This window comes from Dipodomys merriami, unplaced genomic scaffold, assembly GCF_024711535.1.
Source record: "Dipodomys merriami isolate MVZ:Mamm:240054 unplaced genomic scaffold, mDipMer1.0.p SCAF_20, whole genome shotgun sequence".
NCBI classification, from domain to species: Eukaryota; Metazoa; Chordata; class Mammalia; order Rodentia; family Heteromyidae; genus Dipodomys; species Dipodomys merriami.
The window spans coordinates 30,349,652-30,493,830 of record NW_027203382.1 but is presented as its reverse complement, the minus strand read 5'-3'; the positions used below and the strand labels follow the sequence as shown (position 1 = coordinate 30,493,830).

Sequence of the window (144,179 nt, the reverse complement as noted above, 5' to 3'; positions counted from 1 at the left end):
GATACTGGAGATATCAGACAACTAAGGCATGACATTCTATAGCTGGCTTTCAGCCAGGGAAAACATCCTATATCTGGCATGTACCAGCGACAATACATCTTATAGTTGGCATGTAGCTAGGGGAAACATTCTATAGCAGAGACAATACATTCTACAGCTGGCATCTTTTGACTATACACTAGGACCAGTGTGTGACTGAGACTGGGCATCCAGACTCCATTGCTGACACAGATAGGAATGGTGGGAATAGACAACTGTGGCTGGGCCTGGCTTGTGGATGACCCAGGGTGAAGGCTGGCAACCCAAAATAAGGGTGAATAAGCTTACACTATTTACATTATGTTAGGTGTTAATGATAATCTACAACGATCTCAAATATAGAAGAAGATGTGTAGTTATATACAAATACTGTGTATGGCCATTTTGTATAAGAAAAAGATAAGCAGAGCTTCCATTAAACACGAAGGGTCCCAAGACAGGGTACTACACAGGATTCACTGTACAGGGATAAATAAGGTGTCTCTAGGAGAGAGCAATGTGACTCTCAAGATCTAGACAGCCTGAGGGCCATATCACTCACTAGCCCCTATCAGAGGCTCCGTGCATCCTGCAGGAGCTTTCCATGTGCTTTTTAGCTCCTCTGACTGGATGCAACCTCTGAGATTCAATCAGCCTGCTGTTCACGATCAAGGCAATAGGCCCAGATGTGATGCCCAAGGGCATGCATGTGGGATTGCTCAAGGTCATGGTGATGTGTTATCTCGGAGCCTGTATATAAGAGTACTAAAAGCCATGGTAAGGAATGTAGAACCTCTATGGATAGGGAGTTCTTTGTCATGATTGTCCTACCAGGTTTTTTTTTCTGCTATCATTGGAAAGAACATACTGTCTTCAGATAAAGAGAAGTTGTTGATTTTACTGTTATATAACTGTTAGCCCAATGAGCTCCCTTACCATAGCTTAGTATGCTCCTTCCCCTCTCCACAGCTTAGCATGCTCTCTTCTTAGGCAAATGCTAGGCCCATGTAATAGAGGCAGTAAATAATCAACCGTTTTTACCTTGGGATGGCACTTCTCTGGGGCAGCTACCACCATACACCCTTAGCGTGATCTTCAGGTCTAGGCAGCTGCAGGGCCTCTTATCTACTATTTGGACAGCAGCCATAAATCCTAGTCCACCATGATGAAGCCTCTGACACTCACAGGGTCTCCACATCCTAGCCCCTTCTAGGCCCTCCTAGACCTCCTAGGTTATATAGGTGACTTGAGACAATAGCTGGCGCTTCTTCTCACTTCTCCCTTGTGAGAAGGGGTCTTGCTGGTTCCTTTCCTGGCAATAAACCTTTCTTTGTTCTCTATACCTGCATGTCTGTGTGGTTTTCTGGCAAAGCCCAAATAATCTAACAATAACTCTTTGGTCTTACCTTTTTTTGTGTGTGGGAATTCAGTGTCTTAACTTTTTCCTTATTCTAAGAAGTCTTTTCTTATCCTGATCTTAAAAAGATATCTTCTTATTTTAAATTAGAAGTTTTGAGAAAGGCACTAACAAATGATTGCTGTCATAGATGATAATCAGTTGTGAGACTAAGCCCACTACAAGAATTCAATGCATGATGGCCAAGGGCCATCATCTACCCTGAAAATATTAAATGTTTGGCTCTGTTATTTACCAACAGAGGAATAATCTCTGTGTATTATTAACATTTATTCAAAATAAAATATCATTTATTTTGGTGGTACTGGATTTGAACTCAGGGCCTTGCACTTGCTATGTGGGCAACCTATCACTTGAGCCATACCTCAGCCTTTTATGCTTTTGTTACTTTTTTTTTTTTTAACAAAGCTTTGCCTTTTTCGCCTGGGCCAGCTCAAACCATGATATTCCTATTTCCACTTCCCACATGACTGAGATGATAGGCATGACAACTTGCCAAACGATATGTTGGTTGAGATGAGATTTTTTTTGGGGGGGGTCGGTTGTGGGGCTTGAACTCTGGGCCCATCTTCAGCTCTTCAGCTCAAGGCTAGCACTCTACCACTTGAGCCACAGAGCCACTTCTGGTTTTCTGGTGGTTTATAGGAGATAAGAGTCTCACAGCCTTTCCTGCTTAACCTGGTTTTGAACCGCGATCCTCAGATCTCAGCCCCCTGAGTAGCTAGGATTACAGGCGTGAGCCACTGGCTCCTGGCTAAGATGAGATTTTTTGCAAATTATCTTTTGTGGGGCCTGAACTCTGGGCCTGGGCACTGTCCCTCAGCTCTTCAGCTCAAGGCTAGTGCTCTACCACTTGAGTCACAGTGCCACTTTTTGCTTTTTCTGATTATGTTGTGGAATTGAATCCAGGGCCTCATGCATGCAAGGCATGTACTCTACTACTGAACCACCTTCCCAGCCCCTTGCAAACTATTTTTGCCTGTATTGGTCTCATATTATAAACCGATTTTGTAGCTAGGATTATAGGCATGAGTCACTATACCTGGCTAAAAAGTGTTTCTTATGATCTAGGTGCAGGATATGTTCAGGAGAGAACCAGTCTGATGAACTCCTGTACAAAGGGCAGTCTAGAGTGTAAACAGTCCCCAGCTGAGAAGATAGATGTGGACTTCTGTTCTCTGTATTCTGAAGATGGAATAAGAGATCATAGAAACAGGGTAAATTCTCCAGACCAAGAAACTGAAGGCAAGGAATTACCACTAGTGGGGTCTTCAAAGACATTACAAAACCACTTGGGAGAGAGTTAACTGCAAACAAATGCTGGACCCTGGGGGTGAAGCTAAAAAACTTTCTTAGAACAATACCACTCAGCAGGGCACTGGTAAATGTTTAACAATGTGTCAGCTAGAGAGTGGGGTAGAAGGTGCTAAAGAATAAATTGAATTAATTACACTTGTTCAGGCATTGAGGAAGGAAGACTTTTTCCAAGAACATGTCTGTGAGAATATGAACCACTGCAACAGAGAAGGGTACAGGCTCCACAGCACTGGCAGATAGGAATTTATAGCCATAAAGCAACGTGGAGGTCAGTGGATAGAAAATTATTAAAAGGTAAGCTGGCGCCGGTGGCTCACACCTGTAATCCTGGCTACTCAAGGAGGCTGAGATCTGAGGATCATGGTTCAAAGCCAGATCAGGCAGGAAAGTCCGTGAAACATTTACCTCCAATAAACCATCAGAAAACCAGAAGTGATGCTGTGGCTCAAGTGGTAGTGCTAGCCTTGAGCTGAAGAGCTGAGGGAGAGCACCCAGGCCCAGAGTTCAAGCTCCATGACCAACCAAAAAACAGGTAAAACATCAGGAGTAAGGAAGATTCTGGTTAAATGGATGTAGCAGGATTATTGCTGAAAATAGGCCAACAACCTCAGGCATTACCATAAGGAAGGTGGAAGAAAAGGAACCTAATTAGATATTGATGGTGAGTAGATATTCGGAGTTGAGAGGTTTTGCTCAATTGACTTATCACAGTTCTTTGCTAAACCTGGAGTTTTTAAGGGAGTACATAAGTGAGCATAGAATGAGGGTTAGAAGATTGATTAAAATTTGGCCAATCAAGGGCAAAGACCTGTTTCATAGCATTACAAGATTCAGTCATATAAATAATGGGTCCAAAGGAAGATGGTGGGACAAGCTCTCTAGTAGAAACCAGTTTTAGTGTTCCAGTGGAAAATCTAAGGCTAGGGAGTCACACCAACTGTGCCATCATAGTAGAGAGAACTTGGCCAGAGAGGAAAAATTGAGGCAGCTTGGTTAAGGACACAGATTTAAGCACTCCCAGGTCTGAGGTGGTGGTGGTGGTGGCTGAAAGCATCCATGAAAGGATCTACCACATCCATCCAAGAGGACCATGGGGAGGCAGGCAGGCACAGGACAAAGATTATCACAAGGTTCATTAGAGGAGCCATATTTCTCGTGGAGAGAGAGCACATGGCAGCCTCCACGGTCTGGGGGGTAGGAAGTGAGGTAGATGGGAGTTCAGGTGGGTCTGGGTGTTTTCAGAGTGTCTGCTTTGACTCCGAGGTCTTTGATCCATTTGGAGTTGATTCTGGTGCAGGGTGATATATAAGGATCTAGCTTTAGTTTTCTACAAGTAGTTAACCAATTTTGCCAGCACCATTTACTGAAGAGGCTGTCTTTCTTCCATTCTATTTTTTTTAACTCCCTTATCAAAGATTAGATGGCTATAGGTCTGCAGGTTCATTTCTGGGTTTTCAATTCTATTCCATTGGTCCTGAGGCCTGTTCTTGTGCCAGTACCAAGTTGTTTTGATTACTATGGCTTTGTAGTAGACTTTGAAATTTGGTATTGATATTCCTCCAGCACTGTTCTTTCTGTTGAGGATCATTTTTGCTATTCGGGGTCTTTTATTGTCCCATATGAATTTTTGGATTGCCTCTTCTATTTCCTTGAAGAATGAGGTTGGAATATTGATAGGTATCACATTGAATTTGTAGATAGCCTTGGGAAGTATTGCCATTTTCACAATGTTGACCTTTCCAATCCAGGAGCATGGAGTTTTTGCCACTTTCTAAGGTCTGTTTTGATTTCCTTTTTCAGGGTTTTAAAGTTTTCATCATAGAGGTCCTTCACTTCTTTGGTTAATTTAATTCTTAGGTATTTTTTTTTGTGGGGCTATTATGAATGGAGTTGTTTTCCTAATTTCAGCCACACTTTTCTCATTGTCAGTGTACAGAAAAGCCATTGATTTTTGATGGTTAATTTTATACCCTGCTACTTTGCCAAAGTTTTGAATTAGCTTGAGTAATCTGGGAGTGGAGTCTGTGGGATTCTTTAAATACAAGATCATGTCATCTGCAAAGAGGGAGAGTTTTACTTCTTCTTTCCCTATTTGGATCCCCTTTATGTTTACATCTTGTCTTATCACTGTAGCTAGACACTCTAATGCTAGATTGAAGAGAAGTGGAGAGAGTGGACATCCTTGAGTTAAGAGGAGATGGATTTAGATTTTCACCATTAAGTATAATGCTGGCTGTAGGTTTGTCATATTCAGCTTTTATTGTATTGAGGAATGTTCCATGGATTCCTAATTTTTCCAGAACCTTCACCATAAAGGGGTGTTGGATCTTGACAAATGCTTTTTCTGTATCTATTGAGCTAACCATGTGGTTCTTATCCTTGCTCTTGTTGATGTGATGAATTATATTAATTGATTTGTGTATATTGAACCAGCTTTGCATCCCTGAAATGAATCCTGTTTGATCGTGGTGTATGATTTTTTGGATCAATTGTTGAAGTCAATTGGCCAAAATTTTGTTGAGGAGTTTTGCATCAATGTTCATCAAAGAAATGGGTCTATAGTTCTCTTTCTTTGATGAGTCCCTGCCTAGTTTTGGGATGAGGGTTATGATGGCTTCATAGAATGAGTTTGGTAGTGAACTTTCTCTTTCAATTTCATTGAAGAGTTGGAGGAGTATTGACTTGAGCTCTGCTTTGAAGGCCTTGTAGAATTCAGCTGTAAAACCATCTGGTCCTGGGCTTTTCTTAGATGGGAGTTCTCTTATTGCTGTTTCTACTTCAATGCTTGATATGGGCCTGTTAAGATGGTTTAACTCATCTTCGTATAGTTTCAGCATGTCAATATTTGCTAGGAAAAGGTCCATTTCTGCCAAGTTCTCAAACTTATTAGCATAAGTTTTGAGAAGTATTCCCTTATAATGTTCTGAATCTTGGTTGTTTCTGTGGTGATGTTTCCATTCTCATCTCTGAGTTTATTTATTTGGGTATGTTCTCTTCTTTTTCTGATAAGATTTGCTAAGGGTCTGTCAATTTTTTTTTCAAAGAATCAACTCTTTGTTTTGTTGTTTCTTTCTATGGTTTTTTAGATTCTAATTCATTTAATTTTAATTCTTTCTTTCTGTCTACTGGATTGGGGTTTATCTTGCTGCTCTTTTTCAAGGAGGCTCAGGTGTCTCATTAAATTGTTGGTTTCAGATCTCTCTAATTTGTTGATGTAGGAACTCAGAGCTACAAACTTGCCTTTGCTGTTTCCCAGAGGAGCTGGTAATTTGTGTGTGCATTTTTGTTGAATATCATGAACATTTGAATTTCCTTTCTAATCTCTTCCATGACCCACTCGTGATTCAGCAGTGAGTTGTTCAGCTTCCAGGTGTTACAGGACTTTCTTTGGTGGCTTTTGGTGTTGAGTTCTAATTTTATTCCCTTGTGGTCTTAGAGAATGCAAGGTATAACTTCAATGTTTCTGAATTTGGACAAGTTTGCTTTGTTACCTAAAATGTGGTCTATTTTGGAAAATATTCTATGTGCTGCTGAAAAAAAAAGTGTATTCTGATGCTGCTGGGTGAAATATTCGGTAGATGTCTGTTAAATCTAGTTGATCTATGCAGTTGTTTAGATCTGTGGTTTCTCTGTTGAGTTTTTGCCAAGTTGACCTATCTAGTGGGGAGAGTGGTGTGTTAAAGGCTCCAACAATTAATGTCTTTGGATCTATGTGGGATTTGAGGGAAAGTAGTGTTTCTTGGATAATTTGGGTGCTCCGTTGGTTGGCTAATAGATATTTAGAATTGTAATATCCTCCTGAAGGAGAGATCCCTTAACTAGTATGTAGCGACCTTCTTTATCTCTTCTCACTAATTTTAATTTGAAGTCTATTTTATCTGATCTTAGGATTGCAACTCCTGCCTGTTTATGGGGGACGGTTGCTTGATAGATTTTGTTCCAGCCTTTCACATTGAAAATGTGTTTGTTTTTATGGGCAAGATGTGACTCCTGAAGGCAGCAGTTAGAAGGATCTTGCTTTTTAATCCAACTAGACAGTCTAAGTCGCTTAATTGGAGAGATAAGTCTGTTAATGTTGAGATATAGGACTGAGAGGTTTTTGGGAGTTCCTGCCATTTTATCCACCTTCTTAGGGGCTGTGGCAATGGTTCTTGGATTCTCAGTTTGGGTGCGGTTTCTTGGCCTTTATTGTGGTCTTGTTGGTTTTCCAACTGTACCCCTCTGTACAGTATTTTCACAATAAAAATAATTTTTTTTAAAAAAAGAGAATCTTTTGGGGGTGGGAAGGTGGCTCAGTGGTAGAGTGCTTGCCTTGCACGCATGAGGCCCTGGGTTTGATTCCTCAGCACTACATAAGCAAAAAAAGAAAAAAGCCAGTAGTGGCACCATGGCTCAAGTGATAGAGTGCTAGCCTTGAGCTGAAGAGCTGAGGGACAGTGCCCAGGCCCAGAGTTCAGGCCCCATGACTGGACCCCCCCCCAAAAAAACAGAATCTTTTGTAGGGCTGGTTTGGTGGAGATATATTGTTTCAATTTTTTTTTTTTTTGCTATGGAAGGTTATTTTTCCTTCAGTTATGAAGGAGAGTTTAGCTGGGTACAGTATTCTTGGTTATAGTTGTTTGTCTTTAGGGCATGGCATACATCATTCCAGGCTCTTCTTGCTTTGATTGTCTCTGCTGAGAAATCTGAGGTGATTCTAATTGGTTTTCCTTTATAGGTGATTGATCTTTTCTCCTTGACAGCTTTAAGGATCTTTTCCTTGGTCTAAATTGATCCTGTGTGGATTATAATGTGATGGTGGGATGTCCTGTTCTGGTCTGGTCTATTTGGAGTTCTAAAAGCTTCTTGTATCCGAATAGGCCTATCTTTTTCATGTTTGGTAAGTTCTCTGCTAGGATCCTGTTAAACAAATTTCCTAGACCATTAACTTCTGTGTCTAGGTGCCCCTCTACACCCATTAGGCCTTCCAAATGTTGAATAGATTTATCATATTTCTTGGACTTGTCTTGGATGGTTGTATGTTCTTTCTCTATAATATCTAGGCTGTCTTCAACCATAGAGATTCGATCTTCTGTATGGTCCAACCTACTAGCAAGACTTTCTACTTTGTTTTTTATTTCTTTTCCTTCTAGTTGGTCAGCTTTGGTGGCTTCAAATTCTTTGTTGGAGCTTTGTTTTAGATCTTGTATGAACTTCCTTACTTCCTTAATTTGATGTTCAGTGTTTATTCTCAAATCACTTAGTTGATTGGTTATGGTTTCCTTGGACTCCCATTCCTTCTGTTGGGTTCTATTCAGCATTCCCTTTGTGGTCTCCCTGACTTCTTTCAGCTCTCTGTTTATGGATTCCATGAATGCCTGTAATGATCTTTGTCTATTCTCATCCCCTCTCTCAATTCCTGTATTACTCTTTGATTAGCTTCCTCATGTTCAAGCAATTCCTGTAGTTTTCTTTTAGTGTTCTCAGCCTGCTCACGCCATTCCTGATGTTCTCTTTGTCTGTTCTCAGCCAGCTCACACAATTCCTGTCTATCTCTTTGACTGATCTCAGCCTGCTCACTCCATTCCTTTATTTCTCTTTGAGCATTCTCAATCTGCTCACGCAATTCCTGTATCAATCTTTGAGTAACTTCCTCATGCTCATGATAGTAGAGTATTGACCTTTTGTTTGTCTCCTCTCTCTCCCTATCATGCTCACACTGAGTCCTTTGCAGGTTCTCAATCTTTTCATTTACCATGTTTACCAGTAGTGTTTGTAGAGCTTTTTGGGAGCTCTCCTCTGGATTATTCATTATCTTTATCTGTTCTGTCCCCTGATTATCATGAGTGGGAGTTGAGATACCCGGGCTTACCATTTTCCTTGTGTTTTTCCGGCTTGTTCTGCCCATTTGGGATGAAAGTAACACCTGTTTTGTGCTAGAACACTATCTTAAAGCAAGCATCAACCAAAGTCTGTAGTTGCACAGTCAAAAGTCTGCAAATTCAATCTAGTACAACAGCTATATCTATTCAACATCAAACAACTATATATTAGTGGGCTATGAGCAACAAAGAAGAATTTGGCAAACAAGAAATTATTAGGTTTAGGGAGAGATGTGGGTAAAAATAGGAATAGAGGGATGTGGAAAGGTAAAGAGAGAGTTAAATTAACTAAGTCCTAATCTCAAAGAGGGAAATAGATTGGATAGAATGATAGTAGAGAGAGAGAGAGAAAAAAAGAAGAAAAAGAAAGAAAAAAGAGACAAGAAAAAATTAGAAAACAAAAATTAAAAAGTGAAACACTTAAAAATTATGCAAATTTAAAAATATAATATTCAGAGAAGAACGGGAATAGGATGAGAGAAGGGGAGGTATAGAAAGGAGATGTGAAAAACTAAAAAATAAAAATGCTTAAAATATTATATAGGTATAAAGAGGTAGAACTGCTATTAAGGAATTAAGTCTAAGAGGTTATGAATTGAGTAATAAATTTCTGGATTAAGTGTTTATACAATGGAGGATAAGGTCTAATAATGGACTATGGGTATGTCTGAGGATGAGCAGAACAGCAATTAAGTCACACAAAAAAGAATGAAAGAGAAGAGAAAGTGAAAAGAATGAGAAAGAAAAAAAGGATCAAAAGGTCAGTAGAGAAAAAAAATAGCACACACACATATAAAAATTATAAGAGGAAGAAAAAAAGATTAATAGAAAACAATTTTTAAGTTAAAAATTAAAAATTTACAAAATTTTAAAAAAATTTAAAAAGGTACAAAAAAAGAGTTCTTTGATTTGGGGGGGGGGGGGATGGGAAGATCCTGTATCTTCCTTGTGTCTGTAACCAGTCTGTTGTTGGAGTCTCTGGTCTGCTTTTGGTATTTGATTTTCCTGTGGCTTGATTGGTTTCTTAAGTCAGTTTGTTTGAGCAGGCAGAAAAATGCTCTGCTTTATCCAGGATTTTGTGATCCTCCTCCCAGGCTAGTTCAATGGGAGGGAGATCTGCTTTGAGTATCACAAAAGAGGGAAATGGCTGTTTCCTCTAGGTTTGGAGATGCTGTGATGAGGCTAGGTTCTAGGTAGAGTTGAGGCCTTTCAGCAAACAGTAGCTTTTCCCTGAGGGGCTATCTTCTGAAACACTCACTGAGCCCAGCCTGGAGCCATTCTCAGGGTTTATGTTTACTGAATTTCAATTGATTGTCAAGGCTGCTGTAGGGAGGGGCAGCTTCTGGCTCTGTTTACTCAGTGAAGAAAGCCACTCCTGGAGGGGACAGAGTTTGCTCTGCCTGGGCTGGGTGACTTTTCCCTGGGTGGAGCTGAGCCTGGCAGGTCAGATTAGGTTCCCTTGACCTGCTAAATGACTCTTTTGTTTTCTTCCAAGGCCTGAGTTGGAGCTAGCTGCTCAGCCAGGCCTTTGTCAGTATCAAAGATGGAGATCTCTGGTAATGGGGGGGGAGGGGTAGCCTTCCCTCCTCTGTTCCCTGAGAAGGAGTGAGGATGTCAGGCCGGAGTCTTGGTTCCTGGGTCGTCTCTGGTCTGTGATCTACAGGATGAAGATGTCTGCTCCTTGTCAGTTCTTGCTGGTGTTGAGTAGAATCCGCTCACCTGCTGCGTCTGGCGCCTTTGTCCTGGACTCTCTGTGTTGCAGGTATGGCAGCTATAGCCGCCACCACTGCTGCCACTGCAGCCACCGCCACGGCTGCCGGCAAGTGCTCAGGTCTGTCTCCTTGTCTGGATTTTCGCTCTCTGGCCAAACTCTCTGTACTGTGATGGCACACTTGGTATGATTCTCTGGCTTAGGACTGTTCACTGGAACACTAAAACTGCTTTCTCTGAGAGAGCTTGTTTAGCCTCCAGCTTCTCCTCTGTCATCTTCCCGGAACTCCCTTTTAATCCCTTTTTGAAAAGTTACTTTAATTTGTATTTAAATGCTTCATTGAAACACTGTGCTACACCCTTTACCTCAAGGCTGAAGATTTAAACTGGGCACATTTTTCCTGCAATCTGACCTTTCATAGAAGGCAATTTATATCCTTTGGTCGTATACCTTTATGGTCTAACTTGTGGGGATTAACATTTCAGGAACAAATATCCTAAGATGGCTTGTGTTTTACCCCAAATTAGCAAGCTTTTGGTCATGTGTGATGGATCAAGGCTGGAGTCTGAGCAAGTCTGTGGCATCTGTCACACCTCCCGCTGGTTACCTGCAAAAAATTCTATATGTTGGTTAAAGATCTGGTTTACACTGGCTTTTGCAGGCTGGTGCCACTGGTTTCACTCTGGTCCTTTGATCGGTGCACAGGGGAGAAAACGGAGCAATAAAACCTAAGCCTTAGTTACAGTATTTAATGCAGCATAGATGAGCATAGGAATGACATATGTCATAGCAAACTTAATTACCAATTTCATTTACTTTGCAAAGGAAACAATCTTTTCTAACTCCTTTCCCAAGGCCTTATAAAACTGCCTGTTTTTTCTTTTGCTTATAGTCACAAAGTTTTAAAGCAATTTATATTACAAAGATTTTTAGTAAGCAAAGTAATTAGTAACCTTGAAACTATAATCGTTTACGTATAGACAAGTAGACAGACAGACAGACATGTTTGTGCACAGATTATAGAGTGCAGTTAGATTTTAAAATCAGCCTTTTAAAGTTTTGGAATTTTACTTTGCCTAATTATGATGGAACCACGTGGTCAACTTAAAATACAAAACTGCCAACAACAAGAAACTTTTAGTAAACAGGAGAGAAGAACAGACACATGACATGATATAATGGTACTGCTGGTCAGGTCAGAGTGGGGAGGGTCACAAAATCAAGTTGAAATCGGCATGAAATCAAGTTGGCACAAAATAGCAGCTGAGCTCCCATGATGCCAAGATGGCACATCTACCCCATGGTCAAATGCTAGAGAGAGCTAAAGATTTTGACCGTGAGGGTGCACTGCTTCTGGCACAACTGGAGCTTCAGGTTCCACCCCCTACTACAAAGTCAGAGGAGGGGCCCCGCAGGGGATTCTGCAAAGGAGAGGGCACCTTGCAGGGGAGGCCACAAAAGGGGGTGTACCTTGAGGGGAGGCCACAAAAGGTGGGTATACCTTGCAGGGGAGCCTGCAAAAGGGGATGTACCTCGCAGGGGAGGCCACAAAAGAGGGTGCCTTTCAGAGGAGGTCTGAAAGGGGATCTGCAGAGGAGTTTAAACTTCAACCCATGCATACTTTTACCTTCAGTTGGAAGGGAGAGGTAGAGAGAGAGAGAGAGACAGAGAGAGAGAGAGAGAGAGAGAGAGAGAGAGAGAGACAGAGGGAGGGAGAGAGAGAGAGAGAGAGAGAGAAAGAGAGAGAGAGAGAGAGAGAGAGAGAGAGAGAGAGAGAGAGAGAGAGAGATCTACCTGCCTGAGCATTCACATAAGTAGTTTTAAATTTGGGGCCAAATTTGATTGTAAGGAAATTTAGTTCTGTCCTTTTCCATGGTAAGTGATAGTGGAGCCAAAATCTGACTGCGAGCACCCCGGCAGTGAATTTGGCTCAAAAACAGGGAAACAACAAGTAGGAAATGTTGTCATGTTTCTCCACAGCATCCCTTGGCCATGGAGGCCATCAGCTAGGTACTTGGCCAAGCTTTTTTTATTTTGTGTGGGGGGAGGGGGGCTCTGAGGACCCTTAGAGAGGCACAGAGCCTGCACAATGATCACTTACCTGGAGGAAGGACTTAATTAGCTGGTGTTGGGCAGCATGTAGAGCGCTCGTCAGGAGAAAGTTACCTTGTTGGTCCTCTGGCAATAGGAGTGTAGGATCTCAGGCTAGGTCTTGAGGGAGCTGGTTAGACCCCCATCTGAAGTGGAGGGTGGGGGAAATCCCTGAGGAACCTATCTCCATAGAGCCACCAATGAAAGGATCCATGAAAGGATCCACTATATCTATCCCAGGGGACCACGGGGAGGCAGACAGGCACAAGAGAAAGATTATTACAAGGTTTATTAGAGGAGCCATATTTCTCCTGGAGAGAGAGCACATAGAAGCCTCTACTATCTAGGTAGCAGCAAGGTCTGGGAGGTAGGAAGTGAGGTAGATGGGAGTTCAGGTGGGTCTGAGCAGAGAGAGGGATGGGCCAGCTGTTTGGCAGGAACTCTAGGGTAGGGAGGAGCTCAGGCCTGGGTGAAGCTGAGGATGAAAGGTGGGCATAATGCTTACAATGGCTGCTGCCATGGCCACCGAATCAACAGAGAGAGTCCAGGACAAAGGCAGTGTGTGAACAGATTCTACTCACCAGCAAAAACTGACAAGGAGCCAAAATCTTCATCCTGCTGACCACAGATAGTTACAGACTGTGGATGGCCAGAAACCAAGGGAAAGGTGTGAGTACCCCTAAGACATCCTCACTCCTCACAGAGCAGTGGTGGGAAGATAGCCCTTCCCCACCACCGGAGAAGAATTCCATCTTTGAAACTAAGATCCAGCCAGAACAGATAACAGGTAACTCAGGCCTTGGAAGAAGACAATAGGAGCCATTCAACAGGTCAAAGGAACCTGACCTGTGGAGCTCAGCTCCACTCCTGGGGAAAGCTGCCCTTCTCAAGCAGAAGAAGCTCCACATAGACAGGGCATACTGTCCTCAGTGGGTAAACAGAGCCAGAGGCTACCTTACCCATCTGCAGCACCAGCTCCACCTCCAGCTGCTGGAGGGCAAAAGAAAAACAATTGTAAACTCCTTACACATAAATCCTGAGAATGGCTTCAGGCTGGGCTGGTCTCTCAAGAGCTAACCCATCAGGATAAAGCTACCGATTGATGGCAGGCCACAGCCCTACCTACCACCTAGCTCCCTCACAGCAACTCTAAGCAAGAGGAAAGCGCCATCTCCCTCTTTTGTGATACTCAAAGTTGGTCAGCCTCCCACTGAACTAGCCTGGGAAGAGGGTCATAAAGTCCCAGGTAAGGCAGAGCTTCTTTCTGACTGCTCAAACTGATTTAAGAAACTAACCAAGCCACAGGAAAACCAAACACCACAAGCAAATCAGAAACTCCACCAAGAGACTGGTTATGGACACAGGGGAGGAACAAGATCCCCCCCACCACAAAAAAATTGAACTCTTTTTCTACCTAATTTTTAAAAGAAAAAAAAACAACTGTTGTCGGGCTGGGAAGGTGGCTCAGTGGTAGAATGCTTGCTGTGCATGCATGAGGCCCTGGATTTAATTCCTCAGCACCACAGCAGAAAAGGCCAGAAGTGGCACTGTGGCTCAAGTGGTAGAGCCCTAGCCTTGAGCTGAAGAGCTGAGGGACAGTGCCCAGGCCCAGAGTTCATGCCCTATGACCAACAAAAAACAAACAAAAAATATCATTGTCTATTTTTTTCATCATCTTTATTTTAGGTTTGCTTTCCTTTTCTTGATTCTTTTTATGCTCTTTTCCCTTTTGGTCCTCTTGGTTTTTTTTTTTTTGCCTTACTTAATTGCTGTTCTGTTCATCTACAGATTACATATATATATATATATATATATATATATATATATATGTCTTTGATTATTAGACCTTCATTGTGTTCATTCTTAATTCAGATATCCATTACTCAGTTCACAAACTCGCAGCCTTAACTCCTTTAATAGTAGCACTATTTCTTTATACTTATATAATTTTTTAAGTGTTTCATTTTTAAAATTTTTTTTTATTTTTTTTCTTTATCCTTTGCTTCTATTCCTTCTCTCTTTCTGAATTTAGGTCTTGGCTATATTACCTCTCTCACTTTCCCTCCCTATATTCCTCCAATCTTATTTTCTCCTCACAATTCTCCCTACATCTATTAATTTCTGGTCTGCTGACACCTTCTTTTTCTTAGTCCATTGATCCCTAGTTGTTAGTTGTTGAACTAGATTGTATCTGTTGAACTACATTGTATCTGTACTCATTTTGACTGAGTCAAACAATCTGTGCAACTACAGAGCTCTGGTTGATACTTGTCTTAAAATAGTATTCTAGGGTGGAATTTGGCTATCATACCCAAATGAGCAGAACTAGTAGGAGAAACACAAGAAAAATGGCAAGTCCATGATAATCATGCAACAGAGCAGTTAATGAATAATCCAGAGGAGAATTCCCAAAACACTACTGGTAAACATGTTGAATGAAAAGTTGAAAGCCTAAAAAGAACTTTGTGTGAGCATGGTAGGGAAATGCATGAGCATGATGAGGCTAACCAAAGATTAATACAGGAATTTCGTGAGTGTGATGAGGACAATCAAAGATTGAGGATTGCATGAGCAGGATGAGAATAGACCAAGATGAATAGAGGCATTCACGGAATCCACAAACAGAAAGCTAGAGAAATCCATGGAGGCCACAAAGGGAATGCTGAAGGAAGTCCAATAGAAGGAAAGGGAGCCCAATGAAACTATAGCCAATAAACTAAGGGATTGGAGAATGAACACTGAAAACCAAATTAAGGAGATAAAGAAGTCCATATAAGATCTAAAACAAAGCTGCAACAAAGAATTTGAAGCCACCAAAGCCGACCAATTAGAAGGAAAGGAAATAAAAAACAAAGTAGAAAGTCTTGACAGTAGGTTAGACCATGCAGAAGATTCAATCTCTGGGATTGAAGACAGCCTAGACATTGTAGAGAAAGAACAGACAAGTATTCAAGACAAATCCAAGAAACATGATAGATCTATTCAATATTTAGAAGACACCATCAGAAGGCTTAATTTAAGGTTAATGGGTATAGAGGAGGGCATAGAGACAGAAGTTAAAGGCCTAGGAAATTTATGTACCAGGATCCTAGCAAAGAACTTCCCAAACATGCAAAAAGATAGGCCCATTAGACACAAGAAGCCTTTAGAACCTCAAATAGACCAGACCAGAAGAGGACATCCCACCACCACATTGTAATCCACACAGGATTAATTGAGACCAAGGAAAGGATCCTTAAAGGTGTCAGGGAGAAAAGATCAATCACCTATAAAGGAAAACTAATCAGAATAACTTCAGATTTCTCAGCAGAGACAATGAAAGCAAGAAGAGCCATGTCCTAAAGACAAACAACTATCAACCAAGAATACTGTACCCAGCTAAACTCTCCTTCATAACTGAGGGAAAAATAAAAACCTTCCATAGCAAAAAAAAAATTGAAACAATATATCTCCACCAAACCAGCCCTACAAAAGATTCTTAAAGATGTCTTACACATAGAAAACCAAGAAGAGCACAACAAATGCCCAGAAACTGCCCCCAAACAGAGAATCGAAGAATCATAGAAAGAACTCAGTTGGCACAGCTCCCAAGAAAGTAGACAACATGGAAGGAACTACTAACCATCTCACAGTCCTAACTCTCAATATTAGTGGACTTAACTCTTCAATTAAGCGACATAGACTGTCTAGTTGGATCAAAAAGCAAGGTCCTTCTATCTATTGCCTTCAAGAGACACACCTTGCCCACAAAAACGAACATTCGGAAAATGAAAGGCTGGAATAAAATCTACCAAGCAAACAGCCCCCATAAACAGGTGGGAGTTGCAATCCTAATATCAGATAAAATAGACCTCAAATTAGCAAGAAGAGATAAAGAAGGTCACTACATACTAATTAAGAGATCTCTCCTTCAGGAGGATATTACAATTCTTGGGGTCCGGTTGCGGGGTCTAAACTCTGGGCCTGGGCGCTGTCCCTCAGCTCTTCAGCTCAAGGCTAGCACTCTACCACTTGAGCCACAGCGCCACTTCCGTTTTTTTTTCCCCCTGCTTATGTGGTGCTGAGGAATCGAACCCAGGGCCTCAAGCATGCAAGGCAAATGCTCTACCACTGAGCCACCTTCCCAGCCCGGATCTTACAATTCTAAATATCTATAGACCAAATAATGGAGCACCCACATTTGTCCAAGAAACAGTACTGTCCCTAAAATCACACATAGATCCAAAGACATTAATTGTTGAGGACTTTAACATACCACTATCTCTGCTGGCTAGATCAACCTGGTAAAACTCAACAGAGAAACCTCAGATCTAAACAACCGCATAGACCAACTAGACTTAACAGACATCTACCGAATAGTTCACCCAGCAACATCAGAATACACATTCTTCTTGGCAGCACATGGAATATTCTTCAAAATAGACCACATTTTAGTTCACAAAGCACATTTGTCCAAATCCAGAAACATTGAAATTATGCCCTGCATTGTCTCACACCACAAAGGAATAAAATTAGCATTCAACACTAAAAGCCACCAAAGAAAATCTTGTAATGCATGGAGGCTGAATAACACACTGTTTAACCACCAGTGGGTCATGGACTCGATTAGAAACTCAAATGTTAAATGAACACACAAATTACCGGCTCCTCTGGGACACAGCAAAGGCTGCATTCACAGGCAAGTTTATAGCTCTGAGTTCCTAAATTAACAAATTGGAGAGATATGAAACCAACAATTTAACGAGGCACCTGGAGCTCCTTAAAAGAGCAACAAGCCTGGCATTTGCAGGGAAATGGATGGAGCTAGAAGGAATCATGTTGAGCGAGGTAAGCCAAGAACGAAGAGACAAACAGTACATGGTCTCCCTGATAAGTGGATGATAAATCCAAAATGTTAGGTGATATGACAAAACTAACAGGACTTAAGAAACAAAGAACTCCCACTCATCTGGTCGAACCACTACTAAATATCCCCATGCTGCTGATCACATATATGGTATATAACATATGAGCACCGTTATATATTACAGACTGTGATAGACAATTTGCTCCAGGAAAGTTAGAATGAACTTGTGACTTTAAATGAGCATCATTATTCCATAATACTGTGAATTTCCGGAAATTATGTAATCACTTAATCACAATCAAAAAAAAAAAAAAAAAGAACCTTGGGGAAGGGAGGGAGGGAGGGGATGGTAGGGGGAAAACAATGGAGGGGGTAACAATGTTCAAGAGGAAGTGTACTCATTACCTCACTCATGTAACTGTAACCCTCTGTATAGTATCTTTACAATAAAAAAATTAAAAAAAAAAAAGAGCAACAAGCCAAACCCCAAACCAATAGATGGAAACAATTAAAATTAAATCAGAATTAGATGAATTAGAGGAAAAAAATAGAAAGAATCAACAAAACAAAGAGTTGGTTATTTGGCCTGGGAAGTTGGCTCAGTGGTTGAGTGATTGCCTTACCAGTATGAGGACCTTGGTTCAATTCTTCAGCACCACATAAGCAGAAAAAGCCAGAAATGGCACTGTGGCTCAAGTCATAGAGCACTAGCCTTGAGCTGAACAGCTGAGTGACAGCACCCAGGCCCATGACCCACCAAAAGAAAGAAAAAAAAAGAGTGGTTCTTGGAAAAAGTTAACAAAATTGACAGACCCTTCACAAATCTTATCATAAAAAGAAGAGAACACACCCAAATAAACTCAGAGATGAGAATGGAAACATCGCCACAGAAACAACCAAGATTCAGAACATTATAAGGGAATATTTCTCCACCCTTTATGCTAATAAGTTTGAGAATCTGGAAGAAATGGGTAAATTTCTAGCAAATGTTCACATGCTGAAACTAAACCAAGATGATTTAAACCAACTTAACAGCTCCATATCAAGGATTGATATAGAAACAGCAATAAGAAAACTCCCACCCAAGAAAAGCCCAGGACCAAATGGATTTACAGCTGAATTCTACAAGGCCTTCAAAGCACAACTCACACCAATACTCCTCCAACTCTTCAATGAAATTGAAAGTGAAAGTTCACTACCAAACTCTTTCTATGAAGCCATCATAACCCTCATCCTAAACTAGGCAGGAACTCATCAAAAAAGAGAATTATAGACCCATTGCTTTGATGAACATCGATGCAAATTTCTCAACAAAATTTTGGCCAATCAACTTCCACAACTCATCCAAAAAATCATACACCATGATCCAACAGGATTCATTTCAGGGATGCAAAGCTGGTTCAACATATGCAAATCCATTAATATAATTCATCACATCAACAAGAGCAAGGATAAGAACCACATGATTATCTCAACAGATGCAGAAAAAGCATTTGACAAGATCCAACACCTATTTATGCTGAAAGCTCTGGAAAAACTAGGAAATCCGTGGAGCATTCCTCAATATAATAAAGGCTGTGTATGACAAACCTACAGCCAATATTATACTTAATGGTGAAAAGCTAAAGCCATTTCCTCTAACTTCAGGAATGAGACAAGGATGTCTACTCTCTTCATTTCTCTTCCATTTATTATTAGAGTGCCTAGCTAGAGCAATAAGACAAGGTGAAAACACAAAGGGGATCCAAATAGGGAAAGATGGAGTAAAACTCTCCCTCTTTGCAGATGACATGATCTTGTATTTAAAGAACCCCATGGACTCTACTCCCAAGTTACTCAAGCTGAGTAGAAACTTTGGCAATGTAGCAGGGTATAAAATTAACCCTCAAAAATCAATGGTCTTTTTGTATGCCAACAATGAGAAGAGTACAGCTGAAATCAGCAAAGCAACTCCTTTTGTAAAAGCCCCACAAAAAATAAAATACCTAAGAGTTAACTAAAGAAGTGAAGGACGGGCTGGGAAAGTGGCTCAGTGGTAGAGCGCTTGCCTCGCATGCGTGAGGCCCTGGGTTCGATTCCTCAGCACCACATAAGCAAAAAAAAAAAGCCGGAAGTGGTGCTGTGGCTCAAGTGGTAGAGCGCTAGCCTTGAGCTGAAGAGCTGAGGGACAGTGCCCAGGCCCAGAGTTCAGGCTCCACGACCGGACCCCAAAACAAACAAACAAACAAAGAAGAAGTGAAGGACCTCTATGATGAAAATTTAAAAAACCTGAAAAAAGAAATTAAAGCCGAACTAAGGAAGTGGAAAAACCTCCCATGCTCCTGGATTGGGAGGATTAACATCATGAAAATGGCAATACTGCCAAAGGCTATCTACAAATTCAATGTGATACCTATCAATATCCCAACCTCATTTTTCAATGAAATTGAGGAAGCAACCCCAAAATTCATGTGGAACAATAAAAGACCCTGAATAGCAAAAACAATCCTTAGCAGAAAGAACAATGCTAGAGGAATATCAATACCAAATTTCAAACTTTACTACCAAGGCATAGTAATCAAAACAGCTTGGTACTGGCACAAGAACAGACTCGAGGACCAATGGAATAGAACTGAAATAGAAATTAACCCACAGACCTATAGCCACCTAAACTTCAATAAGGGAGCTAAATATTAGAATGGAAGAAAGACAGCCTCTTCGGTAAAGTTGGCAAAATTGGTTAAACAACTGTAGAAAACTAAAACTAGATCCTTACATATCACCCTACATCAGAATCAACTCCCAATGGATCAAAGACCTTGTCAAAGCAGACACCCTGAAAACATTACAAAAAGGAATAGGAGAAACTCTAGGGCTTCTTGGCACAGGCTGAAATTTTCTTAATAAAGACCCAGAAATACAACAAATCAAAGAAAGGTTGGACAAATGGGATTGCATGAAATTGCAGAGCTTCTGCATGGCAAAGGACATAGCTAACAAGATCAATAGAACGGCCATGGATTGGGAGAAGATCTTCACTAGCCATATAATGGACAAGGGTCTCATATCTAAAATATATCTGGAACTCAAAAAATTACATCCCTCAACAACAAATCCTCAAAGAAACAACTGCCCAATAAATAAGTGGGCTAAAGACTTAAAGAGAAACTTCTCTGAAGAGGAAATAAGAATGGCTAATAGACACATGAAGAAATGCTCAACTTTTCTAGCCATAAAAGAAATGCAAATCAAAATAACATGGAGATTCCAACCTCACCCCAGTTAGAATGGCTATTATCAAGAAATCTAATAACAGATGCTGGAGAGGTTGTGGCTAAAAGGGAACCCTACTGCATTGTTGGTGGGAATGTAAACTCATTCAACCACTTTGGAAAGCAGTATGGAGGTTCCTCAAAAGACTATGCATAGAGCTCCCCTATGACCCAGCAATCCCACTTCTGGGTATTTACCCAAATGATCACAAACAAGACCATACTAAAGCTACCAGCACAACTATGTTTATCGCAACATTATTCACCATAGCTAAGATATGGAACCAACCCAGATGCTTCACACACACACACACACACACATATATGTATATATATATATATATATATATATATATACACACACACATATATATATGTATATATATATATATATATACATATATATATATGAACTTTATGCGTCCATCAGAATGACACTGCCTCATTTGTTAGGAAATGGAAAGACGTGGAAAATAATTATATTAAGTGAAGTGAGCTAGGCTCAAAGAAACATAGGTCCCATGGCTTCCCTTACTATATGTCTATGAGAAGCAGAAAAGGTCAAAAGCTATGAGCATATGACCATATAAGGTGATGCAAAGCAAAATGAACCCCAAGTTAGGGACACAAGGGCTTTTATCTTTGTTGCTGTTTTTGAAAATGTATTTATTTATTTATTTTGCAATTTTTTTATTGTGATTGATTACATAATTTCACAAATTTCACAGTACTGTGGGATAGTGGTGCTTAGTTAAAGTCACAAACACATTCTAACCATCATGGGACAAATTGTCTATGGTGGTCTATAAAGTTTGAGGTCTATGAGTTTTCACAATGAGGTTATTTCTTCCACATTGTGTGATATGTACATTGCTTTCCTTTTGCATAGTGTCAGCTGTTCCCTCTTTCCCACTCATTCCCTCCCTTCCATTGCTGCCATTGAGTTGCTTAGTTTGTTTTGATCAATGTCCAGTGCAGCTGATGGGTCCCACTGTTGTATGTTTTCCCATTTCCCTATAGTTCTATGTCGTCCTCCTAGTTTTCCTCTGATGTGCATATGTATACCATATATGTGATCAGCAGCATGGGGTCATTTAATAATGATTCAACCAGATGAATGGAGGTCCTTTTTTCCCCCTCGAATCTTATTTACTTTGTTTTATCATCTTACATTTTGGATTTAACATCCACTTATCAGAGAGACCATGTGCCTTTTGTCTCTTTGCTCTTGGCTTACCTCACTCAACATGATTTCTTCTATTCCATCTATTTCCCTGTGAATTCCATTATTTTCTCCTTTCTAATGACTGCATAATATTCTATTGTATATAGATACCTTTTTAATGTATTTGTAATGTACTATATGATTTTTTTTGTTTCTTTTGTATGTTCTTCCCCCATGGCATAACTCCTGTTTTCACTATATTTGATTCCAGTGCCCTGCATCTTCTTTATACATTTTTCTAATTAGGGGAGTTGAAGGGAAATAACAAAAGGTGAAATAAGGATACAGGTTGACCCACTGTAACAGATATACAAGACACTATGTTGAAAACGAACTTTACAACTTCAGGGGTGGAGGGGAGGGAGCAAATGGGGACATGGGGAGGGAAGGGATGGTAGCAGAAAAATAAAGGAGGTAACAGTGCTCGACAGGAAATGTACTCATTACCTTAATCATGTAACTGTAACCCCTCTGTATAGTATCTTTACAATTAAAAAATATATAAAAATATTTAAAGCAAACCAAACAAAATAATTAAGGTTAATACTTATTCTGTACTTTTTTATTTCTTCTTTCTTACTTCTCTTTCTGACTGACCTTGTAATAAAATGTATCAAGGGCTGGGCACTGGTGGCTTGCCCCTGTAATCCTTAGCTACTCATGAGGTTGAAATCTAAGGATCATGGTTCAAAGCCAGCTCTGGCAGGAAAGTCTGAGACTCTATTTTTTGTTTTTGTTTTTCTTGCCAGTTGTGGCTTGAACTTGGCCTGGGCACTGTCCCTCAGCTCTTCAGCTCAAGGCTAGTGCTCTACCAATTGAGCCAAAGCACCACTTCCGGCTTTTTGTGGTTATGTGGTGCTCAGGAATCGAACCCAGGGCCTCATGCATGCAAGGCAAGCACTCTACCACTGAACCACCTTCCAAGCCCCTCTGTGAGACTCAACACCCATAAAGTACCAAAAAAGCCAGAAGTGGTGTTGTGGTTCAAGTGGCAGAGCACTAATTTTGAGCAAAAACAGCTCAGGGATAGTGCCTAGGTCTTAAGTCCAAGCCTCAGGACCAGCAAAAAAAGAAAAAAAATGTATCAAAGGCTAGGGATATGGTTCAAATGGCAGAGTGTCTTGCCTTGTTAACACAAAGAATTGAGTTCAAAACCTACTGCTGCCAAATTTTTTTAAAAAATTAAACATAGCAAAATTAGTAGAAATGATAAAATCTTAGTATCTTTTGCATTATTTTTAATATGATTTGTTTAATTATGAGTTTATGTACTTTGATAAGAGTAGTAAGTGGTTTTGAAATTGCTGCAAATCAGACAGGTGTTCTGAAAAACTAGCAGGATCTGGCTCCAGTAGACCTTGATACCGTGATAACAGGTAGGAACTTTCCTGCCTCCTTCTCTCCCTCTTTCTGCCCTCTACACAGACAATGCTGGAGAAGTCAGAGTTTGTGCTTAACTATGTGATGAAGGAGAATGTGGAAGAAATCTCCGTTTGTGGAATAAATTTTGGAGGTCTTTGATCTCTGACAGTATTCCTTGGAGGATAGTGAGTCCTTCAGTCAGCCATATCGTCATCACATGGTGAAGAATGTGTAAAGATAGAAGAAGCCTGGACGAGAGCAGAGAAGTTTAAGGTGAGAGCCCCCGAAAGCCGAGCTGTGAGTACTGAACATGAACTTTCAGAACACTGAGAGTTTCCTGAAAAGGTCAGTCAGTCCTGGCTTGAAGGGAATTCAGATTTCTAACCCTCGTACAGGCTATTTCCATACCAAACTTTCTGGGAACTTGGGGATAGACAAAAATCTATGCTAACCGTGAAAGGAATCCTTCACATCCATTCCAGGGGATCACACAGAGGATTATTACAAGGTCTATTAGAGGGGCCATATTTTCCAGGAGAGAGAGCACATGGCACCTGTCCCTATCCTGGTAGCAGGAAGGTCTGGGGGGCAGGAAGTGAGGTAGGTGGGTTCTGAGGTGGGTCTGGGTGGACAGAGGGAGTGGCCAGCTGTAGGGTGGGAATTCCAGGACATGGAGGAGCTCAGGTATGGGTGGGCCATAATGCTAACCAGGTGGGCAATATGCTAATAAAGTGGGCATAATGCTAACAAATCATAAGTCATTTACAGCTTATACCTGCTTTTAAAAATAAAGTTATTTATCACTTGAGTAAAATTATATCAAATGATTGGTGCTTTGTCTTCATGGATTAAGACTGTATCACATTATTGGTGCTTGTGGCTTCAAGGAAATTGTGACTTCACTTTCTGTGTATGCACCTGTACCCTACTCAATAACCTTGTAAAATGGACCAGAACACCTGAAGCTAGTGGAAGACTTCAGGCTCTTGGTGCCCCAAACCTCAATTCCATGATCTGGTGTTTGTTATTGTCTTGTCCCTAGTTGCCACAGTTGGGACAGAAATTAATATTGAAAGTAATAACAAATCTAAGTATTATACTTGGAATATATATATATGTGTGTGTATTGTATGTATATATATGTGTGTATATATATACACACACACATATATGCATTGTAATTACATTGCTTCTGCCACTGATTGACTACTGCTTCTTACTCATGTAACTGTTATGTAAATTAAAGTAGGTAGCTGTTAAATGAGATTACCATTCGGTATTTAGGCAGGAGAGAGAAGTTTATGTTTACCTAACTGCTGCTGATGTCCTTCCTGGGTTTAAGTAGGGAGGGGGTGAGGAGAAGGTACAGCCAGATGTGGCCAGGTGTATGTGTGGGGGGGAATGTGTGGACAAACTAGATGGGGATGTGACCTCAGGGTGTGGGACCCTCCCTCCTTCCCATGGGAGGCATGACCTGGGGCAGCCCAGGATGGGACCTTGGAGGAGGGGGAGGTGACTGTCTCCAGGTGTGCCAGTTACTTAAGTGACATAGGTACTGGGTGGAGATTTAGCCAAGAGGAGAGCAGAGTATACTCTCCCTTCCTAGGGTGGACCTTACAGTAACTAGCTTACAAATGAAGAATTAGACCTCAACCTTGAGCTTCTAGAAGAAATCACATTATTTTCCCCTTTGCTAGGAGGCACTACTAAATGAAGAGCCACTTTTAGCTCTATGGTGCCTCTATCATGATCTTTATGTAGTTTTATTTGCTTAATGTTGGGGATACACTCTGAGAAATGCATCATTAGGTGATTTCACCATCATGTGAACACCAGAGTGCATATTTCCATAAGCCTGGATAATATAACCTATTAACCACCAAAGCTATGTTGTATATAGATTGTTGCTCCTAGGCACAAACCTGTTTAGCATGGGTCTGTCCTCTAGGCAATTAGTTACAACACAATGGTAAGGATGTGTCTCTAAACAAAAAAGGCATAATAAAATATATGATGTAAAAGACTAAATTGTGCAGCTGTACAGAGCACTTGTCATGAAGCCACAGGACTGAAAGCTGCTGTGAGTAAGCCAGTGAATGAGTAGTGTGGGAATGTGAAGGCAGAGGTTAGGAGAGTTTAGGCTATCCTAAATTTATAATGTTCTTTCCTTAACAATAAATCAAACTTGGCTTAATTGTAACTTTGTTTTTACTTTATAAACAAAGTTTTTCCTCCCACCACAATTCCTTTATAAACGAATTTTTAATATGTTTTGTAATAACTTAACACTAAGACATAAAAACTATTGTATAGTCACACAAAATGTCCTTCTCTATATCCTTAGTTTTTAAAATTAGATTTCTTAAATGTGTGTGTGTGCATGTGTATGTTAAAAGCTAAAATACAAATGTACAGTGGAATAGCTTAATGTCCATACTTCCCTCCCAGTACTGGAGATTGAACTCTAGGCCTTGTTCTTACTAGGCAACTGGTCTACTAATGAGCCACATTTCCACCCAACTCTAGCCAAATGTAGACATGGTCAGGATCGCCAGCCTCATTGTGTTGCTCCTGCATATTTTGTCACTCCAGAGCTGGATGTTCTGTTCTATTGAGAAGCTCATTTACTGGGTCATACTTCCCATTCATGAACATTTTCTGTAGTGAAATGTTTTAAACTAATCACACATTCATATGGGACCAAATATCACAGGCTAGTAATATGTGATCAATATTTAGCTCTAGCAGTTGTCATGTATCAGACAACATGATTGTTTTTGAGGTGGAGGCCATGAGTGAGACACTAAATGGGAGAATGATACTTTTTAACACAAGACCATGAAAAAATTGGATATGCAGATGGGAAAAAGTAAGCTTTGTCTTCTATTTATTTATTATAAGGTGAGATAAATCATTAAACTAAATGTGAAGTTGGAATCATGGGGCTTCTAGAAGAAAGCAAGGGAGACTATCCTCATAACCTTTAAGGGAAGAATTTCTTTATGATCTTGATTTATGAAAGATCTCTAACATAAGATACAAAAGCACTCTGGCTTGGATGGTGCCCACCCCTTCCTTTCCTCCTTCCCCCCAATTCCTGTCCTACCCAGAATTTCAGATGTTTTTTTATTTGGAACTAGGATTGTTTCAGTGGTAATTAGGATAATACTAATGGAGCGGGGTGTGCCTTTTATCTGTTGTACCTGGTTGACCTTTCAAGAAGAAGAAGAGACATTCAGGGAGAATGACATGTGGTGAAGAAGGCTGAGATCTAAGCGATGAACCTTCAAGCCAAGATTACAAGAAGTGCTGGCATCACACAGGCAGCAGCCTCACATGTCTCTATTTACCCAGTCTCTCAATTGCATCAAGAGGCCATGTGGAGAGAATGGCCTGTACCACGCAGGTTTGTGTAAGAACATTTTATTATGTTTGTACAATGATGGAACAAATCTCCTAACACTGCATTTCTCAGAGCATCCTGACCTTGAGAATCACTTGATTGCATCGTCAAAAACTATTAAGCTGCACACAGGCACTGATGTCTCATGCCTGTAATCCTAGCTATTTAGGACATTGATATCAGGAGGATAATTCAGTTTGGGCCAGTTAGGAATGCATGTGAGACCCCTTCTCAACCAGTATCTGGGTATGCACCTGTCATCCAAGCTATCTATGGGCAGAAAAATCTGAGAGCTTTGTCTCAACAGAAGTAGGTATGGTGATGCATACTTGCTATCATAATTACGAAGGGAAGGGAACAAATAGGAAAACTTTGGTCCAATTATGGGTCCAGATACAAAGCAAGGAAACCTATCTCACAACTGGCATGTGCAAAAAAGGACACAAAGCAAAGATCATCAGTAAGAGTCTCTGCCTAGCAAGTGAGCTGCATTGTTTCACTACATTAACAGTGTAATTAATTAACTTCTTTTGATTGGGATTTATATTCTAGTTATGTTACACCGGCCAAATTATACATACATTAGTTGAAAAATGTTTACATGGCTGTTTCAGTTATACATAAATAAGTCTCATTATCATGTGCTCATTTGACAGTCTTGTCAATCTAGATTAGGAAAATCTTGGGTTTTGCTATGTATTATTTATTTAGGTAAATTACACTCCTAATGATCAAGCTACTGTTTTTTCATTACCTTCTCTCCACCTAGGATTCTCCCATAGGATTATGTTTGCTAGTGTAATGATCCAGTTAGAACTATATAATGGCTAAATAACACATATATACACACTGAATTAAACACTTTTTTTTTTACATTTCATTGTATATAAATTATATTTCAGTAAAGAACAGAAATGAAAAAGATTATGCTAATTTGTTCTGGCAGGGTCAGTGTAGCTTGGTATATATGGAGGGTTTATCTGACCTTTTAGGTCAGATAGGACCTTTTAGGTCCTTAATGTTCCTTCCTAAACAACTCTAAATCAGTATTCATTTTAAGATCAAGCCATAAATCTGCTGAGTAATCTACTAACTGAAAACTTTGTTTCCTATTCAAATGCAAACTTTGTGAAGTTTGATAGCCTCCGCTTCCTGGAAGATTTCACTTAAGCCTTTCCTACACAGCATTCTGGAGCTGTCATTGTTGTTCTTAGGTCTTTCTTTACTTTTTATGTTAACATGTAACCCAGTTAAACCTGTCCAAGTATATAACTGTATTTCATTCTTCTCAATGACAAGGAATCTTCTACTACATAATCCCCAACCAAGAGAGATTAAAGGTGTTTCCAGCCTTCTAAAATTATAGTTGATGCAAATGTAATGATAGTATAGGAATGAGCTCTTAAAAGCAGAAAGGTTATCTCTAAGCGTATGTACATGTGAAACATTTGGATAGATATTACTAAACTAACGCTCTTTTCTGAGAATGAATGATAAGTTATTTCCTCTCCGTTCCCAGTAGTAAGCATTAGCAATCTTTGTTTTTTCATTTCTGGAAAACTGATAGCCAAACCGATAAGTATCCATTGCACCAGTATTATAAAAATTGACAAACAGAGGTGCTAGGCTCTGGTGACTCATTCTAGCTACTCAGGAGGCTTAGGCCTGAGGACAGAAGCCCATCCATGTGCAGACAAATCCAAGAGATCCTTATGTACAATTAACCAGAAAAATAAAAATAAAAAAAGGAACCGGGGGCGTGGCTTACGTGGTAGAATGCCAGCTCCAAATGGGAAAAAACCCTCAGGAGCGCCAGGCCTTGAGTTCAAGGCCACCCTCCCCCCCCCCCACCACCACACACAGACCTGAGGGGAAAGTACCCTTAACTGCCGTACTTACACAATCTGTATTCCAGGGCTAGAGGGGGAAACACATCCATTAGATTGCTAATCTAAAAGCTTCTGAAAAGGCAACGTTTTTGAGGAGTGTCAGAGGGGAAAGAAGCGCTCTACGGGTCTTTGGACCTCTGGACCCATGGCCAGGCCACACAGGCAGGCAGGAAAGTGTCGTTGGCCGGGCCGGGGTCGACAGGGGGAGTGTAGGTAGGCGATGCGATGCCGGCCAGGCCTTTGGCACTGCGGACCTGCAGAACCGCGACGCCCAACCCCAGCACCTCCACCCAGCCCGCCACGCCCGCCGAGGGGAACCGGAAGCCCAAGGGGTGGAGGGGAAGGGAGAGGAAGTGGGCGCTGCGGGCCACAACCGGCCGCCGGGGGCGGGGCCGACGCGGCGCGCGCGCGGCCTTGACGCAAGCGTGCTGCACGGCTGCTCCCTGCCGGCCGGCGGGAAGGACAAGCCGACAGACCGCCTGCTTGCCGGCGGTCGAAGGTCGTGCTGCACGTCCGCTCGCTGGCTTGCTCCCGGGCCTCCTCAGTGTCCTCCGTCACCCCGGGAGGCCTGGCTTTTGCCATGAATCTTGCCATTTTGAGCTCTTCCCTTCGTGTACCCCGCACAGCGTCCTTCTGCTTGCAGGAAAGGGAAAGTTAGAAATGGAGAGTTTAAAAGAAAAAGAAGAGCTCGAGTGTGAGGCAGAGATGGAAGGAGAGGCCCAAGCCCAGGACTGGGACAGCGATGAGACGGTGATTGAGGGGTCCGTGACAGAGAGCGACCCTGAAGACGAAGAACTGCCATGGAAAAGGTGACCACGTAGGGCAGAGCGAGGGACCCTCGCGCCCCTCGGCCAGGAGTGTCCCAGGCGCTCCGAGCTTCGAGGGGGACATGGGGGTGTCATTGTGTAAAGAAACGGTAAATGAGCAGCCATGGGTCCCCTACCCTCCTTAGGGACCAAAGAAGGTTTATAGTAGGTGGCTTTATGACATTAGGAGAAAAGAAAAACCCTTGCCTTTTTGACTAGAGCTGTAAGTCTTTTTTTGCACAGGCCAATGTCTTGGGTGTGAATCCCTCACATGAATTTTGCACCTCCCCGCTTCAGCTCAGGTTTAGGAGATGGTTAATTGAATTGCTCCCAGGAAAAGCACGTGTTGAGAAAACTGGTGCCTACGAAACCAGATGGGTATTTGGTAAGAATAAAAACAATGAGTATGGGTTTTAGTTCACCAAAGTCTTTCCTAAACAGGGGGACAGAATCAAAAGGATGAAGCCACTTGCCTTTGAAAAAACTTCAGGTCAGGAAAAAGACTTAAGCAGATAGTTTCAGTATAATGTGGGAAATCCAGGGATGGAAGTATATTCAAAGTGCTGTAGAAGACCAGAATAGCTGCTCTTCCTTCAATCTTGGTGTTTCTCAGAGTTGGCTAAGTTGATGTCTGAGAAGAAGCTTGAAGATGGGGTAGTAGTTTTCCAGATGAGGAAGAGGTTGGTTCCTGGTCAGGGAATTGCATGAGTCAAGGTATAGAGACAGGCACAACATCATGTTCATGTGTTTGGGATGTACAGTTAAAACTTAACAATTGTCAAGCATGGGGTAGAGAGTGGTGAAAGGTAAAGGTAAGGTGTGGTCACATAAAGCCTCATACATCCTATGATGGTCTCTACTGGGAGTCCTTGACAAGGACTTTAAGTAGAAGACCATCATAATCAGATTTCCATGGTCTGATATGCCTTAGTAAAGCTTTCAGATTTTAATATGCTCATGATTCACTCTGGAATCCCGTTACTGTGATTCTAATTCAGGAGTTCCAGGCTAGGGATTAAATGATTCTAAATTTCTAACGAACTTTTAATATAAAGTTGGTATGATTTAAACAGGAATTCCCTTTTATACATCAGTGCTGTAGAGGTTAGGTTAGGGATCATCAGTAGTTATAGAAAGATGTGAATAGTGCTCTCCTAGTAAGACATGGTAGGTATGGAGGGAAAAGGAAAATTAGAGAATTCTTTAGAAGGGCTGGGAAGGTGGCTCAGTGGTATAGTGCTTGCCTTGCATGCCTGAGGCCCTGGGTTCGATTCCTCAGCACCACATAAGCAAAAAGAAAAAAGCCAGAAGTGGCGCTGTGGCTCAAGTGGTAGAGTGCTAGCCTTGAGCTGAAGAGCTGAGGGACAGCACCCAGGCCCAGAGTTCAGGCCCCACGACCAGACCAAAAAAAAAAAAAAAAAAAAGAATTCTTTAGAAAATAAATTTGGTAGGACATGGTTAGATTGGGGACAAGGGAAAGTATAAAGGTTTTTGGTTCTTTTATGTGTGTGTGCAGTAATATTTGCTCTTACTGACATATGGGGCATATTTTAACAAATGCATAAATCTCAGAGAAACCACCCCAATTAAGATTCAAAGCAGTTCAATAACCCTAAAAAAAAGTCTTACTCCTTTATAGCCAACTGCATTTGAATTACTGTTCTCTCATATGGAGGTAACTTTTTCCCCCACTCTGATTTTTTAAAATAGTACTTGTTTTGGTTTTGTTTCTTGCTTGGCTTTGATTCTCAACAGCTTGTGATGTGTCTGGGTATGATTTTCTTTGTATTTGTGTTCGGGGTTCACTCATCTTCTTGAATCTGTATAAATTCATGTTCTTTCCCCTCTCCCTTCTTTCCTTCACTATATAGGTCTAGGGTTAGGCCTTGAACCAAGCCAGGAAACAAAACATACCAAAAATCAAAACAAAAATAAAATTGGGTTCTCCCATTACAGGTAGTTATTTTCATTGCAACTTTGGTCTTCAGTCTACTTATTAATTTACTTTTCAATGTATTTTTCATATGTACTTTTGATGTAGCTTTTTAAAAAAGATGTTCCCACAGTTTTTAGTTGTAATGATTAGCCTGTTTTGGCAGGCCAATCATTATTTCCGTCTGATTTATTTTTAAACACTTACCTGCAGTGTCAAGGAAACATTGTTCTTTCAGCCCTCATAGTCCAAGGTTAAAAATTAATATTCTTTCATTGGCATGGAAATAAAATCAAAGTTTAAATAGAGACGGGACAGAATGGTGGTGGTTTTTATTTTCTTTCTTCTTCATCCTCTTGCTTAGTTGTATGTAGTTCATCCTGACTGTCTTTCATGTACAAGTTCCCATAGGAAACTGAGGCCCTGGTATGGCAGATATCTCTAGCAGACAGAATATTACACAGTTGACTATGGTTAAATACTCCTTAAGAAATATTGTAAAAACTTAGATCTTTTTGCTAAGAACTGAATTTGGTGATCTTTGGGGCTAAGACTTTGAAAGACTCAGGATGCCATGTATTAATATTGTATGAAAAAGCACTTGAAAGCCTAGATTTGGTCCTACTGTTGCCTCAAAAATTTGTACTAAGGTGCAGATGATCCTCCTTGGGGTTTTGTTAGTACTAAGACATGCTTTGACAAGCTCTGGCAAGTGAGCTGAGTAATGCACAAAGAAGATTTTTTAAAAAATTGTTTCTCATTTATTTTCATTTTTCATCATGCTTGGTTAAAATCACATGTAATTAACATGTGATCTGGATGGTAGTGGTGCACTTTATAATAATAGCTACTCAGGAGGTTCAGATTGGGAAGATCACAGTTTAAGAGCAGCTGAGGCAAAACATTTATGAGCCATCTCAGCCAGTAGCTAGGCATGGTGGTACAGCCCTGTCATCTCAATTTTGTAGTTGAAATCAGGAGGATCATGGTTCCAGGTCAGCTGTGGCAAAATAGGTCACAAGACTTCACCTCAACAGAACCATCTGGTCATGGTACGACCTGCCTGTCATTCCAGCTGCAGTAGCAAGTGTAAATTGGAGGATCATAGTTCATGCTGGCCCAGGGAAAAAGCAAGATTCTCTTTCAAAAATAATGACAAAAAGGTGGGAGGGAAGGGATGGTAGGGGAAAAACAAAGGCGGAGGCAACAATGCTTGATAAGAAATGTACTCATTACCTTGCTCATGTAACTGTAACCTCTTTGTACAGTGTTTTCACAATAAAAACTTATTTAAAAAAATAATGAAAAAAAGGCTGGAAATGTAGCTCAAAGAGTAGGACCCCTATCTAGCAATCACAAAGCCCTGCATTCAAACCCTAGTACTGTCAAAAAATAAAAAAAAAATCCATAAATAAGATGAACTGACTTATTATAATGCTTAAATAAGTTACAAGATGTCCTTATGATGAATACTTAATGGCTTAAGGAAGAATTTTAATGATACTTCAAATGTTTAAGTGAAAATTGGAGTTTTTAAAACCTTGTGTAAATTTTCAGCACTCAAGGGTGGTGTTCTGTTGCTTAAGCCACACCTCCAATTCCAACTTTTTGTTGATTAATTGGAGCTAAGAGTCACGCACACTTTTCTGTTTTGGCTGGCTTCAAGCCTCTATCCTCAGATCTCAGTTTCCTGAGTAGCTATAATTATAAGTGCCCAGTTAAATTTACATATTTTTAAGAAACTTAAAAGATAAAAACCACCTATCCAATAGGGCATACATACCAGGCACTGTTTTAGAGGCTGCTTATCATAAACTGAAAACTAATTAATATTAAGGAATTACTGATTTAATGTAATAATTATTGTTCTTTTGAAAAATTATGTTTAAGAGTGTATTTTAAAGTTACATACTGAAAGGTTTCTATATGAAATGAATTAGTATGTCTAGAATTGACTTTAATCCATTGAGTGACCAACAGGGGGCAGAGTTGTGCTGATAAAGTAAAAATGAATTTGAGCAAGTAAATAAACCAAAAGCTTAGTATCAAACTACATTTTCATGCCTAAGTACAGATGATTTGCTGTTACATGAATAGATTCTGGAAACTGGTTTAATTTCAATTTTTATTATGATAAATTATATGTTAGATGAACTTATCATTTTAACCATTTTAGTTGAGTACTTCCACATTGTTCTACAACCATTACCACTGTCTGTAGAATCTTTTAATCTTCCCAAGGTGATACTGTATGTCTATTAAATAACTCCTTATTTCATTTCCCCTTTACCCATGGAAGCTACCATTTTACTTTCTGTCGCTTAACTTGACTACTCATATCTCATAGGAGGATATCTCATATGGATGAACTCACGTAGTATGTGTCCCTTATTGTCTGGTTTATTTCAATTAGCATACTGTCTTCAAGGTTCATCTAAGTTGTAGATGGCATCTGTATTTCTTTTCCAGAAAAATAACATTCCACTGTACGTATAAAAGTCATGTATCCTTGTTTCCAGTAATGGACAATTGGTCTCTTTGGCTATTGCAGGTAGTACTTCTATAAACAAAGGTCTGTGCTAGTCTGTGCCTTCCATTCTTTTGTGTATGTACACAGAAGTGGGAGTGCTGTTTTAAATGAGTCCGTTTACTTTGTTAAGGAACCACTGTGCTTTTTTTTAAGGCAGTATATACTATTTTACATTACTATAAACCATGCCAGCATTGCATATGAATTCCAATTTTTTCACATCCTTTTCAACATTTTGGTTATTTCTGTTGTTTTTTTCTTTTTCTTTTTTGTTGTTGTTGTTTTTTTCTAAGTATACTTTTTAACAACTACACTAACAAGTGTGGTATGGTATTCCACTGTGGTTTTGATTGTATTTCCCTAAAGATTAGTGATGTTGAGCCTCTTTCATATACTTATTGGACATTTCCTCTTCTTTGCAGAAATGACCATTCAGGTCCTTTGCTTTTTTTTTTTTTTTTTTTTTTTTTATGTGATACTGTACTGGGGTTTGCACTCAGGACTTGCACTTGGTAAGCACGTGCTCTACCACTTGAGCTACTTTGCCAACCTCTTTTGGCATTTTTTTTGATGGAGTCTTGCTTTATGCCTCTGCTGCAGTTCTTCTCTTTGTGCATGCCTTTGGCTTCAAACCATAGTCCTCTGACCTCTTCCCCATAAGAACCTAAACTACAGGCTTGAACTACTGCACGTAGCCTTTTGCCCATTTTTTAAACAAAAAGATAAATACTTAAGTTTTCCAAGTAGTATACTCAATGCTTTGAATCACAGCTATTTCTTAGTCTGTATCCCTCACTAGGTTTGGAGATTATTGAGGTCCATGGGTCATGTATCTTCTTTTTATTTATTATTTTTGATGGTCATGGGATTTGAACTCAGGTCCTGAGCTTTCCTGCTCAATGTTCATGCTTTATCACTTTGAGTCACAGCTCCACTTGTGGTTATTAGTGGTTAGTTGGAGGAGAAAAGAGTTTCATGGCCTTTACTGCCTGGGCTGGCTTGAACCATGATCCTCAGATCTCAGCCTCCTGAGTAGCTAGGATTACAGGCGTGAGCCACCAGTGCCTACATCATATGTCTTCTTTGTCTCTTCAGTGCTACCTCAAGTATAGTAATAACAGTAAGAAATAAATTACAAAAATTCAAGGAATTCTCTGCCTGTATATTATTGAAAGCATATATTCTCCAGTAACCTGAGATTTTAATTTCAGCTTCTTCATGGTATAGAAAAATATGGAGGAAAAAATTTAAAAAAGGATCTCTCAATGATCTAATTTCACCAGTGTTAAAACTATTACCCGTTGTTCCTTACTGTCAAATACCAAAAATAATAGCATAATATTTGTAAAAATGAACATGACCATGATTATTTTTTCTTCTTGAATAAAGTTTCAACTTAAATATACATTTCTGAAATAATACCTGAAATATAAATGTTAAAAATGTTGTAAAACTGAGAATTTTAGCAAGTTCAGATAGAATAAAAATGACAGCTAAATATTAATATTTGTTTCAGATACATAATAATCTGTGCCTTTTTTATTTTTTGGCATTTGAAAGGTTACTCTTTGATCAAGACATATCTTCTAGATCTGTGTTCAGTCTTCATCCTGGTATGAATGGAAAGTGCCAAGGTGAGAAAAATTCTCTTTATTATTATATCAGTTTCATAACTATCTATACCATTAACTGCTGCTTTTAAAAACCGTAACATCAATTAGTTATACAAGGGAGTTTCATTTTAACATGTCCATTTATGTATACAATACATCATGATAATAATTTTCCCTTCCATCATTTTTCCTCCTCTTTCCCCAACTAGTTTTATCGAGTTATCTTACTCAGGTTTCACACATGTTCATAAAGTATTTTGACTATATTTACCCTCTCTCACTAGTACCTACACAATAGATGATTGTCACATCTTTGTTTTTTGGCAGTGGTGGGGATTGAACTCAGAGTCTCATGCTTTTAGGCTTAGGTGCTTTACTATTTGAGCCATACCATCAGCCTTGCTTTTTATATTTAGTCTTATACTTCAACGTTATAAAGTTAGTTTCTTTCTTTTTTTTAATGTTTTTTTTTTTGTGACCGTACAGAGGGGTTACACTTACATGAGCAAGGTAATAAGTACATTTCTTATCAAGCATTGTTGTCTCCTCCTTTGTTTTTCCCCTACTATCCCTGCCCTCCCATCTCCACAACTACACTCCCTCCCTCTCCCCCCACCCCTGCTCCGCCCCCTGCCAAGTTAGTTTCTTTCTGTGGTATGGGGAATTGAACCCAGAATTTTATACTTGCTAAGCAAGCATTCTCATGCCTTTTGGTTTTGAGCTAGAGACTTCCCAACTTTTCATGGGTTGCCTTTGAACTTGTGATCTTCCTGCCTCCACCTTGGTTGTAGCTGAGATTTCAAAGTATGCACCTCAGTGTCTAGCTTGCACAAAGTTTCTTGTAAACATTTGTAGTAGATTGTAAGGACTATTAAGATCTATTGCAATAGAGACAACAATGGGAATTATAGCTTCCAGAAGATAGCTAAGATTTCTAGAAAGGGCCTGGTTTTGAAGTGGCATCTAGATAGTTGTTTTTCCATTCCTCCCACATCTCTAGCTTAATTCTAAAACTTGTCCGTGTATAAAAGTGGAAAATAACTTGTTTATAAATTATTTGTGTGTGTATATATGTGTGCATGTGCCCATGCATGCTAGCCCTGGGGCTTGAACTTAGGACCTGGACACTGTCCCTGGGCTTTTTTGCTCAAAGCTAGCACTGTAACACTTGAGCTACAACTCCACTTCTGCCTGGCTGGCTTTGAACTGTGACCCTCAGATCTCAGCCTCCTGAGTAGCTAGAATTACAAGTATGAGCTCCCAGCATCTGGCTGATTTTTATTGTTTTTAATATATTTTATTCTTGAGATAAAAATTTGCCACACACCCTTGCTATCTGTATATCATATGTATGTATGTATATCTATTTTTATTGCCTTTACTATACTTCCTGAGCTCACTTTTAAGTTGACATTAACATTTCTTGGAAAATTTTACCTTAAAAAAGGCCAATTCTAGAGTATTGGATTAAATGATAAGATTATTTCCTTTTATGGTTTCTTCCTATGTGTCTTTTATTTTGGAGGATTTTTACAAACTGATGTTAAAGAATAAATAAATTTTAAGAACATATGAGAGTTTTCTAATTTTTATGTATTATTTTGTAGATTACAACCTTTTCCTGTATGTTGTTTTATAACCCAGTAGAAAGTTAAAATTTCATTTTGGAGTAGTCTTTACTACTTGTTTTGTCTCCAGAATGCCTTCTAATTACTTATAAAGTACCAGTAGAATGGAGTTAAATGTCTTTCACTGTCCAACAAAGTTTTTTTTCTCATTCCTTTCTTTTACCAGTTATTAATATGCAAGATTCTTTAGAATATAAAAACAATGTAGAAACTCTACTCATTAATTTCACTCTCATCTAGCAGTGGGAGTTTAGTGTTTGCATATTCTTCCAGACTTTTTTAGGCCTCTAATACCTTCATAATTGGTATCATATTCTGTCCTTATTTATATTTATCAGCCACAATCTGTTATGTTTTTGTTTTGTTCTTTTGAGACACTGTCTCGCTATGTTGCTCAAGATGGCCTTAAACTCAAGATCCCTGCTTCCTATATGTTGTTACATATAGGTTGTTGCATATGACACAATGCAATTTTTTTTAGTTTTTAATTTTTTTATTTTAAATAAGTTTAATGAAATAACAAGATACTTGATTCTAAGGGAATTTTTTGAGGCTTGAACTCAGGGCCTGGGCCCTGTCCTTGAGCTCTTTTTGCTCACGGCTTGTACTCTATACCTTGGGCCACTGCTTTACTTCCAGTTTTCTGGTGGTTAATTAGAGATAATAGTCTTGGGGACTTTCCTGCTTAGACTGGTTTTGAACCACAATCCTCAGATCCCAGCCTCCTGAATAGCTAAAAACTTGCTAAAACTTGTGCCCAGCAGCAAGTTGTTTTTTTTTTTATAAGTAGACACTAGAATAGTAGTAGTGTCTTCATCCTTCATTTGTACTAGTGTAGATGTCTGTTTCATTGGTTGGCTGCTTGTCAAATCTAATTTGTTTAATTTGCAAATCCAGTAGGCTTTCTTGGATTGACTAAGTGGAATGTACCTTTTAACTTTAAGCTACACAACAAACCATCTGCTCCACCACTTACAAACTAAGATAATTATTGTTCTCAGTCTTGACTCCTTCCTTGGGCTTCCATCAGTCATAAGGGTGCCAGACTCTTCTCAGTTACTGACATACAAGTGCTACATCAAAGGCACTTTCCCCAGCCTTTTCTATCGCTACCTGCTATATACATTATATTCCTTATTTAGTGCATTTATGATATTTATGATTTATCTCAATACTATTAAAAATAAATATTCAAATAGTATTACTGACCAGTTTTCCTTAGAATAGCTATCTAAAATAGATTTGCTGTTAAAGGATGTACATGTGTTAGCTCTTGATAGATATATTCCTGAAATATGGGTTAATACAATTTTTACCCTTAGATCCAACACAAAACATATTCAGTCATTGCCAAAGTTTCTGATTATTCTAATTCTAATTTATATTTTCAGAAAATATCAAGGTTATATGTATTTTAATATTGGTTTTCATAGTTTTTATTTTGTATATGAATTGCCTGAATATGTTATTTTCATTTTATAATGGATTTATAACAATGTAGTATAAACTAATGGTAGCAAACCAGGGTTATTTATATTATAGTTTTACTGAGAATTAAAGTTATCTTTTCATGTTATTCATGACATATTTTGTGGTAAAAATTTTAAGTTTTTAAATTTTGGTACTGGCTTTTGAACTCAGGGTTTTATTCTTGTTAGGCAGGTACTCTATCACTTAAGTCATGCTTCCAGTTCTGCTTTATGCTGGTTATTTTGGAGATGAAATCTAGTGAACTTTTCTGTCCTAATTGGTCTCAAACCATGATCCTTCAGACCTCAGACTCATAAATAGCTAGGATTACAGATGTGAGCCACCAGTGTCCAAATATGGAAAATTTTGAATTGTTACATAGTATAATTTATCTTTTCTGTTAGTTTATCTCCCTCCCCTTCTTCCTCTTCATTGTCCTCCTCTACTTCCTTTTCTTTTCATTTCATTTTGGTCAAATGTAGGATTTTTTTTTTTTATTGTGAGGCTTGAACTCAGGGCCTCACAGTCCCTGAGCTGTTTTGCTCAAGGCTAGCAGTCTCCCACTCTGAGCCACAGTACCACTTCTATTTTTTCTAGTGGTTAATTAGAGATGAGAATCTCATGGACTTTCCTGCCTGGGCTGCCTTCAAGCCTCGATCCTCACATCTCAGTCTCCTGAGTATCAAAGACTATAAGGCAAGAGCCACTGGTGCCCAGCTCAAATGTAGGAATGTTTCATCTACCTGAAAACTAAACAGAAAATAATTCTTATATTTATTTTGGTTTATTAAATTTATATCTTCAATATGTTTGATATATTTTGCTATATGGGAAAGGAAGGACTCTAACTTTATTTTTTCAAATACTCAAACAGCTGTCTCTATTTTAATTTACTGATGATCCAATTTACTATTTCAAATAGTATGGTTATGCTATATTAAATTCATATATAAGTAGTTCAGTCACTATATTTTTATTATTTCAAGCTTTTGGTACTTTTTTGTTTTGTTTCTATTTTTGTATGTTTCTTTTTTTTTCAGTACTGGAGTTTGCTAGTTAGTGTTTTACTGTTGAGACATGCATTGGTACATTTTACACTAGTTGAGAAGATATTCTACATAGAGTATGTTTTCATTTATGTTTATAATTTAGAGTTAACTTCCACAAATGAGAGAAAACTTTTCTCTTTTTCTTTCTGAGCCTTTCATTAAACAATTTTTTCTAGATTCATCTGCTTCCTTGCAAATGATATAATATCATTCTTTCTGGTCATTGAGTAAAACTAATATGAAATTATATAAATGTGTATGTATGTTTGTGTTTGTGCCTACTCATTCCTGTAGGGTATCTGGGCGGTTTCTATAACTAGGCTATGGTAAACAATGCAGCAGTGAGCATGGTTATAATAACAGTTATTGTTATTAACAACCTCAACAATGAATAAATATTTTTACTGTATCTTTACTTTAGCTTTTGAATAAATACCCAGGGGTGGTATTGATGGTTGTAAGATGGTTCTATGTTTAGTGTTTTGAGGTATTGCCAAACTACCTGCTAGAGTGGTTGCACTAGTTTACATTCTCATTGATAGTATAATAAAGTTCCTTCTTTCCCATATCCCTACCAGCATTTGATGCTATTTGTGTTCTTGATAATAGCTATTCTTACTTGGGTGAGCTAGAATCTCACTGCTTTGGTTTGCATTTCCTTTATGACCAGTGATGTTGAGTATTTTTCATGAGTTTATTGGCCATTTTTACTTCTGAGAAATCTTTTAAGGTGCTAGAATGTTTGGTTCTTGATAAGGACCTTCTTTCTGAATTGTAGATAGCTACAATGTTTCTATATGCTCTTACAACCTCTTCTTTGTCCTCATTGAGCTCATATGGCCTCTTCTTGGTGCTCTTTTTTTTTTTTGTCAAGAAGATAGTACTATCTCTTTTTTCTTCTTTTCATAAAGATGTGAACTTATCTAAATTTAATAGCCTCCAAAATATACCACTCTTGATTCCATTATGTTCATCTTAAGAGTCAATCCTGGCCAGGGACCCATGGCACACATCTGTAAACCTAGCTACTCAGGAGGCTGAGATCTGAGGATTGTAGTTTAAAGCCAGCTTAGGTAATAAAGTCCCTGAAGCTCTTTGTTTCCAGTTAACTACTTAATAGCCAGAAGCAGAGCTGTTGCTCAAGTAATAGAGTACCAGCCTTGAGCACAAAAGCTCAGGGATAGTACCCAGGTCTTGAGTTTAAAGAGAAAAAGAAAGAGAAAAAGGGAGAAAAGGAAGGAAGGAGGGAAGGTAGGTGGGCAGGCCAGTCATGGTTGGTGCTTCAGAATTTTATTCTCTTTTTATTCCTTATTTTTATTCCTTTTATTCTCATATTCCAGATTTTTAAAAGTCAGCTAATTTTTAAGCTATTTTTCTTAGAACTTGGAAAGGAAGAAAAATTAGTTGCCATTTTGAAAACAAAACTCTTGCTTTTTTGTTTATATATTAGCATATAAGTTTTAAGAAAGACCTAAAAGACAGTTTAAAAGTTATTTATTGGGCTGGGAAGGTGGCTCAGTGGTAGAGTGCTTGCCTTGCATGCATGAGGCCCTGGGTTCGATTCCTCAGCACCACATAAGCAAAAAGTAAAAAGCTGAAAGTGGCGCTGTGGCTCAAGTGGTAGAGTGCTAGCCTTGAGCTAAAGAGCTGAGGGACAGCGCCCAGGACCAGAGTTCAGGCCCCACGACTAGACCCCCCTCCCAAAAACAAGTTATTTATTATTTCCATTAGTATTTAAGTCTATTTCATTATGTATATATATATATATATATATATACACACACATACACACACACACACACACACACACACACACATGAAACAAAGAAATAGCAAATACTAGTTTATATTTAGTGTAATGTATGTGTCTTCTCCCAAGTAATATTTTAAAGCAATGGCATATGAAAGTGATGATTAAGAAATTATAATAATACAATTTTGGGGTGCTGGAGGGCTAAAGCTAGGTCTTCAGATATTCAGCATGTACCTTCCATCTACCTAATTACTTTAAGTGACATTTTGAAGTGTTTATGAAATCCTTGAGTCATTGTCAAAGCAGAGCAATAAAACTATTACAAGTGATTCATGATTATATTTTCTTTTAGGCATGCTTTCTCCTGAGATTAAACTTGGGATGAAATTCAGAAAAGACTTACAAGAGCAAAGAAATAAAAATAAGATGATGCCCACTCTTAGTTCAGATACAGTATTACAGGTATGTTATATGTTTATTAAATGCATATGTATTAAAATTGTAAATCTGTCTCTCAAAGTATGATATTACTAATGATAATTCTATAGTATGGTTCTTTTTTTACCTTCTTTATTTTCTCTCTCTTTTTTATGCAGTGAATTTGACCGCATGATTTTATTGTCTTCATAACAAAAGTTGCAATTCAGAAACCATTATTTTATTGTCCTCATAACAAAAGTTGGAGCTTAGAACTTTGCCCCTTTCTCTATTTATCTCCACCCAGTTCACAATGTGTGCATCTCTTAATAGCTAGCATTCTCTTAGATCTGCAGTTGGCCTCAACACATTAAAGTCTCAGCACAATCTTCTTTGTAGTTTTAGCTTTTTTCTGGAAAATTGGCTTAGTATGACCACCATAGCCACTCTGCTTCCTGACATAATAATACCTTCCCTGGGCTTACAGAGAATCCTTGCCCTTCTTGTACTGTGTTACTTTGTGAGGTTGGTGCTTGCCACACTTCTTACAAACAGTACAGTGGGTTTTAGGAACATTAACCATGATGACAGGAAGCCTGCAGCAGCATCAGAAAAGCTCTCTCTTTCTCTCCCTCTCTCTCTCTCTCTCTTTTTTTCATGCCAGAGTTGAGGCTTGAACTGAGGGCCAGGGCACTGTGCCTTATCTTTTTTGTTCAAGGCTAGTATTCTGCTACTTGAGCTACAGTTCCTCTGCCAGCTTTTGGATGGTTATTTGTAGCTAAGAGTCTCAGGGACTTTCCTGTCTGGGATGGCTTTGAACTGTGACCCTTAGGTCTCAGCTTTCTGTGTACTTAGAATTAGAAGCATGAGCTACTTTAGTGCCTTGCTCCTTTACCTCTTTATCAGTCTAGTTCTTCACCCCAACATTTATTTTAGAGAGGTTATTTAAAATACTTTCTCTTCCCTCCTCTTGTGTATTATGAATAATTAGAATATTTGTGATATAATTTGAAATATGGAACACTAAAGACCCTTCTGTTGTCTTATGTATATAAAAATACATGTGCATTTATATAAACTCATAGCACAACCCAGGACTTGTTTGTTAATTTTGTGGAACTTGGGCTGGGCACTATCCCTTATCTTTTCCACTCAGAACTGGCTAGAGCTCTACCACTTGAGTCATAGCTCCAATTCTTGCTTTTTGGTGGTTAATTGGAGATGAGAGTCTCATGTACTTTCCTGCTAGGGCTGGCTTTGAACTTCAGATCTCAGCCTGCTGAGTACCCAGGATTACAGATATGAGTCACTGGTGCTCAACTTTTGTTTATTTTAAATGCAAACACTCTGGGGAAAAGTAAAGGGTAATTAAGTTAGCACTTTGGCATGACTAAGTTAGCTAGCCAGAGGTATTTATCAAGTCCTTAAGGAATATAATGGCTGACAGCAATTCCAAAGAGCTGCTCTGAGGGTCTTTTTAATATCATACGTAGAAGAGTTTATTACATCTAATAAAAAGAAAAATATTAAGCACCAGATATTTTTCCTTAAAACTGAGATGTATATATTTGGCTTCTAAAAGTTTATGTTTTAGCAATTTCTTTTTTTTTTTTTTTTTTTTTTTTTGGGTCCGGTTGCGGCGCCTGAACTCTGGGCCTGGGTGCTGTCCCTCAGCTCTTCAGCTCAAGGCTAGCGCTCTACCACTTGAGCCACAGCACCACTTCCGGCTTTTTTCTTTTTGCTTATGTGGTGCTGAGGAATCGAACCCAGGGCCTCAGGCATGCAAGGCAAGCGCTTTACCACTGAGCCAACTTCCCAACCCCAATGTTTTAGCAATTTCTAAGTTAAGGAAAAAGATTATTTTCTACCCCTAGCTTTAGTTCTGTTTCTTTGAAGAACTCTGACCAACACTAAGTGGATATCACTGATCTCATAATCATTTTTTATCTGTGTGACAATTGTTTGACAAGGTTGATTATTCAATCCTGTAATTATTGTGGGCAGACTACTTCTTTGATTTTCTACTCTCTGAGATACAGGACTCTTAGTTTGACAGGTGTGATTCCAGGTTGAATCCTTTTTCCTTTTTTTCTTTCTTTCATTTTTATGCATATATGGAGGTGGAATCAATTGAAATGAACATCAGAGACAATCTGGAAAGAGTAATGAAGATACCCAGGCTTGCTTGATAAGCATGTAATAGAGAGGGAACAAGGTTAGCAAAGCTAGAACTCATGTGTTTGTGTATCTTTATTAGGTGGGTAACATTCTGTCTTGCCTCTTTGAGCACATGCCACTTGTCTGCCAAGTGCAGGTTGATTTTTCAAAACATAAGAACACCTTGACTATTGAGCTTATCATTAATGCTATTGATATCTTTTTTCCAACTCATTAATTGATTCTGATCTGATTTAATCCTTACAGTCTTAAATTGTTCTTTCTGCCCAGAAGGTGCAGTGGCTTAGGAATATTTTTGGAGAGGAATGGAATGAAAAGAGAGCTTTGGCCCTTAAGTAAAGACAGTTCTAATTCAAATGTTAAATACTATGTTAAAATTATTTTGAGATACTAGGGAGTGGAATGTCAGATAAGCTATTCAGCATTTAATAATGTTGAAACATTGTACAGATAGTATCATTTGTGTATATGAAATAATCTAAAAGGCAACCATCTGGATATTTAGAAATATTTTAAATTCTATGTAAATAAATTTGAGTACTTTGGTTGGAAAAAAAGATATGCTAAGCAAATACTATCAACAATATATCAAATGAGACACTGAATACTAGTGATTAATATTTCACTATAGTTCATATGAAACAGAATATTTCATGGAGAAGTAGCGCTATTGGAACTCATCTGGCTTTTTTTTTTTTTTTTTTTTTTTTGGGTCCAGTCGTGGTGCCTGGGCACTGTCCCTCAGCTCTTCAGCTCAAGGCTAGCATTCTACCACTTGTGCCACAGTGCCACTTCTGGCTTTTTTCTTTTTGCTTATGTGGTCCTGAGGAATCGAACCCAGGCCTCAGACATGCAAGGCAAGTGCTCTACCACTGAGCCACCTTCCCAGCCCTCATCTGGCTTTTAGTTGTACCAATAATTCACAACTCAGCTAAAGAAACTGTCCTCAGATTGTAGACGGTTGTTATATTTCAGTTGAAGGTATTTAAGGGTTTGCTTCTTTTCTGGGTACCTCAATTTAATGTAACTAACCTCTTACATCGTACCCTCAAAAAATAAAGAAAACTACAGTTTAATGACCTGTTTAAAATACTGAGAGGCAGGAGAAAAATATCAAAAACATGGATAGTAATTTTGTCCCCTATGAAAGAGCTGGATGAAGTGCATTCTGCCATTTTGCTAATTAATAAAGGAATTACAACAACCACCATTTATATGCAGAGTCATTAGTTCTTGGGTGTTATTTTTGCCTATGCAGAAGGAAAGTCAGTTGACTTTATCTTTTATATTTACATTTCTGTAGGTATGGTCAAGTTCACAATTACCTTTCAACAGTAATAGTCACTGATTATCTTTAGTGAAACATGTAAATTCCTATTGAATTGATATTTGAATTGCATTGTGGTACATAAGTACACGCTACCTATAATATTAATGCTTGGGTTTATAGGTTTGCCTCTTATAATTCTCATTTCTCTGTTTTTTTGAGTTTTGTAATGCCTTCTTGGAAAATATAAACATATGGAAAATATATGATGACTTTAGGTATATAGAGATACATTAGGTATATGGGGATACATTGAAATAACTAATTGAAGATTATTGAGTTTCTCACAGAGCTTTATTTCTCTTGGGGGGTATTGTTATATGACTGTTAGTATGATGCTTTAAATGCTTGCAAATTCAGGCTGGTGGTTTTATTTTTAGTGTGTGTGTGTGTGTGTGTGTGTGTGTGTGTGTGTGTGTGTGTGTGTGTGTGTGTGGTGTGTGTGTGGTGTGTGTGTGTGTGGTGTGTGTGTGTGTGTGTGTGTGTGTGTGTGTGTGTGTGTGTGTGTGTGTGTGTGTGTGTGTGTGTGTGTGTTGGCCCTGGAATTTGAACTCAGGGCCTGCGTGCTATCCCTAGGCTTTTTTGCTCAAGGCTAGTACTCTACCACTTGAGGCACAGCTCTGCTTCCAACGTTTTTGGTAGTTAATTGGAGCTAAGAGTCTCATAGACTTTCCTACCAGACTGGCTCTGAATTGTGGCCTTCAGGTCTCAGCCTCCTGAGTAGCTAGGATTACAGGCATGAGCCACCAATACTCAACTTTTTTTTAGGTAGTTTTTATTATTGATCATAGAAACAACTACAGAGGACCCCAAAAGAAATATTTTTTTCCTAGAGATTTTTAATATTGAAAATGTATTTAAAGCATGTATTTCTTTAAAAATGATGAAGGCCAATATGTTATGAAATCTTAGACTGGAAACATTTTACATTTAATGTTTTAACAAAGATAGCATAATTTCTAGTCCTTGGGGGAAATATTAGATCTTAGAAACTGATCAGAATGGCCCCTCAATATCACTATGGAGTGAAAGAATTTTCTTTTCCACTTAAGGTTTATAGGGAACGAAAAGAAACATACGTAAGTTAGACATGATAAAAATAAAAAACATTGTGGATCAGAGTACACTCTCAACAGGAGTACAAAGTCAGCCTATGGAATAGGAAAAGATATTGCAAATTGTGCCTTGATAAATGATGAATATCTACACTATATAAAGATTTCTTATAATGCAATGACAATAACCCAATAAAGATGAGCAAAGTATTTGAATAGCTATTTCACTAGAGATGATAGAGTAGACAGTTGATATACATAGGTATATGTTTCTAAGGAGAATGCCATTGAGAAAAAACTGTGTGCTCAAGATACAGTTTAATATTGTGCTGGGGATACTTGGTACATTTTTTTTCTGTAATGCTGCCCAGCATTTGATAAAGACAGGGTGTTCTTTCAACAAAAATAAAATTTTTACTTTATCATTTAAGTTAATCATGGGCACCATTTGATTTGAGGTATATTATTTTTAGGGAAGAGAAATGCATCAAGTCACACAATGATTTAAACATAACTCATGTTAACCTAATACCTCTCTGCCCTAACTGAGCTTTGTGATGCATGTGTAAGAAATAAATTTTTTTATTTTTAAAATTCTTTGGAGTTTATTTATTTTTGATTGTGCTTGTTCAACAAAAGTGTGATATGTCCACAAATAAGGAAGTTTACTGCATATAAACAATCAAGAAACACATGAAAAAATGTTCAACATCACTTACCATTAGGAAAGTGCAAAGTAAACCACATAGATACCTCATTTCACAGCCACTGCTATTATAAAAGGAAAATGGAAATAAGAAGTGTTGACAGACCAGACATTGTTGGCTCACTTCTGTAATCCTAGCTACTCAGGAGGTTGAGATCAGAGGATCATAGTTCAAAGCAATCCTGGACAGGAAAGTTGGTGAGACTCTTACCTCCAATTAACTACTAGAAAACTGGAAGTGGAACTATGGTTCAAAGTGGTAGAGCATTAGCCTTAAGCAAAAAAGAGCTCAGTGACAGTGCCCAAGCCTGAGTTCAAGCCCCACAACCAACAAAATCCTACTCATCCATCAGAAAAAAATGATATCGTACCATTCATAAGGAAATGGAAAGTCTTAGAAAAAGATTATATTAAGCAAAGTAACATAAGTTGCATATTTTCCCTCATTTATAACAATTAGAATGTGCCTATGAACCTACAAGTAAACACAATGGATGGTAAAAGACAAAAAATTAAACATGGACATGGTAAATTCACACAGTGAGACCAAAGGAGGACATTCTTTTCTTTATTGTCAAAGTGATATACAGAGGGATTAGTAAGTAATAATAAGTAATAGTAATAATAAGTAATAAATAGAAGATAATAAGTACATTTCTTTCTTCTTTTTTTTTTTGTCGGTCGTGGGGCCTGAACTCTGGGTCTAGGCACTGTCCCTTAGTTCTTCAGCTCAAGGCTAGTGCCCTACCACTTGAACCAAAGCATTACTTATGGCTTTTTTCTGCTTATGTGGTGCTGAGGAATCGAACCCAGGGCCTCAAGCATGCGAGGCAAGCACTCTACCACTGAGCCAACTTCCTAGCCCCATAAGTACATTTCTTGTCAAACTTGTTACTCCTTCCCTCATTTTTCTCTTACTTTCCCTCCCTTATACCACCCTCCCAAAGTTGTACAGCTCATTTCCAACATATTGTCCTGTGTACATCACTGTTGTGCTGGTTCCCACCTTGTCCTTGGTTTCAGGATTCTGTTGTCCTCCTTGCCTTCCCTAATTCTAAATATATATATATATATAATACCAAGGTACCAAAATCAAATAAAGTGACAACAGGGGATGTACCATAGGAGGAAGAACATACAAAAGAAACAAAAAAATGCCATAGTACATTCAAAATGACAACAAAGAAAAACCTCTAGTGTTCAAGTCTTGGAGTTCATTTCACTTAGCATCATCTTATATGGTCATATGTACATAGCTATTGAGCTATTCTGCTCATCTGCTAGGATTATCCTAGATGTATGCTAATATTTGCAAATAAGGGCAATGGAATTCTATGCTTCCATCAGAAAGAATGACATCACTCCATTCATAAGAAAATGGATTTTCTTGATCCATTCATCTACTGAGGTACATCTGGGTTGGTTCCATATATTAGCTATGATGAATAATGTTGCAATAAACATAGTTGTGCTGGTAGATTTAGTATGGCCTTGTTTGTGATCATTTGGGTAAATGCACAGAAGCGGGATTGCTGGGTCATAGGGGAACTCCATGTGTGGTCTTTTGAGGATCCTCCATACTTCTTTCCAGAGTGGCTGAACAAGTTTACACTCCCATCAACAGTGCAGTGGGGTTCCCTTTTGGCCACATTCCCTCCAGCATCTGTTGTTATTAGAGTTCTTGATTATAGCCATTCTAGCTGGGGTGAGGTGGAATCTCAAAGTTGTTTTGATTTGCATTTTTTTTATGGCCAGAGAAGTTGAACATTTCTTTGTGTGTCTATTGGCCATTCTTATTTCTTCTTCAGAGAAGTTTCTCTTTAAGTCTTTAGCCCACTTATTAATGTGGTAGTTGTTTCTTTGATGAGTTGTTGTTGGGGGATTTAATTTTTTGAGTACGAAGTATATTTTAGATATGAGGCCCTTGTCTGTTGTATGGCTAGTGAAGATCTTCTCCCAATCCATGGGCTTTCTATTGATCTTGCTAGCCATGTCCTTTGCCATGCAGAAGCTCTGCAGTTTCATGCAATCGCATTTGTCCAGCCTTTCTTTGATGTGTTGTGTTTCTGGGTCTTTATTAAGAAAATTTCAGCCTGTGCCAAGGAGCCCTAGAGCTTCTCCTGTTCTTTCTTGTAATGTTTTCAGGGTGTCTGCTTTTACTTCAAGGTCTTTGATTCATTTGGAGTTGATTCTGGTGCAGGGTGATATATAAGGATCTAACTTTAGTTTTCTACAGGTGTTTAACCAGTTTTTGCCAGCACCATTTACTGAAGAGACTGTCTTTCTTCCATCCTATTTTTTTGGCTCCCTTATTGAAGATCAGGTGGCTATAGGTGTGTGGGTTCATTTCTGGGTTTTCAGATCTATTCCATTGGTCCTTGGGTCTATTGTTGTGCCAGTACCAAGCTGTTTTGATTATTATGGCTTTGTAACAAACGGGGATATTCTTAGGAGAGGATCTCACTATGGCTCAATAGCTATAAGCATATAATCATAAAATGATACTTATCGAAATGAACTACAAGAAATGGAAGAAGTTTTTTATTTCCTTTTATTCCCCCTTTGTCGCCTTTTGATTTTTGTCTTATGTGTACGTTTATCTGTTTTGGGAAAGGTAAGGAGCGCAGAAATGGTGGGGACAAAAGGTGAACTAAAGCAGCAGTGATACTCATTATGTTGAAAATGAACTATTCAACTTGCATGTAGAGAGGGGAAAGAGGTTACAGTGTTCAAAAATAAATGTACTCATTAACTGACTAAGTAACTGTGATCTCTCTGTATATCACCTTTACAATAGAAGAAGTGTTGCCTAAGATGAGATGAATTTGATGTTTCACAGGTAAATAATATAGCCACTAGAAAGCAGCATGATCATTCTTCAAAAACCTAAACATAGACTATAATAATGTGTCAATTACATTTTTGAGTCTATCTATAAAAGAAGTAAAAGCAGGTACTCGAAGCAGTATTGTAGTGTCAGGTTCATACAGCATTATTCACAACCACCAAATAATAGTGGAAGAGATATAATTGTTCATTAACAATGGACTTACCTGAAATGGAAAATTATTCAGCCTTAAAAAAACACTGTAGCATGGAAAAACCTTGAAGACATTGTTCTAAGTAAAAAAAAAAAGTATAATGTGTTTCCTCCTATGTGATATTCATTGAGTAGTCAAATCCAGAGAGACTAAAAGTAGAACTGTGGTTGCCATGGATGAGGAAATGAATTTGGAGTTTTAGACTGGGAAGCAGAAAGAATGACACCCCCCATTTGTAAGGAAATGGAAAGACTTGGAAAAAATCATATTAAGTGAAAAATCATAGTAAGCAGGCCCAAAGAAACAGTTCTCATGATTTCTCTTATTTGAAATTATTAGTATACATCTATGATAATCTTAGCAGATGAGCAGAATAGCTCAATTGCTATGTACATTTAACCATGATGATGTTAAGCGAAATGAACTCCAAAACATGGACACAAAAGTTTTTTCTTTGTTGTTTTTAATGTACTATGTGATTTCTTGTTTCTTTTATGTGTTCTTCCCCCTATGGTTTATTCCTTGTTGTCACTGTATCTGATTTTGGTACCTTGGGTATTATATATACATTTATCTGAATTAGGGAAGGGAAAGAGAACAACAAAATGGTGAGACAAATGACAAGGGAGGAACCAATACAAGAGCGATACTCACAAGATGACGTTGGAAATGATCTGTACAACTTGAAGTGGGGGGGTGGAAGGAGGGAAAGTGGGAGAATAATGAGGGAATGGGTAATAAGTTCAACAGAAAAGGTACTTTTTACCTTACTTATGTAACTGTAACACCTCTGTACATCACCTTGACAACAAAAAAATTATATATTTTTTTAAAAAGCTTTAAAGATGAATGGAGGTGATGTTTGTACAAATTGTGTGTTACTTGATGCCATAGAACTGAATATAATCTGGTTAAGATGGTACATGTTATGTTGGTTCTGTCATAATAAAAAGAAGATAAGTTGGAAGACAGTGGCTCAAACTTATAATCCTAGCTACTCAGAAGGTTGAGATCTGAGGATAGCTATTTGAACCCAGTCTGAGCAAGGAAAGTCTATGAGACTCTTATTTCCAATTAACTACCAAAAAAAATACAAAAGTGGGCTATGGTTCAAGTTGTAGAATGCTAGCCTTGAGCAAAATTGCTCAGGGACAGCACCCAGACAGACAGACAGACAGACAGACAGACAGACAGACAGACAGACAGACAGACAGACACACACACACACACACACACACACACACACACACACACACACGAAGCTAAAAAAGTATAATGTAAGAATTATCTTAAATATTAATATTTATCTTCTTATATTAAATTAATATTCATCAGTTGTAAAAGCTGTTTTTCTTCCTAGCAACATCAAGATGAAACAACACTAAATCAAGGTCTGCTACAGTAAGTATTTTAAATTTTGGCTCATCATATTATGATTATTTTTTGTTATTTTTCAAGTCTAAAATGAGTATTCATTTTCTTAAGAGTTTTAGAGTTATTATATATAAACTAAATATTCCATAGATAAATAAATACATATTGTTTACAAACATCTAGATGCATTTTATAAGAAGAGTTCAATCAGATGAAGATTTCATTCTCTTAAATTTATATAAAAGCTGATTGTATAGTGTAGCGTAGGAATAGTAGAGTTTATTAAAATTAGCCTTATGCTAACTGTTATCCCTTAAGAGACTATTTTTAGGTTCTTTTTGAATAGTGGTTCTTGCTGGGAACAATGACTCAAGTCTGTTCTCTTAGCTACTTGGGAGGCAGAGATAGTAAAGCTCCCCTCTCAACCAATGGTTGGTGCACACTTGCCATTTCAAGTTACAGAGGAGACACAGTGGCTGGCACACTGTTCATACCTGTCCTTCCAGGGATGGAAGGAAGCATTGATTGGAGGATCACAGTGTAGGTGGAGCATAAAATGACATCTTATCTTGAAAATACCCATGCAAAAAGGGGCTGTCATAGTGTCTCACATGGTAGAACACTTTAGCGAACGTGAAGCTCTGACTTTAAGCCCCCTTACCACTAAAAATTAAATTAAACCATTGGTTCTCTATGTTTGCTTTATGGACTTCCTGGGAATTTCTGAGATTCATTGAGAGAGTGTGAGGTCAAAATCTGAGATTCATTAACAAAGTGAAGTAAAAAAATTATTTTTGCCAATCCTGGGGCTAGAACTAGGGGCTTGGGTGCTGTCCCTAAGCTTCTTCGTGTTCAAAGCTAGCGCTCTGCCACTTAATTCTCAGCACCACTTCCAGTTTTTATCTGAGTAGTTTGTTGGAGGCAAAAGTCTCACTGGACTTTCCTGCCTGGGTTGGCTTTGAACCACGATTTTCAAATCTCAGCCTCCTGAGTAGCTAGGATTACAAGCATGAGCCACCAGTGCCCAGTTTCAAAATCCTTTTTATAGCAATGCTAAATAACCTTTTTTTTTTTTTTTTTGGCTCTTTCATGGTATTTACTGGCAACGTAAGGGTAGCAAAAATGCTAGAGCCTTACTAGGAATCATGTTAGTAGTCCACACAATATTAGTAGCTATCCTATTTTGTTGTATTTTTTTTTGTTTTTACTGCTGTATTCTACCCATTTAAAAAATAAGCTAAAAAAATAAGCTAGTTTTATCTAAGATTGTTTTGATGAAGTAGAAAAGTTACAGTTTGGTTTTTTTAAATAAATATCTACTTTTGAGTGTTTAACAGTCTGGTAAAGTGAAAAGTATGTTTAAAGCATTTATATGGATATATATACTGAAGTATGAAGTAGTCTGGAGGAAAGCAGGAGGGTACCTTTTTGGTAAGCATTGTTAAGTAAAATAATTTCACTTTTTTAAACAAAAGAATAAGTTTGTTATATGGCAGAATTTTTCTTGAAAATGAGTAAAGCAAGCTTGTCAGTTTAAAGAAAATAGCTGATAGTAATGTTGCCAATGAAAAATTCAAGCTTTCACATTAGAATTTTGGAAAACTGATTTCATCCCTCTACCATATTCTCTGCCTCCTTCCCTCTAGGAAATAGGATCCACAGTAATTTTTAAGAGTGTCAAGGAATTCAAAGATTAAAAAATTGAGAACTCTTATTGTAAAATAATACTTGCAAGATTTCTGGAAGATGGAATAGCAACAGGGAATTCTTCTAGCTCTTTTTGACCAAACAGAGATTTAGGATCCTAACACACACACACACTTCACCTCAAGAGAACAACAACAAAGAAACTATAAACAGAATCACAAGAATGAAGAAGAATTTATACCTGACACACACAAGGACAGAACATTGCAAAGTGTCTCTCCCCCCCCCCATTCCCTCATCCCACACCTGCAGAGTGACTAAGCTGTGATAGTGGCCTCAGCGGCCATACTGTGACCCTGACCAGTGCAGACAGCAGCACACCTGAAGATCCAGAGTTACTGATCAGGAACATGAGACCACCACATCCAGATGCAGAAAACTTTCACCACAGCACTGCTGGTCAGCTCAAAACCAACACCAGGATCCAGGAGTACTCCACAGTACTTCAGCTGGACCCTTTCCCTTCCTCCTGAGAAGGGACACCTACTCAAAGAGGGAAAAGAGGCTGGAGCCCTTTCTCCCACCACTTTTGCTTCTTGCCCAAGACTCCTGGGAATTAACCCTGAATCTGGTCCAGAAAACTATAACTACCAGCAGCCTCTGGGGCCAGTATTTGTTTGGGATTGGGCCCTGCGTTCCCTGAATCTGTGGCTAATGGTAGAAAAAAAACAAAAAAACACCTGATCTGCTGAAAGTCAAAGGGGACAATATCCCTGCTCTTTCCAAGGCTCATACCTGATCCAGAGACTGGAGCACAATTCCCCTTGGGAATACACATCCCTTGGGAAGTAGACACCAGTCCAGGATTAAGGTGGGGACCATTTCCCTATACCAGCACAGCCCTGCTGGAACCCAACCCCTTCCAGGCTTACACTTGGGTCCAGAGATTGGACAGCAGCTCACCACTGCATGGGAAGTAGACATCAGTTCAGGACTTGAGTGGGGACAACCTCCCCATACCTCACAGAGGGAATTTTCCCCTTCCAGGGCTTACATGAGGTCTGGAATGCTGCTTCCTGTCCCTTAGGAAGTAGGTGCCAGTCCAGGACTTGGCCAGGAGGACCTCTCCACTAGCAGGAATCTTCCTACAAAGAAAAAGATCTGGGCCAGGACACTAGACTGAGGGGCACCACGTAACATTAACCAGCCACTGGACTTAAACCCAGGTTGGAATACCATACAGTCTCACCCACCCCAGAGCCAGGACCCATTATACTGTTTGTACCACCCTGAGCGGAAAGCTGCCAAATGCAAACTCCAACGGAGATTTATCCATTGAATCACACCCTACCACTACTGAATTTAATACATAATCTGAATGACTCTGACATACCTGAACCCAAATGCATGAATCACAAGAAAGATTACAAAATTCATGAACAATCAAGACCAGATGCCAGATTAAAAAGCCAACAACAGTCCAGGGAAGGACTTTAGTGAGTGAAGAAATGAAGGACAAAGGACTATTAAAGCAAGGATGAGAGAATTAGCCAATGAAATAAAAAGGGATATCCCAAAACAAATAGAAGAATACAAGGAAGAAATGGCCAAGAACATACAGGTTGCCCAAAAAGATATGGAAAGAAAGACAGAAAGGAAGATATGCTATACACCTCATTAAAAGACGAAATTAACACCCTGAGAAATGACATCAACAAAGATCTTGGAAGCATGAAAGGCTCAATTTCCCTATTGCAAACTACAGTTGAAAGAATAGACAATAGAGTAAGTGAAATTGAAAATAGAGTATCAGGAGTTGAGGATAAACCAGAGGAATTAAAACAAAAATCAAAGGCGTAGAAAAAAACAAAACATTCAAAGGGAAATCCAAGACTTGGCAGATTTGGGCTGGGAAGGTGGCTCAGTGGTAGAGTGCTTACCTTGCATGAATGAGGACCTGGATTCGATTCCTCAGTGCCACATGAGCAGAAAAAGTTGGAAGTGGCACTGTGGCTCAAGTGGTAGAGCGCTAACCTTGAGTTGAAGAGCTGAGGGACAGCACCCAGGCCCAGAGTTCAGGCCCCACAACTGACAAAAAAAAAAAAATCCTCTCTCCAAGATTTTGGAGATTCAGCCAAAAGATCAAATCTATGCTAGTCAGGGTGGATGGGGGAGAAGAATTCAAAACTAAAGCCATTGAAAATCTATTGAACAAAATAAGACAATATTGGGTGCGTTCAGGGAAAATGGTGAGACAAAGTAAAAAGGGTGAACCAAAGCAACAGTGATACTTACAAGACACTATGTTGGGAATGAACTTTACAACTGGGGAGGAGAGGGGAATCAGGGAGGGAAAGTGGGAGAAAATGAGGGAGAGGGTAATAAACTTATAGTAGATAGGATCCATGCAGAAATACTTCAAGACACATTATAGTGAAAACTCTGGACTTAAAAAACAAAGAATTAATTTTAAATGCAGCAAATTCAAATAAATAACTATATTGTAACAGAAAGGTCAGAATCACTACCAAATCACTCCAAGATATGGAAACGAGGGATCTCTTATTTACTTTTTACTGTATGTATTTGGGAGGGGCGCTAAGCACTTGAGGGAAAAGTATCAAAAACTGCAGCAATGGAGCTTGCTAGGCACTAATGACAGTGAGCTATAAAACTCGTGGAGATCTTGCTAGCTATGTTCTTTGCCATGTAGAAGCTCTGCTATTTCATGCAATCCCATTTGTCCAACCTTTCTTTGATTTGTTGTGTTTCTGGGTCTCTATTAAGAAAATTTTTGCCTGTGCCAAGGAGACCTAGGGTTTCTTCTGTTCCATCCTGTAATGTTTTCAGAGTGTCTGCTTTGACTCTGAAGTCTTTGATCCATTTGGAGTTGATTCTGGTGCAGGGTAATATATAAGGATCTAGCTTCAGTTTTCTACAAGTGATTAACCAGTTTTGCCAGCACCGTTTACTGAAGAGGCTGTCTTTCTTCCATTCTATTTTTTTAGCTCCCCTATCGAAGATTAGATGGCTGTATGTCTGTAGGTTCATTTCTGGGTTTCCAGTTCTAGTCCATTGGTCCTGAGGTCTGTTCTTGTGCCAGTACCAAGCTGTTTTGATTACTATGGCTTTGTAGTACAGTTTGAAATTTGGTATTGATATTCCTCCAGCACTGTTCTTTTTGTTAAGGATTGTTTTTGCTGTTTGGGGTCTTTTATTGTTCCATATGAAAGCCAACGGATTGGGAGATCTTCACTAGCCATACAATGGACAAGGGTCTCGTATCTAAAATATACCTGGAACTCAAAAAATTAAATCCCCCAACGACAAATCCTCAAAGAAACAACTGCCCAATAAATAAGTGGGCGAAAGACTTAAAGAGAAACTTCTCAGAAGGGGAAAGAAGGAGGGCCAATAGACACATGAAGAAATGCTCAACCTCTCTAGCCATAAAAGAAATGCAAATCAAAACAACATTGAGATACCACCTCACCCCAGTTAGAATAGCTATAATCAAGAACTCTAATAACAACAGATGCTAGAGGGGATGTGGACAGAAGGGAACCCCACTGCATTGTTGGTGGGAGTGTAAACTTGTTCAACCACTCTGGAAAGCAGTATGGAGGTTCCTCAAAAGACTCCACATAGAGCTCCCCTATGATCCATCAATCCCACTTTTGGGCATTTGCCCGAATGATCACAAACAAGACCATACTAAAGCTACCAGTACAACTATATTTATTGCACCATTATTTACCATACCTAAGATATAGAACCAACCCAGATGTACCTCAGTAGATGAATGGATCAAGAAAATGTGGTATATATACACAATGGAATTCTATGCCTCCATCAGAAAGAATGACATTGCCCCATTTGTTAGGAAATGGAAAGACTTGGAAGAAATTATATTAAGTGAAGTAAGCCAGGCCCAAAGAAACATAGGTCCCATGGTTTCCCTTATTTGCAATAACTAGTATATGTCTGAGATAAGCAGAAAAGGTCAGATAAGTTGATGGTAGGTGAAAGGAACCCCAAGATAAGTATTCAAATGTGTTTTCTTTCATGCGATTATTTCTAACATACGTATAAGATGATTTCTTTGTTGCTTTGTATGTCCCTCCCCCACGGTATAACCCCTGTGTTCATTGTATTTGGTGTTAGTATAATTTGTGGAGGGGAAGGGCAAAAACAAATCGTTTAAATAGGGATACAGGTGGACCCGTTGCAACAATGAGATGTACAAGTTGTTATGTCAAAAAACGAACTTTACAACTTTGGCGGGGGTGAGGGGGGAGGGGGGTTGATAAGGGCAAACAAAGGAGGAGGCAAATTACTTTGCCCATGTAATTGTAACCCCTCGGTACAGTATTTTCACAATAAAACAAAAAACAAAAAAAACTTGTGGAGACAAGAAGGAGGGTCTGGGAGGCAGGGAGGGAATGGAAGACAATGTATGAAAGGAAATATATTCATTACTTGACACATAACTGTAATCCCTCTGTACATTACCTTTGTAATAACAATAAAGTAAATAATAAGTAAAAAAAAAACTACTCCTAATTTTTTTTTTGTCAGTCATGGGACTTGAACTCTGGGCCTGAGCACTGTCCCTCAGCTCTTCAGCTCAAGGTTAGCACCTCTACCACTTGAGCCACAGAGCCACTTCCAGTTTTCTGGTGGTTTATTGGAGATAAGAGTTTCACGGCTTTTCCTGCCTGGGCTGACTTCGAACCAGATCCTCAGATCTCAGCTTCCTGAGTAGCTAGGATTACAGGTGTGAGCCACTGGCACCCAGCCCCAAATTTTTATACTTAGTGTTATAAATTCATTTACAGAAATGGGAAAAAAAGACTAAGGAAGATGAATATGTCATAATTCTACTGCCCAAAGTACTATAGTTAACATTTTTGACATCTTATTTTGTATATGTATATGTGTATGTATATATGTGCTTTTAAATTTGGTTTTCTTCATGCTTTCTGTAGAATTGGAATCATATTGCAGATAGTTTTGTACATTGTTTTTAAAAATTCAAGTAACAATATCTTGTAATTATTTTCTCCTATTTTTAATGCATTTAAGCATATGAATTTTAATGACCTTATAGTGTTTCATTGTATGACCCACTGTAGTATAATTTGTTTAATCATTCATCTATGATTAGACAATGGACATTTATACTATTTGCAGCCTTGCCTAATATAAATAAAATTTTCTTTCTGGTCCTGGGGCTTGAACTCTGGGTCTGGGCACTGTACCTGATCTTCTTTTGCTCAAAGCTAGCTCTCTACTGCTTGAGCCACACACCACTTTTGGCTTTTTCTGAGTAGTTTATTGGAGGTAAGAGTCTCATGGAAGCTGGGCACTGGTGGCTCACGCCTGTAATTCTAGCTACTCAGGAGGCTGAGATCTGAGGATTGTAATTCAAAGCCAGCTGCTTTTAGATGTAAATGTAATTTAGCTTGCTTATATTCTTTTTTTTTTTTTTTTTTTTTTTTTGGGTCAGGTCATGGGGCCTGAACTCTGGCCTCAGCTCTTCAGCTCAAGGCTAGCGCTCTACCACTTGAGCCACAGTGCCACTTCTGGCTTTTTTCTTTTTGCTTATGTGGTGCTGAGGAATCGAACCCAGGGCCTCAGGCATGCAAGGCAAGCGCTCTACCACTGAGCCACCTTCCCAGTCCCTTTGTTTATATTCTTAAATTCACTGATTTTTTTCAACTCACTTCATTTTGCCATCATTTGAAATATAAATGTTAATAAACTGGTAATAACTCCAAAAATAATTGGAATGATGTAGCAAAAATGAACTATATTTGGAAAGCTTTTTCGGTGACAAATGGAATGTAAATTATATTTGAATGAAGAACAATCTTTCCATTTAAAAGCTTATTTTTTTAATTAATTAATTGACTTTTTTAGGATTAGAAAACATTTACCAGTGTCCAATCTGTCATTTTTCCAGTCTGGGCTTTCATTGTACCACCAGAACATTGGAGGTAAGTTTTCATGAGTAGAAATATATGGAAAATTTGTCTTTGTCTAACAATATAAGACTTGTATATGGATTTATTTACAACTAGGTTGGTTGGTCTGTTAAACATTCTAAAATAGGAAATCAGTGTTGCTGTTGACCTTGAATCATTCTGCACAGAGTTGCCCATGGGAGAATATGTTGCAGTAAGTATGTGCTGTTTCAAATGTCTAACCTTTTACTCAGGATTTTTAGAGCTAAAATATGAACAAGTTTGTTTTCTCTTTTCATGCTGTCACTAATAAGTATGTCTTGCCTTTCTTGTCTGGCAGTAACATGGACCAGTTTTACTTAGTTCTAGCTAAATTTTGAGGTGTCTTTACTTGCTCTTGCTCCTCAAAAGTGAATATTACATGTTCTGTCTCCATGTAGTAAGATAGTATAGTAGTCAATGAAACCTTGTATTGTAAAGAACAGTCATGAGTATAGATGAAAAATTGTCAAGTTAAACTCCTAAAGCTCTGTTTACAAAAGATAGGATATTTTTATCTATCACTATCTAAGTTCAGAAAGAAGAAAAGAGATAACTATAAGTAAATTAATTTATCTTGGAAAAGGTGAGTTGTACCAAGAAAAAGAAGGACCAACAATGAAATGAAATCATGTAAGAAGTAACATCTAACTATGTTTCAATATAACAAAGAAATGATATCCAACCAAGAAGACTTAACTAGAGTCTAGATCCCTCACCTCTTAGTTAATAAAAATGTTAACGGAAGGTATAAGTTTGCAATAATACTAACAGAACAGGTTACTATATAATAAAAAAAGACTAAAGCTTGTCAAATAAAGCTTAAAGATGGCATTCTAGGGTAAAATAATAAGTTACAAAAATTAACCTTTGCAATGTTTAAGATATTCTAAGTAAAATTAGCTGATTGGCTCCACCTTCTGTTTGATCTGATATTTGTTGACCTGGGACATCCTGAATGAATAGAATGGGTTGTTTTCTTCTATCTTCATGGCAGATTCAGTCATCAGGGAAAACTTGATAATATAGTAGTAAAGCATTTTTCTCCTGGGGGTGCTCTTTGAAGGATTTTGAGCTCTCTGAAGCCACATATGTCTTGTGCTTTAAAAGTTAGGTGATTTGAAGATATCCTTCCTTCCTTCTTTCCTCCTCCTCCTCCTCTTTCTTCTTTTTCTTCCTCCTCCTTTCTTCTTCCTTCTTCCTTTCTCCTCTTTCTCCTCCTCCTCCTTTTTATCATCATCTTCTTCATCTTCTTTGTCTTCTTTTGTGCCAGTCTTGGTGCTTGAACTTATGCTTGGATACTGGACCTGAGTTTTTGTGTTCAAGCTAGCACTCTAGTATTTGAGAGCTCTACTTCCAGATTTTTGGTGGTAATTGGAGATAAGAGTCTCACAGACTTTCCTGCCTTAGCTTCCTTTGAATCACAGTCCTCAGATCTCAGCCTCCTGGGTAGCTAGCGTTACAGGCATGTGCCATATAAAATATATTTAAGTAATTGGAACATTGTATAATTTTATTTGTTACATAATACTTCTGTATCAATAAATTGATATACTTAACAAATACGTGATATGTCATTTGAATTGTCTAAGGGAATTCAAGTTATGTTATTGTAAAATGCTAATTAGGAATTTTTAGTATTTTAATAAAAGTAGAATAAAGGCATATTGTTCTCTTTTAGGACCTGAAGCTGAAAATACTGAAATTTTGCTATGCCCAGAAAAGGTTTGTAGCTATATAGCAATATAGGTCTTAGACTTCAAGTTTAAAAAAAATGTGCTTTAAGTTCAAGTCCCAAGCACATATAGACCCACTCCTAGGAGGTGATGTGATCAAAACACTTTAGTTAGAAACTTATTCTTGTCTGAAATCTTGCTCCTACATATATTTTTTATATTTAGAGTAGTACTTTCTGTATCTCTATTTCTTACATCTTCTTTATCTAGAAAAATGTGTTACTTACTACACTTTTTGTACAGATGATGTGGTAAAATACCTTATATTTGGTTTGTCTATTACCCTGTTTTTAAAAAATATGTTTCAGGGGAGATAGGCTTTTTTCATTTTCTAGTTGCTAATCTGTATCAAGTAGTTACTTTTTCTTTGCTTTCTACTTGGTACTCACGCTGTCCTTAGGGACAGTAAGCAGTCAGGGACCTTTCTAGACCAGCCTACCATCTATGATCTTGTCTTATTTGTACCTTACATATTTCCTGCTGCTACATTGATATTTGTTTCATAGAGTTTGTTGCATAGAGTTCTTGAGAGGACCAAGAGAAATAATGCTTCATGATGTCTGTCAACTCTGGTGCTGGATAAATATATATTCTTTCACTTTTTCCCCAATTTTTAATTTCTTGTCTGTTTCAGATGACTTTGGTGATATTGCTTTCTCAGTACCATTCAGTTCTTACTGACTCTCAATATTTCCTAGTCATTAACACTCTCTGACATTAATAGATCATCTGAAAAAAACATTTATTAGAAGAAAAGTTTGGAGAACACTACCCTAATGTTTCCTTGGAGATTTACAACACATATAATCTGAAAAGTCCCATGGTAAAGGAGCTTGTTTGATTTTGCTTCACCAAGCATTTTTATAACATCATGGACACTTTCCATTGCTTTCTTTCTCTTTGAAAACTTATTTTTACAAGAGAATAGGCTCTGTTAACTGTTTGTTATCGCTACCCAGTGCCTTGAATTTAGTAGACATAAGGATTTAAAATAGAAAGAAGATCTGCAGATGTGACTTAAACAATGGATAGAATGTGTATGAACTATTTCTCAAATTCCTTCTAAATTTGTCTTTCTAAGTAAATTATAATTGGCATTACAAAACTCATATATCTTGTTAGCTCTATATGCTATACAAAGGTGATAAATTGTGATAGGAAAAAAGAGGAAGAATAAATGTGTTAACTTTCTTTACTCACACCAGAACAGAATATTAGAGGGCTGAAAAAATGGTAATACATTCTGCCTGAAACATGATGGCTTTGGTTTTCTGGAAGCGGCCAAAGGGATTGAAACCCATTCTGCTATGTAATGTCATGAAAATGAACAGTTTTTTAAAATTATTTGAACAGATTTCACTACCTTTAAAGCACATTATTTTCTCAAATGGCCTGTCACCCACCTGATTTCAAAAGCAATTTCAAAAGAGATATTCTAAACATATGGAGCATTGGAAACATTGCGAAAGTAGATATAACCTATTAAGGTCATGTCTTTGAAAAATAAGTCATTTAGAAATGTAAATTTTATGTTTACATGAACATATTACTAGAACCATTGATTTATAATTTAGGAATTGTAAATTTTAGAGAATTACAATCTTACTTTTCCCGTTTTTGCATCCAGCCTCCTATCCTTTGGTCATTTAATTCACTTTTACGTATGTATTCACAGAAAGATAGAAAATAATGTAAAATGACATCAATTTTATTTCTAGCTAATTTTATAAAACTAGGAATATTTTATAAGAAAGAATATTGTGAGATGTACAAGTCATTATGTCGAAAATGAACTTTACAGCTTTGGTAGGGGGAGAAGGAAGGTTCGGTAAGGGAGTGGGGGGAGGATGGGATGGGAAGGGGAAACAAAGGAGGAGGCTACAATGCTTGATAAGAAATGTGCTCTCATTATCTTGCCCATGTAATTGTAACCCCTCTGTACAGTATTTTCACAATAAAAAAATCAGACAAAAAAGAAGAGTAGCACAAAAAAAGAAAGAATATTGTAATCATTAACTGCTGTGAAGTTTTGAGATCACCTGTTAATTTAACTATCTATAGCATCTTTGTCTCTTGTGACAGAATAGGTAACAAACTTAGTTGAATTAAACAATGACTATCTGTGAATATGATCCAACCAATCTTATAACTGGTTCAAGCATATATTCTATCATTAGTAAAGTGGTATAGGAAAGAAATAGAAAATATTTTTTATTTATAGATGAGGAGGACAATTGATAAAAAAAAAAAACCTTTTTGAGGACAATTCGCAAACAAAATGAATTACAAAACTATAAATTTCTTTAAACATTTCTTTGCATTTGCTATAGTAAAATTTCTATTTGAAATACACAGGAACTAAATGAAGACAGAGTATGTCCTGAAATTAGTCTTTTCTCAAGTACTGCTATTACAGATACTGATACGGCTTCTGTAAAGGAGAAATCACTAATAGAGACAGAGAAGATAGTATTAGCACCAAACATATCTTCAGAACCTGAGCAGGAAGAAGTCACATTGACCGTGACTTCTAAAGAATCTGTGGATGAAGAAAGCTCAGTTGAAACTTTTGTGTCTGCCTTAGAAAAGCTGTTAACATCAGAAAGCATTAAAGAAGAAAGAATGTTGGAAATAATGAAAGATTTTGATTTTGGAGAATTGATGAATTCATTGAGTGATTCCCCAAGTTCCATATCAGTACCTACGAATGCCATATCAGCATGTTGCAGAGATTTACTTGAAAACACAAAGGATGATACATTGCCAACTGAGTTGTTGGCAGCCATCAACACATTGTCCGAAGCCAAAGTGGGGTCCAGCTGTCACGGAAAAGAGCAAGGTGGCAGATTTGGTGGAAATGAATGTTTTGAAGTGGAGCCTGATTTATCTCAGATGGATGAAGACTGCACACAAATAACTGAAGTAAATTTTGACTCCTTTTGTTCTCCATTTGAACAAGGTTCCAATTTAGCGAGGCTCCAGGACAACAGTCTATCAGTGGAACAAGTAGGTACAAGTAATTCATCTGATTTTTCCTTTCATAACAGGTCTTTCCTTTTTAACAGGTCTTCATTTCGTTAAGTTCAAATCTTTTATTCCAGAATCATCTATAAGATACTTTTTAACACAGTGATCTTTTTAGAAGTCCTTGAGTCAGAGTTTTCAATGAGTTAAGAAGTTTAAATAGATTTTCCCCAACAGATCTGAGGAGCTATTATTGGCTTGCTTATAATAGGAAGGAAATAATTTTTTACCAGAATGTTCTGTTATCTGAGAGTAGATGTACATATGAGATGTCTTACTAATTTGTAGCTGGACATAGGATATATGTGTTTTACATTACTGAGGGAAAAATTATGTTGAAGCAGAACTTTACCTTCTGTGTCTGAGAAAAGTGCCAGGCATAACTCTTGGAGTTTAAAATTTCTGTAGTATTAAGCCTGGAGCTACTGCAGTGGCCTATCAGGAGACAGATTCCCTTTTCATGTTGACAACTTACAGATTCCTTATAAAATTCAAAACTGAGTATGGAGGCACATGTTCCACCTCTTGGGAGGTTAAATTATTGCTTAATGCCAGGAAATATACTACTACTTAAATATTTTAACTTCTGATTGATCGTATTGTCTAAATACAGTTTAATTTATTTAACCAATCTACTAATGATAGTTATTTGGATTATTTTCTTTCTTTTCTTTTGGCTGTTATGAAAATGTTTCTAAGTATATCCTTGGGAAGATTTAGAGATAACATTTATATGGAGTAATGTTGCATGTATTTCTAGTCAATAACTCTCATTCAGATGTAATAGGACTAAAATAAAATCCAGAAAAAGAGACATTAATAATGGAGATAGGGATGAAGTATAAACATTGTAGTGTTCTAATAAATCTGAGAAGAAGAAATATGAGCAAACTGTAGTAAATTATTATTGATATTAGTAAAGTGAGCATAAACTTAGCAAGTTTCCAAATAAAAGAAAAAAATGCATTTAAATTTAGAAAGGTGTTTTATCTAGATCAAGTGTGTGCTGTGATAACTTTTACCCTGAGAATCTTCATAAGCTGAGTATATAAATAAGCCCAGGAATGTTTACATGAGGTGTGTAAAAAAATAAGGGCCATCATAGAAGTTAAATTCATACTAGAGTATTAAGAGGAAGTTAGAGTAATTCATGACATACTGGTGAATGTGAGCCACCAGTGTGTGGCATACTGGTTACCTTTCAAAGTCAATGTTAGGGAAATTATATACCATATTGTCTCATAAAATGTCACTTATTGCTGCTGTCAGGAAACAAAATACTAGGCTGAGTAGGTCCTTGATCTGTTCTAGTATAATACTTTGTGTTTTTATGAATCTCTTGTTGTATATTATACTTACTTCCTACAAAATTTAAGCAATGGAATTGCTTTTCTTTTCTTTGAATCTGTTTTTTTTTTCTTCACATTACTGGGGTTTAAATTCAAGACCTTGTGCTTGCTAGGCAGGCAATCTATTGCCAAGCCACGGCTTTTCAGACTTTTTTTTTCATTTACACTAGATCTCAAAATAGCCTAGGTCTGTGCTTATATTGCAATCACCTATTTTATGCTTCTTATCCTAACTAGAATGCCCAATGTACACCACAATGTCAAACATCTTCTTTAGAGATGGAGTCTCACAAACTTTTTGTTGCCTGGGCAGTCCTGAAACTTTGATCCTACTGAGCTTATCCTCCATGTGTCTAGGAAGACAGGGGCACACCATTGCACCCAGCTATTGGTTGAGATAGTATTTTGCATGTAAGCCTAGGCTGACCTTGAAGTCTAATCCTTCGTATCTCAGCCTCTTAAGTAACTAGAATTGTAGATATAAGTCACTGGCTCTTAGCTCAAAATTGCTTTTACTTATCTACTTCTTAAGCTTTTACAGCTATACTGGCCTTTATTATATTAAGTGTTATACAATTGTTATTACTTTCACATGTGCTTATAAGTTATTGGCCTTTCATCTGGATGTTAAATGTTCTATCAAAGGACAAGATAAAACTTAATTTCAATTTTTTTCAGTATTGTAATTATTTGTATATGGATTTATATCTTTACAGACAGAAGAAGATCCAAATCTGTTTAGATTGCAAACTTTGGCTCATTCAGATATCACTTCTTGTGAGCCACTGAATAATATGGAGAAGTCAAATCTGGTGGAAAATATGTCTGAGCAGGAAACTCCATGTGTATTAAGGAGATCATCTAGACTGAAAAAACTGAAAGTAAGCAGAGAGGCAAAGCATGAAGATACTATGTGTAAATCATCAGAAAAGATTTCACCAAAAATACTTAGCTCTGAGGAACAAATAAATAATAAATCTTCAACTGAGAATTTCAGGTATGCTATCAAATTATATCTTTTCCTCCAGACCTAATGGATAACTACCCTCAGTAAAAAGCTTTATTATTTTATTTTGCTGCTTTCTTTTCAGTTTTGTTCAGTGCCAAACTACATAGCAAGCCCCTTTTTTCTTGCAAATATTCTGACTCCTTTTCCATTTGAAGTAAAGTGGGTAAATAATGGGGGGGAGTTCAGGAGATTCAGAATATTCACATTTGTAGATGACTACATCCAGAGAAAGAAGCATAAAAGTTTTAAAAGCCATAAAGCATGGACATGTTTGTTGCAGAATTCAGTTTACTCAGGATCCATCTCCATATTTAAAATTATCTTGTCATTTAAGAACAGCTCCATAAAATACCTCTGAGTTTTAAAACTTTAAAAATTGGTATGATTTTCTGTGTATAACTATAGAAAATATTATAATAAATTTTAATTATGACTTTTTTTTAAAAAAAACAAGAGTGAAGCATCTTGCTTTAAGGATGGACAGTAAAGAGATGAATAAGCATTCATCCAGATTGAAGGCTGAACATACCAGGAAAAATGAACGACTTGAAATTAAAAAAGGTGTGGTATATTTTCTATGTTTTTCCATTTCTCTAAATTTTCTAGAAACAGAATTCTGGTAGAAAAAATTCAGAGATTGGGGTTGTGTTGGAAGAGATGGGAAAGAGTGATGCAAGTGGTAATAATGATTAAGATGCATTATACTTACAAACTGATACGTTGAATGGTAATGTACTTAAAACTACTTAAAGATAATAAAAACATAATTAAAATTTATACATTATTTCAGATTTCTCATTTTACTATTGAGAAAAAAATTTCAGAGGTAATAATTTCAGATTTATCACATAGCTCATTGATAGCATAGCTCAGATTTGCACCACTATAACTGGCCTGAATGTATTATTTTTGGCAATACTGGGGTCTAAGTCTAGGGCTCTGTGCTTGCCATGAAGACACTATACCAGTTGACCAGTCCTTTTTGCTTTCATAATTTTTTATAGAGTCTTGCATTTATGCTTAGGCTTGTCTGAACCACTTATTTGCATTTCCTATGTAGCTGGGATGATAGGCACATCTAGCTTTCTAGTCACATATAGCTTTTTATTGGTTGATGGGATCCTAGAAGCCCCTATTCTCAATCCCCCTCTGGAATGAAATTGGAAATTTATCCTTCCCATTCAGGTTCCTGAATACCTAGGACTATAGGCCTATTTGTTTTTGAAAGGTCTTTCTGTTTAGGCTGGTAGGAAGGTGAATGCCTCCCAGCCCTGTGTGAGCTTTGAGAATTGCTACATTTCCTCAGATGTTCTTGTTTAGCTTCATAGAAACTCATCCTTTCACTTGAATAGTATATTATTCAGATAAGTTAAGGATCCTATTATGTAGATTTTTGGTGTTTTTATTCTCTCACCTCTGGCACTTTTCTAACAAATTTTAGCCACCAGAGCCTCCCACACTAGTCTCAGTCTCCTCATTTCAGCAGGATCTTCTGCCCTACCCCTGAATTTGTACTATGCTCTCGAAAATATATACAGGCCAAGATACCAGGGAGTATCTGATATCTTGCTAGTATGGTTGTCCATACTAGCTTTCCAGTGTTTAAAAATAGTTCCCCCTTACACATTTTGTCTAATTTTCTCCTGTTTAACTCTTGGAGGATGTTTCAATGTTACTTGTATCTGAAAGTGAATGTCTTACACTACTTGGTTTTCATTGCAGAATGTTTTATTGCTTCATAATTGGTTATTTTCTAGGCATTCACACACTGTTAGACCAAAGAAAGGTACTCTTAGGAGAACAGAAAGGCCTAATACTTATGTATATTTGATCATACAAAAGAATATTTATCAAATTGAACTCCAATTTGTTGTTTTTATGCAGAAAAAGGTTTTTAATTTGTGAAACCAGTTTGCAAAACCAAAATTTAAGAAGTTGAGTGACAAGAAATTTGAGCCTAATCTTTTTTTATTGTAAAGATACTGTACAGAGGGGTTACAGTTATATGAGTAAGGTAATGAGTACATTTCCTATTGAGCATTGTTACCAACCCTCCTTTGTTTTCCCCCTAGCATACCTTCCCTCCCTACCACCCTAAATCCTCCCTCTCCCTCCTACCCCAAGTTGTAAAGTTCATCTTCAACATAGTGTCTTATACATCTCATTATTACAATGGATCAACCTGTATCCTTGTTTCAGCATTTTGTTATTTCCCTTCCTCTTCCCAAATTAGAAAAATGTATAGACAGGATGCAGGGCACCGGAATCAAATACAATGAAAACAGGGGTTATACCATGGGGGAAGAACATACAAAAGAAACAAAAAAAGAACATACAAAAGAAACAAAAAAAAATCATATAGTACATTTAAAACCTCTTGTTTTTTTCTTTATCTTGGGGTTCATTTCGCTTAGCATCATCTTATATGGTCATATGTACATAGCTTTTGACCTTTTCTGCTTGTCTGGTAAGATTATCCTAAATGTATACTGGTTATTGCAAATAAGGGAAACCATGGAACCTATGTTTCTATCGGCCTGGCTTACTTCACTTAATATAATTTTTTCCAAGTCTTTCCATTTCCTAACAAATGGGGCAGTGTCATTCTTTCTGATGGAGGCATAGAATTCCATTATATATATTATATATGCATATATATTATATATACACCACATTTTCTTGATCCATTTGTTTACTGAAGGGCATCTGGATTGGTTCCATATCTTAGCTATGGTGAATAATGCTGCAATAAACATAGTTGTGCTGGTAGCTTTAGTATGGCCTTGTTTGTGGATCATTTGGATAAATGCCCAAATGTGAGATTGCTGGGTCATAGGCAATTAGTTATTTTTAATAAATTAGATAATTATAATAACAAGTACAGCTGGTACAGATACTGTAGAGTAAATGCCTTTACTAAATGGCCCTAGTGTTACCTACAGAAAGAGCATGGTAAGCTCTGAGAGAAGAGGCTATTGGGCTAATAGACATGTTTCGAGTAGGCAGGACTGCTTCTGGGTAAACACACATTATATGGTGGATTTTGTTTCTGGGGCATAATAAGGAAAGTCGGAAAATAACTATGATCAGGTTTAAATATCTTTCTCTATTAAAAAAATCAAGTGTTAATTTTCCTTAACTCAGTGAAAACTGAATATTTAAAAAGAAGAAAGGTAGATTCAAATGCTCCGGAGGAATGTTAGTTTTATAAGAGGCTTAACTGGGAGTGTAGAGCAGCTAAATTTTGGTTTATTAAGAAAGATGTTGCAATACTGTTACTCTTTATGAGGATTTAAGATGGAGTAGGTTTGAAAGGCCAAAAATTGAAAATGCTGTCATCAAAATTATCCTAAAATTTAGGAAATCAATATAAATATTATCCTCCAGATTTGACAGGATTTGGAACATCTACATGAGGGATTTCAGTGTCACTACCACCTCGACCAGCAAGGAAGACGCGACACCGAACTCTTCTCTCTGCAGTTTATTCAGGACCTTTGAATAATCTTCTGACCCCAACCCCGGGGAGAATTCCCCACAGCCTTAAGTACCTGCTGGGTAGCCAACCCTGATACGCCACGTGGGAACCACCAATAGGTTCAGGTGCCCGGAAGCAAGCCAGATTCTTTGCCTTAGCCATATAAGGAGTTGTTTACCACGAGAGCACTCGCCATCGGGAAGGCGGAGGGCGGAAGCCGGCGCCATCTTCCAGGTGCGGCCTCTCGCAGCTCTCTACAGTTCCCCCCTTTTTGTTTAAAGAACACAGATGAGAACAGAGGTCTGATCCCTGTTGTGCAATGCAAGGACTGCATACAAGCCTTCTCCCAGAGGGTACCTTCTCTAGGATGACTCAGCCTGTCCATTGATTCGTTTTTCACAAGGACGGGAAAAGGCGAATCGAACCCGTGTGCAATCAAACATGCTCTCCTCGAGGGCAAAACTCATGCCTCTCGACTGCAGTACTTTGGCTTTGCAATCTGTGTTCATTGTTTTAGGGTGGCAAGCCACGCTTGGGGGGACTGACCTGCTCCAATGGCTGTAAAGGCTTGGATAATCATGGCTGCACTGCGACGCTGAGAACCTCTAATTTGGCAAATGCACCACAGACATACCAAGGAGGCTAACACCAGGAGGCCTGTCAGGGCTCCCAAACCCGCCCATTCCTTAAGATGATTCATAGCAGCAGAGATCCATGAAGATAACCCCTCTGCCAATCCGGCATCCACTCGGGTCGAGTTCACCATGACGATGGCAACCCTGAGCTGTTCCATCAGGCTGTCGAACTCCCCAGTTTAATTACCTAAAAGATAACTAGACAACTGTTTAGACAAATTTGCAGCGTTTTTTAAATAGGTTTTTTCCTGGGCCTGAACTCTGGGTCTGGGCACTGTCCCTCAGCTCTTCAGCTCAAGGCCAGTACTCTACCACTTGAGTCACAGCATCACTTCCGGCTTTTTTCATTTTGCTTATATGGTGCTGAGGAATCGAACCCAGGGCCTCATGCATGCAAGGCAAGCGCTCTACCACTGAGCCACCTTCCCAGCCCCATTCTTCTGGGTTAATTGCACCACAGCAGCAGCTAATCCAGCATTAGTTAGTGGTCCGCCCAGCTCTCTGCAAACTTTCATCCATGCTTCTAGTCCGCTGTTCTTATATGGGGTTATGGCGGCTCTGCATTCCTTAGTGCACTGCTCGTAAACAAGCTGTTTAATTAATGGCATGGCTGCGTCTGGGTCACCAAAAATTCTGCCAGCAGCCTCGACCATACGGGCAACAAAATCCAAAAACAGCTCCATAGAGCCCTGCAGGATTTTGGTGAGATTGCCACTCACCTCGCCTTTATTTGGTAAGGCCTTCCATGCCTTTATGCCAATTTTATTGATTTGTTCATAAACTTGAACCGGGTAGCCTATCTGCTGATTGGCGAATCTCCCCTGTCCAAGCAGCATATCTCTGTCCCAAGCTGGGTTCCCCGCAGCCTGATTGGCTGCAGCCTCTTCACTAGCAAATTCAATCAAAAAGGCCTTCCAATCTAAATACTGACCTGGGCTCAAACAAGCTCGTGTGAGCCCACTCCAATCACCGGGTGTCATGCAGTGTCTGTTTAGGGCCTCCACCTGGGCTACAGTAAAGGAGGCCGTGATTCCGTATGTCCGCACAGACTCAGCTAAAGATTTTATAACCTTAAAATCTAAGGGTTCATGATACCGCTGTCCCTGTGGATCCTGAAATATTGGACAGGCTAGATGTAACTCGGTTCTGACCGCTTTCCACACGCCTGGGCTGAAAGAACAGCCAGGGCTGCCACTTCCAGGGTCCTCCGCATAGAGCGGAGGGGCCGAAGGTGTGGGGCGGTGCACGGAGGGTGTGCATTCGTCTTTATCTGGGTCCTCTCTCTCCTTCCCTTTCCTCCTCTTTCTTATCTTTGTTTTTTCTATTTGTTCTATGAGTGATTGTAGTTCCTCTGAGTTCAGAGGTCTCTAGTTCGGCAAGATTGGGGTATAACCCCCCCCCCTCCCGCTCTCCTCCTTTTTGCTGTCTGCCCTTTCCGATCTTTCTTCCTGCAGCATTTCTAGGGCGGCCTGACCATTCTCTACCGCCTCACTGCAACGCTGGTCCTTGAGACAGCCTCTTATCAGTTTCCATATTGGTCTCACTCCGCTCTTAAGCGTTCCTTGTTCAGAGGCAAAATCTAGGTCCCTCCCTAGTTTCTCCCAAGAAGCCACCGTGAGGCTTCTGGAGACAGCGAACCACGGGGCAACGATGTCACATTCATTCAAAAATCTCTCTAAAGTACTCTTTTATTTTTAACTTTTTTGAGTGCAGTAGCTCATTGAGAGCCAAAAAATTGGGTGCGAAGAAGAAGCGTCCATGTTTTAAACATTTAAAGCTGATAAACAAACTTTTACTTTCACTTTTGGCTACTCTATTGACTAGCCCCAGGTTCTCGCTCTCTCTTTATCTACGGAGAAGAGCAAAAATCCCCCCACTCTTGTCGCGGATTCCCCTTTTACCTGGGAACTTACTCCCCGCTCTTGTCGCGGATTCCCCTTTTACCTGGGGACTTACCCCCGCTTTTGTCACGGATTCCCCTTTTACCTGGGGACTTACCCCCGCTTTTGTCGCGGATTCCCCTTTTACCTGGGAACTTACCGGTGCACCACCCTGACCGCAGAGAGTTCTGAGTCCTCCTTGGGGTTATGGCTGAGTCCCCGTACGGGCCACCACGTGTCGCTACCGCCTCGACCAGCAAGGAAGACGCGACACCGAACTCTTCTCTCTGCAGTTTATTCAGGACCTTTGAGTAATCTTCTGACCCCAACCCCGGGGAGAATTCCCCAAAGCCTTAAGTACCCGCTGGGTAGCCAACCCTGATACGCCACGTGGGAATCACCAATAGGTTCAGGTGCGCGGAAGCAAGCCAGATTCTTTGCCTTAGCCATATAAGGAGTTGTTTACCACGAGAGCACTCGCCATCGGGAAGGCGGAGGGCGGAAGCCGGCGCCATCTTCCAGGTGCGGCCTCTCACAGCTCTCTACATTTCAGTATTTTAGGAGGCACAATAAAGAATTGATTTGGTATAAACTAGAACATCATTTTGTGTATTTCCTGGTTTTGAATATTAAAACTGCTGCAAACAAAACCATTGCAAAGATCAAGGCCATCAGTATTTGTTTAATTTCATGGCATTTTTTTTTTTTAGTGAAGAAAGTTTAACATTTCCTTTCCTGATCTCATTGGGATTACTTTCTGTAAGATGTTTTCCTCATGAATTTATAATACATTTTGTATTGCAACATTTTCTAAAGTTCGGTAATGTGTTGTGATAATCTATTTATAAAAAGGAAACAGTTATTTTGGCTCACATATTTGGAGGATCCAGTCCATGATTGGTTGGCGCATTACATGGCAGGAGTATTTGGTGTCACACAGCTACTTACATAATGGGAAGGAAGCAAAAGAAAGGAAGAGGAAGGGGCTGAGATCCTCTCCCCCATAAGGACATGTCTCCCATGACTTAAACAGTTCCTATATGCCCACTTTTTAAAAGCTCCACAGCCTTCCAATAATACCCAGAGGACCATAGCCTTTAGTACTATGGCCTTTGGAGACATTCAAGATTCAAACTATGTCAGATAGTATGTAATCCTAAATACATATATTAAAAAAATTCTAGATCTAAATAGTCTTTTCACCAGACCTTTTGTGTGTGTGGCTGTGGTGTGTGTGTGTGTGCACGTGCGTACACTAGTGCACACATATGCACATGCTAGTCCTGGGGCTTGAACTCAGGGCCTGGTGGGCATTGTCCTTGAGTTCTTTTTTGCTTAAGGCTAGTGCTGTACCACTTGAGCCACAACTCCATCTCTGGCCTTTTGATGGTTGAGTCTCACAGACTTTCTTGCCCTGGCTGGCTTTGAACTGATCCTCAGATCTTAACTTCCTGAGAAGCTGGGATTACAGATATGAGCAACCAGTGTCCAGTTTTCACCAGAACTTTTAAGAAAATAATTTGTTATTTTTCTCATAAATACAATTTTGGTGGTTTAATTAGTATATACATGGATTAATATACACATTATTATGATTTTAACTTTACTAGAAATATTTAAAAACATTGTTAGGCTCACGCCTGTAATCCTAGCTACTCAGGAGGCTAAGATCTGAGGATCATGCTTCAAAGCTAGCCCCTGAAGAAAAATCCATGATATGCTTATCTCCAATAAACCACCAGAAAACCAGAAGCCATGCTGGGGCTTAAGTGGTAGAGTCCTCACCTTGAGGTAAAGAGCTGAGGGACCAGGCCCAGAGTTCAAGACCCATGACCAACTAAAAAACAAACAAGCAAATAACATTTCTTCTCTCTTTTGTATGTAGATAACATTATGATTGGATTAGTGATAAAATGCTCTTTTACAATATGATGTATATAATATACCATATTTTATTGACTAGATTTTCTATATTACTCCTATTCCTCTTGATCTTCAAATAAAGATTTTTTAAAATTTATTTTCTGGTTTCAGAAAAAATGAAGAGCAATAAAAAGTCTTTTGCTAGCATAAACAGGAGAAACATTTTTGGAGAGAATTTAATATATAAGGCTGCTCTAGATAATGATGTTCACCTTGTTCGTCATTGTATAAAAAATGGTGGAAATGTTAATCAGCCATGTTATGCTGGTAAGTCAGGGTTGTCTTGGGGGTGGCTTATATAGTTTTAGCTCACAGGCCCTTATGGAAGTATAATGAAATGGTTCTAAAAGCAAGTCCCAAAGAAAGGATTCTGGTAATTTTCCTGTTTAAGATGCTTTTTAACCATTACCTCTCAGGGAAGATGGTAAGGTTAAGGAGGTGTTTGATGGGAGAAAAGCATTATATTTTTTTCCTTTAAAGATTATGCCAGGTGGACCATGGCATTATAAAGAAGGAAAAATGAATCTAGCTTTGCATGGTCATTGTTAGTATGAGACATAATCTTAAATGAAGGAAAAATGAAGTAAAAATCTGGAAGAAGCAGATGGTACAGTGAGCCGCAGGGGAAATTTATGATAGAATGGCAGGTGTATTACAGGAATAATTGCTAAGGAAATGAAGAGAATAGAGTATGAGGTAGAGACAGTGGAACAGGGAGCAATCTTTCTCTAAGGCTGTGTTTCTGGTACTTCCTTGTAGTGAGAGTGTGACATATTCTTTTAAAGAAGAATGATTCTTTAAAGATATTGAAATACTTAATGTACTGAACAGCACTGGACCAGCCAGGAGGGTACTTTTATGTATCTGCATTTTTACTTTTGTTTCTAGACTTTCTGAATGTGTAAAGCTGCAAAATCTGCTGATACTCTACCACTTGAGCCACATCTCCACTTCTAGCTTTTGGCTATTAATTAAAGATAAGAGTTTCACAGATTTGTTTGCTTGGGTTGGCTTTGAATTGCAAACTTGAACAAACTTGGACCTCTGAGTATAGGCATGAGCTGCTAGTGCCTGGCAACTGTATATATCTTTTGAATTTTGTTTAGTTTTATATTATTTATTTTATTACTTTGGCTGAGATGATTCTCTTTTAGTCTTTTTTAATTTGGTGGTATATAGGAATCTAGTTTCATTTTCTTTATGTGGATATTAATTTGCTTTGGATCATATTTTGAAGGGCTGCCTTTTTCAGTATATACTTTTGGAAGATTAGTTGGCATTGGATACATTGCTTTACTTCTTATCTTATTCCATTGGTCTGTGAAGTACAGCCACATAATATTGAATGATACTTCTCCAAATACATAAGTTGCTTACTGTTAAAAGTTCCACGCCCCTTTTTGTCTTTAGAATTATAGCATTTCTTCATATTTAATTCTACCTTCAATTAATGCTCAGGTAACAAACAGTAGCATTGTGTTGCAAGGTCTGCAACATAGTGCAGCAATACCAATCAGGTTCTTCACAAAATTTAATTTTTACAAGGCTGGATTAGTTGTCAGCCATCTGGTTACATGGTGGTTGGTGTGCCATCATGAAAAGGACAATCAAAGCCAGGCGCCGGTGGCTCATGCCTGTATTCCTAGCTACTCAGGAGGCTGAGATCTGAGGATCATGGTTCAAAGCCAGCCCGGGCAGGAAAGGCTGTGAGACTCTTATCTCCAATAAACCACTCGAAAACCGGAAAGTGGTGCTGTAGCTCAACTGGTAGAGCGCTCGCCTTTAGCTGAAGAGCGGAGGGACAGCGCCCAAGCCCAGAGTTCAAGCCCCACAATGGACCAAAAAAAAAAAAAGGACAATCAAGAACATGGATACAGTCTTTCTCTATAAGAGTAGTGTTATAAATTGCTTCACATTAAACCAGGCCCAAAGTGTATGACCTTAAAGATCTTCATTAATGTCAGTATACAAAATGTGTTCTCTGCAGAAAAAAGGATATTTTCAATAGGATCCAGGCTTCATTTAACTTATGGTAAACTCTGAGGGTGTTTACTTACCACCATCTGAATATTAAACAACGTTTAGCAGTAAGAGTGTAAGATTTAATTATAATTTATACTCACAACACCAAATTTGATCTTGTGGGTAGGTGGGGATGGGAAGAAAAAGTTGGGGGAGAACAAGGGAAGGGGTGACACTGTTGGAAAGCATGTGTACCATTTCTATTGTGCTAATACACCCCTTCACAGTACCTTCTCATGCTATTCTAGGAAACTAATGCAAATATTTTTTGAGTAACTATAAATTCCATTGCTTTGTGATGATTCAAAAAAAGAAAAGGATGTGTACTCTTTATCTGACTTATGTAAATTTATCCTCTCTGCACATCACCTTTACAATAACAATAAAAATTAAAATGAACTTTAAAAAAAAATAAATAAATTGCTTCACATACTCTTAGCTATTGTGGTAACTTCATACTTAAATTCTTCAATAAATTTGTTTAAAGTCACATTAGTTACATTGTATGTAATAAGGAATCTTATGTTCTTGTATGTGACTTTTTGCAGAACAGGATGGTTCATTTGAGCCATGGTTAGTTAAGCACTCAGTAAGATTATGAAAGAAGTAAAAAACAATTAATACAGAGATAAGAAAGAAGTAGGTCTACTTTAATATATACCACTTAAGATTCTCAGAGCTTTTACTATGAAATCAGGAATAATGATACATGAAATGAACCTCTTAAAAAGGTATAGAAATTTTTTATTTCAGTAATACTAAGGCAATAAAAAGGAAGTGCATGGAGGTTTACTCCATGCAAGTCAGAACTCTTAGAAATACTCTGCAGATTGTAATTCACCAATTTTATGTCCATATTAACCACTCTTCTGGGGACTTCTAGGTTGAGTGGTGATGAATCACTATAATGTATGCATTTCCTCTAGGTTTTCCAGTTTCTTGGCATATGTTTGTTCATCCATAGTCTCTGATGGTCTTTTGTATTTCTGTGGTATTCATTTATACTGATTTGTTTTTCATCTGATTTTATCTCTCTCTTTTAAAAAAAGTTTTTGTTAGTATAGCTTAAGGTTTGTTGTTTTAATTTGTTTTTGTTTTGTTGATTTGTCGTATTTTTAGTCTCTATTTCTCCTATGATTATTTCTAACTTTGAGTTTGACTTGTTCTTGCTTTTCTAATTCTTTAAATTGCATTGTTAGGTTGTTTGAGATCTTTTTCTTTTTGGATAAGGCATTTATTTACTAGGAATTCCCTTTTTAGTACTGTTTTTGCGATATCCCATAGTTTTTACCTGTTTTCTTTTTTTTTAACTGTATTTTTTTGTCTTTTCTTTTTTGGTACTGGGGATTGAACCCAGGACTTTGCACTTGCTAGGCAAACGCTTTGCCACTGAGCTACATCCCAGCCCAGTTTTTGCCTATTTTCTTTAAAAATCTTTTAAAATTATCTTTAAGTAGTTGTATAAAGGAGGTTTCATATAACAAAGAAGTTTATGAATACAAAATATCTTGAACAGTGTCACCTCCTTCAAAATTCTCACCTCCCCTTCAACCTATCTCTTCTCTTCCTTTTCTTAATTTTATGGTAGATACAATGAATTCTTGACTGTGTTCTCCCCTATAACTTTCCCCCTCTTTCATTTGTCTGCCCCTCTCCCCTTGGTCTCAACCCCTGGTGTTGATTTCTTTGGGCTTTGACCTAATCTTCTAAAAAAATGATACTATGTGACCTCATCTTAAGAATCTTTTTTAGTTGAAATACTGTAGATAGCTATGTTTACAAATAAGGAGAAAAAGAAATTTATACCTGTGAAATGACTGATATGTAGTATCTGAGTTACCTTTCTTAGTACATTTATTTCTTTCCTTTTTTCTTAATTTGTTTTGTGCCAGTATTGGGCCTAGAGTCAGGATCTGGGTGCTGTCCCTTATCTTTTTTTGTTTGAGAATGGCACCCTAACCACTTGAGCTACAGTTCCACTTCCAGCTGGTTTGGGTGGTTAAATGGAAATAGGAATCTCACAGAGCTTCCTGCCCAGGCAGGCTTCCAACCTTGATCTTCAGGTCTTAGTCTCCTTAGTAGCTAAAGTATAGGCTTGAGCTACTTGCACCTGCTATGTGTATTTCCAAATCAAGCACTAGTTTTTTTAGTGGAACTATCTTGAATTAGAAATAAAGCATTTCTCTTTCTTCTCTGCAGAAAAGTAACCTGAAACTAGTATTCTGTATTAGTTGACATTATACAGTTTTTTTATTTGGTCAGGTCAAGAGTGCTTTGACTTCTTATCTTTGACTTCTTATATTTTTCATAACAGGATTGAGGGTTAAAATTGTTATTTATTTTCCCTTAGATTTTTTTTGTTTGGTATAGGGCTTAAACTCAGGGCCTGGGTGCTGTCCCTGAGCTTTTTCACTCAAGACTGGCACACAATGCTTGATAAGAAATGTACTCAGTACCTTGCTTAGTAACTGTAACCCCTCTGTAGAGTATTTTCACAATAAAAAAAAACTTATTTAAAAAAAAGGGCTGGCATGCTACCACTTTGAGCCACAGTTCCACTTCCAGTTTTCTGGTGGTTAATTCGAGATAAGAGTCTCACAGATTTTCCTACCTGGCTGGCTTCAAACTGTAATCCTCAGATCTCAGCCTCCTGAGTAGCTAGGATTACAGGCATGAGCCACTGGTGTCTGGCTTCCTGGAGGTATTTTTTAAATTTACCAAATAATACAGGGTATTGATGATATATGTTTCACAAAATCAAAATGCATTTAAAGAAATAATCTACGATTAGAGTTGTTCTTTTAAAAACAAGCACAAAACGTCAAGATGCCAAATATAAGCAAATGTCACTTTTTGTGTGTGTTTAATAGGTTGGACAGCACTTCATGAAGCTTGTGTAGGAGGATTTTACCAGATAGTAAGTGAACTCTTAAAAGGAGGGGCCGATGTAAATACTAAAGGAATGCACCAGATCACTCCTCTCCATGATGCTGTGATAAATGGACACCATAAGGTATTTTAATGCTTTTGTTTGTAGAACATATGCAATATTCTCAACTACTAAATACCTGTTAATAAAATAGAAAAATATTGTTTGACTTCAGTCTGCTAATGAATATTGATAATTCAGAATAAAATTTCATGTGATATATTTGTTGCACCTAATGTCATTTTTCATTTTTTATTTGCATGCATTAAATTATAGTGTTTTCATCATGACACTTTTACTCAGGCTTTTAATGTACTTTGATCAATTTTCTTTTTTCCCCCATTACTTACTGTCTTCCCTGTTCCCATTTAAACCCATTCTCTTCCAATAATCCTGTTCTATTTACATGATGGTTCTTTGAGTTCAGGGCCTTATTTATGCTTGGTAGGCTGTTGAGTGCTTGCTACCACTTCAGCTGTGCTCCAACGCCTATTTTTTGCTATTGTTTCCATGAGTTGGAGTTCGTATTAATATGCTTCCTTATATATAGTCCTTTGCACTAAGCATTTGGGTTTGTAAGATCCCCTGTTAAGAGGTCACATGATCTCCCCACCCCTTCTGTCCTTTCTTTTTTCCTTCTTTTTCTCTCTTAGAGTCTTTTAAATAAGACTTTTTTTTTTTTTTTTTTTGGTCAGTCATGGGCTTGAACTCTGGGCCTGGGCACTGTACCTCAGCTCTTCAGCTCAAGGCTAACACTCTATCACTTGAGTCACAGCAGCACTTCCGGTTTTCTGAGTGGTTTATTAGAGATAAGAGTCTCACAGACTTTCCTGCCTGGACTGGCTTTGAACCACAATCCTCAGATCTCAGCCTCCGGAGTAGCGAGGATTACAGGTGTGAGCCACCGGCGCCCAGCCTAAATAAGACATTTTTATATTCAACAACTTATGAATCAGTAGCAAAGTTGTTACAGATAATTCTAGAATCTGTTGTTTAAAGAAAGATTGGGAGGTTTAATTTCTTGACCTCTGAGTATATTTTAGATATGAGGCCTTTGTCTGATGCATAGCTAGTAAAGATCTCCCATCCTGTGGGATTTCTATTTATCTTGCTAGGTATGTCCTTTGCTATGCCAAACTCTTCAGTTTGATGCAGTTCCATTTATCTAGTCTTTCTCTGATTTGTTGTGATTATGGATCTTTACTTGGGAAGTTTTGACCTGTGTCAAAGAGCCTTAGTATTTTCCCTATCCATTCCTGTAATATTTGCAGGATATCTGTGGTCTTACATTGAGGACCAACCCAAATGTCCCTCAGTGGATGAAAGATCATACATACATTCATACATACATACGTACATACACACACAATGGAATTCTATGCTTTCATCAGAAAGAATGACATGTCTTCCATTTGTAAAGAAATAGAAAGACAGAAAAAATTATACTAAGTGAAGTAAGCCAGACCCAAAGAAACATAGGCTACATGATTTCCCTCATTTGCAATAATTAGAATGTGCTTATACATCTACAAGTAAACTCAATGGATAGTAAAAGACAAATAATTACAACTGAACATGATCAATTAAACAATAGTCTAAACGTTCACATTCTTTGGAGAGGATCGCAAGAGCTCAATAACTGTGCATATGATAACATAAAATAATTTTTATTGAAATGAACTCCAAGAAAAGGAAACAATGTTTTTTATTGTACTGTTTGTGGTTCTTTTCTTTTTCTCTTCTTTCCTTGTTTCTTTGGTTTATTCCCTTCTGTCATTGGTTTTTATTTCTGTACCCATTGTCTTATTTTTTTGGTGGGGGGTCCGGTCATGGGGCTTGAACTCTGGGCCTGGGTGCTGTCCCTCAGCTCTTCAGCTCAAGGCTAATGCTCTACCACTTGAGCCACAGTGCCACTTCCGGCTTTTTTCTTTTTGCTTATGTGGTGCTGAGGAATAGAACCCAGGGCCTCATGCATGCAAGGCAAGCACTCTACCATTGAGCCACCTTCCCAGCCCCTGTACCATTGTCTTGTATATAAGTTTTATCTGATTTGGGGAGAGGGAAAGGGGAAGTACAGAAATGGTGAGACAAAGGGTGAACCAATTCAGCAGTGAAACCTACTAGACACTATGTTAGAAATGGACTATACCACGTGAGGTGAGGGAAGGGAAGCCGAGAGGAGAACAATTGGGAAAGAATGAGAGAGAAGGTGACACTTTTCAGAAGAAACAGTTACAGTTTTGTAACTGTAACCTCTCTGTGCATCACCTTTATAATAAAATTTTAAAAAAAGATAAAGAGGAAGGTTGATGTTGCATGGAGTATTGGTGCTAACACACATTTACAATCATATACTATTTGTCTAGACTCCCTTATACCAATAATCTTTTTCTAGGTAGCAGAGTTACTTCTTTTGAATGGAGCTGATCCATTATTTAGAAGTGACAATGGAAAGTGTCCTTGGGATGAGGCCAAAGATTCACGTATGAAGCATCTCCTTGAGAAATATATTCCTAAAGATGACAAATGTCTTAAATCAGGTAAGACTAAACTACCATGTTATAGCTGCTCTTCAGGTTGATAGAAAGTTACAGAAACTGAATTTCAAGTTACAGAAATTCAGTTATTTTTCATATAATTTTGTTTTGAGTCAGGGTCTCACTATGTAGTTCAAGCTTGTATTGAACTTACTATATAGCTCAGATTGACTTGAACTCAAATCCTCCTGCTTCCCCTCCTAAGTTCTGAGATTATATGCAAGAACTACTACATATGTTTTAAGAAAATATATTCATTTTTGTTCCAGTCACTTAATAAAGCACAGTAATATTCAAAGTCATGTAAGAGAAAAACTCTAAAAGAAAAAGGGTAATTGTTTTTCTCTAGCTGTGGACTGTGGATAGTTAATAAACTTTTTACAAACTTGTGCTCTTTTCCTAACAGTTCTTTGAATTGTATGATAGGATAGAACTATAATTGGTTGTATTCATTTTTATGAATATGACCAGAACTGTATATATCCATTTACTAAGACTCTTTTGAAAAGCCTATCTTTTTCCTTTCCATATCTTGTGTTAAGTTGAAGTATAACACAAATTTAATCTGTACTTACCAATAAAAATATTATTTAGAAATAATATAAAAATTAATTTAAATACATGTTATATTCTTTAGACTCCTTATAACACATTTGTTAAAGTTTTTATTGTTGTTGCTCATGATATTACAGGGATCTTCTGCTTAAAATCTTGCAATAAAAATAATATAAAAATTAATTTAAATACATGGTATATTCTTTAGACTCCTTATAACACATTTGTTAAATTTTTTATTGTTGTTGCTCATGATATTACAGTGATCTTCTGCTTAAAATCTTGTAATATCTGGGTGCCAGTGGTTCACACCTGTAATCCTAGCTACTCAGGAGGCTGAGATCTGAGGATTGTGGTTCAAAGCCAGTTGGGGCAGAAAACTCTGTGAGACTCTTATCTCCAATTAACCATCAGAAAACCAGAAGTGATGCGGTGGCTCAAGTGGTAGAACGCTAGCCTTGAGCTGAAGAGCTGAGGTACAGTGCCCAGGCCCAGAGTTCAAGCCCCACGACCGACTCCCCCCCCCCCAAAAAAAATCTTGCAATAGCTCTCTCTTTAAACTAGAATAATTTAGTGTCCTCAAAGTAGTCTCTCTGTTTTGTATAAGTTGGCCACCCTATTTGTCATCCTCATTCTCTTGTCACTCTCTACTTCTATTACTCAATTACAGTTATACTGCCTTCCTTGCTGTTCCTCAGATGTACCTCCTTTACCACTTTTAATTCTAGTTCAGATGTTACCTTCTCAATGAGGCTTACACTAGCTTAATATTGCTCTTACTGAATTATTTATCTACTGCCATGCAACAGTTACCTTAAAGTGTAGTAGCTTAGAACAATGAGCATATTGTCTTGTACAGTTTGAGGGGAAAAGGAACCTAGGAGAAGTACAGTTGAGTGGTTCTGGATTGGGGACTCTTATAGGTTGTATCCTTCTCAAGGTTAGACTAGGGTAGGAAAAATCACTCTTATTTGTCACTCTTATTTGTTGTTGGCAGGCCTCTGTTCTTTGACACTTGAACTTTTCTGTAAGACTGTTGACAACCAGTAAATGATCTTAGAAAGAGAAGGAACCCAAGAATATCCCAGTCTTTTCATAATTTAATATTGGAAGTGATATAACAGAAGCTTTCCCATAATATTTCTGTTAGATATTGGTCACTCTGAGGAGAAATTTAAGCCCTACCTCTTGAATAAAGTGTCAAAAGTTATGGACATATTTTTGAAGTGACTACAGTCATTCCAGTCCCTTCTACACTGCCCCATTTAGCCTTTTCCTATAACTTTTTATCTATTGACACATTAGGCAACTGACTAAATTCTCTAGTACATTAGGCATTTGATTTATTTATTGTTTTTTTATCTTCTCTCTATAGAACCTAAGCTTGATGAACTAAAGGATTTTTGTTTTTTCTCCTGAAGAACATAAAATTACTATGTACATGGTAGCCAGTCAAAAATATTTGTTGAGCAACTAGTGTGTTAGTCTTCTGATATGAATACAAAACAAATTATTTAAGAGATTCACTTTTCTTAAACTCTGTTCTTTATTTTTGTCAGGACTGATGTTTGTGCTCAGGACCTCACTCTTGCTTGGCTTTTTCAATCAAGTATGGCACACTAACACTTTAGCCAAACCCTTACTCTGGCTTTTTCCTGATTAATTACAGATGGGCTTTTTCTGCCCAGGCTGTCTTTGAACCAGGATTCTCAGATCTTAGCCTCCTAAATAGTTAGATTACAGGTATGGGCCACCAGCACCAAGCACATACTATATTGTTAATTTTCTCAAGAGATATTTCACTAAAGAATTTTGAGGAAGTGGCACTGTGGTTCAAGTGGTAGAGCACTAGTCTTGAGCTGAAGAGCTCAGGGACAGCGCCCAGGCCCAGAGTTCAAGCCCCATGACTGACAAAAATAAAAGAATTTTGTGTATTGTTATCATTGACAACAGGCTTCTTTTTTGTGCATAGAAAAGTTTAATATAACACTTCCATACAAGATGAATGAGTTGCCTTACAAGTTGCCAACTATACGTAAGTTTGATTCCAACTAGAACAAATAATAGACAAATAAGAGAGCTATTAATCATTTGATTAAACTGTAAATTTATATTGTAAGAATTTGTTGTTAGCTCCTGTTCATAATGGCTGAATCCTGTAATCCTAGCTAATTAGGAGATGGATATCATGGCATCTTGATTATTCCAGGCCAACTTTGGCAAAAAGAAGTTTAAGAGACTCCATCTCAACCAATGGCTAGACCTGGTGGTATATGCCTGTTATCCCAGCTATAAGAGAAGAATAGTGGCTAGCACCTGTCATCCCTAGCAATGTGAAAGCACAGATAGGAAGGTCACAGCCCAGGAAAGCCTAGGCATAAAAAGAGACCGTGTCTCCAAAATAACCAACACAAAAAGAGGCTGGAGCTTGAGTGACAGAACATCTGTCTACCAAGCATGAGGCCCTGAGTTTAAGCCCCAGTACCACAAGAAAAGAATTACTTGGTAGTAAGTGATACAGTACTTGTTTTCCTTTAGGACTAACAGATCTATTTTGCTACTTTTTAGCCAATTATTTTTATCAATTATTTACTTGCTCAAGTAATGTAGTTGCTTGCCTGCTACTAAGGACTAAGACCTATATCAAAATACCCTACCTTTAAAATAAAGAGATTATTTCACTGGTTGTGTTTTGAGATTGGTGTCTTGCTATATTGTTCAAGCTGGTCTCAAACTCCAGAATTCAAGATAATCCTTCCACTTCAGGCTCCAGAGTAGCTGGGGCTACAGGAACATGCCATGGTGCTCAGCTTTCACTCAGAGGTAATTAGTTAATATTTCTTTACAGTGTAAGTCTCACATAAGGGCGGAAAACCTTTTATCTGCCAGGGGCCATTTGGAACATCATTTGAGGATCAAATAAAATTATCAATACAGACAGATGGCTGTAGGTGAAGCATATGAGAAGCACACATGTTTGTATTATCATATACTAAGTGATTTCTTAGGTCTTGCACATCACAGGCCAGAGCTTCCCCACCCCTGACAGTAAATCACACCAGAAGAGAAAAAAGACAGTAACTTGTGGAGGTCAGGTATATTAAAACACATTGAAGTAGGTTATTAAAACATTGACATTTACATTTCAAATTATATGAAAAATTGCAGATGTCTAGTTAGAGGCAAAAGTTTAGAAATTTAATTCTTTTTGCTTTGATGGTATGCTGCTTAGCTATTTTATGATGACATGTATTATTTTATACTTCCAGAACTGCTTTCTCTAGCAGTCTAACTGTATCTCCAAATCCAGAATCTCATGTTCGCTAATGCCTACTTCTATTTGTACACAACAGAATTTCCTTTATGAAAAGGATACTTTTCTCTTTGAACTTAGTTCTCAATTTTACTTTGTAAGACAATTTTCTAAGATGGGTCATACCATGTTTTACCAGATTTTGAAATTTCTTTAGTTTGGATGCTTGTTAGCCTACTTTTCATTGTAAGTGTGAAATTGTTCCCTTGAAGAATCTGTATGTTTATACAGAGTATTTACTTTTGAGTTCTGATTGAAAGCTAGATGCCAGTGGCTCATGCTGTAATACCAGCTACTTAGGAGGCCGAGTTCTGAGGATTATGGTTGAAAGCCTGCCTGAGCAGGAAAGTCTGTGAGATTCTCATCTCCAATTAACCACCAAAAAGCTGTGACTTTTTGATGAACCAGGGGCTTGAACTCTGGGCCTGGGGTGCTGTCCCTGAGCTGCTTTTGCTCAAGGCCAGTGCTCTACCACTTGAGCCACAGCACTACTTCCAGCTTATTTTTTTAGTAGTTTATTGGAGATAAGAGTCTCATGGAGTTTCCTGTGCAGGCTGGCTTTGATGTTATCTCTTGGAGTTTTCTGTGCAGGTTGGCTTTGAACTACAATCTTCAAATCTCAGCCTCCCAAGTAGCTAGGATTATAGGCATGAGCCACTGATGTCTGGAAGCTGTGACTTGAGCTATGGCTCAGTTGGTAGAATGCTAACCTTGACAGGAAAAGCTCAGGGACCACACACCCAGGCCCTGAGTTCAAGGAAAAGAAAAAGAAAAGAACAGAAAAGAATATAGTTGAAGAGCATTTTGAGGGTAAAGAAGGGGATGCTGGAAATGAAATCCAGCAAACTGTATGTGCTTCACAAACATTCCATCCCAGAGCCACATCTGTAGTCCTGAAGAGCTTTTAATTATAAAGATGATGACTTAAAGGACTTGCTATGTGTGTGTGTGTGTATATATATATATATATATATATATATATATATATATATATATACACACACACACACATACACACATATATATTTATAGCTTTAAAGCAGGTAGTAAAGTTTATCTGCTTTGGTGTTGGATAGGGATTCATTTTATGACCTTGGGTAAATTAACACCCCTAATTTTCTTAATTGCAAATTTGACTTCATATCTATGAGACTGTTAGTGTGAGGATTGGAGTTAATGTATATAAAATACTTCAACACAATACCTATCATCCACAGAGCTCAGAATGACAAAGGGAAAAGAATATAGCTACCTCACCAAATTTGCCTCTTCAGAATAATATCTGTCTAGTAAGTTGATTGTATTGTAGAATCTAGTCTTAAAAACAGAGAAAATGAAACTTCTTTTCTTCCTTTTAGATTCTTAGGAAACATTAAATCTTAGTTTCCTGCTTTTAATTTAAATTTGGAAAAGGCACCATATTTTTTATTCTCTTAATATTAATGTCTCAATAATGGTTTTATCATTTAATCTTTATAATTTTACAAGGTAGGAACTATTATTACCTTTCATTTATGGACATTTTATCCACTTACTATCACTCAGCAGATAAGCAGATGAGTCAACTGAAACTCAGGAATGAAGTTTCAGAGAATGTACTCTTTCCCCCTTGGTTAGAAAGAAACTGTGTATGCCTTTTCTTACCTGATAGAGGTAACTGGATAATTTAGGTTTTGTAATGCAAACCATAATTCGATCACTATTATATTATATATTCCCAAGATATAAATTAAATTTCTTTGTTTTAACATTTTACATTTTGAACTTATATTGAAGGAATTTGTGTGCATGTGCATGTGCGTGCATGTGTGTGTGTGTGCGTGCGTGTGCGTGTGCGTGCGCCCGTGCGCATGTGCATGACATATGCATTCCTGTCGTGGGGCTTGAACTCAGGGTCTGGACACTGTCTCTGAGCTGTTTGGCTCAAGATTAGTGTTTTACCCTTGAACCACAGCTCCACTTTGAACTTTTTTACTTTGGTAGTTTTACTAGAGAGAAGAGTTTCATGGGTTTCCTGCCCAAGCTGGTTTCGAATAGTGATGCTCAGATCTTAGACTCCTGAGTATCTATGATTACAGACGTGAGCCACCAGCACCCAGCTGGAAATTTATATTTTAATGAATCACATCTGAAATATTCATTTATTCTTTCTTCTGTCAATATTCAATTAGTACTTTCTGCATGCAAGGCATTTCTTCTAGGTTTTTATCATTTTGGGGTGAATGCACAGATAGGTAGTTTTAATTTTGCCTTCAGTATTTGAAGGAAGCAATAAAAGGTATACTAAAGCACATTATTTTTATTATTAACCTATGCTTCTTTTCAAAACCATCTTTTGTTGCATATGCAATTACAATGTCATTAAACCTTTCTATGCCTATATTTTGTTTTGAAGACAATGAAGCATTCAAATTAGAACCATATTTGGTAGAGACAGTAGGAAATGATGATGATCTAATTAATTATGTAAGAATTATTCTGCTTGGTAGAAGTAGCTTGTGTTGTCTTTTAACTGAAGAGGTCATATCTAGATGGATCTGTGGGGAAAATAAAAAATAATGATTTCAGTGCAGTTTTCAGTATTAATTCTTTTACTGCTTATTTTGTTCTTCCTGTAGAAATGTTACTATCAGTATAATATTTAATTTCTAATAGATAAAATTTTACTTATTCAACTTGATTTTCTCATGGCAAAAGATTTGTGGGTTCAATTCTAGTATGTGACCACTACAAGCTGTTTAAGTTAACGTTTTGTTTTGGTTTACAGCTCAAAGTAATGGCACTCACGGAGTAGATGTAGAGGATGAACACCAGCACAAGGTATTATCTATGTTTAGCAATAATGTGATTCTTAGGGGAATAGAGCTACCGAACTGCTGTAGCATTTATTAGGAACAGTGTCTTCACCTTTGGTTTTAAGACACTTTGGAATAATTACATGAAAATGAGAAGATTCTAGGCTGTTAGCCTGAAAGGAATTGAGTAAATGTAGTATGTCTGGGGACAATAATATATTATTAGCCATTTCCTTTCTTTTCTTCTCCATAAGTTTTATCAATCATGTCGAATTTCTTGGATTAAGCATAGTCTAAAAATCAAATATTTCAGTATATTGTTTCAAAATTTTACATGCCAGGCATTTACTTTTCCTCTGGTATTTGAATGTGGTGAGAGGAAGCAGTGTTCCTATTTTACTTTTGCAGTAATAAACTTTCCATATAGACAAATTTAGGAGGGTATCTGTCTTCTAGCTTTTAAATCACTTGTTTTGTTGCACTGTTCTCCCAAATAGCAATGGAAGAAATTCTCTAGTTATTTAACATTGGGGAGAAGAATGTTTCTAAAGCATTTTTGAACAGTTTATAGGAAAGGAAACTGGTCTGATTGGCTAAAAAGCCTATAAAAACTAAGTAGTTTAAAATTTGAAATTATATTTATTAAGTATAATATACTAGTATAGTATATATAATACATACTATATGTAATATAGTACTAATGTAAAGTATTTTAAGTATGCAGCAGAAAATAAATATTAGTATACATACCTACTCTTAACTCTATATTTGAGTTTCTTGTACATAGTCCACTCTTCTGAAATTCCAAACTGAATATATTCCAGCAGGTCCTGTGGCTAGATACAAATTATAAAATTAAATAGAATAACAAGTTGATATACTAAATATCAACATTAACTTGAGAATGTAAAAGCTTAAGTTGAAAATGAAAGCTAACTATATATTTTGTTTCTATAGAAACCAAAATTCAGTTCAAAAACTTGCTCTGAGTCAGTTTCTAATGAAAATTCAAACAGATATAAACCAGAACATGAAGAAGTCAATAAAGAAAGAAATGAGGGTTTACCTATAAGTAATGAAGATATATATGAATGTTTCACAAACAATTCTGCAACCACAAACTTTGGCAGATCTAAACCTAAACAGTCCTCTGTTAACCAAATATACACTCGAGAATTAAGAAAGCGCAATATCAAAGATACCAGCACAAATGTGTCTAAAAATAAAGAAAGAAGAGACTTACATAACAAGACTCAAGCAGATGATGGAGACTACAATTCAAGACAAACAATTGCTGTTACTTCTTCCAGGATAATAAACAAATCAGTTAGTCACCAGCAGCATGTTCTCCAAACCTTTAATGATTTTCCACAAGACTCCTGTGAACTTTTCAGCCCAACTTTGTCAAGTCTGAAAAGTGGATTAGTCAGCAATACTGAGGCTTGTTCAACTTCCAAAGAGACCCATACTTACAACCTGGATATATCAAGTAGTCAAGAAATGAAATTTTTAGAATTAGAATCCATAGAGCAAACTGAAGCTGTTTCAGGACTTCCATCACAGAAAGAAATCAAGTTACCATTTGTTACTACAGATCAGCAGATTCATACTCACCAAAAACAACACAGTAGCCCATACAAATCTCAGGAAAATAGTAACTTAGTTCAGAAAAATAATAGCTTTAATAAATGGGAAAACTCTTTCTTGTCCTTCGTAAAGGCACATTTTGATAGTGATGATAGTGATAGCAGTATCTCTGAGAAAACTGTAACATCTAAAAAGGTAGAATATAAAAACCACCATAATTATGAAGAAAATATAACAAATAGTGAAGAAATGGATTCTCAACCAATTTTACCTTCTGAGGGCCATGTTTCACAGGAAAATGAGTTAAAAGCAGGAAGCCTAACCACACTGTCACAACAGGAAGCTGTTAATTTCTGTGATTCAGATGACACGGTTATTTCTGAACAATATGTTGTAAATTATGAACAACAAATTTATGGGATTTCTTTTGATCACTCATATTGCAATCCGGAGCCAATTTCCATGGCTTGTACAAGAATGCCTTCCACACTTGAAGTTTCAAATTTTACTTGTCACTTGGAGCAATTCAAAAAGCCTCAGGATGCTAGCTTCAGAGAATCAACTCCTTCAATGAGTCAAATAGATGCACAGAATGTGGAAAAGCCATGTGTGGAAGAGAATCAAGATGCAGAACCAAATTTTCTCAGTAATCAAACAGATACACATGTGGTAAAGGTATGTATGGAAGAGAAACAAGATACTAAAAGGAATTACAATAACAAAGACCAAAATACAAGTTCTTCGACTAGGTTTTTTCCCATAGTTGTTGATTCTGAGGCAATGGAAACAAATGAAGTTGAAAAAAGGAGACAAGACCTTCCAGAAAAGGAGCCAATGAATAACACAGATTTCCATTCCATTGACAATATGAATAATGAATTGACTAATACCTCACAATGTAATCAAAAAGAAGAAAAGGAAATTTCTCATAAACCAGGTATTAGTAGTATTGTTCATTTTATACACATTTCATATAGACCTAATAGATTTTATAGAAATGTTCAACTTAACCAGTGTTCATTCTGACAAGAATGAGGCAAAGTGAGTCATGATTGGGGCTGCTGCAAAGCCTAGGGTAAAATAAAAATATTTGCTTTGAAAGTCATATTGTTATTGTCAAAGATAGTTGCTAAACTGTTAGTAACAAAACTAATGAATCATATGTCTATTGATTTTTATTTCTTTATATTGTCCACTTATTTAGTGTGAAGTGACCTTATATCATCTCATAGCAAGAAATTGTTGGCTAAATTGATTTCAACTTATTCATTGTATTCTCTCCGGAATTTTAACCAAAAAAATCATGTTTATTATATAAAAAGCACATTAAAGACTTCCATTCTTTTAAACAGTTCAGCTTGAAACAGAAACTCTAAAAAATATGCATATTCTTTTATTTTATATAACCTGTAAGCACCACAACACTGATACTGTATGTTTGTACTTGAGTTAACAAATTATGAGGCAGAAAAAGAAAAAAATGGATTCAGATATCCACAGGCTTCTTAATACCCCCCAAAACAAAAAAAGGACACAATTTCAGAAAACAACAAAGTTTCTTGAAATCTACCTGCATCCAAGATTTGTATAATTATTTAAGCAAAAATTTTGTAAACAAGCCTAGTGACCAGTGCCACAAAAGAATGTCTAAACCTTAAGTTAAAGTGTTCCTTTTAAGAATAATATATTTTTTTTTGTTTTAAGAAAAAATTTAACTATAGTTAAAGGACCACTGAGAGATGAATATAGAAATGAAGGTGAGGGCTAGGAAGTTGGTTCAGTGGTAGAGCGCTTGCCTTGCATGCATGAGGCCCTGGGTTCAGTTCCTCAGCACCACATGAGCAGAAAAAAAGCCGGAAGTGGCGCTGTGGCTCTAGTGGTAGGGTGCTAGCCTTGAGCTGAAGAGCTGAGGGACAGCGCCCAGGCCCAGAGTTCAGGCCCCATGACTGGACTTAAAAAAAAAAGAAAAAAGGAAATGAAGGTGAGATTCTCTGTTCTTAATAATTTCTTATCAAGTGTTTGGTTAACCACCTTCTTTAATGAATGCAAAGTAATGTGTTTAAACGTGCTATAATTTCTTCACAAGTTATGCTTTAAAACAATAGTGACATTGTTAATATTAATTTGGTGTGATGCATTCTGCTTAGAATACATTTTGAGAAAGTTGTCACATATTTTCTAAGATTCTTTATAATAATTAGCTCTTGGCAAAAAAAACCCCTCAGTTTTGGTTGCTAAATTTACAGAAATAGAAACAGCCAGAATTGATAGGAGGTCTGTGAAAGGGAAAAGTCAACTTCATTTGGCTGCCAGAAGAGGAAATCTGTCCTATGTGAAAGCTCTGATAGAATCTGGAATGGATGTGAATGTCAAAGATAATGAAGGTTTGGATCATTTTAACTTAATATTTTTACAATTTTGAATTCCCTGAAATACGTTTTCTTTTCTCTCACAATCTTTTTATTATATATATATGTGTATATATATACATACACATATATATATATATATATATATATATATTTTTTTTTTATATCAGTCATGGTGCTTGATCTGGAGTCCTGGACTTTGTCCTTGAGATTTTGTGCTTAAAAGTGATCTACCACTTGAGTCAGAGCTCTACTTCCAGTTTTGGAGTAGTTATTGGAAATAAGAATCTCTGACATTTTTGTCCAGTCGGCCTTCAGACCTTGATCCGCAGATCTCGGCTTCCTTAGTAGCTAGGATTACAGGTGTGAGTCTCTGATGCCCAGCTATATATTTTTCTTAGCATAGGAAGATTTATTATTGTTAAAATAACTTTCTCTCTTGAAACAGTTTTTTTACTTTCAGTTGAGAGCACTTTCATAGGTGAGTAAAGTAAGTTAAATCTTTTTCTTGGGAGCCTTTATTTCATTCTTTAATTTTGAAAATAATGCAGAATGTTCCCATTTTCATGTACCTTCTCCTTGCTCTATTTTAGTTTTTCTTTTCCCTCCTTTTAAATTCTCAGCTTCTGTTTTAAAAAATTGATCCTCTGGCATTTTGCTTATGCAAAAGAATCTTTTATTAAGAATTCCAGAGGGAAAATTCAAAGGTTGATTGAATCAGATGTCATTTTAAAGAAAAATATAACAATGCAAAACTACAAATATAAACTTCAAACATTTAAAAAGTCAGAAAAGATTAGCATTTATAGTTCCATTATATTTTACATTATGTGACTCTTCTGTTTTGACAGTTGTAACAACAACATTGTAATGTTTTAAAAATGAGAGTCACACATTTCTTTTCTATTTGATGCAACTTATTAGTTGCCAAATGTTTCTTTTGGTTTTCACATCAGCAAGAATAACAGCAGGATGATTTAGCTTATTCAGTTGGGATTCAACTTTATAAAAGTGGCCGGGTATACATGCCTTGTAATCCTAGCTACTCAGGAGGCTGAGATCTGAGGATCACCATTTAAAGCCAGCCAGGGCAGGAAAATCCATGAGACTCTTATCTCCAATAAACCACTAGAAAACCAGAAGTGGTGCTGTAGCTCAAGTGGTAGAGCGCTCACCTTGAGCTGAAGAGTGCAGGGACAGTGCCCAGGTCCAGAGTTCAAGCCCCATGATCGACAAAAAAAAAAAAAAAAAAGTGGTTCTTTAATTCCTGATTACTAAGCATCCTTAAGCATATCCCCATCGTTATTCACTTTGGGAGAGTCACACATTTTAAGGCCATTGTTTCCATGTTATTTCTTGTCCACTACTTAGAATATAGACATATGTATTTATATAGATGTTAACGTCAATAATGTAAAAATTGTGTTAACAAAAATACTACATGAATGCTGATTGATTGAGAGCAGTGTTAATTTTTTCCTTCCCCCCCCCCTTTTAGGTTGGACACCACTTCATGAAGCGTCTAATAAGGGATGTAAGGATATAATTATAGAATTATTAAAAGCTGGTGCTAATGTAAATTGTGAAAATATAAATGGAATTTTGCCCTTACATGATGCTGTAGCAGGCAATCACTTAAAGGTACAGTTTATATGGGATTGGGTTCTAATTATGTTTCTTGGGAAAATGAGTGAAGAAAATTGAGATATTTTAAAGTAGTTGATTAATAAGTCAACAAATGATTCTATTTACTTATTTATTTATTTGTTTGTTTATTTATTTATTTATTTATTTATTTATTTATTGCCAGTCATGGGGCTTAAACTCAGGGCCTGGGTGCTGTCTTTGAGCTTTTGTTCTAGGCTAGTGTTTACCATTTCAGCCACAGCTCCATTTCTGGCTTTTTTGGTAGTTAATTACAGATGAGAGTCTTAAGGACTTTCCTGCCCAGGCTAGCTGTGAACTGCTATCCTCACATCTCAGCCTCCTGAGTAGCTAGGATTACAAGTGTAAGCTACCAATACCAGGCTCAACAAATGATTTTAAAACTTCAACTTTAAAATGAAGGTACCATATTGTATATATATTCAAAAAATGATATATTTTCATGAATTATTTTTCTATTTTCTATCACCTAATTTAAGTCAGAAGAAAACACATTCTATAAATCTGATATATTTCATCTTAGTTGTATAAAATTATTTACTGTTTTGCATAAGAATCCAGTTATAGTCACGATATATGTGACAGATGGTTTTAGATTTGAATTTTAACACAGAGTTTTGCTATATAGCCCAGGTTGGCCTCTAAGATCCTCCTACCTTAGCTAGGATTACAGTTGTGTATCACCAAACCTGGCCTGAGTATCTTTCTTTTAACTTAGAAGTTCTCAGTGGGCTTGAGATAGTACTTTTTCTATATTAGGCAATCATAAAATCTTACAAGATAAGATAACTAGGGTCATTATTTCAGTGACACTGAAATTCAAATCTTGACCTAAAACTCCTAAAACTATTAAATTCGTCTTTTTGTTTGCCAAATTTAGGGAGAAAACTTACTTCTGTCAATAGGCAGCATAGGCTCAGTGGTAATTACTTTTGGGAAAATAGTTAAGGAAACTACTACCATTAACAGCAATTTAAAACAAGATGTGGTTATGTACATTTTTCTTGTTTCCTTCTATGTACCTGTTATCTTTCCTTCTGTATTTTTAATAGCTTAGTTACTTTTATTTAATTTTGTGAGAATATTCTACTACTTTCATCCTAAGTGTAATTATATGAAAGAATAATGTTATTGAGCTTATAATTTATAGAGAAAAGAGACATGAATTAATGACTAAGAACAAGACCAAAATGGATAGGCTTAATGTTCATTGTGGCTCATTTGACCAAAATAAATCCATTACTTTAAGATATTTAAAGTGAAGGAAAAATAGATACATTTTCCAAGGTTGTGTGGTCCCTGCAAATGAAAAAAAAGCAAACAGAAATAATCATTAAAGAGATAATCTACTAATTATGTATATAGAGAAAATGCCAGTTAATATAAAGCTACTTAAACAAAGGTCAAAATGTCATAGTGGTTAAAATCAGACCTTTTCACTTATCCTGAAAATTGTTTATTTTAAGGATAAATATTCTATAATTTAAATGAAGGTGATAAATGATACATATTTTAAATGAAGGAGGAAGAGAAAGATATTGATTGATAGGTAAAAGAGATGCCATGGGCTGGGAAGGTGGCTCAATGGTAGAGTGCTTGCCTCACATGCATGAGGCTCTGGGTTCAATTCCTCAGCACCACATAAACAGAAAAAGCCAGAAGTGGCACTTTGGCTCAAGCGGTAGCATGCTATCCTTGAGCTAAAGAGCTGAGGGACAGTGCTCAGGCCCAGAGTTCAAACCCCATGACTGGCAAAGAGAGAGAGGGGAGGGAGAGAGAGGAAGAGAGAGATGGGGGGGAGAGGGAGAGGGAGAGGGAGAAGGAGAGGGAGAGAGAGAGATGCCATACCAGTTAGCAAGGAGAGATATTCAATTGGGCACAGTCTTATAAATGATCTTTTTGTCTTGTTTTGTATTGCATTGCTTTGCTTTGTTTTATGTTGCTTTTTGTTTTATTTTGAGATAGGGTCTCTATGTAGCTCAAGTTGGTCTCAAATAATGTGATTTTTCTTTCTCAGCCTCCTAAGTGCAAGGATTACAAGTGTGTACCACCCCTCTGGTGTAAGCGGTCTTAATTAGTGAAAATTTACCTATTTTTGAAGGCTTAGTCTTCCATCACAGCATTATTGTATTTTCAGGGAACTGAGAAAATAATTACTTAGCTATACAGTATTTTTTTGTAAAATATATGTGATGAGTACAAAACTAAAAGAGATAACAAAAGGAGAACTTACTTGATAATAAAATACTGAAACATTATTGGACAACTTGGATTCAGGACCTAGCTCTGCTATGTTTATGTCTTTTTCTCTGAAATGAAGAATTTATTTATTTGAGCTGAGTCACACTGTCTCATAAGCCACTAGATACATGTGGCTGTTTTAAATTTGGATTACTTCAAATTAATTAAAAATCAGTTCTTTGGTGCAGTAGCTACATTTCAAGTGATTACTCCCTAAATGTCTTGAGCAATAGCTGAATTAAACAATATAGATTATAGCATTTCCATCATCAAAGAAATCTCCATGGGACAGCTCTGATCTAGGATAAGTGTTGGTAGTATTTTCTGTAAAAGGATAGTTTTAAACACTTCAGGTATTCTGAGGCTGTGACATAGAATCTGTTGTATCTACCTGACTGCTATTATAATGTATAAATAGTGCTAGACAATACGTAAATCAGTGTCACTATGCTATAAAAAACCTCAGTTAAAAGATCAGACAGCAGGCTGAATTCAGCTCATGAGCTCTACTTTTCTGATCTTTGATATACAGGTTCACTTATTTCCCAATATGTGTAAATGGTGATGTAATCAAAGCTTGCTTTTGGAATAACTTTTCATGTCTGCCTTTATTTTCATTTATAAATTTGTTTCTGGCTATATAGGTGGTCAAATCATGCATGGTAGGCAAGTATTCCTGAGTTTCATCCCCAGTCCTTTATTACATTTATGTGTTTGTTTTTTGTTTGTGCTGACCTTGAACTCAAGATTCTCCTGTGTTCATATCCTGAGCACTCTAGGTTAAAGGCTTCCACAACGATTCCCAGATTGTTTATTATGTTTATTTTAAGGATAAATATTCTATATTTTAAATGAAGGTGATATATGATGCATATTTTAAATGAGGGTGTCTCTATATATATGTATGTATATTATTTTGGTGGTTCTGAAGTTTGAATTCAGGTGTCTCACTCCTGCTAAGCAGACACTCTTACTGCTGAGCCAACCTCCAGCCCTGATTTCGCTTTTATGTAGTATTATTTATGGCAATACTAGAGTTTAAACTTGGCCTTACATTCACTTGACTTGCCTATTCAGCTTGCTTGCTTAGGTGGTACTTAACTGGTACCACCACTTGAATCATTGCCTCTGGAATGATTTTATGATGATTGTTTTAAAGATAAAGTGACTCTTGGATTTTTCTGCCCAGGTTGGCTTTAAACAATGATTCTCCAGCCTCCTAAGTAGCTAGAATTACAAGCATGAGCCACTGGCTCCCAGGCTTTACTTGTTAATTTTGAGAGAGTCTTACTTCCTGCCCAGAGTAAAACCTGGGTAATATCTACCAGTTATGTTTCCTGGTAGCTAGGATAATAATAATTGTAATTCTCTTTAACATTGATACGTTGCCAATATTTTCTTATTTATTAACTTTTAAAATCTGTTTAAATTAATATTTTATTATCTTAAAGTAGTTGTATAGAGGGATTACCATTCAACATGTCAGTTAAGGAGTACAGTGTGTCTTGATCAATGTCATTCATCCTTTTATCATTCTTCTCCATCTTCCCAACCTCACTCATCCTTTGTTTTTATTAACTTTTATCACCTTGTTTTCCAGCCCATTTTCTATCATTTTATTTCTGACTTACTTTCAGCCCTCTGTCCCTATTTCTTCATCTGGAGATAGAATAGAATAGTTGAAACCCTAGAATTCTACACTCAGCAAAAATAATTTCAAAATAAAGGTGATATTTACAAGGATATGGATAAATTTGGATCCTCAAGCATTGCTGGTAGGAAACATTTTAGCAGTTCTTCAAATAGTTAAAAATAGAGTTACCATATAAACTATCAGTTGTACTCCTAGGTACATCTTCAAGAAAATAGCAAACATGTTCATATAAAAACTCATATATGAATTTCATGGTATCATATTCATAATAGCCAGAAAGTAGAAACAACCAAAATTTCTATCAGTTGATGAACATATAAATAAAATGTGATATATTTAATTGGGATATTATTAAGCCATAAAAATAAAGTATTGATATATTCTACAGTATATAATAACCTTATAATTATTGTGCTAAGTAAGAGAAACCAGACATAAAAGTTCATGAATTACATTTTTCTACTCAAATGAAATGTCCACAATAAGCAAATACATACAATCATGATAAAATAGTGGCTGCAGGAGCTAGAAAGCGGATGTGAGGAATGACCGTTAGTGGAAACGGACTCTCTTTTTAGTTGAGATACTTTCAGGAATTGCAAAGTGGTAGTAGTTTTACAACCTTGTGAACATACCTCATTGCAGTGAAGGAATTATATTATATTTTATGTAATTGTGTCTTGGGTTTCTATTATGAGGGCTAGTGAGGCCAAATCAATTGATTAGTTTACAGTTGGTGTACTAAAATCTAAATTAAAATTGTTCTTTTATGTAATTTGAAAACAATTTTTGATAACTCTTTGTATTGGTGTGTTGATGTGAAATATGCATCTAGAGATAGCCTTGAAACACTACCTACATTGTAGGCAGCTGAGATACTACTACAACATGGAGCAGACCCTAATAAAAGAGATAAAAAAGAGAAGACTGCTTTTGATGAAGCAGATAATGAAAAAATGAAAGAGTTGCTGAAATCTTACGATGTTATTGAGACCAATGATAGAAATGAGAGTAGTGCTATGGTCACTGGTATGTATATCAATCTTGCTTGATATTTTACACAAGTGTATACCTCTGCATAAGAAATTAAATCTTCACATCTATAGCATAAGTTGCCTCATAGCTGGAGATTGAGTTTTTATGTCCATTAAAGCTCTTTTAAAGAAATTAACATGTTCAAATTTGGTTTAATTTATAGATAACATGATCCTAATAGTTTTCTATTATTGCCTGCTTGCCTTTCTCCCTTCCTTCCTTCATTCTTTCCTTCACTCCACTTTCCCTTTTCCCTTTCACTTCCTTTCCTCCCTTTTCTTCCTTCCTGCCATTGGGTTTGAGATAGAGATAGAATTGAAACCAAGCAGATTAATTTACATTTATTAAGAATTGAAAAGATAACATTATACTAAAGTCTTTGCAACTAAGATCGTTAAAATTTCATACTAATTCATATTTAATAATTCATTAATTAGATTCATGCCATCTTTTCAACACTATATTTGTATATATATGTATAATATATACTATAGAATAATTTATGGAGTAGATAGCTAGGCAAAAATGTATTAATCATTTTATAAATAATTTGCATTTCATTAAGTGCTTAAGAGAAAGAATTGTTCTTCCTTTCTCCTCATCTTGAGTCTTGAATTACAGAAGAAACTCAGACATATCTACTATTACTATGATGTTAGGATAAGAACTTCTATCTTATACTTTTCCCCTAGTCCACCCTCCTCACCAACCACTGATTTTTCAGGAAACAAATTACTGGTAGATATGATTGGTCAGAACTAGGATATTTACTGCATAATATATTAAGTTCAAGACTACTTTTTTTCTTTTTTCACAACCTTCCATCATATGGTAAATATCCAGATCCATTTCTCTCTTCCTCTCTCCAACCACACCTTGAAAGCTCAAGTTCCATGATGTAGCTGAGCACAGCTGGCTACAAAACGTTGCATTTTGAGTTATTGGGATTCTGTTATAAAGTGCTATTATCTATTCCCATATTTTGATTGTGTCTTAGGTATAAACAATTAAGAACTCGGCAGAACAATGAATTACAGTTATAGTGGTAAAAGGCTTGGACTTGAAGTCAGATAAGATCTAGTTTCAATACTAAGGCCGTATGACATTCAGTATTTTCGTGAACTTGTCTGAAGTATTACTTTCTTCTGAAAAATGAACTACCTACCTGGAAGGGTTCAAATGAAGATTAAATATGATTCCCTAGAAGTGTTTGCCATCTATCATATGGAAAAAGCTCAATAAATGTTATCGTGATAACAATAATGAGTTGATACCTAACATTGACACATTATAATGTAGAATTAATTTGTCCTTCATATCCCTGTCACCATTGTAACTGAACAAATGACGCTCAAATTTTAAATTCTTTTTTTCTAACAATTTTTTAAAGTAAAAATTCCTGCTGCTCCGTTAAAAAGATGTAGACAGTATTTTTGTGATAATGACAAAACTTTTGAGCCACCTTCCTCTTCACACCAAGCAAAAAGAAGAGAAAGTCTTCCTATGGTGAGTGAAAATGAAATTCTTCCATTCTTCACCCTAGAAAATGCCATTCTGTAAGCCAGCCAATTCAAGGAATGTTGACTATCGACAACATTCTTTCCATTTTAAAGACACATTGGTTGAAAAAAAATTGTCATAGAAAGTAAGGTAGTATACTTGAAAAGGAGCCAGGAAGATGGGCTATATGGTTTACTCAGTCGAGTTCATCGAACACAGCACAATAGATTAGCTGCTGTCCTTTTCACTTGAATTGTATGGCCACTCTTGTCCTATAGACACTGCTACAGTCATAGTATATCTTCACTCACTCAGTCCCCATACTGTCTAGGATATATACTACATGGAAAAGACTGGAAGGGAGGGAACCAGGAAGAAGGGGCTGTGGCCATACACCAGAGAGATTGCTGTGGTGGCTGTACTAGCTGTGGAACTGTCAAGAAACTGCTAATGTTCCCTCTGGAATCAATGTAGAGTTGTATTAATAGAGAGGAGAAAACCTGTGGTAACTATGTAGGCCTTAATGCCATGTCTGTAAATTAATATCTTCTGATGGTCATGAATTCATTGTAAAAAGAGAAACACTAACATCAGGAATAATAAAAGCCATGTTGAGTGGCCCAGGTCAGTTTGCTGAGAATGAAACCAATGGGGTCAATTTCATAGAGCTCCCTAGGCATGTGCTAAAAAAAAAAAAAAAAAGCATGCAAGGTTCATTACGCTAACAGCTCCACCAAGATTCCTGAATTCTCAATTATACTCAAAATTGCACTGGAAATGCTGATGGCTGAAGACTTCCTAGATTGCTAAAGAAAATAAATTACAGTAAATGTTTGGTATTTAATACCTGTAGTTCAGTTAGCAATTTATTCACATTTAGATGTTGCCCGTATGCAATTGAACTATAAAAGTAGATTTTCTTCTGCTCTTTTGCATAGCATTCAGAATTGAAATTTGTTTGTTATATTTACAAGTTAAGGATGTTTTCACAAACTAAGAAATAAACAATGTCAGTTCAAATGAAAGAAAAAAAAGACTGTGCAGACAGAGCAAAAAAGTTAAGCTACCTAGGTTAGCTATTCTGGACCTAATAACTCTAGTGGTAGAGTTTGCTGTGATACTGATCACATGAAAGGAAATATTTGCAAAAAATAACCTTATAGTTGCTTAGTAAGTTATATATTATTTGATAAGATGGATAGTCTTAGTCTGACAAATACACAAAGTTTGTTAGGCACAAACTTAAACAAGCCAGATAGTATCCTCAAGAAGAGAAAATGTTGGTAGGGTTAGGTGTTGAACTCAGGGCCTTGTGCTTATTATAAGGCTGCTGTTCTAACACTTGAGCCATATCCCCATCCATTTTTATTTATTTATTTTCAAATAGGTCCTAACTTTTCTCATGCAGGCTGGTCTGAATTGCAGTCTTCAACTTTATACCTCTTCACATAGCTGCAGATGTGTGTGTGTGTGTGTGTGTGTGTGTGTGTGTGTGTGTGTGTGTGTGTGTGTGTGTGTGTGTGTGTTTAAGATAGAGTCTTGTGACCCTTTTGCTATTTGGCCTCAAATTGTGGTCTTCCCACTTTCTACTTCCTGTGTGCCAAAAATTACAAACATGAGCTACTGTGCTTAGTTGAAATATTAGTTTAAATAATTCTTGACTATAACACATTTACAATTTGAGACAGAAAGGAAAGTTGGCACCAAAAGATATTTTCTTTAACTTAAACTTTAGGTTAGGGTAGAGTATGTGCTTGTCCTGGATACAAATTTAGATCTTTTGTTTGCTTTTATAATTACAAACTGCTCACTATTAAAAAGTAAGCCTGGGGTAGTCCTTGTTTTGTATCTTCATATTTTATAGTTGCATATTTGACAACAGTAAGATTGCCTTACAGAATAGACAATTTTATTGTGTATATTTTCCATATCCCTCATAAACACCAAAGCAAAATTTCAGAACAACATACTTTAGAAGGCTTTAAGGACCTACACATTTAGAAAATGAACATATGTTGAGAATTTATGGGAGGATAAATGAGTCGGTTCATCAGTCTTCATTTATTAATCTAGAGTTATATACCCAGAATTTAAAAAGGATACATGAATATAAAGACCATGTTTCCTATAAGACTTTATTACCTTGATAATGAAATATGTATAAGATATAATATATATGGGTTTGCAAAACTATATAACTCTGAAATTATTAACTAATCTAAAGAAGAGAAATAAGATTAGTCAGGTTTTATGCATGAGATTTTATATAACAGTCCATATTCATTGTGGTCTTATTTTGTTTTGTCACTGTCCTTAGAATTATATATATTATGTAATTTATGTAATATATTGCATATTATATAATATATTTTCACATAATGTATAATGTAATATATATATATATATATATATACACATATACATCTGTTTAGATGCAAAGAGGGCAAGTAACTTGGCAGATGCATCTATTTAGATGCAAAGAGGGCAAGTAACTTACAGCTAGGAAGAGGTAGGCTAAGATTTCCACCAGATTTGGTTCTGAGGATCACTCCTTGATTCTCTCATAAGAAAGTGAGGGGTCTGAGCAGAGGGAATTAAAGGCATCCCAGGATAAACAGTGGTACTGACAAGAGGTAGAGTTAAACTCTCTTGTAAATTTTGTAAGTTTTTGAGAGATTAATGTTTTGAATTTCTAAAATCATGTGTGAGACTTAAATAGTATACAATAATATTCATAAAGCCTTAAGATATACTTGTTTATATGTCTTGAGTATTATGTACTGGATTTTTTTCTCTTGTATATAATTTTAACAGAAGTAAGAAATTCTGATGCCTTATGTGGTTGCTACTCTTATTCTATTTTCCTGGAAATCTGCTACATAAATCAAGATATATTTAAGTTTACTCTTTTTTTTAAGTCTGCAACATTTTAACAAGAAACGTGGTTGCATAAAAGATGAATACATTTTGAATATAAGGAGAAATAAACACTTTAGCAACAGTGATTTACTGTGTGTCAGTACCATGTCAGAGATCAACCCTCTCACAATAAAGTTTCTAATGTTCTACCCTGACAGCATCACACCATTTCTGATATTCTACAAGATATAGAAGAAAAACAAGAAAACTTACTAGAGTTTGAGATAAGAAACTCAGATGATGCAGGTAAACATGTACTTATATTCAGGTATGATTATTTCATAAGTACAGTGTTGATATTGTCTCAACACCTTAAGGTATGTATTAAAATCCCACAATGGCTGAAAAATACGTTTTTATATGAAAATATTTAAAGTGTCAAATTAGGAGACAATAACATGAATAAGTAGTTTGTGTACTTGTTTGAAAGTACCTCTATAGGGCTGGGAAGGTGGCTGAGTGGTAGAGTGCTTGCCTTGCATGCATGAGGCCCTGGGTTCGATTCCTCAGCTCCACATAAGCAGAAAAATCCAGAAGTGGCACTGTGGCTCAAGTGGTAGAGTGCTAGCCTTGAGCTGAAGAGCTGAGGGACAGTGCCCAGACCCAGAGTTCAAGCCCCATGACCAAATAAAAAAGTGCCTCTATATTGAATAACTTGAGGTATTCAATACCATGATTACAGATAAGCTACTACTGGTGAATGATGATATGACCAAAAGCATAAGGAAGGGAAGGGTAGATAAAGATAACATACTAATCCAGGATCCTAGAATTTAGTCAGTGATATAGCAGAATTAGAATTTCGACTGGTCTGTGTTTTCTTAGTACAATTTTGTAGCCTGTTTGTCATACAGACTAGAACATAATTAGATAAACTTTGACTTAGCTATCTAGGCCATTAATATTGGAAAAATATGTAGGTAATGGTGTGTGTGTGTGTGTGTGTGTGTGTGTGTGTGTGTGTGTGTGTGTGTGTGTGTGTGTGTGTGTGTGTGTGTGTGTGTGTGTGTGTGTGTGTGTGTGTGTGTGTGTGTGTGTGTGTGTGTGTGTGTGTAGTTGGGCATGAACTCTGGGCCTGGGCTCTGTCCCTCAGTTTTTTAGCTCAAGGCTAGTGCTATACCACTTGAGCCACAGTGCCACTTCTGGTTTTCTGGTGGTTTATTGGAGATAAGAGTCTCACGGACTTTCCTGGCTGGCTTTGAATAGTGATCCTCAGATCTCAGCCTCCTGAGTAGCTAGGATTACACGCGTGAGCCGATGGCTCCTGGCTGTTGTGTTGTTGTTTTTTTTTTTTAATTAACAGTAGCTCTTAACTTTTGTGAAAAAAATTAACATTTGCTATCCTTTAAATTACCAACTTTATATTCTTACTATGTTTGTAGAACTATACATTGAGAAGATGTTAGAGATAAAAGAGGTGATGGATAATATACTTGCCAGACAGAAAGCAGAAAGGGATGATCTGGCCAAAAAGTACAGGTAAGTAAAAACAAAAAGGAATGTTTTACAGTTTCTAGGATTTATCCATTTCTAGCTACAGTGCTGTTGTAGTTGAAACTTATCCCCCAAAGGCCCAGATGTTAAAGGTTAATTCTCATCTTGGCACTTTTGGGAGGTGGAGGGAACTTTGAAGTTGTTCTTAGTAGGCTTGTAGCAAGCCAGAACATCACATATACTTCAAAGTCAGAATCCAGAACAGGCAGAGGAAAAGTCCAGGGTTCACTATCTCAGCTCCTCAGAACTAGAAGACCTCCCAATTAAAACATTGAGAAAAGAAGTTTACTATCTTAAAATGTTGTCTATAGTAAAGAGGTGTATGAAAGCTTTTCTGATCATGAATCCTTCAGATAAAATTTCTTTCTTTGGCACACTTCAAAATTTATACAGTTTTTTTCTTTTTATTATTAGATGACTTTCTAAGCAATTAATTAATGAGTTTATTTTGTGTTTTTATATACTTCTAACTTACCTTGTAAATACTGGCCATATCTATATTTACATTGTTTTTTGTATATATTTTTATTGTAAAGATACTGTATAGAGGGGTTACAGGTACATGACTAAGGTAATGAGTACATTTCGTATGGAACACTGTTACCTCCTCCTTTGTTTTTCCCCTACCATCTCCTTCCCACCTCCCAAACTCCTCCCTCCCCACCCAAAGTCATAAAGCATATTGTCTTGTACATCTCATTGTTACAATGAGTCAACCTGTATCCTTATTTCAGCATTTTGTTATTTCCCTTCCCCTCTCCAAATTAGAAAAGTGTATATACAAGATGCAGGGCACTGGAATCAAATACAGTGACAGGGGTTATACCATGGGGGAAGAACATACAAAACAAAAAAATCCCATAGTACATTAAAAACAACAGCAACAAAGAAAAACCCTCTTGTGTCCTTATCTTAGGGTTCAATTTGCTTATCATCATCTTATATGGTACATAGCTTTTGAGCTTATCTGATAAGATTATCCTAGACATATACTAATTATTGCAAATAAGGGAAACCATGGGACCTATATTTCTATGAGTCTGGCTTACTTCATTTAATATGATTTTATCCAAGTCTTCCTATTTCCTAACAAATGGGGCAGAGTCATTCTTTCTGATGGAAGCATAGAATTCCATTGTATATATACCACATTTTCTTGATCCATTCATCTACTGGGAAACATCTGGGTTGGTTCCATAGCTTAGCTATGGTGAATTATGCTGCAAAAAACATAGTTGTGCTGGTAGCTTTAGTATGGCCTTGTTTGTGATCATTTGGGTAAATGCACAGAAGGGGGATTGCTGGGTTATAGGGGAACCGCTTTGTGTGGTCATTTGAGGAACCTCCATACTTCTTTCCAGAGTGATTGAACAAGTTTACACTCCCACCAACAATGCAATAGGGTTCCCTTTGGCCACATCCCCTCCAGCATCTGTTGTTAGTAGATTTCTTGATTATAGCCATTCTAACTGGGGTGAGGTGGAATGTCAATATGGTTTTGATTTGCATTTCTTTTATGGCTAGAAAAGTTGAGCATTTCTTCATGTGTCTATTGGCCATTCTTATTTCCTCTTCAGTGAAGTCTCTCTTTAAGTCTTTAGCCCACTTATTAACGGGTGGTTGTTTCTATGAGGATTTGTTGTTGGGGGGTTAATTTTTTTAGTTCTAAGTATATTTTAGATATGAGACCATTGTCCATTATATGGCTAGTGAAGATCTTCTCCCAATCCATGGGCTTTCTCTTGATCTTGCTAGCTATGTCCTTTGCCATGCACAAACTGCAGTTTTATGCAATCGCATTTGTCCAGCCTTTCTTTGATTATTGTGTTTCTGGGTCTTCATCAAGAAAATTTTGCATCGTGCTAAGGAGAGTTTCTCCTATTCCTTTCTGTAATGTTTTCAGGGTGTCTGCTTTGACTTTGAGGTCTGTGATCCATTTGGAGATGATTCTGGTGCAGGATGATATATAAGGATCTAGCTTTAGTTTTCTACAAGTGTTTAACCAATTTTGCCAACATAATTTATTACTGAAGAGGCTGTCTTTCTTCCATTATAATTTTTAGCTCCCTTCTTGAAGTTTAGGTGGCTATAGATGTGTGGGTTCATTTCTGGGTCTTTAGTTCTATTCCACTGGTCCTCAGATCTGTTCTTGTGCCAGTACCAAGCTGTTTTGATTACTATGCCTTGGTAGTAAAGTTTGAAATTTGGTATTGATATTCCTCTAGCAATGTTCTTTCTGCTAAGGATTGTTTTTGCTATTCAGGTCTTTTATTGTTCCACATGAAATTTGAGGCTGCTTCTTCTATTTAACTGAAGAATGAGGTTGGGATATTGATAGGTATCACATTGAATTTGTAGATAGCCTTTGGCAGTATTGCCATTTTCACAATGTTAATCCTCCAAATCCAGGAGCCTGGGAGGTTTTTCCACTTCCTTAGTTCTGCTTAATTTTGTTTTTTAGGCTTTTAAAGTTTTTATCATAGAGGTCCTTCACGTCTTTAGTTAACTCTTAGGTATTTTATTTTTTGTGGGGCTATTACAAAAGGAGTTGCTTTCCTGATTTCAGCTGCACTCTTCTCTTTGCTGGCATACAAAAAGACCATTGATTTTTGAGGGTTAATTTTATACCCTGCTACATTGCCAAAGTTTCTAATCAGCTTGAGTAACTTGGGAGTAGAGTCCATGGGGTTCTTTAAATATAAGATCATGTCATCTGCAAAGAGGGAGAGTTTTACTTCATATTTCCCTATTTGGATCCCCTTTATGTTTTCATTTTGTCTTATTGCTGTAGCTAGGCACTCTAATACTAAATGGAAGAGAAAGGAAGAGAGTGGACATCCTTGTCTTGTTCCTGAATTTAGAGGAAATGGCTTTAGCTTTTCACCATTAAGTATAATATTGGCTGTAGGTTTGTCATACACAGCCTTTATTATATTGAGGAATGTTCCACGGATTTCCTAGTTTTTCCAGAGCTTTCAGCATAAACAGGTGTTGGATCTTGTCAAATGCTTTTTCTGCATCTATTGAGATAATCACGTGGTTCTTACCTTTGCTCTTGTTGGTGTGATGAATTATATTAATGGATTTGCATATGGTGAACCAGCTTTGCATCCCTGAAATGAATCCTGTTGGATCATGGTGTATGATATTTTGGATGAGTTGTGGAAGTTGATTGGCCAAAATTTTGTTGAGAAATTTGCATCGATGTTCATCAAAGCAATGGTTCTATAATTCTCTTTTTTGATGAGTTCCTGCCTAGTTTTGGGATGAGAGTTATGATGGCTTCATAGAAAGAATTTGGTAGTGAACTTTCACTTTCAATTTCATTGAAGAGTTGGAGGAGTATTGGTGTGAGTTGTGCTTTGAAGACCTTGTAGAATTCAGCTGTAAGTCCATTTGGTCCTGGGCTTTTCTTGGGTGGGAGGTCTCTTATTACTGTTTCGATTTCAATCCTTGATATGGGGCTAAGTTGGTTTAAATCATCTTGGTTTAGTTTCGGCATGTGGATATTTGCTAGAAATTCATCCATTTCTTCCAGATTCTCAAACTTATTACCATAAAGGGTGGAGAAATATTCCCTTATAATGTTCTGAATCTTGGTTGTTTCTGTGGTGATGTTTCCATTTTCATCTCTGAGTTTGTTTATTTTGGTGTGTTCTCTTCTTATTATGATAAGATTTGTGAAGGGTCTGTAAATTTTGTTAATTTTTTTGAAGAACCAACTCTTTGTTTTGTTGATTCTTTCTATGGTTTTTTTTTGGATTCTAATTCACACAATTCAGATTTAATTATTTGTTTCCATCTACTGGATTGGGGTTTGGCTTGTTCTTTTTCAAGCAGCTTCAAGTATCTTGTTAAATTGTTGGTTTCAGATCTCTCCAATTTGTTGATGTAGGAACTCAGAGCTATAAACTTGCCTCTGAGTACTGCCTTTTCTGTGTCCCAGAGGAGCTGGTAATTTGTGTGTTCATTTTTGTTAAGTATCATGAACATTTGAATTTCCTTTCTAATCTCTGCATGATCCACTGGTGGTTCAACAGTGTGTTGTTCAGCCTCCATGTGTTACAGGATTTTCTTTGATGACATTTGGTGTTGAATTCTAATTTTATTCCCTTGTGGTCTGAGAGAATGCAGGGCATATTTTCAATATTTCTGAATTTGGTCAAATTTGCTTTGGACCTAAAATGTGGTCTATTTTGGAGAATGTTCTGTGTGCTGCTGAGAAGAACGTGTATTCTGATGCTACTGGGTGAAATATTTGGTAGATGTCTGTTAAGTCTATTTGGTCTATGCAGTTGTTTAGATCTGAGATTTCTCTGTTGAGTTTTTGCAGGGTTGTTCTATCCAGAGGTGCGTGTTAAAGTCCTCAACAATTGATGTCTTTGGATCTATGTGTGATGTTAGGGAAAATAGTGTTTCTTGGATAAATTTGGGTGCTCCGTTGTTTGGTGAATAGACATATAGAATTGTAATATCCTCCTGAAGAAGAGCTCCCTTAATTAGTATGTAATGACCTTCCTTATCTCTTCTCACTAATTTCAATTTGAGTCTTTTATCTGATATTAGGATTGCAACTCCCCCCTGTTTATGGGGACCATTTGCTTGGTAGAATTTATTCCAGCCTTTCACTTTCAGAATGTTTGTTGTTGTGGGCAAGGTGTATCTCTTGTTTGGCCTGTAAACCATAATCTATTTTTGGAGTTTGAGGAATTCATGAAGAGTCTCAACTTTATCCTGAGAACCAGAACTTTTTTTTTTTTGGTCAGTCATGGGGCTTGATCTCTGGGCCTGGGTGCTATATCCCTCAACTCTTCAGCTCAAGGCGAGCGTTCTACCACTTGAGCACCATGTCACCTCCAGTTTTCTGGTGGTTTATTGGAGATAAGAGTCTCACGGACTTTCCTGCCCTGGCTGGCTTTGAATGGTGATCCTCAAATCTCAGCCTCCTGAGTATCTAGGATTATAGGCATGTGCCACTGGCACCTGGCTCAAGGTGTGTCTCTTGACGGCACAGGTATTGCTTTTTGATCCAATTAGACAATCTGTGTTGTTTAATTGGAGAGTTAAGTCATTAATATTGAGAGTTAGGACTGTCTCTAGGCCCTCCTTTACATCCATTAGTCTTAAATTACACCTTCTGATGATATCTTCTGAATATTGAATAGATCTATCATATTTCTTGGATTTGTCTTGAATACTTGTCTGTTTTTTCTCTACAATATCTAGGCTGTCTTCAATCCCAGAGATTTGATCTTCTGCATAGTCTTACCTACTGTCAAAACTTTCTACTTTGTTTTTCATTTCCTTTCCTTCTAATTGGTCAGATTTAATGGCTTCAGATTTTTTGTTGCAGCTTTGTTCTAGATCTTATATGGACTGCTTTATCTCCTTAATTTGATTTTCAGTGTTCATTCTCCAATCCCTTAGTTGATTGGTGATAGTTTCATTAGACTCCCTTTCCTTCTGTTGGGCTTCATTTAGCATTCCCTTTGTGGCCTCCATGGATTCCTCCAGCTTTCTGTTTGTGCATTCCATGAATGCCTGTATTAATCTTTGTTTATTCTCATCCCACTCACACAATTCCTGTATTAATCTGTGGTTAGCCTCATCACACTCACACATTTTCCTATAATGCTCACACAAAGACCTTTGCAGGCTTTCAATCTTTTCATTCAGAATGTTTACCAGTAGTGTTAGTAGAATATTTTGGGAACTCTTCTCTGGATTATTCATTAACTGCTCTGCTGCCTGATTATCATGAGTAGGAGTTGAGAAACCTGGACTTGCCATTTTTCTTGTGTTTCTCCTGCTTGTTCTGCCCATTTGATTATGAAAGTAAAACCATTTCCGAGCTAGAACACTGCAAGCATCAACCAGAGCCCTGTCGTTGCACAGATTGTCTGACACAGTCAAAATGAGTACAGATACAATCTAGTTCAACAACAAACAACTATGGATCAATGGACTAAGAAAATCAAAAAAGGGGTGAGCTGACCAGAAATTAATAGGTTTAGAGAGCATTGTGAAAACATAAGATTAGAGAAATGTGGGAAGGGAAAGTCAGAGAGGGAATATAACCAAGACCTAAATTCAGAGAGAGGAAAAAGATAGAAGGAAAGGGGAAGAGAGATTAAGAAAAAAGGAATAAAGAAAAATAAAAAAATGTAAAAATAAAACACTAAAAATTATGTAAGTATAAAGAAATAATGCAATTAAAGGAGTTAAGACTGAGAGTTTGTAAATGAGTAATGTATATCTTAATTAAGTATGTACACAATGAAGGATAAGGTCTAATAATCGAAGACAGGTATATATCTGGGGATGAACAGAACAGTAATTAAGTAATACAAAAAATAACAAGAAAACAAAAAGGACCAAAGAGAAAAGAGTAAAAAGAGAATTAGAAAAATAAACACACACACTTAAAAATGATGAAAAAAATAGAAAACCATTTTTTAAAAATTTAAATTAGCTAGAAAAAAAAGAGTTCTTTGTTTTTTGGGGGGGTAGGGGGAATCTTGTGTCTCCCGTGTCCATAACCAGTCTCTCAGTGGAGTCTCTGGTTTGCTTGTGGTGTTTGGTTTTCCTGTGGCTTGATTGGTTTCTTATGTCAGTTTGTTTGAGCAGGCAGAAAGAAGCTCTGCCTTATCAGGGACTTTATGACCCTCCTCCCAGGCTAGTTCAGTGGGAGGGTGATCTGCTTTGAGTATTGGCTGTTTCCTCTAACTTGGAGTTGCTGTGATGGAGCTAGGTTGTGGGTAGGGTTGAGGCCTGTCATCAAACAGTAGCTTTTCCCTGAGGGGCTAGCTCCTGAGACACAACACAGCCCAGCCTGGAGCCTTTCTCAGAACATATATTTACTGAGTTTCAATTGCTTTTCTTTTACCCCCTCCTCTAGCTGGGTCTGCTCCCTATGCTGCAGTGGGGAGGGGCAGCCTCTGGCTCTGTTTACCCAGTGAAGAAAGTCACTCCTCTGTGGGCAGAGCTTTCTCTGCCTGGGAAGGGCAACTTTCCCCTGGATGGAACTGAGCCCAGCAGGTGAGGTTCTTTTGACCTGTTGAATGGCTCATATCATCTTCCAAGGCCTGAGTTACTTGCTAGCTGCTCTGGCCAGGCCTTTGTCAGTATCAAAGATGGTGTTTTTCTCTGGTGGTAGGGGAGGGGCTACCTTCCCATCACTGCTCTGTGAGAAGGAGTGACAGTGTCTTGGGGGAACTCACTCCTTTCCCTTGATTTCCTGGTGGTCCACAGTCTGCGACTGTCTCTGGTAAGCAGAATGAAGATTTCTGCTACTTGTCAATTCTTGCTGGTGGTGAGTAGAATCCACCTGCACACTGCCTCTGGCACCTTTGTCCCACACGCTCTCTCTGTGCTCTCTCTGTTGATCTTACCGCCACCGTGAACACCGGCAAGTGCTCAAATCTGTGTCCTTAACCAAGCTGCCTGAATTTTTCCTCTCTGACAAACTCTGTACTATGATGGCACACTTGGTGTGACTCTCTAGCCTTGGACTTTTCACTGGAACACTAAAACTGATTTCTACGGGAAAGCTTGTTTAGTCCCCAGCTTCTCCTCTGCCATCTTCTTAGCATCCTCTACATTGTTTTTTAAGAACACTTTTTTCTTATTTAAATATTTTTATTAGTTTTTCATGATTTTGTTATATATGGTTTCTATTCTGTAGTTACGTTTTTCTAAATATTTCTTTTATATTCTTGTCTTAGAATTATTTGATAGCTATTAAATATTCAGATTTTCTAAATGTATTTGAAAATCGGCTTTTGAATTTTTATTTATAAATCTCATGTCCATTTTTCCTTTCTCTTTGGTGAATAAATAGCATGCATTTTTTTCTTAATTTATTTTCCTGAAAATATCAGGCAATTGAGATTTTATGACCTACAGATAATAATTGTCTAAAGGATATATTTAGAGGATTTTATAGCTTCCTCAGTTTTCCTTTTTGTCCTATGGTTAGCCAGTATTCCTGTAATTTATGAAATATCTCAATCAACTGGAGTTTTAGGTGTGCAATCCAGATTAATATAGAGATAAAATATCCCCATAACAATTTTTTATTTTGTTTTACTGTAAAAATGATGTACAGAGGGGTTATAGTTACATGAGTAAAGTAATGAGTGCATTTTTTGTTGAGAAATGTTATCCCCTCCTTTTTTTCCCTACTATCCCTTACCTCCCCCATCTACCCTACTCCTCTCCCCCCATGAAGTTGTAAAGTTCATTTCCAAGATAGTGTCTTATAAGTCTCATTGTTGCAATGGATCATCCTGTGTCCTTGTTTCAGCCTTTTGTTATTCCCTTCCTCTCCCAAGTTAGATAAATGTATATACAGGATACACGGTACAAAACTCAAAGGATTTTGTTTCTTGATATGAGTAAACCATAGAGAACATCTTTGGTTTTTTTTGTCTAAATTCCTTGTTTCATAGTTTTAAATGTGACATTATTAGTTTTCTTTCTTCTTTACCCAACTTTGTGCATATTATGTTGCAAGTTATTTGCTAATATGATTTTAAAATTCTTAATTGTACAAAGGGATTTTATGGTGACATTCTCATACATCAATAAAGTATACTTTGAATTCTCCTCTATTATTATTTCTCGTCTCCCCTCATTTGTTTGGTTTTTTGTCGGTTGTGGTGCCTAAACTCTGGGCCTGGGTGCTGTCCCTCAGCTCTTCAGGTCAAGGCTGCATTCTACCACTTGAACCACAGCACGACTTTAGGCTTTTTCTGCTTATGTGGTACTGAGGAATCAAATCCAGGACCTCATGTAAGGCAAGCACTCTACCACTGAGCTACCATCCCAGCCCTGTTTTAAACCAATTTTTGTTGTCTGCTATGGGGCTTGTATTCAGGGCCTAGGCACTGTCCCTGAGCTCTTTTGCTTCTGGTTTTTGAGTGGTTAATTGGAAATGAGTGTCATAGGGACTTTTCTGCCCAGGCTGGCTTCAAATTGTGATACTCAGATCTCAGTCTCCTCAATAGCTAGGATTGCAGGAGTTAGCCACCAGTGCCCAGCTTAAACCAATTTTCCACAAGCTTCGTTATATTATTTTCATCCATGCATAGAGTACTTTGATTATAAAATCACTCCCATTACCTTGTTCTTTTCCCTCTTCTCTCCCATGGGATTCACTCTCTAAGCTGTCATTGTTTTGTACTAATATTAACTTCCTCCTCTTTTTTTTTTTTTGTCTAGATTCCATATAGGAGAGAGAACATGAAATATTTTTAGTCTGGCTTATTTTGCTTAATTTGATGGTCTCAAGTTCTCCCCATTTTTCTGCAAATGACATAATTGTATATTTCCTAACGGCTAAAATACTTTATTGTGTATATTTCTATATTCATCTATTATTGGGCACCTAGGCTGATACTGTAGTTTGGTTTACATGAATAATGCTGCTGTATACACAGTGTAAAGGTATCTCTACTGTATGCTGACTGTTGTATTTCTCCAGCTATATGCCCAGATGTAGTATAGTAAATTATACAGTAGTTCTATTTTTAGTTTCTTGAAAACTTCTATACTATTTCCATAGGGGCTAAAGTTTATATTTCTACCAAAAATGTGTAAAGGTTTCTTTTTGTCCTCACACAGTCACCAATAGTTCTTGGTTTTTGTTTTCTGGGTGATAGGAGTAAGATAAAATTCATTATCATTTTGACTTATATTTCTTTCATGTCTAACATGAAATGAATTAAACAAATATTTCTTTATGCATTAACTGACCAAATAAACTTGGACTCCTTTTGAGGCCCATTTGTTTAATTCATTTGCCCATTTATTTTGGATTACTTATTTTTGGGTGTTTAATTTTTGGTGCTCTTTATGTGTTCTGGATATTAATCCAATGAATCATTCAATGAATAGCTGGCAAATATTTTCTCCCATTCTGGAGGTTTTCTTTTTATTCTGAGAGTTGTTTCCTTTGCTGTTCAGAAGCTTTCAATTTGATGCAATCCCATTTGTCAGTCCTTGCCTTTATTTCCTGAGCAACTGGAATCCTATTTAGAAAGTTTTTGCTTGTGCCTGTATCCTCACATATTTTCCCTATTTTTTACTGTAGTCATTTCCAAGTTTTAGTTCTTACATTAAGATCTTCAATTCAGCCGGGTGCTGGTGGCTTACGCCTGTAATCCTAGTTACTCAGGAGGCTGAGATCTGAGGATCGCGGTTCAAAACCAGCCCCGGCAGGAGAGACCATGAGACTCCTATCTCCAATAAACCACCAGAAAACCGGAAGTGGCGCTGTAGCTCAAGTGGTAGAGCACTCACCTTGAGCTGAAGAGCTGAGGGACAGCGTCCAGGCCCAGAGTTCAAGCCCCATGACTGACCAAAAAAAAAAAAAAAGGATCTTCAATTCATTTTGAATTGATTTTTGTGTAGAGTGAAAGGGGTCTAGTTTAAGTCTGCATTTGGATATTCAGTTTCCTTATAACAGTTGTTGAAGAGGCTTTTGTTTTCAAAACACAGTTTTGTCCCCTTGGTTGACGATCAAAATACTGTAATCATGTAGGCTTAATTCTGGGTTCTGTATTCCATGAGTCTATGTTTGCCTTTGTGCCAGTAGCATGTATTTTGGTTAGTACAGTGCTATAGGATAATTTGGAGTCAAATATTATACCTCTAGTATTATTGTGTTTTTACCCAGAATTGCTTTGGCTTTTCAAGGTCTGTTGTGCTTCTATATGAATTTCAGGATTGATTTTTTTTAATCTCTGAAAAATATTATTGGTATTTTGATGGTGATTGCATTGAATCTGTAAACTATTTTCTGTATTATAGTCACTTTCACAATATTAGAAGGTCATTCCATGTTACTGTGCTTTCTTTAGTTTCTTTAAATTTTTATCATTTTCATTGTAGGAGTTTTTCACCTTGATTAGGTGTATTCCTAGGTATTTAATTATTCCTAGGTATTTAATTATTTCTCTCTATTACATTATTATTCTGGCTAAGATTCTAAAGCACTCTATATAATGCTTCAGTGAAAATGGTTTCATTTTTCCTTGTTTAAAATTATTTTAGAAATAGATTTGTCATATATAGTCTTTATTATGTTGATGCACATTCCTCTTCTTCAAGGCTTTTATCAAGAAGGGATAGTCAATTTTGTCAATGGCTTTGTCTGCATCTGTTGAGAAGGTCATGTGTTATTTATCGTTGGTACTGTTTATGTGCTGTATATCAGGTAAAAATTTGTATCTGTTAAGCCATCCTTGAATCCTTAGAATGAAAACAGTCTAATCATGGCATATGAAATATTTATGTTTTTGAGTTTGGCTTAGTAAATGTTCTTTTTTGTTTGTTTTTTGGGGGGTCCGGTCGTGGGGCTTCAACTGTGGGCCTGGGTGCTGTCCCTCAGCTCTTCAGCTCAAGGCTAGCGCTCTACCACTTGAGCCACAGTGCCACTTCCGGCGTTTTTCTTTTTCCTTATGTGGTGCTGAGGAATTGAACCCAGGGCCTCAGGCATGCAAGGCAAGCGCTCTACCACTGAGCCACCTTCCCAGCCCTAGTAAGTGTTTATTAAGAATTGTCATTTCTGCCAGGTGCCAGTGGCTCACGCCTGTAATCCTAGCTACTCAGGAGGCTGAGATCTGAGGATCGCAGTTCAAAGCCAGCCCAGGAAGAAAAGACCATGAGACTCCTATCTCCAATAAACCACTAGAAAACCAGAAGTGGTGTTGTAGCTCAAGTGGTAGAGCACTCGCCTTGAGCTGAAGAGCTGAGGGACAGCGCCCAGGCCCAGAGTTCAAACCCCATGACCGACAAAAAAAAAAAAAAAATAGAATTGTCATTTCTATGTTCATCAAGTAATTGGTCTATATTTTTTTTCTTGTATACTTATAGAGTTTTGGTATAAAGGTAAAACTGGGTTCATACTCTTCATCTTTTCATTTAATGGAATGGCTTCAGAATCATTGCTGTTCTTAAAATATCTTATAGAATTTAGCAGCTAAGCTCATCATGGACTTTGCTTTGTTGAGAGACTGTTCTTCAGTTTTATTGCTGCTATAGATATGTTTAGTTAGTTTATATCTTGTTGGCTTGATTTTAGTATGTCACATGTATCTAGGAATTTATGCATTTCTTTTAGATTTTCTAGTGTATTAGAATATTTGATTTCAAAGTATTCCCCAATTATCTTCTAAAGTTTATTGATATTTATTGGGATATTCCATTTCTCATTTCATTTTTTTCTTTTCTTTTTTGATACTCAGAGTCATACTTGTTAGACAAATATTTTAGTATTGAGCCATATCCTAACCTTCTATTTCTCATTTCTAATTTTGTTAATTTGGGACTTTTCCTATTTCTTTTGATTGATTAAAGGCTTATTGATCTTGTTTATCCTTTCAAAGAACAAATAATTGTTGAATTGATTCTTTGTATTGTTATTTTAGTGAATTTCATTGATTTCTGCCTTGATCTCATGATTTCTTTGTATCTGCTGATTTGGAGTTTGGCTTGTTGATATTCTAATAAGAATCTAAAGTGTATCACTATGTTACTTATTTGAGATTTTTCTGATTTTTTTAAATGTAAGACATAAAAGCCAAAAACTATTTTTATGTATGTGTCTGTCTTAGTGCTTGAACACAGGACCCTGGACACTGTTACTGAGCTAACATTGTAACCTTTAAGCCACAGCTTCATATCCAGCTCTTTTTTGTTTTGTTTTTGGTAGTTCATTGAAATTAAGGGTCTCAAGGACTTTTCTGCCCAGGCAGGCTTCAAACTGTGATCCTCAGATAGCAGCCTCCTGAGCAGCTAGGATTATAGGCATGAGCCACTGGAACCCAGCTAAACTTTTGTTTTAGTGTTGCTTGTGCTGGATACCAATTGTTCTGGTATGTTAAGCTTTTTTCCCATTAAATTATAGGAATTTTTAATTCATATCCCCTTCCCCATTTCTTCTATGAACGCTAATCATTTCTCTTGATATTGATTTCTATTTTATTCCATTGTGGTCTGATATAATATACCAAGTTACTTCAAGTTTCTTAAGTTTGTTAAGATTTGCTTTATGTCTGTTTTAGAGAAAGTACCATGAGCAGCTGAGAAGAATATGCATTCTGCTGCTGGTGGCTGAAATGTTCTGTAGATTTCTCATAAGTCCATTTGATTTAGAATGTAATTTAATTCTGAACTTTCTTTGTTGATTTTTTTGTTTTATGAACTATCTGTAGTTGAGAGTGTAGTATTAACATTAAACTACTATTGGTATAGATATATCTCAACTTTCATGTCTATTATTGTTTTCTTTCTTTAAAAAATTGAGTGTGCCCATGTTTGTTGTGTATGCTTATAGTTGTTATATTCTGTTCCTTTTGTCTATGTAATGACCTTTTTTTCCTGACATTTTTAATATGAAGTCTGATTTGTGAGATATGAGTGTAGCTGCTCCTACTATTACCTTCAGGTTCTATTTTCTTGGAAAAGTTTATTCTTACCTTTCACCTTAAGTATGTGTTTGTCTTTGCCAGTTCATGATAGGGTTTGGTTTAATCCAGTGGCCAGTCTATGTGTTTTGATTGGATAGAAAGACTATTAACTGTCAAAGTTATTATTGAAAGTTATATTGTAATTCATTTTATTATTTTTGTAGTATTTGATTCTTCCCTATTCATTATTTGCTCACTCATCTGGTGACTTATTCCTTCCATATTTTCCTGGTTATGTTTATCTTTGTGTAGGATCATTTGAGATAACTTCTACAATGCTGTTTAGTGGTCATGAACTTTTGTGTTTTTTTCATGGAAAGTGTTAATTTCTCCTGTAGTTATGAAAGGTAACTTTGCTGACTATAACTATATAAAAAGGCAATTGTTTTCTTTCAGGACTTGAATACAACATTCCATGCTCTCCTTTTTTTTTATAGGTTCTGTTGAGAAATCTGCTATTCTTTTGATGGGTTGCCTTGATATGTAATTTGGTGCTCCTCCTTTGCAATATTTGATATTCTTTCCTTGTTCTATATTCCCTATGCTTTAATAATAATATGCCTTGGGAAGATTACTATCTCATATGTTTAAAGTCTTAAAAAGCCTCCTAGACCTGCATGATCATCTCTTTTTCAAAGTTTGGAATATTTTCTGCTACTAACTTACTGAATCTGTTTTCAAGCCTTTGGTTTTATGTTCATAGTTCATAGGTTTGGTCTTTTAGAGGTGTTTTACAGGATCTTAAACTTGATTTTTTTTCCTTATCTGGATGTCTGAATGTTCTAAAACATCTTTCTTTAATCCCCAATAGTATATCCTCAACTTGATCCAGTCTACTAAAGAGGCTTTTAACTGAGGTGCTTTTTTTTTTTATTGGTAAAGGTTGGTACTAGGGTTTGAACTTAGGACATCACACTTGTCAGGTATGTGGGTTTACCACTTGACCTATGTCCTCAGACTCTTCCCACTGCCTCTTTTGGCTTTATTTTCTCTTCTTATGTTTAGGTCCAAGACTGGGACTTGAACTTGTACCTGCCACTTTTGCTCATTAGCTAGCCCTCTACCTACTGAGCCACACTTGCAGCCCCTCGCTTTGATTATTTTTTAAATAGAATCTTATACTTAGTCCTGGTAATAGCTTTAGTTTACGGTCCTCTTGCCTATGCCTTCTTTTAACACTAAGATTGTAATTCTAAGCCTTCATGTACAGCTTGAGATTTTTATTTGCCTTAACTGATCTTTTTATTCCATAAGTTTAATTTTCTTTACCAGAATTTATATATCTTTATTGAATTCCTCATGTCTTGTGTTGTCTTGTGGTCTATTAGTATTCACTCAAGTTGTATGTATTCTTGAATTTTTCTTGTCATTTTTATAATCAATTTGTTACTTATTTAAGATTTTTGCCTATGAGGCTGGGAAGGTGGCTCAGTGGTAAGTGCTTGCCTTGCATGCATGAGGCCCTGGGTTCTATTTCTCAGCACCACATAAGCAGAAAAGGCCGGAAAGTGGTGCTGTGGCTCAAGTGGTAGATTGTTAGCCTTGAGCTGAAGAGCTTAGGGTCAGCACCCAGGCCCAGAGCTCAGGCCCCACAACTGACAAAAAAAAAGAAAAAAGAAAAAAGATTTTACCTTTTTCAAGATTGTTGTTTGTTGCTAAGGAGTTGTTGAGTTTTAGAGAGGTCATATTGCCTTTTTTATTTTTTGTTTTTCTTTTTTCCAGTCCTGGGGCTTGAACTCAGGGCCTGGGTACTGTCTCTGAGCTTATTTTGCTCAAGGTTAGCACTCTACTACTGGAGCCACAGTGCCACTTCTGGGTTTTTTTCTGTTCATGTAGTACTGAGGAATTGAACCCAGGGCTTCATGCATACTAAGCAAGCACTCTACCACTAAGCCACATTTCCAGCCATTGCCTTGTTTTTTCATATTTCTTGTTTCCTATTTCTATATTCGAATTTGCTAAGTGGTTGCTTAGAGATTGTAACCACCTCTAATTCTCCACTTGAAGTATTCATAGTGTTCATGATGGACAGTGTGGTGCACAGTCTGAGGTAACATTTCTTACTATCAGCTGAATATATGCTCAGCAGCCAATCATTGCCATCATATTTCAGGACACCAGCCCTGAACCTCAGCCCTGTTCAAACTGAGGTAAACTGGCTGGAGTCTGTTAGAAGGTTGGTTGCTTGCTGTTGGATGCTTTCACTTCTTTGTATGCTGGTAACCATTGTTGGAAACACGGGTAATTTACTGGCTATAGACCAAGCAGGTTCACATTTGCCCCACAAACTTCTCAGTTTGTATTTCCAGGGGTGGCAAGCTCCCAAACTCAAGTGTGTCCCCCAAATATGGCAGAGAATATGGGAGGCAGACACTGACTTCTGTTCTGGCAGGGGGAAAACTGAAGAATTGAGTCACTTTTCCTGCTGGTCTCAGTGCTTTCAGACCCTGCCCAGTTTACCTCTCTTCATGGAGAAAAGGCTGTGGAACTAATATTGTTCAAAAAGCATTGGCCTAAGGTTTTGAGTCCTTCCTGGCAACAGACCCTTGCTGGGAAGCTGTTCCCAGAGGCAGCTCTTAGTGTTTTCATATACTGCCCAGCAATTCACATTCCCTTCTGGAGGAGAAAGCTATGACTATCATATGGTTCAAAGAGCTTAGACTCAGGGTTCTCAGTCCTGCCTGGTAACAGCAAACCCTCACCAACATACTGGTCCTAATATTTTCAGAGGCTGCCCAGCAATTCACTTTCCCAGTAGGGTTTGCAGAAGTCACATAATTGAGAGGAAAGGCTGGACTTAGGACTTTCCAACACACTTGTAAGCCACATGTAACCAGGAAGCCAGTCCCGAAAGCCAATTACTATACCAACCATGAACTCAGTTCTTTGTTTCTGCCATTATTCTCAGGTAGTAAGATTTGCTCCTAACAAAGGAGGGCAAAGTCTCTACCCATTATTCCCTTGGTTGCCTGAAGTCTCCATTGTTTCTTACAGCAGGATCATACCTGAGCCTTGTTTATTGCTGTTTTTCACAATGTCCCAGAGTAGTTTGGTCTTAGGTCTCCATCCCAAAATGCTATCTTGCTAGAGCAGTCAAAAGACTAACAAAATGTCTTTTTTTGGGGGGGGGTGGGAAGGGAGAGAACGGGCAAAGCTAGCCTTCTACAATGGAGTAGTAAGTCTCACAAAATCCTGAACTGTGTTTAAGTCTTGCAGGTAATGTGGACTTAATGCTACATCTAGAATTATAAGTTTGTCTCTAAGGTTATCTGGATTACCTTGTTGCTGTGTCTTCAGGTCCGCTCACTCCTGGGGAGCTGGGGATAGGGCTTGTGATTACTTTGTTTTTCCATTTTTGCTTTATTTCTGTGTTGTTTTCAAATTCGTTCGCAATTTCCAGTGTTCTTCCTTTCTCTTTAAAATATAGTGTCTTCTTTGTTACTTGTTTTTCTGTCATGGAGTCACATTTACAATCTGCCATCTCACCTCATCTCCACTGATCTGATTTCTTCTTCTTGCTGCAAAACACTTACATATACTAGTACCTTTAACATAAAGCCTACTGGGAGTTCAGGACCAACAACTCTGTGTTTTGATATGAATAGCAAAATATCTATATACTATCATTTTTCCTTAAAACAGAAGCTCTTAAGTATAATCTTGCAGGTACTTGAAGCCATTCTTGGGGTCTTTGAAGTTGAAATTATTTTATAATAATAAGTACATAGTAGAATTTTTCAGATATCACCTGATTTACTTATGTATACTTGTGTTTTAAAACTCTTAGGTTGGGTGTGGTAACTCACACCTGTAATCCTAGCTATTCAGTTGAAATCAGAAGGATCATGATTAGAGGCCAGCCTGGGCAAAAGACCCTATCTCAGCCAAAAAAGCTGAGCATGGTGGCACATGCTTGTTATCCCAGCTATATGGGAATCATAAATAAGATCATAATCCAGACTAACCTGGGTCTTATGTGAGACCCTATTTGAAAGATAATAAAAGCAAAAAGGTGGGCCAGGGGCTTGTCTCAGATGGTAGATAGAACAGGCGACTGCTTTGCAAAGCCTTGAATTCAGACATTTTTACCACCAAAATAACTCTATAACTTTCTTAGCTTTTTTGTTGTTGTGTTAATTGTGGGGCTTGAACTTAGGGCCTGGGCATTGTCCTGAGATCTTTTGCTTAAACACTTTACCACTTTGAGCCACACTTCCAGTCTCTCTGTGGTTAATTGAAGATAAGAGGCTCATGGGGACTTTTCTCCAGGTTGGCTTTGAACCACAATTCTTAGATCTCAGCCTTTTGAGTAGCTAGAATTACAGGCAAGAGCCCACTGGCACCTGGCAACTTTCTTAGGTTTAATTTAGAAATCAGTAAATTATAAATGACAGCTATAATCTATATATAAATAAAAGTCCTCTCAGTTTCTCAATAATTTTTAAGAATATAAATAGAACCTGGAGCTGAAATAGTTTGGGAACTTGTGGAAACAAAGTATTTAATATCTTGAAGATCATTTCTTCTTCTTTAGTCATCAAGATCCTGAGAAATTTGGCTTGGAGAAAATGCACAGGATGATTCTTGTCTGGGTAGTTCCCCTCAACTTGAAAGTATCTAGGAACAGATTCAAAGTACAATTAAAGTAATTACCTAAGGTTCAGATTCAAAGTACGATCATAAGTAATTACTTAATGGACTAACATTTCCCAGGTCTAGTTGAGGTATGATCATTTATAAAACAATCTAGTGCTTGTATTATTAAGGGAACCTAGGTAGAACTTACTCCTAAGTTTTACTTCCTATTATGTCATTCCAATTTAAGCAGGTAAGACAACTCTGCTTAAAAATCAGTGATCTTATTATTCAAGACACATTGTATTCATTAATTGCTTTGTTGAATGGCAACTCCTTTGTACAACTACTAGAAGATAATTTTTTTTGTCAGTCATGGGGCTTGAACACTGGGCTTGGACACTGTCCTTGTGTTCTTCAACTCAAAGCGAGCACTGTACTACTTGAGCCACAGCACCATTTGCATTTTTTCCTAGTGGTTTATTGGAGATAAGAGTCTCACAGACTTTCCTGCCCGGGTTGGCTTTGAACCGTGATCCTCAGATCTCAGTCTACTGAATAGCTAGGATTATAGACATGAGCCACTGGTGCCGGCTTGAAGATAATTTTTTAATAGTGGTCTTTTTAAAAAAGGATGATCTTGATCTGGGTGCTGTGGCTCACCTAGCTTCTTGGGAGGCTGAGGTGAAAATTAAAGCCTGAGGCCACTTCAACTAATATATGTGAAACCCCTTCTCAGCCCATAGCTGGGTAAATTGGTGTGTATGTGTTTTTCTAGCTACATGGGAGGCTGAAACTAGGAGGATCACAATATCTGTCATCCCAGCTATATTAGAAAGCCTAAAAATAGGCAGATTTCCATCTAAGTACAAGCTCAGGCAAAAAGTAAGACTCTACCACAAAATAACCAGTGCAGAAAGGGATAGAGTGTGGTTTAAGTGGTACAGTGCTGTCTTCGCAAGCATAAGGCACTGCGTTCAAGCCCCAGTACCACAAAAAATAAAAAAAGATTTATGTTCCTCTTTAGCCACCAGTTTTCAACCAAAGACTAGCAGGTATCTAGAGTACAAAGTTTTGTTTCATTTTTAGGGTTCATGCACATCAGAGAAACAATGAAATGAACATAAACCTGAATAAGCACATTATCACATCATTTTTAAAAAGGGCAAACTCCTATTTGGAATAATAGTAACCTTTTTTCAAAGGAAATACATTTAAAAAGTAGACGTTTGTATACTTCAAGCTGATTTAAATTGAGGCAGAATCTCTTTGGGTGGAGAGGGGGCTGCTGATCCTGCGGCTTGAACTTAAGCTCTTTTGCTCAAGCCAAGCACTCTCACTTGAGATACAGTGCCACTTTCACCTTTTTTGGTAGTTAATTGGAGATAACAGTCTCACAGACTTTCCTGCCTGGGCTGGCTTGGAACCACAATTCTCAAGTCTCAGGCTCTTGAGTAACTAGGATTACAGGTGTAAACTACTGGCACCTGGCCAGAGTATCTTTAATTCGTAAATGACTGCTATAGAAAATTTCCTATTGTATTTATATTTTCTCTTGTTTTGTTTTTTTTTTCATTCTATAGAGTATCTATAGAATCATTTAAGCATGGAGCCCTGAGAGAACAACTAGCTAACTTGGCCACAAGACAAAAGAGCCTTTTGCTTGCAGCAAAAAGGCAGAAAATAATAAGACAGAAAATTCAAAGCTGTAAGAATGTGACATCCTTTTCTTTAAGAACATTGCCATCCGGTTCAGACATCTCTGGTAAAAAGGACAACAAAAAGCTTACCAGTCTGGAAAATTCAGTGCATCTCCAATCTGATTCACTTTCTGCTGTCAACCTTGCCTGTAGAAGCATGCAAGAAACATCATTGTCCCTGAAAACTTGGAATGATAGCCAAAATGCTAACACTTGTCTAAACCCAGAGGTAGTAAGAGAAGAAGAATTTTCTGGAACTGAGATGAATTCTAAACGAATTGTCAATAATTCTATGTTAGATGACTTACCAAAATCCAGACATTTGGATGGCACTGATAAGATTGAATTACCATCCCAAACTGTTGCTTTTATTGCTCAAGCAGAAAATTCACAAAAAGAAAATGATCTTACAGAAGCTATAGCCAAAGACCATGGATTGTATACTTCGACCATAAAATATGGCACATTAAGTATTTCAGAGTACACAAGCATACTTTCTCAAAATGATGTCTGTCCCTCAGCTGTTGACAGTAACTATGACACTTCCCAATGTGATCCAGAAAGAAGAAACAGGAAAACAGCTCCCCACCAACTATCTGGAGGGGTATCGGAGTCCCTGGCACAGCAAAGGGTTGCTGCCCTAGGCACTGATGCTGCACATCAGATGAAAACATACCTTAAAAAGCCATCTTCTGCTGTTCCACATTTAAATAACACCCAAATCTCTCCTACTTCTGGGTCTGGCAACCAGCATACTACGAAAAAGCCTTTAAACTATACCACAGCTCCTAAAAAGAGAAATATGCAGATAAAAGATTTGATATTACTAGGAAGAATTAACCCAGGAAATAACATTCTGGAATTCAAAACACAGGTATCCTATTATTATTTAAAATCATGCAAGTTTTATAATAAGTTAATGTTGATGTAACACAGTTTAAGCATTTAGGGAAATAGGATCTGGATAGTCTTCCAGAATGGACAGACATACCATTATATTATTAACAAGTGGAATCATACTTCTAAAATCACCCAGATACATTTTAATCGTAAACATCTGTGGATTTTCAACTAGTCCAGGCTAACCATAAACTCAAACTTCCTCCCTGTACCTCCTCAATGCTGTGATTACAGAAATGAACCACTATACCCATTATGAGAAGTTTTGTTTTATTGATGACTATTAAGACTAGCTGGTTTCTTATATTCACATCCTGGCTTTCTTTATTTACCTTCTACCTTCTGCCTATTTAAGGAGATATATTCTTCCTAAATAATAGAAGGTTCGGAAATGCATAACTATTGATTTTTGTCTGTTTCTTTCATGACTTGTATTTATTTTTGCCTCTTTTTTGTGCCTTTCTTTTTCTTTCTTTGAGCTTTGAACTAAGCACCGTACACTTGCTAGGCAGACACTCTCTGACTTGGGTTAGGCCCTCAGCCCTTTTTGTTAGTTTTCAGGCATAATCTTGTATTTGTTGCCCATGCTGGTCTGGATCATGATCCCCTCCTACTTGGCGTCTCTCATCTAGCTGGGATGACAAGCATACACCATCACACCCACATTTTTTTATTTGAAAAGGAGGTTCACTATCCATTTTTCTTAGTTGGCCTCAAATTTTCCCTATGTCTACCTCCTGAAATAGTTTTTGTATTTTAAGTGCTATGTTTAGAATTGTTATACTTTTTTGATTCATTGACCTCTTAGCATTATAAATGTCTCTGTTTATATCCAGCAATAGTTTCGTTTTATAGTCTATTATTTATTTTTTTTGTGGGGGGGGGGTCCAGTCGTGGGGCCTGAACTCTGGGCCTGGGTGCTGTTCCTCAGCTCTTCAACTCAAGGCTAGCACTCTACCACTTGAGCCACCGTGCCACTTCCGGCTTTTTTTCTTTTTGTTTATGTGGTGCTGAAGAATCGAATCCAGGGCCTCACGCATGCAAGGCAAGCGCTCTACCACTGAGCCACCTTCCCAGCCCAGTCTATTATTTATTATACCAGTATAATTTTCCAATTCTCACATGATTGCTGTTGATATGATATATATCTTTTTACCTCTAATTTACTTACCTGAATATTTCCTGTATATATTATATAGTTGGAGCTTGTCTTTTCATCTATTCTAACAATATCCACCTTTTGATGAGGTTATTGAATTCATTCACATTTAATGTTATTTGAATTTGAGGCCTTTTTTTCCTTGATATTTGGATTTAAACTCAGGCCCTCATGTTTCCTTAGCTTGATTGCTCAGCTGATTCTCTGCTAATTGAGCCACGCCTCCATCCTTACATTTGCTGGTTTATGGATTTTTCTGCCTGCCTTGGTTTCAAGCCATAATCCTCTAGATCTCAACCTCCTGAATAGCTAGGATTTCAGGCATGAGCCATGCTATGTTTTATTTGCTCCCTCACACTGAAATTTGCCTTTTAAAATGCTGGATACTTTTCTTTTCATATATACACTGGAAATTTGTTATGGAATATACTTAAATTACTGGGAAACAGTTTGATCCTTTTGGGTCTTATTTTTAAGCTTTGTTAAACAGAACTGGAACAATGTCAAATGTAGGACTATTTCCACTATTTCCAGTACTGAGACATGATTCTTCCATGTACCCTACTGATGCCCCATCAGATTTGAGGGGTTTTTTTCCTAGTCTTGCTATGAAGAAGAAACCCTGTTCCCTGCCCTGTGAAAGTTCCAGATATAATTACTTTTTGTACTCTCATGTGGTTCTTTAGTCTAGCCCTGGACAATTTCCTCACACATATATGCAGACTACTGCTCAGTTGAATAAGAAAAACTTTATATTCAACTTTATATTCCTTATATTAAGAGGAAAACCTTTTAATAAAGAGAACCTTGCAAAGATCTAAAGTTTTCTCTCTTTCTATTTCTCTGTTCTTCAGTACTTTGTCCTAGTAATTCTCACTTCCTTTGTCTTTAAACACTTAAGGAATACACAGGCTTTTCATGGATTTTCTTTCCTTGTACCATGATATGGAAATTTTCTCAAGGCAGTAAGTTGGAGCAATGTAGAGCCCTTCACAGTAAGTTCTCCCACTTCAAAAAGGCCACTTTGTGGCCTGATATTTGGCATCTTGTAAACTATTGTTTTATATATCTTTCATCAGTTGTTGGTTATGTCAGGTGTAAATCTTGTCTATACTATTTTATCATGGTCAGGAGCAGAAGTTCACACATTTTAGCAATTTTTTTCTTAATTTTTATTTTATTTTTTTATTTCAGGAGACTATCCACAAAGCTAGTGTTTTATTGAGTGGTAAACTTCAGGTAGAAAATGGTCAGATTTATTTAACTCCAGTGACCTGGCTCAAGGATCTTCTGGGAGATGACATTTACGTGACCTGGTATTATGCTTGGAGTAAGGTACGTTAGTCTTGAATTTATCTTTAACTCATACTCAAATGCAAATACACATTGTTTTTAGGATAAGACAACTTTTTAAAGAAACCTGGCAGATCTCTGAAGTAGTTTTTATCCTCACATGTATCCTTTCTTCTGTATGTTACTTGCTTTCTCCCACAACTCTTTTTGCCAAAATTCCTGTGAGTATAGTTATACACCTGACTGCACCTTTCCTTCCTTGTTCTTTACTAGTCTTAGAATTTTTATTGCTACCAAAATCCCTCTCAACAGAAAAAAATAGCATGGTGGCACATGCCTGAATTCCTACCTTTGGTAGGAAATTTATATAGAAGGATTACAGTCCAGGGTGGGCTATGCCAAAAGCCAGACCTGTCTCAAAATAAAAGGCTAGAAGTGTGGCTCAAGTGATAGAGTGCCTGCCAAAGGCCCCAAGTTCAAGCCCCATTAGCAGCTTCCCCCTGCCAAAGAAAAGATACGCTGTTTTTCCTTAAAAAGAAGTACATTTTTAAAAACCTGTGTTTTTTATGTCTGAATTACCTCTTGTGGCATATGTTAGCCACTATATTTTACTTATTATCTCACATTACTCAGAAATAACTGATAAATACATATTTAAAGTATGAGATAAAGGTGCATACTAGCCTGCTCTTTACATGAGTATAATGTGCATTGGACATTGTCAGGACATAACAGATATAAAATCCATTGTTTCTAGTTATTGGTTATTATTCAGTGACTTTTCCTTCCATAGTAAAATGAGGAAGAATTAGCACCCTGAGCAGGACAGGCAAGTCCCATTTTCTTTATCAGATTTTGGTCATCAGATTGAGCCATAAGAGTACCTATACCTTACAGACTCTCCATACATTCCTCACTGTGAACAATTTAATGAGCATTTATTGATCACTGAGGATGTACCAGATGGTATGCCAAGTGCTTTTTAGGCATCATCTTAATAATTCAGTAAACTGGAGGTACTTTCAGATGCACAAATTGAGACTTGAAATGTAAGACTTTGTTTAAGGATTGGGACATAAGAATCTTTTATTCTATAATGTTAGGCACAGTATGAAGTGCTGAAGGAATAAAAATAAATAAAGATAGGCCATGCCTCAAGAAGCTATGGTTTGATGAAAATGGGGCACATTAAATCATTTAAATGGGATAAGAGTGACAGGAATAGGAATTAGGAAACTGAATCTCCTGTCATAGAGGAGGATCATTACTGAAGTTTATTGATTGTAGGAAGATATCCCAGAGGAAGGGATGTTCAGTTTTACATATGATGTTTTGCCTATAGTGAACAAACCCTCTGGGGGGTATATAATTAGGTTATCTTAGACCTAAGGATGGAAAACCCAAAGATCTTGGTTTCTGGCATGTATTTGCCAGTTTGCCTCTGCTCTTCCCTTTCCTGCACAGGTATTTGTCACCTCTGATAACACATTTTTAATGGATATAGAAACCTAAAAGGTTAGTAGTCTAATCAGATAAACATTTGGTTTCTTGAAAAATACCATTACTTTTATGAGTCAATTTTATTATAATAATTTTTAAGTTGCAAATTAGAGGGTGCTAGACTATAGATTGTTAAACAGATGAGGATCTGGGAAGGTGGCTCAGTGGTAGAGTGCTTGTCTTGCATGCATGAGGCCCTGGGTTCAATTCCTCAATACCACATAAGTAGAAAAAGCTGGAAGTGGTGCTGTGGCTCAAGTAGAAGAGCTGAGGGACAGTACCCAGGCCCAGAGTTCAGGCCCCATGACTGACAAACAAAAAAATCTGTTGTAAGATACTGAGAGAATAAAAAATATCATTTAAAAAAAAAGTAGGTTGTTAAACAGATGCATCTATGAGACTATTAATGATATAAAACAGAGATCAACCCAACCATATTTTCTTAAAGGAGTAGATCATAAATAATGTTTTAGGTTTCATAGGTGCATTGTGCCTGTCATAACTCCACTATAATGTAGCACAAAAACCAGCCATGTTAATGATTGCATATCACTATATCTCAATTTTTTTTGAAAAAAGAAAATGTAGGGGAAAAGGCAGGGAGGAAGGAAAGAAGGAAAAAAAGGAAGGAAGGAAGAAAAGAAGGAAGGAAGGAAGGAAGGAAGGAAGAAAGGAAAGAAGGAAGGAAGGAAGGAAAGAAAGGAAGAAGGGTGGGCCAGATATGGCCATGGGTTTGTTGTATGACAATTGGTATCAGTCAGTACTTTGCTAACATCGTAATTTTTAAGAGATTGGTCTATTTACCTCCTACAAAATGCATGATTTTCTAAAGTTCTGCTTTTTAACTGTGTGTAGATAACATATCTTGGAAAGGAACTTTTAAGGTATGTTTCTGAGGAAGGACCTTTACCTTCAGAACAAACTGTGCTACTTCAACAACAACCTTGTCATTCAGGTATGTGTAGCCCATTTCTTAGTTGTGGAATGAATATACCCTACCTAGAAAACAAAACAAAACATTGCTTTAGTCTTTTTTTCCATTAAGGTGAAATTCAAAATTAGCTGTTACGATTAACTATTTCTCCACATTCTTGTTTTCCCTACCACAGTTGATTTTAGGAGAAATTGAGAAATAATACCATCCCTCATGATTCCTTTCTCTGAATCTCTTCTGTAATTGCCTTGGGTGATTTTTTTAAATGTATGCAAAATAAAAACGTATTTCTTTCTAAAACTTCATTTAGTTAGTTTAACCTATTTCTAAAAATAGATAATAAAATAAGTATTTTTATTCAGAGAAACTAAGGAAGATACAATCTCTACCAATGAATAGTAGATTCAGATGCAGTCCTTGAAAGGATTTTAATTTTGAGAACACAATTATTAAAAAAAACAAAATGACTTTATGTTACCTCCTCCTAAATAACGCCCCTACTTTTATACCAGTGTCCTTATTTTGCCTGTCCCTTGGGGGAACAATTATAGGTAGAGAGGAGGTGTCAAACAGAAAATAGTCATAGTGTGATAATCAAGAGCAAGAGCAAATAGGATTTTTAGTAATAACTTTCTACCCCTGGGCATCCTGGGATTATTCCTTAAAACAAGGTCCTATGATTCAAATTACCTTTTTTAAATCTTAGTTTCATACCTAACACACCCTACCTCTTTAGAATCCTGCTTTGTCTCAGAAATAAGCTTCATGGTAGAATACATTCTCCCTAATTTTCTAAGCCATCCTCAAAAGTGCTTTTCTTCATTTCTGAGAAACTAAGATCTAGGAGATCAGGTGTCAGCAATAATCATGGAAAGCTAAAGGCCTTAAGACACTGGATAGAGTTCTTATAGTTATTTATGACCTTAGATCTCTAATGTTGAGTACAGATCTACTTAATCAAATCTTGGGATAAAGGCCAATAACCTGATGATATATATCAGATTATATGATATATATTATGTATAACAGATGGTATATATTAACATTTTATAAAACAAATAGCAGCTTTACTATCCAGTTTATTCAGATATCATCTTTGATTGATGATATCAAGAAATCCTGAGTCTTGAAGATAATACCTTTAAACGTTCTTAGAGCCAGGCGCCTGTAATCCTAGCGACTCAGGAGGCTGAGATCTGAGGATCACCATTCAAAGCCAGCCGGGGAAGGAAAGTCCATGAAACTCATCTCCAATTAACACTCAGAAGACCGGAAGTGGCGGTGTAGCTCAAGTGGTAGAGCGCTCGCCTTGAGCTGAAGAGCTGAGGGACAGCGCTCGGGCCCAGAGTTCAAGCCCCATAACCGACAAAAAAACAAAACAAAACAAAAAACGTTCTTAGTATGACAATTTAACACTTTATTCACTGAATAAGACATGACGGAAAAACCTTCTTCTGATTTTTACACACATACACAAAAACCCAATTGAATGGATAAGTCAATGTATTGATGAACTTTAATGTTGAGATGTGATGTTGAATACATCTGAGGGTGCATGTTTGTAATTAAGAGTTTTCAATATAAAAACACAAACTTTTTTTTTAATTTAAATTTTATTTTATTTTATTTGAGAACATACTGTACAGAGGGGTTACAATTACATTGGCAGGATAATGCATACATTTCTTACCAAGCATTGCAGCCTCCTCCTTTGTTTACCCTTCACCTCCCTTCCCAGCCTCCCCCCTCCCCCCACCCAATCATATCCCCCTCCCCCCCCACACCGACATTGTAAAGCTTGCTTTGACATGACATTTTGTAATTCTCCTTGTTGCAACAGGTCCACCTGAATCCTTAAACGACTTGTTTGTCCCCATCTCCTCCACATGTTATACTGACATCAAATAAAGTGAAAGTGGGGGTTACACTGTGGGGGAGGGACATACAAAGCAACAAAGAAATAATCTTATAAATGCGTTAGAAACACATGCATGAAAGAAACGAAAACATTAAAATACATATTTAAGGGTTCGTTTTCCTAACATCACATTATCTGACCTTTTCCGCTTGACTCATACCTATACTAGATATTGCAAATAAGGGAAACCATGGGACCTATGTTTCTTTGGGCCTGGCTTACTTCACTTAATATAATTTTTTCCAAGCCTTTCCATTTCCTAACAAATGGGGAAATGTCATTCTTTCTGATGGAGGCATAGAATTCCATTGTGTATATATACCACATTTTCTTGATCCATTCATCTACTGAGGGGCTTCTGGGTTGGTTCCATATCTTAGCTATGGTAAATAATGCTGCAATAAACATAGTTGTGCTGGTAGCTTTAGTGTGGTCTTGTTTGTATACATTTGGGTAAATGCCCAAAAGTGCGATTGCTGGATCATAGGGGAGATCTATGTGAAGTCTTTTGAGGAACCTCCATACTGCTTTCCAAAGTGGTTGAACAAGTTTACATTCCCACCAACAATGAAGTAAGGTTCCTTTCTGTCCACATCCCCTCCAGCATCTGTTGTTGTTAGAGTTCTTGATTTTTGCTGTTCTAACTGGAGTGAGGTGATATCTCAATGTTGTTTTAATTTGCATTTCTTTTATGGCTAGGGATGTTGAACATTTCTTCATGTGTCTATTGGCCATCCTTCTTTCTTCTTCAGAGAAGCTTCTCTTTAAGTCTTTCGCCCACTTATTTATTGGGCAGTTGTTTCTTTGAGGATTTGTTAAAAACACAAACTTTTGAAACATAATTTTGTCATTGAGATTCCTGAAACATTTATGATATCCAAAATCTTTTTAAGTTTTTTATGGTTCCTTTTCCCTGGAATTTCACAATGTTTTTCCAAGACTTTGCTTCATGTCTACTTGGCTGTAGTATTTTCTAATTTAAAAACTTTATTTTTGAATATATAATATATGTACATGATCCAAAATTCAAAAGATACAAACGGTATGCACTGGAGTCATTCCTACCCTTCTTCCAGAGGCAATGAAAGCTACCAGGTTGCTATGTAGTTTTCCTGAGATTCTAGACATAAGCAAGTCATTTCTGTATTATTAAGAGAAACCTTACTGATATTTCAGAGTGAACTAAAAAGCAAAAAAAAAAGAACATTCTCAAACTTCTACGTAATTTGTGATCATTATAGATAAACACATAGACATACTTTCACAAAGTTATTTTTAAAATATTCTGCTAAGATGGATCACGTTCTACTTTTTTACTTGGAAAGCCAATTTATTTTATTTTATTTTTTTATTGTGAAAATACTGTACAGAGGGGTTACAATTACATGGGCAAGATAATGAGTACATTTCTTATCAAGCATTGTAGCCTCCTCCTTTGTTTCCCCTTCCTATCCTTTCCCATCCTCCCCTGCCCCCCTATCCTCCCTGCCTCCACCAAAGTTGTAAAGTTTGTTTTTCCACATAATGACTTGTACATCTCATTGTTGCAATGGATCCACCTGTATCCCTATTTAAACTATTTGTTTTTTCCCTTCCCCTCCACAAATTATACCAACATCAAATACAGTGAAAGCAGGGGTTATACCGTGGGGGAGGGACATACAAAGCAACAAAGAAATCATCTTATAAATATGTTAGAAACAATCGCATGAAAGAAAAAAACATTTGAATACATATCTTAGGGTTCATTTCCCTAACATCAATTTGTCTGACCGTTTCTGCTTGTCTCAGACATATACTAGCTATTGCAAATAAGGGAAACCATGGGACCTATGTTTCTTTGGGCCTGTCTTACTTCACTTAATATAATTTTTTCCAGGTCTTTTGGAAAGGCAATTTTATGTACTTAAGTTCCTTGTTACCATAGTGCCAAGATATATATGTGGATATATATACATATATATATATATACAAAACATATGTATATTGTGAAGTCTTTTCCATAGCCAACAACTATAGCATATTAGTTATGTATTCCATGGAGACCTAACATCATTTATTTACTTGAAAACAGAACATGCTTTCCCAGGAAAAACAAAAACATGATTTTCCAGGTTTTAATGCAGTGATCTGTGACCTACTAATAATCTGTTGTTCATTTCAGTACTGTTAACTGTGTTTCCTTTCTCTGCAAAAGTATGTAACAGAGAATAAATTTTCACAGGTGCTTCTGTTTTATGTGGTTAAGAATAAAACCCCGAGGAAGATGGGTTCCTGATAAGAAAACAGGAGTGTTTATTTCAGCTCTTATTTGTAATTCTTGATTCTTTTTCATTATTTTAGTCCTTTTTTCACTTTGGCATTATGATTAATACTCCTTCAATCTAACTTATAAATTTGAGAATACAGATGTTGATAGAGGAGGAAAGAAAAAAACAAAACTAAGTATTTGTTGAGAGTTTGCCATGTCTCAGCCCTTTTGCTAGATTTCTTTATGTACTTTAGGACTGTACAACTTAATGCATAAAAACCTGAACACTTTACATATAAAACCAAGTAGTCCAAACCCAATCCAGTTTAAGAAAGCTCCTATTAGATTTTAGTTTTCCCTCAAAAAATGAAAGCTTAAACAATTTTAAACTTATGAGTAGTTATACTACAGATCTATTTCTTGATTATACTATAGATGGCTTTTTTGTCAGTCATGGGGCTTGAACTCTGGGCCTGGGCACTATTCCTCAGCTCTTCAGCTCAAAGTGAGCACTGTACCACTTGAGCCACAATGCTACTTCCAGTTTTCTGAGTGGTTTATTGGAGATGAAGTCTCACAGAGTTTCCTACCCAGGCTGGCTTTGAACCGCAGTCCTCAGATCTCAGCCTCCTGAGTAGCTAGGATTACAGGCATGATCACATAAGCGTAAATCAAATTGTCAGTCTGCTTTTAAATATCAAATATTGCCATGATCCATTACTATACATACCTTGAGAATCTCTTTTATAAAAAAGTCATTGACTTTTATATCAAAATAATTGAATATTTTTTCAACTTTAGTAAAAAGGATTTTTTTCTGATGTATGCTGGTACTGGGGCTTGAACTCAGGGACCATGTGCTATCTAAAGACCAGCTCTTTTCACTCAGTGTTGGTGCTCTACAACATGAGCCACACCTCCACTTCTGGCTTTTTGCTGGTTAGAGATAAGAATGTCAAGGATGACACTCTTGATGCTTGATCTGGCTTTGAATCCTCAGATCTCAACCTCCTGAGAAGCTAGGACTGCAGGTATGAGCCACTGGCATCCAGCTAAAAAGGATATATTTTTACCATTGAAATAATTGTTTAAAAAATCATTATGTTTTTAATGACAAGGGTATCTTTTTTCTAAAGTAGCTTTTTGCTGATGCGTAGATAGCTTTCAGGATGAGGGTAGGTCACCAAAAGACTAAGCCTTGATTTGGAAGCTTAGAACTTTTAGCCTTATCCTTCAGTCTCCCAGGAGCTAACACTAGTGGCCAATGATTTACTCAAGCATACCTGGGTAATAAACCCTTCATAAAAACACTAAATGACAGGAGTTAGGGAGCTTCTAGGTTGGTGAATACATAGAGGTGTTGGGAGGGTGGTTTGCCTATAGAAGACATGGAAGTTCCTTGTTTTACATGTCTCTTCTATTCTGTTATTCTAAGTTTTACCCTTTATAACAAGCTGATAGTAGCAAGTAAAGTATTTTGCTGAGCTTTGTGAGTCATTGTAGTAATTCTCCTTGGGAAGGTAGCTGTTGTGGACACTCTAATTTGTAGTCAAGTTAGAAGTGTAGGTAACCCAATACAGGGTACTTAGATCTGGTATCTGAGGTTTGGGCCACCTTGTGAGACTGAGCCTTATATTTATTGGGCCTAGTGCTAACTCTTGGTAGTTAGGATTGAATTGAGTTACAGAACAGTGTATTAGTCAACTCACTGTTACTATAACCAATGTCCATAGTAATAAGTTATAAAGAGAAAAGATTTATTTTCCAATAAAAGTTCCCAATGAATTAAAGAATTAAAGTTCAGAGCAGAATTTTGTTTCATACAGCAATTAAACTCTTGACCTAATTAATGTCATCCTCTGATTATTATCAAATCAATGTAGACAAAAATCTCTAATAAGCACTTTACTATTCCTAGGAATTTAAAGGACATTGGCTACAAAAGATGTTCATGCTAAATAATAATCAGTAAGACACCAATAAAAACAGTGCAGTTTTAATCAGCAGAGCAGGAAACTTTAAATGATAATATTCAATGTTGGCAAGGATGTGGAGTAGAGAACTACTCTAGGTACCCACATACATTAAAAAATTATTTTATTGTAAAGATGCTGTACAGAGGGGTTATAGTTACATGAGTAAGCTAATGAGTACATTTTTTTGTCAGGCATTATTACCCCCTCCTTTGTTTTTCTCCTGCTGTCCCTTCCCTCTCCCACTTCCCCCACTCTTTCCCTGCCTCCAAAGTTGTAAAGTTCATTTCCATCATAATGTCTCATTGTTGCAATGGGATATTCTCCTTCTGCTCCCCAAATTAGATAAATGTATATACAAGATTTAAGGTGGGGGGGGTATAATTGGGTGGGGGGAGGGGGGAGGCTGGGAAGGGAGGTGAAGGGTAAACAAAGGAGGAGGCTGCAATGCTTGGTAAGAAATGTATGCATTATCCTGCCCATGTAATTGTAGCCCCTCTGTACAGTATGTTCTCAAATAAAATAAAATAAAATTTTTAAAAAATGCAAAAAAAAAAAAAAAAAGATTTAAGGTACCAAAATCAAATACAGTGAAGACAGGGGATATACCACAGGGGGAAGAACATACAAAAGAAACAAGAAAATCACATAGTAAAGTAAAAACAACAACAAAGAAAACCCTCTTGTGTCCATATCTTAGGGTTCATTTCATTTTGCATCGTCTTATATGGTACCTAGCTTTTGAGCTTTTCTACTCATCTGACAAGATTATCTTAGATGTATACTAATTATTGCAAATAAAGGAAACCATTGGACCTATATTTCTTTGGGTCTGGCTTACTTCACTTAATATGATTTTATCCAAGTCTTCCTATTTCCTAACAAATGGCACAGAGTCGTTCTTTCTGATGGAAGCATAGAATTCCATTGTATATATACCACATTTTCTTGATCCATATCTACTGAGGAACATTTGGGTTGGTTCCATAGCTTAGATATGGTGAATAATGCTGCAAAAAAAAAAAAAAACATAGTTGTGCTGGTAGCTTTAGTATGGCCTTGTTTGTGATCATTTGGGTAAATGCACAGAATAGGGATTGCTGGGTTATAGGGGAGCTCTATGTGGAGTCTTTGGAGGAACCTCCATACTACTTTCCAAAGTGAACAAGTTTACACTCCCACCAACAATGCATTAGGGTTCCCTTCTGTCCATATCCCCTCCAGCATCTGTTGTTACTAGATTTCTTGATTATAGCCATTCTAACCGGGGTGAGGTGGAATCACAATGTTGTTTTGAGTTGCATTTCTTTTATGGCTAAAGAGGTTGAGCATTTCTTCATGTGTCTATTTGCCATTCTTATTTCCTCTTCAGTGAAGTCTCTCTTTTAAGTCTTTAGCTCACTTATTAATAGGGTGGTTGTTTCTTTGAGGATTTATTGTTGGAGGATTTAATTTTTTTAGTTCTAAGTATAGTTTAGATATGATACCCTTGTCTGTTATATGGCTAGTGAAGATCTTCTCCCAATCCATGGGCTTTCTGTTGATCTTGCTAGCTATGTCCTTTGCTGTGATGAAGCTTTACTTGATGGTAGTATGAAAGCATGCCTTTGAAAGGGCATGCTGTACTTTAAAATGTGTGCATACCCTTCAATTTAGTCATTTTGCTTCTGAATAGCAAATCTGTAAAAGTATTTGCACACACTTGCATAAAGAAATTTTAGGAGTAATGATAGTGGATGTATTGAGTTTTCAAATTATAACTACAAGACGTTATCTTATGGAGAAAAAGTCTAATATAAATGATAATATTTTAAGTAATAAAATGAAGATCAATCTTATTAAATAAATCTAAATATTTGAAATATTCCACAAAAATGTTCCCCATCCCTAAATTATATAGGATAACTTTTAAGTAATAATGGTAATAATACTAATAACAGCTTATATTTATGAGTATTTGCTACGTGCAGGGCAATTGGTAAACTATTACACATGCAAAATCTCATAGTCTTCAAAACTGGGAATTGAGGTACCAAGTGGCTTGTTCAACTACTTTCAAAAGTTTTCATTTCCTACTGTTACTTTAGCCTGAAAACAGGCCTCTGTCTCTCAAAGTTAGTGCTGCTGCCTTATAGCTTTGTCATGAGTACAAAAAAATGGAAGAAGTGAAAATATCCTGTTCAGAAAACATATTGTGTCCTCTCATATACACACAATTCTAAGATTTGTAAGAACTAACTTTAAGTCTTACTTTAAACAGGTAGTTTTTAATCTCTTTAAAAATCTTTAAACAGGCACTTCCAGAGAGTCAGTACAAAACATCCCTCATTATCTACAAATAAAAGAAATACTTTCAATCAGCGATCAAGAATTTCTCCCATGTCACGTGATGGCTCAGCATTGGAAGTTCTATATGGAGTGTGAGGAACTAACATTCTAAAGGCTTGTTTTCTTAATCATTAGGCTTTTGTTCATATGTTCATGTTCTTTTCTTAGTTTGGTGGGTTTATGTTAGCATATAGTTAATGTGTTAATTATTGAAAATTTCTGTTTACTGTCATAAAAATATGATTTTTGACCTTGAAATAAAGGCATTATGGATTAAACCATGTTGGCTGTCTTGCTTTCTTTTTACTAATAGACTTTAAAATAACTTCTTGTCAAACAATCAGTTGGAAAAAAGCTACCTTGCCCTTGTTCTTCCCAGTAGGAAGCCAAGAAATTCAAGATATTTGCAAAGGGTTTTACCTATTGTGGGTTCTGATGAAATCTTTAAACTTCTGACCCTTAGCCATAGAAGGGACTGTCTAATAAGCCATAGATAAGAATGTCTAGTAAACCAATCTTCTGTTTGATACATTTATCCTTACCTGTGCCTTTGTAGACTATGTGCAACACCAGTCCTAGCACATTCTTTTACAGAAGTTCATGCTCTTTAGTATCTATGTGACACACTTCTGCCAATTTATTCTTAAGTATATTGCTTTCCTGCTGCTGTAAGAGTAAGATCTAGGCCCAGCATTCGGGTTTCTTGCTGCCGTCCTAATATAATCATTTAACTTCATCTTGATGATCCTAACTTTTACACTTCTTTTTTTTTCCATCTTAGGAGCTGAAATATCCCCCAAAATTTGTGTGTTCAATTTCCAGCCTTCCATACCTCAGACTATAACTGTATTTGAATATAGGGCCCTAGCAGAGTTTATTATGTTAAAACGAAGCCAGAAAGGTAGTTCCTGATCCAGCCAGCGTCCTTATAACAGGAAACTTGGACACAAGTACAGAGATGAATGGATACAGCAAAAAGGCAGCCACCTAACAAGCCAAGGGAAGTGGCCACAGAACAGAGTCAGCCATGACCTGAACTTTGACCTTAGACTTTATGCCCCCAGAATTAAGAGATACACTTGTTGTATGAAGTCACCAGTAGTTGTAATACCCAGTCTTGTTTTTGTTATCACAGCCCTAGAAAACTAATAACAATTCCAAACTCCTCCCTCCTTGTTTATGCTGTTTTTCCAGCTTTTAACATTCCTTTTCCTCTCTGCCTATGTTTTCATTATTCTTTGAGGCCATCCCTTGTATATGAACTCCTATATTGCTTATTCAAGCCACTCCAATCCAGTCACCTAACATTAATTGCCTGCCGGTTTTTCTCCCATAAACATCTTGAAATTAGGTTCATGATGTTGCACTTTATAGTTTCTATAAAATATTGTGAACATTGATTCTTAAGTGATACTGGTCAGTTAGGACACTTTGAGGTAAAATAACAGAAAATCCTCATGAAAATGGATTAAGCAATAAGGGATCTTTATTTAAAAATCCAGAGGTAGGAACTAGTTAATGCTTCAACTAAATAATATCATTATTGTTTCTTTCTTCCAGCTTCCTTCATAATAAAGATGACTCTGCTATTACAGGTAAGTGCACATGTATCAACACTTCTAGTAGAAGAAGATAGATACTTTTCTTCCAATGTACTTCTTGAAAAAAAAAACTTTCCTAAACACCCTTAACCCACAAGAAGCCAGAATTGAATCTCCTGCAATTTTTTAATCTGTCACTAGCCAGAGAAGTGATAGTACCTTGAAATGGCTTTGAGAAGTACAGGTATAGGAGGAGTATTTATATTTATATATATATATAATATATATATTATATATATATTATATATATATATATATATAATATATATATAGGACTTGCTAGGCTAGTGTTCTACCACTTGAGCCACAAACCCAACCCTTTTGCTTTCAGTTTGTCTTCTGATAGCATCTCATACTTTTGCCATAGTTGGCCTCAGATCGTGATCATCCTACCTCTACCTCTTGAGTAGCTGGGATTACAGGCACATACTACCATTTCCAGCCAAAAGTTAATATTTTTGAGCACTCAGTGTATTCCAGGCATTGTTGTAAGCACTTTGATGTGCTAATTCAAGTAATCCTAACCATGCCCTATGAGGTAGGAAATATTATTCTCATTTTATTGATGAGGAAACTAAAGTGTAGGATAAATAACTTGCTTCAAAGTCACATAGCTACCAAGTGGTAGAATTGGAGATCAAATCTGGTGATTGGATTTTAAGTTTATCATAGGCACTATGTATTATTTTTCTCACCCAAAGATTGCTTGGCTCCAAATATATGGAAATGACTAGAACAGTGTTGAAACATTCTGAGATGATGATACTGTGGCTCCTTCAGTTTACCTGTTCTAATGGGCTTAGTATGTTCATGGTATTGGGCAACCAGGGCCAGACAGGTATTCTTTAGTAAAGAAATGGGATTTAACTGTCCAACGGTTGAGTTCTAATACAAACATATTGCTGTGTTTCTATTTACAGACTTCTGAAATTCAATTTGTAAGTGGAACTACCCCTTTATTTTTTGCCATTCCTGGGGCTTGAACTCAGGGCGTGGGCACTGTCCCTGCAATTCTTTTGCTCAAAGATAGCATTCTACCACTTAAGCCACAGCACCACTTCCGGCTTTTTCTGCTTATGTGGTAATGAGGAATCAAACCCAGGTCTTACTGCATGCTGGGCAAGCACTCTACCACTAAGCCACATTTCCGGCGATATCCCATTGTTTTTAACTGTATATATATATATATATATATATATATATATATATATATATATATATACATATATATATATATATATATATATATACATATATATATATATATATATATATATATATATATATGCCCTTAGAGCCTGTATTTCAAGTGATTTGGATTCTTTTGAAGGCTAATAGCATTTAACCTCCACACCTGTTTCTCAGATTCTTCTCCCTCTCATCCCATATTTGTTCTGAGAAACATATCTTAAACATTTAAAAGACAAAGAATATGGGCTGGGAAGGTGGCTCAGTGGCAGAGTGCTTGCCTTGCATGCATGAGGCCCTGGGTTCGATTCCTCAGCGCCACATAAGCAAAAAGAAAAAAGCTGGAAGTGGCGCTGTGGCTCAAGTGGTAGAGCGCTAGCCTTGAGCTGAAGAGCTGAGGGACAGCACCCAGGCCCAGAGTTCAAGCCCCATGACCAGACCCAAAAAAAATTTTAAAAACAAAAGACAAAGAATATGGTTTCTTCTTAAACTATATTTTCTGTGTCTCTTAAGGGAGCAGAATTTGAGGCAATGCCAAATCAGTTTATCATGGACCTAATTTAATCCCAAGTATAGGATTCATAGCTAACCTCTATTTCCTTGGACATATTTGCAAATTCATAATCTCTCATTTTAGCTACTTTGTAGGGTTCTAAGGCAGAATCAGTGGATACAAACATTTGAAGCTATAGTACTAGTTCTGCTTCTCATAGAGGGAAACTCAGGTAACATTTGTTTTTAGCTGTTTACAAGCTGTCTTAAAGTTCCATGACGTATGACAGTTTGGCTGAGATATGAACTTGCTTGAGTCTTTCAAAGTTGGAGGCAAGGAAGTGGTAAAAACAAGTTGCCAAGCTGGTGGGTGAGCCTTGCCAGTTACCTAAGCATCGCCTTCTTATTTTCTGTTCATTATTGCCTACACTGTAACTGTCATGAAATAATGCAACAGAACAAACCAAAAACTGGATTTTTTTGGTCTAAAAATGGCCCCCAAATACTGAGGGAAATGAAAAGGTTCAAGAATATGTTGACTCTTAACCAGAGGGTAGGGTTATGCTTAATTTACAAAAAAAAAGACCACAGCCAAATTTAGAAGAGACCATCTCTGTGCTGCAAATAACTTTCTATGGGATAGTGTAGGCCCAGAAAACTCTAGCCTGTAGAACTATGGGCCTTCTTTTTCCTTAGAAGCCAAATGGTATGGCGGGAGATTCTCTCTATGTACAGGGCAACCTCTCATAGCCCCCTGCTACAGGTTCTTCCACCCATCTCTCTACCCTTGCCAAGAAGGAATTCATGTTCCCCCGCCACAGCTGTTTCTCTCTGAAAGTTTCCTTTAGCATGCCATCAACTTAGGCCTTGGGTCCTTGGGTCTCAGCCACTAGTGAGTGCTGTCACTACCTCCTAGCTTTCTGCCTCATGTCACCTCACCCTACCTGGTCATTTTCCCACAGAATCCTCCTCCCCAGCTGTGTGGAATAGGCCTTACTCACAGCCAGCTGTGATGGTAAAGGCAAAAGATTTCAAGCACACCACAGCAAATAATGTAAAATGATTGTACAGGACCTCCACCACAGAATTTCTCCTTTGTCTCTTCCAGACCTCCCTTTGGTTAATGAAGCAGGATAGGGGAAGGGTGTGAGTGTAGGCAACAGGCCCAATCTGGGCCCACCCCAGTGATTCTAATTTCACTAGTCTGTATGTCAGCAGTTTTTAATCTTGCCAAATGATTCCATCTACTTTCACTTGACTTTTCTCGCCCACCCTCAATCACTAAATTAATTCCATGTTTCCTGAACTGCCTCACTAAATTGAGTTACTGGTACCTCCTTAAAATATAGATTGCTAAGCTCTTTTCCAGCCTTACTGAATCAAAATCCTCTAGAAAAAAAATTGGGGCAAATTCCTAGATGAATTTTCTAATGCAAATATGGGAAACAAGACATGATTTCAAGTCTTTTTTCCCCTTTTATATATGTGCATATCTATGAGAATTGTTATGCTACTTTGATTCGTATATACAAGGTTTAATCAAATTAGGATAATTAACATTTCCTTGTCCTCATAATTTGTGTTGGAAATCTTCCCGCCTTTTTATATTTTTTATAAAATATATAATAAATTGTTACAAACTCTAGTTAACCAGTGGTGATATATAATACTAGAATTTATTCCTCCTATCTAATTGTATTTTGGTGATGCTTCCAATCTCTCTCGCATTCCTCCTTCCCCTTCCTCACCTCTAGTGGCCACTCTTCTACTCTCTACTTTGAAATCAATAATCCAAGTCGTCAGTCTTGTTTTCAGTTGATTAATGTGTATTTTCTTCATTCGTTCATTTCAGAAATATTTAATGAGCACATAATATGTACCAGCATTGTTTTCTGTGCTAGGACTACACCAGAGAATAAGACAACATTCATGTCCTCGTGGAGCCAAAACTTTAATTTCAGATAGAGAAAAGTGTCTGAAAAGACAAAATTACAAAAAAAAAAAATAGTTTTGCAGGTTTTTTTGAGATGGGGGTCTTATTGCATAACCCATACTGGCCTCAAATTCAGTATCTTTTTGCGTTTGACTCCCAAGTGTTGCAATAACAAATGCTCACCATTATTCCAACCTAGTTTTGAAGATCTCAATTACCTTTTACTTGATATTCTAGAACCACGTAACAGTGTAGGTCAAAAATGGTTCAGTATGCTGCCACCTACCATATGTGCAAGTTACAGACAAAGGAAAGGAATGATGCAGAAAAGTGATGTACATACAACTGGATTGATCACAGATTGACACTGTTTGAGCAAGGTTGAAGCAA

General features: G+C 37.3%; 1 protein-coding gene, 1 long non-coding RNA gene and 1 pseudogene across 4 annotated transcripts; 2 read left to right on the top strand and 1 right to left on the bottom strand.

Moving 5' to 3' along the window:
• Window positions 1-28,954: 28,954 nt before the first annotated feature.
• Ankrd31 (ankyrin repeat domain 31) lies at window positions 28,955-138,797 on the top strand. 3 transcript variants are annotated; one of them, XM_070031363.1, is made up of 25 exons: window positions 28,955-29,200; window positions 35,221-35,294; window positions 41,526-41,635; window positions 51,258-51,298; window positions 58,841-58,917; window positions 60,605-60,648; window positions 63,015-63,665; window positions 65,749-66,029; window positions 66,496-66,602; window positions 74,069-74,224; window positions 78,850-78,992; window positions 81,304-81,448; window positions 83,973-84,035; window positions 88,081-88,133; window positions 89,066-90,632; window positions 91,942-92,079; window positions 93,563-93,705; window positions 98,491-98,653; window positions 100,050-100,165; window positions 103,237-103,324; window positions 104,461-104,557; window positions 124,203-125,193; window positions 127,573-127,713; window positions 130,027-130,126; window positions 138,542-138,797. In XM_070031363.1, the coding sequence occupies exons 1-25, from the start codon at window positions 29,052-29,054 to the stop codon at window positions 138,685-138,687; spliced, it is 5,784 nt and encodes a 1,927-aa protein (XP_069887464.1). In that variant the 5' UTR covers window positions 28,955-29,051; the 3' UTR covers window positions 138,688-138,797. The 3 variants fall into 3 exon arrangements, with proteins under 3 accessions (XP_069887464.1, XP_069887466.1, XP_069887465.1); XM_070031365.1 differs by lacking the exon at window positions 74,069-74,224; XM_070031364.1 differs by lacking the exon at window positions 83,973-84,035.
• On the bottom strand, window positions 87,470-90,029 carry LOC138833012 (uncharacterized). Its single transcript, XR_011373755.1, has 4 exons — window positions 89,967-90,029; window positions 89,352-89,882; window positions 88,859-88,944; window positions 87,470-87,850 (listed from the first exon to the last, which is right to left on the bottom strand). It is a non-coding gene; the product is annotated as an uncharacterized lncRNA (long non-coding RNA).
• LOC138832786 (elongin-C pseudogene) lies at window positions 100,206-100,969 on the top strand (annotated as a pseudogene).
• Window positions 138,798-144,179: the final 5,382 nt, after the last annotated feature.

Coding starts and splice junctions, on each gene's coding strand:
- Ankrd31 (XM_070031363.1), top strand. CDS start 29,052: ATGGAGAGTTTAAAAGAAAAAGAAGAGCTCGAGTGTGAGGCAGAGATG. Junction 51,299..58,840: donor CTAAATCAAGGTCTGCTACA/GTAAGTATTTTA, acceptor TGACTTTTTTAG/GATTAGAAAACATTTACCAG. Junction 84,036..88,080: donor TTACAAGTTGCCAACTATAC/GTAAGTTTGATT, acceptor TTTGGTTTACAG/CTCAAAGTAATGGCACTCAC.